General features: G+C 41.7%; 3 protein-coding genes across 9 annotated transcripts; all 3 read left to right on the forward strand.

The window, feature by feature from the left end:
• Positions 1-4,683: 4,683 nt before the first annotated feature.
• NMU (neuromedin U) lies at positions 4,684-28,379 on the forward strand. Of its 3 annotated transcripts, XM_087723797.1 has the most exons (8): positions 4,684-4,872; positions 17,116-17,165; positions 18,003-18,050; positions 18,174-18,233; positions 20,944-21,018; positions 22,350-22,403; positions 24,671-24,710; positions 27,858-28,379. In XM_087723797.1, the coding sequence occupies exons 1-7, from the start codon at positions 4,734-4,736 to the stop codon at positions 24,704-24,706; spliced, it is 462 nt and encodes a 153-aa protein (XP_087579923.1). In that variant the 5' UTR covers positions 4,684-4,733; the 3' UTR covers positions 24,707-24,710; positions 27,858-28,379. The 3 variants fall into 3 exon arrangements, with proteins under 3 accessions (XP_087579923.1, XP_087579925.1, XP_087579924.1); XM_087723799.1 differs by lacking the exon at positions 20,944-21,018; XM_087723798.1 differs by lacking the exon at positions 18,003-18,050.
• Positions 28,380-34,802: 6,423 nt separating this feature from the next.
• Positions 34,803-52,265, forward strand: PDCL2 (phosducin like 2). The gene is made up of 6 exons (XM_087723800.1): positions 34,803-34,980; positions 40,904-41,024; positions 43,212-43,302; positions 45,627-45,770; positions 49,039-49,247; positions 51,880-52,265. Exons 1-6 carry the CDS (start codon positions 34,975-34,977, stop codon positions 51,999-52,001), a joined length of 693 nt encoding a protein of 230 aa, XP_087579926.1. The 5' UTR covers positions 34,803-34,974; the 3' UTR covers positions 52,002-52,265.
• Positions 52,266-55,957: 3,692 nt separating this feature from the next.
• Positions 55,958-111,670, forward strand: CLOCK (clock circadian regulator). Of its 5 annotated transcripts, none has more exons than XM_087724721.1 (23): positions 55,958-56,091; positions 71,238-71,464; positions 72,256-72,384; positions 72,739-72,830; positions 77,410-77,469; positions 79,639-79,787; positions 83,619-83,710; positions 84,630-84,719; positions 87,552-87,672; positions 91,000-91,113; positions 96,661-96,779; positions 98,252-98,334; positions 98,545-98,651; positions 99,509-99,656; positions 99,934-100,009; positions 101,070-101,211; positions 101,456-101,556; positions 102,625-102,714; positions 103,216-103,374; positions 106,068-106,274; positions 107,595-107,800; positions 108,981-109,257; positions 111,006-111,670. In XM_087724721.1, the coding sequence occupies exons 4-23, from the start codon at positions 72,784-72,786 to the stop codon at positions 111,180-111,182; spliced, it is 2,565 nt and encodes an 854-aa protein (XP_087580847.1). In that variant the 5' UTR covers positions 55,958-56,091; positions 71,238-71,464; positions 72,256-72,384; positions 72,739-72,783; the 3' UTR covers positions 111,183-111,670. The 5 variants fall into 5 exon arrangements, with proteins under 5 accessions (XP_087580847.1, XP_087580851.1, XP_087580850.1 ...); XM_087724722.1 differs by lacking the exon at positions 55,958-56,091 and adding an exon at positions 56,130-56,409; XM_087724725.1 differs by lacking the exon at positions 106,068-106,274.
• Positions 111,671-112,443: the final 773 nt, after the last annotated feature.

The following is a 112,443-nucleotide window of genomic DNA, read 5'->3' on the forward strand; positions in this document are numbered from 1 at the left end:
ATATGTGGATAGAAATGCCACCAACTTGGCATTGTGACTTCTACCAGTTTCTTAACCAGGAGTAAGTTTATACAAAACCAGGGCAGATTCTTATTTTATTTGAGACTAGCTCCAGATAGCAGGCAGATTTAATTAACAGAGGCAAGGCTTAGCCATATGGTGTCAGCGTTCCAAGTATCAGGTAGAATTAAATCAGAGTCCAAGGCAAAACGATCCTTAAAGTTCCGATTTAATAAAGCAGACATCTTAGCAGATCTGTGTTAATCCCAATTCTGGAAATGACATCAGAATTCCACCCAGTTAAAAGTTCATGATCTTGTCCTCACACCCACAATCCATCACATGGTCCAATCTTCTTCTTCCACGCTGGCGTCTCCACCCAGCTGCTTCCGGTCAGGTGTAAAAGTGCGGAGACAAAAGATAGCAATAGCAATAGCAGTTAGACTTATATACCGCTTCGTAGGGCTTTCAGCCCTCTCTAAGCGGTTTACAGAGTCAGCATATTGCCCCCAACAACAATCCGGGTCCTTATTTTACCCATCTCGGAAGGATGGAAGGCTGAGTCAACCCTAAGCCGGTGAGATTTGAACAGCCGAACTGCAGAACTGCAGTCAGCTGAAGTAGCCTGCAGTGCTGCATTTAACCACTGCGCCACCTCGGCTCTTTAAGATGACCTTGGTCTTCTAGAAAAGAATGATAACAATACATTCCACAATCCTACTCCTGTCTATTCCCCCCTCCCATCGACTATACTAATGAAACAGCATATTGAAATAAGAGAAAGTGTGGCAGGCCAAAATTCTAAAAGGAATATAATTGCAGGCCTGACATATGGGCTAGCAAACATTTTATAAACAAGTAAATTTTAGGAACTGTGGCAATGAGGTAGGTGCAGGGGGTGGGCAGAGGGGTAAATAGGAAATTAGAATATTGTAGAAGTATAGAATATAGGCCAGTGTTGGCAAACATTTGGTGCGCACGAGGGAGGTGAGTGCTGGAACCCGGAAGAGCAGCTCCCTGGTGCACATGCGTAAGAGCGTTGGAAACCGGAAGAGCAGTTCGCCTTCCCCTGCCGGGAAGCTGACCTTCCGGTTTCTGACATACACATGCGCTCCGGTACCTATTCCGCTGGAAGTTCTGCTTCCCAGCGCATGCATGCGTGCCATGGAGCTGCTCTTCTTTCCAGCCTCCCATGTGCGCGAAGACCAGCTCGCCAGCGCACATGTTTGCATCAGAACCTGGGAGAGCAGCGGGTGATGGCTGGCGTTCCCGGAAACACATGCGTGCCATAGGTTCGCCATTATAGGTATAGGCTTCTACATAATTGTCTATAGAGAGTAATGTGAGAGGCAGGTGCATCAAGAAATTGCTATCTAATGCTTCTTGCCTCTGACTTTGGGAGACAAGGAAAACCAGGTCAGTTTCACTTTTTGCAATTTTTCTTCCCCTACGAATGAAGCATGGGCGGGCTGCAGCAAACCCCAATCCCGTGGTGCGTTCCCTCCCGATCCCCCCAGAATATACTGCCAACGTTTAAAAAAAATCAACATAGATCTAAAAAATAAGATTAATGTCAGAATCCGCCAGGATCGTGTCTGTTTAAACCACTAAAGATCAGCGCTCAAAATGAGCAATCTAAAACTGGAAATATCCTTTTAATAAGGATGTGTTTATTCCTGCATGATCTGCAAATTAATTGCCTGAAGGAATTAAACTCAGCCAGATACCAAAGCACATGCCCTGATCTCCCTTGTGGAATATCGGTGTGGCTACTAAGCATCAGAGACCTGAACTTGTTGGAAACTGGATCTCAAATGCAGTTGAGCTTTTACTGAAAAATGGTTAGTATTAATGGAATGGAATGGAACAGAGTAGAGCAGGGTAGGGTAAGGGAGTAGAGTAGTGGTGGGATTCAAGTAATTTAACAACCGGTTCTCTGCCCTAATGACCAGCTAGGTAGGCGTGGCTCGGTGGCCATGTGACCAAGTGGGCGTGGCCAACTCAACATCACTCAGGTCGATGGGCGCTTCGCCTTAGCTGTTACAATGTAATGAGGGTTAACCGGAGAGGCAGTTTCTGTAAGCAGGGCAATAAAGATTAGGCTAGAAACAACACCAGGATGTTTCCTTCCTGCCTTCCTTACAGGATTAGCCCTGTAAAGTGGGGAAAAAACCAAAATAAGTTTTCTTCCAACAACCAGCTCTCTGAACTGCTTAGAAAGTTAACAACCGGTTCTCCTGAATAGGTGCGGACTGGCTGAATCCCACCACCGGGGTAGGGGATGGAATGGAATGGAATAGAATAGAATAAAATAGAACACAACAGAAGAAACCTTGGAGGTCTTCTAGTCCAAACCCCCTGCTTAGGCAGGAAATCCTACACCACTTCAGACAAATGGTTATCCAACATCTTCAAAATTTCCAGTGTTGGAGCATTCACAACTGATCGGAATCAGAAATCAGAATAACAGAGCTAGAAGGGACCTTGGAGGTCTTCTAGTCCAACTCCCTGCTCAAGAAGGAGACCCTACCCCATTCCAGACACATGGTTGTCCTTCTTCTTAGAAGGAAGGAAGGAAGGAAGGAAGGAAGGAAGGAAGGAAGGAAGGAAGGAAGGAAGGAAGGAAGGAAATAAGAATAACAAAGAACCATTCCAGACACATGGTTGTCCAATTTCTTCTTAGAACAAAGGAAGGAAGGAAATAAGAATAACAGTTGGAAGGAACCTTGGAGGTCTTCTAGTCCAACCCCCTGCTCAAGAAGGAGACCCTACCCCATTCCAGACACATGGTTGTCCTTCTTCTTAGAAGGAAGGAAGGAAGGAAGGAAGGAAGGAAGGAAGGAAGGAAGGAAGGAAGGAAATAAGAATAACAGAGAACCATTCCAGACACATGGTTGTCCAATTTCTTCTTAGAACAAAGGAAGGAAGGAAATAAGAATAACAGTTGGAAGGAACCTTGGAGGTCTTCTAGTCCAACCCCCTGCTCAAGAAGGAGACCCTACCCCATTCCAGACACATGGTTGTCCTTCTTCTTGGAAGGAAGGAAGGAAGGAAGGAAGGAAGGAAGGAAGGAAGGAAGGAAGGAAGGAAGGAAGGAAGGAAGGAAATAAGAATAACAGAGAACCATTCCAGACACATGGTTGTCCAATTTCTTCTTAGAACAAAGGAAGGAAGGAAATAAGAATAACAGTTGGAAGGAACCTTGGAGGTCTTCTAGTCCAACCCCTTGCTCAAGCAGGAGACCCTATCTTCTAGTCCAACCCCCTGCTCAAGCAGGAGACCCTATCCCATTCCAAATGGTTGTCCAATTTCTTCTTAGAAGAAAGGAAGGAGGAAAGGAAGGAAGGAAGGAAAGAAGGAAGGAAGGAAGGAAATAAGAATAATAGAGAACCATTCCAGACACATGGTTGTCCAATTTCTTCTAGGAAGGAAGGAAGGAAAGAAGGAAGGAAGGAAGGAAGGAAGGAAGGAAGGAAGGAAGGAAGGAAATAAGAATGACAGAGTTGGAAGGAACCTTGGAGGTCTTCTAGTCCAACCCCCTGCTCAAGCAGGAGACCCTATCCCATTCCAAATGGTTGTCCAATTTCTTCTTAGAAGGAAGGAAGGAGGAAAGGAAGGAAGGAAGGAAAGAAGGAAGGAAGGAAGGAAAGAAGGAAGGAAGGAAGGAAATAAGAATAATAGAGAACCATTCCAGACACATGGTTGTCCAATTTCTTCTAGGAAGGAAGGAAGGAAGGAAGGAAGGAAGGAAGGAAGGAAGGAAGGAAGGAAGGAAGGAAGGAAATAAGAATAACAGAGTTGGAAGGAACCTTGGAGGTCTTCTAGTCCAACCCCCTGCTCAAGCAGGAGACTCTATCCCATTCCAAATGGTTGTCCAATTTCTTCTTAGAAGGAAGGAAGGAAGGAAGGAAGGAAATAAGAATAATTTGGATAAGTTGGAAGGGACCTTGGATAAGTTGGAAGGGACCTTCCAATAAGTTGGAAGGGACCTTGGAGGTCTTCTAGTCCAACCCCCTGCTCAAGCAGGAAACCCTATACCATTTCAGACATATGGTTGTCCAATCTCTTGTTAAAATACAAGAAGGAAGGAAGGAAGGAAGGAAGGAAGGAAGGAAGGAAGGAAGGAAGGAAGGAAGGAAGGAAGGAAGGAAGGAAGGAAGGAAATCAGAATAACAGAGCTGAAAGGAACCTTGGAGGTCTTCTAGTCCAACCCCCTGCTCAAGCAGGAGACCCTATCCCATTCCAGAAAAAAAAGGACATCCAATCTCTTCTTAAAACCCTCAACTTCTGGTTCCAAACCATCTCTTCCTCCCCTCTTTCCTTCCTTTCTCTCCCCCCCCCCTCCCCGCTTCCCTTCCTTCCATCTCTTTATTTTCCCCAGCGGAGGAACACCTGTCGGGCAAGCCAGCAGCAGGAAGAAGTTTGCCAAAGGCAAAGACACCCGCGGCTCCCTCCTGCAAGGGGCCGCGCCGCGGTCAATCCGCGTGGCCCTTTCCCCCAAAGACCTTTCAGGGACGCTGGGCTCGGGGCTCCGGACGCTCCTCTGAGTCACGCGTGGGCGGGCGAGGCAAAGAAGGGCTTGACGTGGGGCGGGGCTGCCCCGTCGCCGCCTCCCCCAGATCCGGGAGATTTAAAAGTGGGAGCGCTCCAGCCGAGCCCTTGCAAACTCTCGGGAGCCTGGGAAGAGCGGCGGGCCAAGAGAGCCAGCAGGAGCGCCGGCGGTGAGAGGCACCATGCGAAGGGCCAGCGCTTGCCGGACCCGGCCGGCGCAGCAGCTCCCGTGGCCGGGGAGAGGCAGCCGCAAAGCCGGTCCTGGAACGGCTTGGAGGTTGCTGTTCGCCCTGCTGGCTTTTGGGGTGAGCTCCTGCAAAGGTAAGGGGTCTTCCCGGTCCCCTTTCAGTCAAAGGCTCAGCGCCTTTTCGGTTTCTTTCTCTGAGATCCCCCCCCAATATTTTTAGGGGGGTGGCGGGGTGGGAATCCATTGAAAGCAAAAGCCCCAATAATCCAGAGTGTGTAGGGGGGGTACTTTTCATCTCACGGGTCCCTCCTCGACATACGGCCGCCATGGAGCCCCATATTTCCATCACTAAGCAATGCGGTTATTAAGAGAAGAGAATGGAATAGAGGATTAGAATGAGAATGGAAGGGAAGAGAAAAGGAGAGAAGAGAAGAGAATGGAATAGAGGATTGGAATGGGAAGGGAAGAGAAGGGAAGAGAAGAGAATGAAAAAGAGGATTAGAATGGGAAGGGAAGGGATGAGAAGAGAAAAGAAGAGAATGGAATAGAGGATTAGAATGGGAAGGGAAGAGAAGAGAAGAGAATGGGCTAAAGGATTAGAATGGGAAGAGAAGGGAAGAGAATGGAAAAGAGGATTAGAATGGGAAGGGAAGGAATGAATGGGAACAGGATTAGAATGGGAAGGGAAGGGAAGAGAATGGAAAAGAGGATTAGAATGGGAAAGGAAGGGAATAGAGGATTAGAATGGGAAGAGAAGGGAAGAGAATGGAAAAGAGGATTAGAATGGGAAGGGAAGGAATGAATGGAAACAGGATTAGAATGGGAAGGGAAGAGAAGAGAATGGGATAAAGGATTAGAATGGGAAAGGAGGGGAAGAGAATGGAAAAGAGGATTAGAATGGGAAGGGAAGGAATGAATGGGAACAGGATTAGAATGGGAAGGGAAGGGAAGAGAAGAGAATGGGCTAAAGGATTAGAATGGGAAGGGAAGGGAATAGAGGATTAGAATGGGAAGAGAAGGGAAGAGAAGGGAAAAGAGGATTAGAATGGGAAGGGAAGGAATGAATGGGAACAGGATTAGAATGGGAAGGGAAGGGAAGAGAAGAGAATGGGCTAAAGGATTAGAATGGGAAGGGAAGGGAATAGAGGATTAGAATGGGAAGAGAAGGGAAGAGAAGGGAAAAGAGGATTAGAATGGGAAGGGAAGGAATGAATGGGAACAGGATTAGAATGGGAAGGGAAGGATTAGAATGGGAAGAGAATTAGAATGGGAAGGGAAGAGAAGAGAATGGGATAAAGGATTAGAATGGGAAAGGAGGGGAAGAGAATGGAAAAGAGGATTAGAACGGGAAGGGAAGGATTAGAATGGGAAGAGGATTAGAATGGGAAGGAAAGAGAAGAGAAGAGAATGGGATAAAGGATTAGAAGGGAAGGAAAGGGAATAGAGGATTAGAATGGGAAGGGAAGGGAATTCTTTATTGGCCAAATGCGATTGGATGCACAAGAAATTTGCCCTTGGTGCGTATGCTCTCAGTGTACATTAAAAAAAAGATACATTCATCAAGAATCATAAGGTAAAACACTTAATAGTAGTCGTAGTGTACAAATAAGCAATCAAATCATACTAGGAAACAATCAATATAAACCATAAGGATACAAGCAACAAAGTTACAGTCATAAGGAGGAGCAGGAGATGGGTGATAGGAACGATGAGAAGATTAATAGTAGTGCAGACTTAATAGTTTGACAGTGTGGTGGGAATTGGTTGTTTAGCAGAGTGATGGCGTTCGGGGGGGGGGGAAACTGTCCTTGTGTCTAGTTGTTCTGGTGTGCAGTGCTCTATAGCGTCGTTTTGAGGGTAGGAGTTGAAACAATTGATGTCCAGGATGTGAGGGGTCTGTAGATATTTTCACAGCCCTCTTTTTGACTCGTGCAGTGTACAGGTCCTCGATGGAAGGCAGGTTGGTAGCCATTGTTTTTTCTGCAGTTCTAATTATCCTCTGAAGTCTGTGTCTGTCTTGTTGGGTTGCAGAGCCAAACCAGACAGTTATAGAGGTGCAGATGACAGACTCAAAAAGTTAAGTGAGTTTTGCCCCGGTTTACGACCTTTCTTGCCCCAGATGAATCCCCGAAGGGGTTAAGTTGTTAACGTGGTTTTTCAGCGAATCTGGCTTCCCCACTGATTTCCCTTGTCGGGAGTGGCGAAAGGGGAGCAGGTGATTCTGGGGAATACTGCCACTGTCATAAATGGGAGTCAGCTGCAAAGCATCTGGATTTTTTTTTCAAATGACCATGGGGATTCTGCAATGGTCACCAAAGGTGAGAAATGGCCCTAAGTCACCTTTTTTTCAGTGCTGTTCTAACTTTGAACGTTGGCTAAACGAACTCTTGTAAGTCGCGAGCGATCTGTGCTTCTAGCATGTTGCTACTTTGAATGGAAAACATTGAGCATTTCAAATAGTACATTCTTAGCTGGGGATGACCCTGCCATAAATGCCCCCCTCCGAGGATTCCCCTCTTTAAAACAGCCATAAAAAGGGGGGAGGGTGTCCCCATTTTTCAGCTATTTGGGAATTTTCCTATCCAAGCATCCCTTCCTCTCGATCGTATTCAAAGTTTACTTTTCTTGCTTCAGACTGTGGGAAGTTATCATCCAGCCCTCTCCCAGAAAAATGAAATATCCTAGGAAATATTGAAAAGGCAGAATATTTCTCTGGATGTGAAAAGAAACATGTTTTAAAAGACAGAATAGTTGCCTATAGCTTTCTGCCCATCCCCAGCTAATGGGCCATTAAGATGGCCCGGCTAGCCCACTTTACATAATAAAGACTTCTCCTCACTGCAGCTGTAGGGGGGAGGGATATTACTCAACTGACCACAAGGCATCTGAGAACTCATCATAGCCTAGAGAGTAGCCCCCTGCATGGCACCATGGGAGTTTGATAACCAGTCAGAATACATTTCTTACACAGGAACAGGAAACAGAGAGGTGGGACTAAACAGGGTATAAAAAGCCTAGCAAGCCCCTTCCTCAGCCCTTCTCTCTTCTTCTCCATCAACATTGAAACATGTGATCGATCACCTTTTCTGTTCAGGGCTCAAGCCATGTGGCCCTGTCCAACAATAAACCATCTTTCCAAGCAGCCTCCATGTCTCCAGTATCTTCTTCCCCACTTGGAGCTGAACCCAAAAGGACATTTCTTTCAACAAGACTTTTAAGGCAAGTGTAGAAGTTTACTCGGCCCCACCCCTCGCTCCCCCTCCAAAGAAATTTCTCCAGGATTTTAATACATGAAGTTTTACTTAGATTTTGGGATAGGTATCCCTAAGTGTATAATAAACAAGGCAACTTGAGTGACTTATCCATTTTCTTGATAAGAGAGCTGTTAAGAGGGCTCCTTGGGGCTCCAGTGACTCAGCCTTTTAAAGAGCCCTAGGCAGAATGTAACATGGGTGCATTTAAATATCTGTTCTTCTAGGTCTCTTCTGCCAATATCAAGTGAATGGGATGAGCCACAGATGTAACATAGTGTCTGAAGCTTTCTATGACTTATTATTCGTAAGCTCTGAGAAACATCTCACTCCACTGATGTTAGTGTTCAATTGTGAACTACGAATGTTCAGAAAATGTAGGGACAAATAAATAAACCTCCTGCCCCTTGTTTATGATTTTAAAGGCACAGGAGCCTATGATTATTGTTGCATTTGAATAGAATAGAATAGAATAGAATAGAATAGAATAATTATTTATTGGCCAAGTGTGATTGGACCCACAAGGAATTTGTCTTTGGTCCATCTGCTCTCCGTGTACATAAAAGAAAGATACGTTCATCACGAATCATAAAGTACAATACTTAATAATAGATATAGGGTACAAATAAGCAATCAAATCATAATAGGAAACAATCAATATAAATTGCAAGGATACAACCAATTACCTCCACCAGACCAATTAGATCCCACAGACTAGGCCTCCTCCGAATTCCATCCGCCGGCCAGTGTCGACTGGCGACTACCCGGAGGAGAGCCTTCTCTGTGGCTGCTCCGACCCTCTGGAACGAACTCCCCATGGAGATTCGAACCCTCACCACCCTCCAGGCCTTCCGCAAAGCTCTTAAAACCTGGCTGTTCCGACAGGCCTGGGGCTAAAGAACCGTTGCCCCTATCTCGAATGGTATGATTGTTGCGCTTTTTAAATTATGTATTGTTTTGTGTTGTTGTCAAACTGTCTGCATCCCCTTTCCCTTGTTCGAGTTGTGAGCCGCCCTGAGTCCCCCTTCGCGGGAAAAGGGCAGCATACAAATGAAATAAACAAACAAACAAATAAAAGTTAAAGTCCTAAGTGGGAGGAGATGGGTGATAGGAACAATGAGAAGATTAATAGTAACAGTAATGCAGACTTAGTGAATAGTTTGACAGTGTTGAGGGAATTATATGTTTAGCAGAGTAATGGTGTTCGGGGGAAAAACTGTCCTTGTGTCTAGTTGTTCTGGTGTGCAGTGCTCTATAGCGTCGTTTTGAGGGTAGGGATTGAAACAATTTATGTCCAGGAGGCGAGGGGTCTGTAAATATTTTCACAGCCCTCTTTTTGACTTGTTTTTTTGCAGACGTTTCATTACCCAAACTAGGTAACATCATCAGTGCTAGTAAGGAGGGCAATGAAACGTCTGTCAGAAAACAAGCAAGCTGAGAGAGGACCAAGGAACCCGCCCCCTTGTCAACCTTGAGCTACAAATATTCTCTTTTATTAGGGTTAAGTTTACGCATTGCAGCAAGCTGCTTTCCTTATGCTGTAACATATGAAACGTTGCCCCAAAAAATTCAAAAGGTGTGTCATTTTACACCAATTAAACTTGGCTGGGGAATTCTGAGAGATGAAGTCTACTGGATTTAAAGTTGCCAAGGTTGGACTCCTCTGATTTAAACGGAATACTTCATCTGTTTCCAATTCTGTTCTATGTCTTAAGAGCTTCTTAACAATTGTAAAAAGTTATGTTCTGGTTTTTTTTTAAAGAACTCAATGCAGGTCCTCCATAATATATAGAGATACTGTATATTATGCAGAACTTTTAAGTCGGATCTGGGGACTCCTCCTTGTCACAATTATAGCAATAAGAATGTAATTCCAATTTTTAAAACTCTTGTCTCATCCTAGTTTACGTCTAGCAATGAATGTCATTTCCAACGCAGTTACTTATTATCGAAGTGTGTGTCCCTCTGGAGAGCAATAGTGCCTTTTTTTAGGTCAACTAATAAATAATCAGCAAAACATTGAATTTTCAAATAATAGTTGACGTAATGAAGAATATGACATCAATGAATATTATACGCTAATTTTAAATAGAAGCCACAGCAGAAACAAATCTCTGCGATAGAACAGGAGAAAGGATTTCTTCACACAATTGCAGGCATTATATCTTTGAGATATTAAGTAGGTCAAGCAATTCATATTTCCCTTTGTAGATATCTTCAAGTATCGGTATATTTATCGTACGCTCATTTGATGAAATGCTTGAATTTAAAGCATAAGGTTGAACTTGCTAGTAGATCACTCTTCATACTTTACATAAATGACCTGTGCAATCATATTATAAGCAACTACATTCTCTTCGCTGATGATGTAAAACTAATCGGTTCCACCACAAAACCGCGTTCGATGAAAGCGCGCTCGATGAAACCGCGTAGCTGACGTCATCAACAGGGCGACAACAGCGCAGAGACAGAAGCACGCTGTAAACGCTAAACCTAAAATTAACCCCTAAACCTAACCCCCCTAAACCTAATCCTAAACCTAACCCTAAACCTAACCCTTAACCTAACCCTAATCCTAACCCTTAACCTAACCCTAAACCTAATCCTAACCCTTAACCTAACCCTAAATCTAACCCTAACCCTTAACCTAACCCTAAACCTAACCCTTACCTTAAGTTGAATCGGCTTGCTTTCAAAGCGCTATTTAAAGCGCCCTTCTTTCTCCGCGCTCGCTGTTGTCGCCCTGTTGATGACGTCAGCGATGCGGTTTAATTGGGCGCGGCTTAGTCGAGCACGGTTTTGTCGTGCCACGAACCTAATCAACACCACCGACAATACTGTTACTCTTCAGAAAGACCTTGACTATGTGTCAGAATGGTCAGGCAATTGGCAACTTCAAATCTCAACCCACAAATGCTCTGTCTTGCATATTGGCAACAAAAATCAGAACATAAAATATAAGCTGGTCAGATACGACCTCATAGACAACATCCACCCTGTCAAGGACCTTGGAGTACTCATTTCTAATGATCTAAGTGACAAAACCCACTGTAATAGCATTGCCAAAAAGGCATTAAGAGTTATTAACCTAATCCTGCGTAGCTTCTTTCTCTGGTAACACTACTACTAACCAGAGCATACAAAACATTTGCTGGACCAATTCTTGAATACAGCTCATCTGTCTGGAACCTGCACTGCATATCGGACATTAACACAATCTAGAGATATTTCACGAGAAGAGTCCTCCACTCCTCTGCTCGCAACAGAATCCCTTATGCCACCAGCCTTGAAATTTTGGGCTTAAGACAACTTAAAATTATGCCGCCTTCGGTGTGATCTAAGCATAGTACATAAAATTATCTGCTACAATGTCCTATCTGTCAATGACTACTTCAGCTTCAGCCACAACAACACAGGAGCACACAATAGATACAAACTCAAGGTAAACCGCTCCAAACTCAATTGCAGAAAATACGACTTCAGCAACTGAATGGTCAATGCCTGGAATGCTCTACCTGACTCTGTGGTATCTTCCCCAAACCCCCAAACTTTTAACCTTAGACTGTCTACTGTTGTCCTCACTCCATTCCTAAGAGGTCTGTAAGGGGCAGGCATAAGCACACCAACGTGCCTACCGTCCCTCTCCTAACAACCCCATTTATTCGTATCCATTTCATGTATTCATAATCTTGTATCTACTTATATCTATTATCTTATACACGCTTTGCAAAACAAATAAATAAAATCCCAAAGATACATTTTTAAGGCAAGTAGATAAGTACATTTTAAAATATCCCAGTTATTTATTCACAAACCACTCTGTGGTTTAGAATCCTTATTTTACTGATAAGTAACAAAAGTGACAGCATTCGTCAAAGCACACAATTATATTGAATGTTTATTTTTAATATCATCTAGACTGATCTCCATTACTTGCTTCGTAGTCCTAAATGAAATCATATGTTCATATTTACAGCTTCAAAATATTAAAAAACCCTAAAAATGAAAACATAACGAAGAGAACTTGAAAAATGGCTGAGTCCTTTGTATCTTCTCTAAGTCTTTGTGCTTCGTGCAGAAAGTGCAAAGTATTAACTACGCTTATATGTTTTGCCCAGTTAGAATTTTAATGTGGTCCTTAGCCCAAATCCTATTCTTTGTGCAGTTCCCTTCTATTTCTTTGTTTCTTCTGTGACTTTTTTCTTCCTACGTGGAAGAGTTGCAAAATACTTTTTTAAAATTAGTAGTGCTAGGAGTTGTACTAGAAGCCATCCAGGGTCCAACTAGCAAGCACTGCTGATGTGCATAGTAAAAAATCTTTTACTAACAAGCTGTAAATGGGTATATTCTTTCTGCCCTCATTTTACAATTTGAATTCTGTCTGTCTGTCTGTCTGTCTTGCCTGTCTGCCTGCCTGCTTGCCATCCATCCATCCATCCATCCATCCATCCATCCATCCATCCATCCATCCATCATCCATCCTCCATCCATCCATCCATCTTCTCTCTAACACTATTTATCTATCTTTCTCTGTCTGTCTGTCTGTCTATCTATCCATCCATCCATCCATCCATCCATCCATCTATCATCTCCCTTTCTTTCTTTCTCTCTCTCTCTCTCTCACTCACTCTATACCTACCTACCTACCTACCTACCTACCTACCTACCTACCCAGTGATGGGTTTCAAAAATTTTTAGAACCTCTTCTGTAGGTGTGGCCTGTTTTGTGGGAGTGGTTTGCTGGCCATGTGACCAGGTGGGAGTGGCTTGTTGGCCATGTGATCAGGTGGGAGTGGCTTGCCAGCCATATGACTGGGTGGGCGTGGCCAACTTGTAAAATGCAGTGAAACTCACTTAACAACGCTCTTGCTTAGCAATCAAAATGTTGGCTCAGTATCTCTGGCATTTGAAGCATGCAAGTCTTAAAGCTGTCAAGTTACAAGACCCTTGCACCCCTAACCCTTTAGAAAAAAAAACAGGTGTGTTCAAACTTGACAGCTTTAAGACTTGTGGACTTCAACTCCCAGAATTCCTCCTCTCGCTCTTCATCTTGATGATATACGGACAGGCGGGGGGAGGGGGCTGGAACCGGTTCTAAACGGCACTGTAGATTTGTGGAACCTCTTCTATAGAAGAGGTTAGAACTGGCAGGAACCCACCCCTGTACCTATCTATCTAACACATACACATACATATACATACATACATACATACTGTATATACCTACATTCATACTGCATTTTTCTGGCAGCAAAGCCTACTGAATAGAATTTCCTTCAGAATAGATATGTGTAAGATTATAAAAAATCAGAACTGTTTAATTATATCTTTTTGATGGTTTTATTTATTTGTTTTCCATAGGAATGCTGAAAACACCCTGTTAACATAATTCAACTTTGCCTACATACATGAATGTCATGCTATTCCCTTTTAGGGTGAGCACTGTGATACAAAGCAAAAAAAGTAATATAAAAGTAGCAAGAAAGCAAATTAATTGCACGAGATAAGAAGAGGAAACAGATTAAAATCTGAATTTCACCAACACTATTCACCATATTCATACCTTCATATTTTTAGAAATAATCCGGGCTGCCATTATACCTGTACGTCACTTCTGTGCTTCAGAAACTCAGCACTCTCTGAGAGTTGCGCGAATCAGATTCATCTTCCTTTTAATACAAACAAACACACAGTTTGCAGTTTGATCCCAGTTCATTTTTTTCCATACGGCCAAATCCCATCAGAGTATTTATTTTATGCGACTCTCTCATTTTGTATTCAAACCATTGTCCTTTAGCATCCCTACATTTTTGACCCTATAACTTCTTTTTTTCATCACAATTGTGAAGTGTCTCATTCAGCAGGCTAATTCTGTCGACTGACAGCAATTTGGCACTTCGAATCTCAAGGTTGACTCAGCCTTCCATCCTTCCAAGGTGGGTAAAATGAGCACCAGCCCCCCCCATGCCCCGTTTTGGGCCTAGCAGGTCTTCCTGAAGCCTCCTGAGACTAAAAATGGGGCATGGTGGGGAGCACTGCACTTCCTCCATGCATGTGCATCAGAGGTTTACAGTTTACAGTTTATTGGTATTTGTATGCCGCCCACTCCCAGGGGACTCTGGGCGGCTTACAGACAAACAAGGGAATTAAAAATTAAAAATAGAAATATAATCATTTTAAAAATACACAACATACATACACTTAAAATGGGGCTGGATGCTGATCAACAGCCCCAGGCCTGCCGGAACAGCCAGGTCTTAATGGCTTTACGGAAGGCCGGAAGAGTAGTGAGGATCCGGATCTCTACGGGGAGATCATTCCATAGGGCCGGGGCAGCAACAGAGAAGGCCCTCCCCCAGGGGGTCGCCAGCCAACATTGACCCGCCGATGGTACCCGGAGGAGGTCCAATCTGTGTGATCTAATCGGTCTTTGGGAGGCAAATGGCAGGAGGCGGTCTCTCAGGTAGCCAGGTTCCTGCCAGTTCTAACCTCTTCTATAGAAGAGGTTCCACAAATCTACTGTGCCGTTTAGAACCGGTTCCATCTCCCTCCCTCTCCCCGCCCGCACCATGCTTGCCCCGACTGCCGTTCACTAATTGGTGGCTCATCAATCATCCCACCCGCCTCTAAGAGTCCTATCTAAACCTTAAAGTCTTACAGCTGTCAAGTTTGAACACCTCTGGGGTTTTTCTTTCTAAAGGTTTAGGGGTGCAAAGGTCTTGTAACTTGACAGCTTTAAGACTTGCGTGCTTCAAATGCCAGAGTTTCTGAGCCAACATTTTGGTTGCTAAGCAAGAACATTGTTAAGTGAGTTTCACCACATTTTACAAGTTGGCCACGCCCACCCAGTCACATGACTGCCAAGCCACTCCCCACTCGGTCACATGGCTGGCAAGCCACGCTGACCTGGTCACATGGCCGGCAAGCCACTCCCACAAAGCAGGCCACACCTACAGAAGAGGTTCTAAAAAAATTTGAAACCCACCACTGATGTGTATGTTACCCCCCCTTGCCTCCCCATGCATACATGCACATCTCCCCCATTCCCAAGAGATCTGAAAATCAGCTGGCTGGCGGGAAGCGCACACACATGCGGGTTGAAGCTGAGCCTAGGCAACAGCTCACGGGCCCACAGAGAGGACTCCACGTGCCACTTGTGGCATGTGTGCCATAGTTTCGCCATCACAGCCCTTCAGACAAGTGGCTGTCTGGTCTCTTCTTAAAAACCTCCAGTGAAGTGCCCACAATTTCTGAAAGCAACTTCTGTTGCCCTGGTTAAGAAGTTTCTCCTTAATTCCAGGTTGCTTCTCTCTTGGGTGTGGCCCGCCAGCGGCCACCGGAGTTGGCAGCAGATTTGGACAGTGAGGAGGTTGGGGAGGAAGATTGGCCAGTCCTGGAGTCTGGGGAATGCTCTGATGATGGCTTTGTGTCGGAGGCAGAGAGGGGGCCAGAGCCGTAAGCCAGTTATCAGCTGCCTTCAGAGTCAGACATCAGTGAGGCAGATGAACAGCTGGAGCCTGTTCCCAGTGTGCATATGCGCAGAGTTGCCAGATGAAGGGAACAGCTAAAGAACAGGGGTCAACTTGGGAGTAAGGCAGTGGATGATGAATGACTCCTCCCAGAGGAAATAGCAATAGCAGTAGCAGTAGACTTATATACCGCTTCATAGGGCTTTCAGCCCTCTCTAAGCGGTTTACAGAGAGTCAGCATATTGCCCCCAACAATCTGGGTCCTCATTTTACCCACCTCGGAAGGATGGAAGGCTGAGTCAACCCTGAGCCGGTGAGATTTGAACCGCTGAACTGCTGATCTAGCAGTAGCCTGCAGTGCTGCATTTAACCACTGCGCCACCTTGGCTCTAAAAGAGAGCAAAAGGGGAGTGGAGTTTGCAGGAGACAATTAGTTCGCTTAATTGATTCGTGACTCTCCGAGACTCCTTGCCAAGTTTGCAGATATCGGCCTGGCAGCTCTCCAAGCCAGATGAGGTCTGTGACTGTAAATCCTCCCTTGAAAGACTTTGCTGGATGTGAATGAGCAGAATTCACAATAAATTAATAAAAGGGGTTTTTGTCGGGACAAGGAGTTGCTTCATGCTCTTGGGATGCCTAGGTCAGAACACCTTGATTAGTTTCCATCCATTGTTTCTTGCCTTGCCTTCAGGTGCTATGGAAAATAAGTTGACTCCCCTCTTCTTTGTGGCACCTCTCAAACACTGGTATATTCAGGAATCTTCTTCAATACTCAAGTTCAAAGACGTGAATGTTTTTTCTAGCCTGGGGTCTTTAAAGTCCAAATTTCACATCAGTAAAGAAAATACCATGCCTTGTACAGTTCTGATCTTTGCAGGCATAGGACACATCGTGGCATTTTAATATCTTTTCCAAGGCCATCATGTAGGAAATGTCAATCTGTAATGTATTTCTTGACTGTTTGTTCCATAGGTTTTTGATTCCTTATAAATAAAGAATCATAAAAAAATCCTTATTCATAAATACTTGAAATATTGATTAGGTGTTGAACATATGTCTTTTAGAGAATGAAAGAGACAGAAATACATAGCATATATTTTTCCTCTAACTACCATCGTTTCAGAAAATACCTGAGTATGTTGAATTCACATCTGGATAAAGTGGCAACACTAATTTAAAAGAAAAATAAAGTTCTGCATTCAAATATATGTAGATATTTATGGGACGGGTCACATTCCAAACTCAATATTGTTAGGATTAGGGATTAAAATAAAATGCGTTTGGAAACATGTGTTTTCACATCATCCAATGTGTACTGCTATGCAGCTCAGATTCAAAAGTGCAGAAATTTCAACACTTCGTTCACAATTTTGTTTTGGCACTGAAATTGAGAAGCATGAAAAAATAATGACGTAAGCATATCATATTTTAGATCACGACATAAATCAGGCCTGAAGTGAACTGTTTCTGGACTCTGAATATCAGCTTCTTGTATATGCCATGTCTGCTTTTTTGTTATTAATACTGTCACTGTGTTTTCTGAGTAACAGTATTTGTTCATTCATTGACATATTCAGACTTGGTGATCTTTGCATAGTTGGTAATATATCATAGACAGAAAATTTAAACCCAGATCATTTTTTTTTCTTATTTCCAGGTGTACCAGTGATGTCCCATGTTCTCCAAGGAGAAAAAGTGTGGAATGAGGTAGAAAACAGTATCCTTCATGTTACCACTTTTAGTGTTGTTTTATTTAACACAAAGGTGTACCTGTTGTGGGCCGCTGGTGGCCAGAAGAACTGGCAGTAGAGTCGGACAGTGAGGAGGTTGGGGAGGAACATGGGCCAGTCCTGGGGGCTGTAGGAAACTCAGACGAGGGCTCTGCGTCGGACGTAGAGAGGGAGTTAGACAGCAGTGAGGCAGAGGAACAGCTGGAGCCTGTTCCCAGTGTGTGCATGCGCAGAGCTGCCAGAAAACAAGAACAACTAAGAAAGCAGGGTCGACTTAGGAGTAAAGCCACACCTTGGAGGTGATTGGCTCCTCTCATAGGAAACAAAAGAGGAACAAATGGGGAGTGGGCTTTTGCAGGAAACAATTGGTTCATTCAATCGTTTCAAAAGTGGAAAGTTGTGTGTGTGATGACCATAAGAGACTCTGTGCCATGTTTTGCTTTGCCCTGTTGCTTTGGAAACTCGTTATCTGGCAGCGCTCAAACGAGATAAGGTGCGTGTGGATAAACATTCCTCTGAAAGACAGTTTGCTAAAGCCTTGTTGACTTTACAGGGATTCACAGTCGTGTAAATAAATGAGGTTTTGCAGGGACCAAGATTTTGCCTCTTGCTTTCTAAGGAAGCCTGGGTCCGAGCGGTACCTGTGCCATTTGTACTATAAGTTTTTTTTAAAAAAACAGATTTAATCATTGAGATTTCTAATAGGAAACTGACATATACTTTATTTGTAGTACCAAACGAAAAAAGCTAAATTTCTTTCCTTTTTGTTCCGCTGAAAACGTTACTGATTCTACCTTCTACTCAATCTTGATAGATAGATGCTATGTGTTCTACTATCCCAGCTAGAGACCCTCTGTCTCAGGTCAGTTGAATTTAACGTTTTAAATCATGCAAATGTGTTAATTTCCTCTAACCCCCCACCCCCCCCCAAGAAGGATAATTTCAGTTCATTAATCTAGCCTCTCTCTCTCTTTTTTCTTTTTAGCCATCCAATGCGCTCGAAGAATTTTGCTTTATGGTTCTGGAACTGCTACAGAAAGACAAGGTAATAACAGTTGCCACTGCATTTTTTTTTAAACATGGTAGTCAGCTTCTTCTGTTCAGGCAGTCTTTGACTTATGACCGGTTGCTTAGCAACTGCTCAAAGTTCCGACGGCCCCTCCCAATATGGTACTCAGTTCTTAAGTTCCAACTGCTATTCCCCGGTCACATGACCTCATTTCGAACGCTTAGCAACCAGCTCATATTATAGCAAGAGCAATAGCAGTTAGACTTATATACCGCTTCATAGGGCTTTCAGCCATCTCTAAGCGGTTTACAGAGTCAGCATATTGCCCCCAACAACAATCCGGGTCCTCATTTTACCCACTTCGGAAGGATGGAAGGCTGAGTCAACCTTGAGCCGGTGAGATTTGAACAGCCGAACTGCAGTCAGCTGAAGTAGCCTGCAGTGCTGCATTTAACCACTGTGCCACCTCGGCTCTATTTACCGCCATTTGCCCGGTGCTGTGGTCACACAACTAGAATGGATGACCTTTTGGCCAAAACCATGGCACTTACTTCCAGTTTTCAGAAAAAGCACACCCCTCTAAAATATCAGCATATCTTAAGGACCATTCAGATGAGAAATACAAGCTGGAATGGAGAAGATGGATTGATTATATTCAGAATAAATATGGGACTAAGAAACTCCAGATAGCTTATGAGTGAATGAGCAAAGAATGATACAACTTGTTTAAAGTTAGCTTTACAAAAGGGGAGTTAAAGTGAGGGATGATGCTAAAGTCTGTTAGTTTATTTTAGAATATGGTTGTTAATGTTTATACCCTATATTTGCTCTGGGAGGTTGGGGGGGGAGTTGGGTTCGGCGGGGAGGTATATATTTGTAAAACTTTTTAAAAAACTTTTAATAAAAAAAAGAAAAAGCACATCCCATAGTGAACAGTGAGTTCTTTTAATGCCGGCTTGCAAAGGTCATAAAATTGATCATGTGATGGTCCATTTTACCACTGCCATGACTTACCATAATATTTGCAAGCTGCATTCCGGCTACAAGTTGAGTAGTACTTGCAATGTTTTATAATTAGTTTTTAAGCAAACGATGGATGCTAATGGATTCTCAGCTTTGCGATACCAGCGGTCGCACGGCTACACACAAGACAGATTAATTTAAATAAGGAATATGCAAAAACGAGTGGTCTGTTTTTCCTCTGAAACGCATCAACGTTACTATATCAAGAATGACCCAGTGGCTTTTTCCAAGATATAATCTTCCAGATTGGAAATGGCTGGCAGAATGTTCAGTTCTGCATATCCTTCGTTTAAATCGTTTATTTATTTATTGTTGAATCTATTTGCCAACTATCTCGCCAATATATGTGGGTATACGCATAATTTTGTATTTATTTATTTATTTTTGACATATTTGTGTAGTGTATATTGGAGGCGGGTGACCCTTTGAGAGCTCTAGGGAACAAAATTTCATTTTAACGATTAGTGTGCATTCAAAGTGACAATGAAGTTACTCTAAATCTACGCCTAATGAGGCTTCTTTGGGCAGCTGGTTAGCAGAACCATTTGTCAAATTGTAAATTAGGTAGGTAATTTAAAAATCTCATTTTGAAAGGTTTACAAAGCAGCAGATACGAACAAGTCATTTCCAATTTGCATAAGCCTTGAAATGAATTTAAATTCAATATTTTCTGTATTACATAGCAAGACAAGCTTTATTGGGCCATATTCTCTGTAGGGTTGAAAAGCTTCAGCGTTTATTCGATTTCTAACATTTTTATCGTTAGAAATCACTGACCTTGATACATATTATTTTGAATTAAGTTGATTTCAAGCCATGGTTTCCTAAAGTTGTCATTAGAAACTCACCAAAGTTGATGTAACCGTAGTTTGTAAATGAGCATTGCTATTTATTAAATAGCACTGCAATTAAATAGTAAGTACAAGTTAGCGTGAATTAAGCTCCCTCTTTCTCTCTCCAAAAAGGACATAGTTTAGTTAATGTTCTTGCCACATTGTCTTTATGGAAGAAACCATTTGGGCCAAATTCTGGGATAAAATCAGAAACCATTACTATTTTTACAGCTCTACAAATTATTCTAAAGTTTATTATTTTATTATAAGTCGCTTTTTTCCCATGCTGTTGAACTATTGTAAGTCAAAGACCTCCTGCATTTAGTACTCTAGCCAGTTTTGGTGTAATACAATGGTGGGATTCAAATAATTTAACAACCGGTTCTCTGCCCTAATGACCAGCTGGGTAGGTGTGGCTTGGTGACCATGTGACCAAGTGGGTGTGGCCAACTCAACATCACTCAGGTTGATGGGCGCTTCGCCTTAGCTGTTACAATGTAATGAGGGTTAACCGGAGAGGCAGTTTCTATAAGTAGGTCAATGAAGATTAGGCTAGAAACAACACCAGAATGTTTCCTTCCCGCCTTCCTTACAGGATTATCCCTGCAAAGTGGAAAAAAGCAAAAGGAGATTTCTTCCAACAACCGGTTCTCTGAACTGCTTGGAAAGTTAACATCCAGTTCTCCCGAATAGGTGCGAACCGGCTGAATCCCACCACTGGTGTAATAGTAGCCCTGTCTCCAATACACCATGATTTTAAGCCTGGAAGATATTTATTATTTCTGTCTGTCTGCTGTGCTTAACAGTGTCTGTTGTAGGAGAGGGACTTTCTCCCAGAGTCAAGCTAGAATCTCACTGCCATTCCCGTGTCTCTGTTCCTATTTTCTTAGCCATTGGTCCCACATCCCTTGCTGCCACTTACTCCCCAACTTCATGACAGGAGACAGAAGAGATACAAGGCGGACGTATGTAACTTCTAAATTATGTGCAACAGTTTAACTTCATGTGTCTTTCTCATCTTTCTTTTAAAAATAAGCTTAATTTTAATTTATTTCATTTTTAAAAAAGTTTTTAATTTTTCCCTTTCAAATTCATTCATCGATATACATTCTTATAATTGCTATTTAACATTTGCCTACTCACCGTAGTCTATATATATTCGTTTTTACACACACATATATATATATATGTGTGTGTATATACCGTATTTTTCGGAGTATAAGATGCACCTTTTTTCCTCAAAAAAGAGGCTGTAAAATCTGGGTGCGTCTTTTAAATACACTGAATACAGCATTTTTTTTGCCTCCTGAAACTGCGCTCCCTTCACCAAAATGGCCGTGCATAGCCTTTAGGAGGCTTTCAGAGAGCTCCTGGGGACTGGGGAGGGCAGAAATGAGCAAAAAATGGACTGTTTTTTGCTCACTATAAGCTTCCTAATGCCCCCTTTTTTTTGACAAAAAACGGACCCGTTTTTGAGGAAAATGGGATGTTTTTTGCTCGTTTTTGCTCCATCCCCTCCGAACACTTGACAAACATCCTAAAGGCTATTCATGCCCTTTTTCTGAAAAAAAAAATGGCCCCCGTTTTCGCGAAAAACATTCCGTTTTTGGGAGGTTTGCAGAGTGCAAAACCTTTTTTTAAAAATTTTCCTCTTCAAAACCTTGGTGCATCTTATACTCCGAAAAATACGGGTAATACAATTTGGGTCACTTTCTTGCCATTCCGTGCCTCCATCTCTCCTTCCCCTCTTCTCTTCCCTTCAGTTTTAATTTATTTCTTTTGGGCTGTATCATACACTAGTCCTTGACTTACAACAGTTTAGTGACCGTTCAAAGTTGCAATGGCACTGAAAAATGTGACTCCTGGGAGGGGAGGGGCGGGATGGGCAGGGCCAGCCAGGAGTGGGATTTGGGGGTTCTCTGAACTGCACAGAATCTTAGCTAGAGGTTCTCCCGAACCCCTGGAAACCCCCAGCAGCCCACCCCTGATTATACCCGAAAGTCCTCGTGTAAACATTTTACCACAAAGAAAATGAAAGAAATATCAGTGAAATCGGACTTACACTGCTCTTAATAATTAAGGACCTTTAAGCAAAACATTCTGATGTGGCTGTTATCATCACCTCACAAAATGTTGGTGTAAATGTTTCCCATTTAGGGCAGGCAGGCGTATCCCCTTATTAAGCTCCATTTTGAGATGGCTTGTAGGAGCAAAAAGGCCTTGCGATGTGCAAAAGGACGAAAATAATCTTCGTCACTTTGGTTCTGAGGAATGTTGAAATCTCTTCTCTTTTTAGGAAGAACTTCGAATACCTGGAGGAGTTCAAAGCCGAGGATACTTTATGTTCCGAGTAAGTCAATTTCTGTTTGTTTCTGGCCCAAGGCTATATTACAAGACAATAAGCAGAACTTATGCTGAGGTTATTCTTTGGGGAGATAGTCTTTTGGCTGGCCAATAAAGTAGAACTACCAATAGATGATGCAGCCGATTTTATCATCTTCATGACTCTTCTTTAAATACTGTATTTTTCACACTATAAGATAGTGCCGAGGTGGCGCAGTGGTTAAATGCAGCACTGCAGGCTACTTCAGCTGACTGCAGATCTGCAGTTCGGCTGTTCAAATCTCACCGGCTCAGGGTTGACTCAGCCTTCCATCCTTCTGAGGTGGGTAAAATGAGGACCCGGATTGTTGTTGGGGGCAATATGCTGACTCTGTAAACCGCTTAGAGAGGGCTGAAAGCCCTATGAAGCGGTATATAAGTCTAACTGCTATTGCTAAGATGCATCGGGCCACAAGAGAAACATTAGATTTAGAGGAGGAAAACAAGGAGAGAAAAGTCTGCCTCTGCCTCCCAGCATCCATCCGGTATTCATCCGGCTAGCATCCTTGCAGCAAACAGTAAACAGCCTGGTCAGCTTCATCACATTATCACAGCCTCAACACATGGCTCACCAGTGCTCTCCTCCGTTACGCCCACCACTGGTCAACTAACTGAACTGATATCGCTGCCGGGGAACACTGGAGCCTTCACTGCCGAGCAGCTGATCGCTGGTTGGATCAGCCTCCCGGAATACCGCTGATCAGCTGTTCTAGGCATCAGGGATTGCTGCTGCCACCTATCACCCCTGCCGCCATTTGCCGCCTATCGCCACCGCTTATTGCCACCACAGTCATTCAGCTGATCGGCGGTATTTCAGGAAGCCGATCCAACTGCCGATCAGCTGCTTGGCAGCAAAGGCTCCAGCATTCCCCAGCAGCAGTGAATGGCGGCAGCGGAGAGAGGTGGCGGCAGTGACAGGCGGCAGCACTGGCCCCCCCTCCCACCCGCCGCAATATTCGCTCTATAAGATGCACAGACATTTCCACCCACTTTTGGGGCAGGGGAAGTGCGTCTTATAGTGCAAAAAATACAGTACATAATACAACCAATTTAAGAGGTATACAGTGCATAGGACGCTTAAATTTTTTGAACTGAACCATAACTAATTTAGAGAACAAAGCTTTCTTATTTCTTATTTGTTCTCCTTCAACTGTGTTATTTCTTTTGCCTTCATTAATTTCTCGGTTGGACAGATTCCAGTTTTGTACATGTGCATGTACACAAAAAATGCACACAGCAGGAGAGGACAGGATGACCTAAATAAATAAATATTCCCTAAATATCCTAAAGGGGAGAGAGTAAGATCGGTCTCAATGTAGCAGAGCACTGAAAGGTGGCACTTCCAGCATTTTCTGAAGAGACCAGCGAAAAGTCCTGAGAACGAAGAGGGACAGGTGGACTTGATATATGCCATTTGCTCATTTTCTCGTTTTCTACCAGAGAATAATCCTGCAGTCCTCAGCTGTAATCACTGCTGCCCTCCAGCACTACGTATATTCTGTTGAATATGTCAGTATAAATGCTCGCGAGTTAAATCAATGAGCCAGGCAGACTTCATGGTTTACATACCTCTCCAAGGCAACTTGCAGTCAAAAGTCTTAGTTGAAGATAAACAGAGATCAAGATTTTTTGCTCACACTTTTGAAACACTTCAAATCTCTTCTCTAATATTCATCTGTAATTAAAACGTAAGAGCGGTGTGAAAAAAAAAATCATGAGAGAAGAGAAAAATCATGAGAGAGAAGGAGAGAAGAAAGGAGGGAATGTAGGAGAGAAGGAAGGGGGGAAGGAAGGAGGAAAGGAAGGGGGAAAGGAAGGAGAGAAGAAGAAAAGAAAGGAGGGAAGGAAGGAGAGAAGGAGGGAAGGGGAAGGAGGGAGGGAAGGAAGGAGGGAAGGAAGGGGAGTAGGAGAGAAGAAACGAGGGAAGGAAAGAGGGAGGGAGGGAAGAAGAAGTAGGACCGTTGTAAGATAAGATGGATCTATGGGATGTTAAGAAAGCAATCTTCAAGTATATTGTCAACTGTAGGGGAAAATTGTTATAAATACATATTATTAATAACAGTTATGAGATCATATAATTGTGAATGTATATATGAATTTGATAAAATAAAAATAAAAAAAAATCATGAACATGTTAGAACTTTGTTTCAAATCGCAAGAAGGGAGTTCATAATTCTCACAGAGGCATTCCCAAAGATATTACTTATCTATCCTTTCTTTTCTTTTTTTTTGTAGCCACGTAATGGAAGAAGATCAGCTGCTTTGTATTAAAAAGGTTTTTAATCTTACTTTTGGTTTCAAATAATTGGAATGTCTGGGGAAAAGTATCTTTCACCAAATCTTATAATCTTTGTATTTTTTTATAAATACTTCAGGCACTAACATGCATGGATACATGTATTATAAATAAGTGTGTGTGTGTATATATGTGTGTTTATACATGCATACACTTTCCTAACCATTCTATTGAGGAATTTAAAGGATTACATTTCAGCATTTTAGTGCATTCTTTCATCTCCCCAGAAAGAAGCCAACAATTACAAAAAAAATTCACAGAAATAATTCTAATGCCCAAAGTTTTGTTCTCAGAACAAAATCTCACTTTTTCTACCATATCCTTCCCAAAGTGTAATGGAAGAATTTACTGCTTCTCCACATTACTGCTTCCATATCTCCTGATTTTGTCTGTTTAGAATTGTCTAACCACCTGATCGGGGGACGCGGGGTCTCAGTGGCTAAAACGCTGAGCTTGTCGATCAGAAAGGTTGTCAGTTCGGCGGTTCGAATCCCTCGTGTCGCGTAATGGATCGAGCTCCCATTACTTGTCCCAGCAGTTTGAAAGCATGTAAAAATGCAAGTAGAAAAATAGAAACCACCTTTGGTGGGAAGGTAACAGCGTTCCGTGCGTCTTCGGTGTTGAGTCATGCTGGCCACATGGCCACGGTGATGTTTTCGGACAGTGCTGATTCTTTGGCTTTGAAACAGAGATGAGCACCACCCCCTAGAGTCAGGAACAACTAGCACATATGTGCGAGGGGAACCTTTACCTTTATCTAACCACCTGATTATTCAAAAACTATAAACGTAACCTAAGCGATGAGCAATTTTCTAAATTCCTTTAGAATTTACCATCACTGTGGTTGGTAGAGCCTCTCAGTTCTGTTAAGAAGCCCTCTTTGGTCTTCATGGATAAGAGGGTAGGTTTATTTCCATAGCATCAGCCACTCTTCAGAGTCCTCTGCCAATTCAATTCAAAACCTTTATTGTCAGAATACAACATGGGTACAAGGAGATTGGCTAAGCCTCCCTTCGTGCCTCCCACCCAACACAATACAACTAACATGGAAAGACAAAAAATCCCAGTGAATCTGACTAACAAACACCCAGAGTAGACACCCAGTTGATATTGTACCATGTGAACTTATTGCACGTTGCACTGACTCGCAAGTCAATCGTACTATTGTGTTGTAGAGTTATTTTTCATTCAGGAGTCGTCAAAGTATGTCTAAAATGCAGTGATCCATCTTCACTGTACAAAGAAGACTTTTCATCTGAATATATTGATATGCTTTTATCATTTCATCGTAGAGCCCTGGTGGTACAGTGGTTAGGATGTAGTATTGCAGGCTAGCTCTGCCCACAGCCAGGAGTTCGATCCTGACCAGCTCAAGGTTGATTCGACCTTCCATCCTTCCAAGGCTGGGTTGGACTAGATGACGGTACCTGGTGCTCCCAGCAGGCACCGGTACGCCCATACCGGGGCGTACCGGTTGTATCCCACCACTGCTTTTAACTCTGTTAATCTGTTAAAAGTCTGACAGTCCATGGATAAAAACTGTTCTTCAGCCTGGGCTGCCTATGCTTCTAGATCTCCTTCCAGATGGTAGGAGGTTAAAGAAAGGCTGGCCAGGGTGTGAGTCGTCCCTGAGGATTTTCCTCACTCTCCTAAGGCAGCAAACCTCAGCAATTTCATCTAGTGGTGTCAGGGGGCCGTGACCCGTCAAAACCGCGGAAGACAAAATCGCGATCGATGAAAGCGCGCATGTGACGTCATCACAGCGCTACGAAAAAAATTAAAAATATAAATAAAATTAAAATTAAAGCAAGCCGATTCACATAAAGGTAAGGGTTAGGTTTAGGGTTAGGGTTAGGTTTAGAGCGTTAGCGTTACGTTTAGCGTTAGGTTAAGGGTTAGCGTTAGGTTTAGCGTTACGTTAACGGTTAGGTTTAGGGTTAGATTTAGGGTTAGGTTAAGGGTTAGGTTTAGGGTTAGGTTTAGGGTTAGGTTTGGGGGAATTAGGGTAAGGTTTTCGCTTTATTTTTACATTTTTCTATCACAGCGCGATGTTTTCGTCGCGCTGTGATGACGTCAAATGCGCGCTTTCGTCAAGCACGATTTTGTACTCCGCGGTTTTGTGGTGGAACCCAGGGGGCAGCCCACAATGTTTTGTGCTGTGCTCACCACCCTCTGTAATGTCTTTCGGTCCGTGGCTGTCAAGCCAGCATCCCACCCCGTAATGCAATGAGTGAGGATGCTCTCCTACCGACGTACACTTCCCTGCCTCAATGGGACAAGTTGTAATTCTTTGAAAGACACAGGGGTGGGTTCTGGCTGCCTCTACTGCTGGTTCATTCAAGGATGCGCCCCGCACATGTACATGCGCAATAGAACAAAAAATTGCTCTGCACATGCACAGAAAGCAAAAACAAGATGGTGGCGCCTATGCCGCCGCGAGAAGTTCGGGGACATGGCAGGCCTGGGTCGCTGCTGGTTCCAGCGACTCAGGCCACTAAGTTACTACCGGTTCAGACGAACCAGTCCGAACTGGTAGAAACCCACCTCTGGAAAGACATCCCATTTAAGAGAGAGAGAGTTGGTAAGAGCAAACAGATTCTTGGAGAAGGTTCCAATCAAGTCTTGAAACTCTGGATTAAAGCAAACACAGATTCCAGTAATGGATTTTACCAATCAGTATCACAAAAATATTAATATTCCCCTAGATCAGTGGTGGGTTGCAGGCAGTATGCCCCAGTACGGGTGTATCGGTGCCTTCCGGGAGTACCAGGTACCGTTCCGGTATGGTGCTCCGGGGGGCCCACCCGCCCTCCATCCTTACCTGTATTTGAGCTCTTCGGCGCTTCCGTGCATGTACACGGAGCGTACGGTGCCTGTGCAACGCTCCGCCAAGCAGCTGGAGTGTCACGGAAGCATCGCGGAGCGCCACAGGAGGTAAGGATGTATGCGTGTGTTCATATGGGGGATGCCGGGCCCCGTTGTACAATACCAGTTGCAATGGGATCCGGAACCCACCACTGCCCCAGATGTATAACAATTTAATCCATTTTTAAAAAGTGCGTATCATAAAATTGTCATGTAATTGTTTTATATATTATTATAATTAAATATTTTTTCTTTCTTTAGGTGGGTTCTCGGATCACTTTTGGGGCTGCAGAAAAAAAAATGGACATCTTATGCGCTATTAAATGTCAAAGCTTTTATTTTTAAAAGATACTCTGTCCAAAGTACAAAATTCTTACGATTGAAAATGCAAACGTCTGCATGTTTACTCACGGAAAAGTTCTTGTGTAATGGGCTTACACTCCCATTAAGTGTGTACAGGTTTGCAACCTAAAGTACAATTTTTAAAGCCTCTTAACATTATTCTAGTCCCTTGTGTTACAATTTTTGAAATGGTGTGAAATTAAATTATAAACAAAAGTGTTGTTGCTGCATGCATGGACCTTGTCAGTTGAGCGAATGCTACATATACATATTTTTTTTCCCTTCCTTTATTGTAAATAAAATCATTCACTAGAGAGTTGTTTTTAATGAGAGTACTTTAATGAGAATGTTGCTGATTGTTAGTGTCATGTTTTCCGGACTTTGGGTCTTAACGATTTCCAATTAGGCTTGAGTGTTTTTTTTGCAAAACAACTAATGCACTAATATCCAAAATATTTTTAAATGGGCCCTCCTTGCATATTATGATATTATGATGTTTCTGCTGTTGAAGCAGGAGAGCATTGTAAGTGGAGATAACCAAAATGAGGAACGCTCAAAATTTTGACTTCATATCCTTTCTGTTACCATCTACACTTCTTAAACATCCCATTCCTGTGACATTCAGCTTTCTTTCATGATGCACCGTCTTCTATATAGCCATTTAAACTTTTTTGAAAAAACATTTCTTTGTTGCAAAAGTCTGCTTCCTACCCAATCACTATATCTTTCCTTGAGAGAGACGGAAAGGCTAAAAACATGAAATTCTATCTATATCAGTCTCTCTCTCTCTCGCTGTCTGTCTATCATATCTATCTATCCAGGGGTGAAATCAACTTACCTTCGCTACCGGTTCACAAATGTGAGCACATGTGCCACCTCTGCGCATGCGCAGGACCTTCCGCACATGCACAGAACGTCAAAAACGGGATATGATGACATCCAGGCTGGTGGGCAGAGTCTCCCACTGCCACCACTACCAGTTCACCCAAATCGGGTAGAACGGCTGAATTGCACCACTGAAATCTGTCTGTCTGTCTGTCTATCATCTATCTCTGTCTGTCTATCTATCTGTCTCTGTCTATCATCTATCTATCCTATCTATCTATCTATCTATCTATCTATCTATCTATCTATCTAATCTATCTATCTATCTATCTATCTATCTATCTATCTATCTATCTATCTATCTATCTATCTATCTATCTATCTATCTCCTATCTATTGTCTGTCTGTCTGTCTGTCTGCCTACCTACCTACCTACCTACCTACTTATCTACCTATCTACCTCCTATCTATCTATCTCCTATCTATCTATCTATCTATCTATCTATCTATCTATCTATCTATCTATCTATCTATCTACAATCTATCTATCTATCTATCTATCTATTTATCTATCTACCTACCTACCTATCATCTATCTATCTATCTATCTATCTATCTATCTATCTATCTATCTATCTATCTACAATCTATCTATCTATCTATCTATCTATCTAATCTATCTCTATCTATCTATCTATCTATCTATCTATCTATCTATCTATCTATCTATCTATCTCCTATCTATAATCTGTCTGTCTGTCTGTCTGTCTGTCTGCCTACCTACCTACCTACCTACCTACCTACCTACCTACCTACCTACCTACTTATCTACCTATCTACCTCCTATCTATCTATCTCCTATCTATCTATCTATCTATCTATCATCTATCTATCTATCTATCTATCTATCTATCTATCTATCTACAATCTATCTATCTATCTATCTATCTATCTACCTACCTACCTACCTACCTACCTACCTACCTATCTACCTCCTATCTATTGTCTGTCTGTCTGTCTGTCTGCCTACCTACCTACCTACCTACCTACTTATCTACCTATCTACCTCCTATCTATCTATCTCCTATCTATCTATCTATCTATCTATCTATCTATCTATCTATCTATCTACAATCTATCTATCTATCTATCTATTTATCTATCTACCTACCTACCTATCATCTATCTATCTATCTATCTATCTATCTATCTATCTATCTATCTACAATCTATCAATCTATCTATCTAATCTATCTATCTATCTATCTATATCTATCTATCTATCTATCTATCTATCTATCTATCTATCTATCTCCTATCTATAATCTGTCTGTCTGTCTGTCTGTCTGTCTGCCTACCTACCTACCTACCTACCTACTTATCTACCTATCTACCTCCTATCTATCTATCTCCTATCTATCTATCTATCTATCTATCTATCTATCTATCTATCATCTATCTATCTATCTATCTATCTATCTATCTACAATCTATCTATCTATCTATCTATCTATCTATCTATCTATCTACCTACCTACCTACCTACCTACCTACCTACCTATCTACCTCCTATCTATCTATCTATCTATCTATCTATCTACCTACCTACCTACCTACCTACCTACCTACCTACCTACCTACCTACCTACCTATCTATCTATCTATCTATCATCTTTGCAGTTCTTCCATCTGCTTGCTCTATTTTTGGGGGGGGGGGGGCATTTATATAAAACTTGCAAAATTTCTCTGCATTTTCCCTGTTAAAGACAACTACCGTATTTTTCAGAGTATAAGATGCATCTTTTTCCCTCAAAAAAGAGGCTGAAAATCTGGGTGTGTCTTATACACTGAATACAGCATTTTTTGCCTCCCGAAACCCCGTCCCTTTCACCAAAATGGCCTGCATAGATTTTAGGAGGTTTTCAGAGAGCTCCTGAGGGCTGGGGAGAGCAGAAATGAGCAAAAAGCAGGCCGTTTTTTCCTCAATTTTGCCCCCCTGCCCCGAGGAGCACTCTCTAAGCCTCCTAAAGGCTATGCGTGCCCTTTTTTTGAAAAAAAACCATGCCTGTTTTTTCAAAAAACACTCTGTTTTGGGGAGGTTTGCAGAGTGCAAAAACTTTTTTAAAAATTTTCCTCTTCAAAACCTTGGTGCATCTTATACTCCAGCGTGTCTTATACTCCGAAAAACACGATAAATAGGCAGATTCAAAACCCTCTTATATTTACCCTCCGTTCTGTTGGAAGGAGTTCTAATATTTTTATATGACTTCTTTTTCTGAAGTTATCCTATTCCCGCTCCCATTTCTATCACCTTTTTCTTATTCCATGTCCATTTTCCCCCAAGATCCATTATTGATACTGCTAAAAATGTCCCACATTCAGAACTCTTCTCATCACCATCATCATTTTTTGCCAGAATCTTTCCAGACTTTCTTTTTTAGAACTCACATTGGATTTTCCTTCTATGACTGTTTAATGGAGCATTGCATGCAATTATTACTAATTTAAGGATTCCTACTTTCATGCTCTTCCACAAACAGCCTATGTACACCATCTGAATATCTTTCAATCCTTTCATTTCTAATTAAGCCTATACCTTCACTTTCCTGTACGAGTTTCTCATCGCCACAAGATTATGTTAGCAACATCTATTACATCTTTCCACTTTCTCTTGGTTTTGCAGCTACAGAATGTTCTCTGTTTTTCTTTCATTCCATCTGTGAATTCATCTTCTTGACCAGACGTTCTCAACCTCGGTAGCTGAAAGGTGTGTTGACTTCAACACCCATAATTGAAGAGTTGAAGTTTACACATCTTCAAGTTGCCACGGTTGAGAAACACTGCTCTTCACCATGGCCCCCTCTCACATTCTCATCCTTCCACATGTGTGGTCAGCATCAAATGGGCTTACAGGTAGGGTTCTCCTTTGCCTGTCATAACTTTGGTGAACTGATGCGTTCACATAATGCTTTGTTGTAGGACAGAAATGATGTACCAGCCTTAACCTACTCATGCCACATCTAGTATTCCTTTCTAATGGTTAGGGACACAGTGGCTCAGTGGCTAAGATGCGGAGCTTGTCGATCAGAAAGGTCGTCAGTTCGGTGGTTTAAATCCCTAGTGCCGCGTAACGGAGTGAGCTCCCGTTACTTGTCCCAGCTTCTGCCAACCTAGCAGTTTGAAAGCACGTAAAAATGCAAGTAGAAAAATAGGAACCACCTTTGGTGGGAAGGGTACAACGTTCCGTGCGCCTTTAGCTGGCCACATGACCACAGGGATGTCTTCGGACAGCGCTGGCTCTTTGGCTTTGAAACGGAGATGAGCACCGCCCCCTAGAGTCGGGAACGACTAGCACATGTGCAAGGGGAGTCTTTACCTCTAGAAAACTACAGATCAGTTCTGGCGTAATTAAAGTCTAGTTTTGCCAAAAGCATGCCGGTATATTCTGTGCAAGATGTCACCTCTAATCTAGAGCTCCCTTTCAAGACAACATATTGTTGCCCACAGCGAGGAGTTATGTGCAGTGTACTGACACACCCTGAGGCTTTATATGATGGCTGAGGAATTCTGGGAGCTGAAGTCCACAAGTCTTAAAAGTTATCAAGATCCCTGCTTTGTAGCATTGTAAATTTTTACAAAAAGTGGAACCATGAACCAGTGGTGGGTTTCAAAAATTTTTCGAACCTACTCTGTGGGTGTGGCCTCCTTTGTGGGAGTGGCTTGCCGGCCATGTGACCTGGTGGGAGTGGCTTGCCAGCCATGTGTTTTCTCCCTCTCTCTCTCCTTCCTTCCTTTTGTCTCTATCCCTTTTTCCTTTCTTTTTTCATCTCTCACTTTTTCTTTCTTTCTTTCTTTCTTTCTTTCTTTCTTTCTTTCTTTCTTTCTTTCTTTCTTTCTTTCTCTCTTTCTCTTTCTCCCTCTGTGTGAGTCTGTGTGTGTGTGTTTGTGTGTCAGTGGTGGGTTTCAAACATTTTTGGAACCTCTTCTATAGGTGTGGCCTGCTTTCCGGGTCCACTGGTGGAACCTCTTCTAATCGGTTCGGTAGATTTGACGAACCGGTTCTGCCGAACTGGTGCGAACTGGTAGGAACCCACCTCTGCCATGAACCCTAAGTAAAAATTACCTTTGGGAAATAAAACCAAAAATATTCCGTGGCTGTTTATTCTTTGAGCAAATCCCAATCCTTTTATATCTTAAACGTAACGATTTATCCTCATGTGCCCGTCAGTTTGTGCTCGTAATCTCCACCAGATGAGCCTAATTGGTTGGTGTCAATGGGAGGACACAAGTGTTGAATCCATGGTGTGACAATAAAGTGCCTTCGTTCATGTGTTTCTGTCCCTTTCTTACTATTGACTTTCCCCATGGATTACTTCTACCGCTTGCAGAGAAGAAATTGATAAGGCAGAGATTGGAATACAAGTGGGCCGAATTCGTAAACTTTCCACTATTATGCATTTCTTTTGTTGCTATGTCTATGCCTCTCTATTACACAGGCTTTCCCCCCCTTATCTATGGCAAAAGATCTTTCAAAATTCATAGAATAACAGGACAGAATCACAGAGTTGGTAGGGACCTTGGAGATCTTCTAGTCCACCCCCCTGCTCAGGCACGAAGCCCAGTGATGGCAAACTTTTTTGGTGCCAAGTGCCCAAAGCGTACGCGTGCCAAACCCCAAAATGCAATGTGAGCTCCCCCTGCCCATGCACTCCACCTCCCCGCATCCCGTTTTGGCTCCCAGGTTGGCGCAGGAGGCTTTGAAGGCCCGAAACAGGGTGCGGGGGGGGGTGTTGTGCGCATGTGCAAACCCCCCAAAATGCAATGCGAGTGCCCTCAGCATCTGCCCTGCCCCCCATGCATGCACATCAGGTTGCTGCCGGCATTACTGCGGGTTCAGTGCGCACACGTGTGCTGTTGCCCAAAAATAGGCCTGAACTGGTAGGAACCCCCCTCTAACATGCATCCCCGCACGCTCCCCATCCCCATGCGGCAGAGACCCAAAGACCAGCTGGCCAGGGGGAGGTGCGCCCATGCGCAGTGGAGCTGGGCTGGGCCGAGAGTTGGTGTGCCTGCAGAGAGGGGTCTGCATATTACCTGTGTGCCACGGCCCTATACCATTTCAGACAAGTAGCTGTCAATCTTCCTAAAAGCCTCCAGGTTGGAGCATTCGCAACTTCTGGAGGCAAACAAGTTGGCACTCAATCCAGACAAGACCGAGTGGCTTCTGATGTTCCCTCCCAAAGATTGGCCAACTATTCCATCTCTCAGGCTGGGGGGTGAAATTATACGCCCCTCAGAGAAGGTTCGCAATTTGGGAGTCCTCCTGGATCCCCAGCTGACTTTAGAACACCATTTGTTGGCTGTGACCAGGGGGACCTTTGCCCAGGTTCGCCTGGTGCACCAATTGCGACCTTACCTGGATCGGGAGGCCCTTCAGACAGTCACTCACGCCCTTGTGACCTCAAGACTGGATTATTGTAATGCGCTCTACATGGGGCTGCCCTTGAAGAGTGTTCGAAGACTTCAGTTAGTCCAGAACGCAGCCGTGTGAGCGATTGTGGGTGCACCCAGGTACACCCACGTCACACCTATCCTCCACGAGCTGCACTGGCTACCCATTAGTCTCTGAATCCGCTTCAAGGTGCTGGTCGCTACCTATAAAGCCCTACATGGCATCGGACCTGGGTACCTGAGAGACCGCCTCCTGCCGATTACCTCCCATAGACCGATCAGATCTCACAGGTTAGGTCTCCTCCAGATTCCATCCGCCAGCCAATGTTGGCTGGCGACCCCCCGGGGGAGAGCCTTCTCTGTTGCAGTTCCAACCCTCTGGAATGATCTCCCTGTCGAGATCCGGACCCTTACGACCCTCCCGGCTTTCCGCAAAGCCACCAAGTCCTAAAGTGTTGTCTTTGTCTAGTCTTCCCCCTTCCCTTGTCTATTGTGAGCCGCCCGGAGTCCTTCGGGAGTGGGCGTCATACAAGACAAATAAAAACAAACAAACAAACAAACAAGCAAACTGGAAAGATTGAAATGGACGTTGAAGGACACGCCCAGCGTAGGAATCCCCAGCTATGGACCTTCTACTGGCTCCTCCCACATCCTGAAGCGGTTGGTGGGGTTGGTTATTCAGTTGAAAGCCCAAGAAGATGTAAGCTGGTGGCAATCAGAGCTCAGTGTTGGGGCATCACCTTGGCAGTTCCTAAGCACCATGCAGGTCAGAGCGAACGCAATATAGTATATCTTACTCAATACTTATTTTATTTATTTATTTATTAGACTTATATACCGCTTCATAGGGATTTCGGCCCTCTCTAAGCGGTTTACAGATTTTTAGGAAATTGAGTCAGCAAATTGCCCCCACTGTCCGGGTCCTCATTTCACCCACCTCGGAAGGATGGAAGGCTGAGTCAACCTTGAGCCGGTGAGATTTGAACCGCTGAGCTGCAGATCACAGTCAGCTAAAGTGGCCTGCAGTACTGCACCCTAACCACTGCGCCACCTCGGCTCTATACCTATAAGTGCATTCATTCTTACCTCTTTCGGTAGAGGTTAACTGAAATTAAAATGGGAAAGTGCTTTACTTCCATACTGTTCACAACGCAAATTGAGTAGGACGTGAAGTCTTGCTTGCTTTGTCCCAGGTTAAGCTACTACGAAAGGATTGTTAGATGTGGTTTGGGGAAAGGAAACCACTGCAATATTACTGCCAGGGAGAATAGCAATAGCAATAGCAGTAGACTTATATACCGCTTCATAGGGCTTTCAGCCCTCTCTAAGCGGTTTACAGAGAGTCAGCATATTGCCCCCAACAATCTGGGTCCTCATTTTACCCGCCTCGGAAGGATGGAAGGCTGAGTCAACCCTGAGCCGGTGAGATTTGAACTGCTGAACTGCTGATCTAGCAGTAGCCTGCAGTGCTGCATTTAACAAGAGAAGAGTGAGATTATTAAGCAGCAAAGTCTTATCAGTTGTAATTTAAAATTGCATCACGCAAGAGTAAATGCACCCGATGATGGGAGCAAACTTGCAGTAGTTCTAGAAACAAAATGTAAGAGTAAACATTATTAAGTGTATCAAATTATAGCATAGCTACTGTATGCTGCCTAAATCCAGAGATCCATTAAAGACAAATATCGTGCGTACACTTAATACGGTTAATTCAGATTTGCCTTCTAGTGATGCAAGAATTCAGCCATGGTGGATTTGTTAACCATGATTGACAACTTAGTCTACTGTATGAGCTGCATTAATTGTATTTGCTAACAAACAAACTTAAGGCACCGTAGCTTTCTTTGATGTACAAATTTTTCTGAAAAAAGGTAATAGGAAGGAAAGAGCTGTTATTATGGCATATGTCACTTTAGATCAGTATTTGGGTACTTGAGAGACCGCCTGCTGCCAATTACCTCCCAAAGACCCGTTAGATCACACAGATTAGGCCTCCTCCGGGTTCCGTCCACCAGCCAATGCCATCTGGCTACTACCCGGGGGAGGGCCTTCTCTGTAGCATCTCCCGCCCTTTGGAATGAACTCCCCGCGGAGATCCGGACCCTCACCTCTCTCCAGGCCTTCCGGAAAGCCGTCAAAACCTGGCTGTGCCGGCAGGCCTGGGGTTGATGAGTTCCCCTCCCCTCTCGACTGGTATGGCTGTGTGATTTTCGTGTATTTTAATTATGTGTACTGTTGTTTATGTTCCCTTTCCCCTTTGAGTTGTTCGCCGCCCTGAGTCCCTCCTGGAGAAGGGCGGCATACAAATAAACCAAATACAATACAATACAATACAATTTTTTGAACTGGTCAAATTTACTGAAAGGATCCCTGAAGGATTAGAGCATACACAGTGTAACCTAATTCAGCTTTTGTTAAATTGCTGTTGAAAGAAGCTCAGTTGTAACCTAACATGCCAACTTCATAGATAAAACTTCTAAGCGAATTGCCAAGTTTAGCCTAGTAAAGTAACTACTTACAAAAAGTAAAAAGTGCCAAGTCACCTTCCTTGCTTGTAACTTGAAATGTGTGTTCAGGATTCCCTAACAAAGCTCTGTCTTATATGCCAGAAAATGTATTTCTTTCCTCTTGTTGAAAGAAATGTCCTTCTGGGTTCAGCTCCAAGTGGGGAAAAAGACACTGGAGACATGGAGGCTGCTTGGAAAGATGGTTTATTGTTGGACAGGGCCACATGGCTTGAGCTCTGAACAGAAAAGGTGATCACATGCTTCAATGTAGGTGGAGAAGAAGAGAAGGGCCGAGGAAGGGGCTTGCTAGGCTTTTTATACCCTGTTTAGTCCCACCTCTCTGTTTCCTGTTCCTGTGTAAGAAATGTATTCTGATTGGTTGTCAGACTCCCATAGTGCCATGCAGGGGGCTACTCTCTAGGCTGTTTTGAATCCATAGATGAGTTCTCAGATGCCATGTGGCGAGTTGAGTAATATCCCTTCCCCCTACAGCTGCAGTGGAGAAGTCTTTATTATGTAAAGTGGGCTAGCCTGGCCTTCTCAATGGCCTATTTGACAAAGTGTGGATGGGCAGGAAGCTACAGGCAACTATTCTGTCTTTTAAAGCATGTTTCTTTCTTTTCACATCCAGAGAAATATTCTGCCTTTTCAATATTTCCTAGGAAATTTCATTTTTCTGGGAGAGGGCTGGATGATAACTTCCCACACTCTACTAAGGTCCTTTGTTTTCAATGCGCTGAGAAAAATCATGAGGTTTGCGTAACATGAAATAATGTTTCTAACACTATTGATGATCTGTGCAAACTGTGTAAGACTATAAGAGGTTTGGGAAAAAATTTTTTCCCACTGTTTGTTTTCTCTCTGCCTGCTCTGTTAAGGTGGGAGACAAAAATGCCGTCAAGTCTTTTTGCTTTCTGCAGAAAATAAAAACTGATATCAGTAGCCTCGTGTTCAGAGTTTCATTGGAATTATCAGATTCTCAGCTGAATTCAAAAACCTTACATATTTACAATGCATGGGCTTCAACTCTCAGGATTCCCCAGCCAGCCGAATTAAAGTCGAGAAGTTAAGAGCCGAGGTGGCGCAGTGGTTAGGGTGCAGTACTGCAGGCCACTTCAGCTGACTGTTATCTGCAGTTCAGCGGTTCAAACCTCACCGGCTCAAGGTCGACTCAGCCTTCCATCCTTCCGAGGTGGGTGAAATGAGGACCCAGACTGTGGGGGCAATTTGCTGACTCAATTTGCTAAAAATCTGTAAACCGCTTAGAGAGGGCTGAAATCCCTATGAAGCGGGTATATAAGTCTAATAAATAAATAAATAAATAAATTAAGTAAGTAAGTAAGTAAGTAAGTAAATAAGTAAGTTTGAACAACACTGTTTTAGATGAAGAAGGGAAAGCATAAAATATATATGAAGAATAAAGCAAACATGACTGAACCAATAACTAACATTTTTAAAACAGACACCCAGATTCAAGTTTGTCTACAAACCTTATCTCTTAACTCCAATGGATTTAATTCTGTGAGAAATGAAAAATAAGACACTATGGGCAGCCGATGATGAAAATATGTCATCCGTTCTCCACCAGCCATAACTGATAAACACTTGCAGAACTGAGAAACTCCGGACAATAATGTAATTTTTAAATAACTGTATATTTTGTCTTTAAACATTCCTCACGAGTCTTAAAATATCTAAATATTTAATTTATATTACAAAGCTATCATAGTTTTATTAACTCCCAAAGGCACCCTACTTTTATGAGAATGCTGAAAATTCAGTTAGAAATCTTCTGCTTTTTCAAAGAACGATAGATTTAGGATTCCAGAATTTGACAGTTAACATAATTTTAAATAGTAAGTTTAAAATCGTAGTGCAGACAAGTGCACATATTGTTACAATTATCTTTTACAAATACTATTAGCCCTATTTTTCTTCATAAAAGTAGTAAGCTGTGGCTGGTTGGGGATTCTGGGAATTGAAATCCATGCATCTTAAGGTTGCCACGGTGGGAAATCCTGACCTACACCAAAGACCATATATTTTGTATATTTAATTGGACCAAAAATGGCCCTTCATGTACCCAAACCAACAAGGAATTCCAAATAAAATATTTTGGATCAGCTGTGTCTTGCCCATCTTTAAATCTTTGTTTAGTTTTCAATTAATGGTGCTTTAATATATACTGACTTGATCAGTATTCTTTTAGTAGCAACTCAGATTGAGAATGATTTATTATGAGTAGTCCATGCATGGAATACTCTGAGAAATGAACAGGGAACCTGAAATAATTTACCTGAAATGTATAACAGGATGAGTTAGGCAAAGTTCAGGTCCCTTTTATTATATTTACAATATAGTGGACTCAGCTATCCTCCAAGGAAAATATTTTAGTATTCAAGAGTTGTAAGAAAATTGATTTGAGAGTCTAGAAGGCACCATCAGTGATGTTTACTAGGACATCAATGCCCATGGACACCATACTATCTTCTTAAGAACAATGCCTGGAAAATATATTCAATCAATATCTAAGTACATATAATAGAGCCAGAATGATCCCAGTATTGATCAACCAACTGAAGTTTCTGAACAGATTTCAAATCAAATTTAGAAGTATAAATCAGTGGAGAAAGTCAATTTCTGTAGGAGAGAAGCAGGAAAGTGTCTAATGAACAACAACAACAAAACTTGAAGACCTTTTGGATAAAATGCAGCTTTCATCTACTCATCATCTCTTACCTGGGTAGCAAAAATTCAGTTTTGCTATCACTATCACTATTCTTGTTTGTAGGAAAGGTTGTTTGGCAGTTATTGTTATTATTAAGAGTGTGTGGCATTGTTGGCGAAGCCAGGAGACTGCAATGTTATTGCAGAATATTAGTTTGGTTTGCCAAGGTACCCACTCTGTTATGGAAAATGCTTGCATGTTTCCCAAGGAGCACCACAGGAGGATAAGCTGACTTCCACCCTAGAGAAAGACAAGTGGCTCTTCCTGCAGCATCACCCAAGGCCTCCTCCCTTCCTGGAACTGCCTCGCAAACAGGCGTCGCAACAGGGAAGGTTCAGAGCCATCAGGAATCTGACCACCTGCACAGAGCAACCAGCTCATCTCCCCACTAAGTGGTACCTATCTATCTAGTTGCATATAATATACTTTTGAACTATTAGATGGACAGAAGCTGAGGCAAGTGACAGAAGCTCACCTTGCCATGCAGCGTCAGGGCTCGAACTGCCAGAGCTGAGACTTCATTAAACCACGGAGCCACCAGGGCTCCTGTTCGGCAGTTAAATTTGAGGGTGGGGGGGAGGTTAACTTTGTTGAAAGAAATGTCCTTCTGGGTTCGGCTCCAAGTGGGGAAAAGACACTGGAGACATGGAGGCTGCTTGGAAAGATGGTTTATTGTTGGACAGGGCCACATGGCTTGAGCCCTGAACAGAAAAGGTGATCACATGCTTCAATGTTGGTGGAGAAGAAGAGAAGGGCTGAGGGAGGGGCTTGCTAGGCTTTTTATACCCTGTTTTGTCCCACCTCTCTGTTTCCTATTCCTGTGTAAGAAATGTATTCTGATTGATTGTCAGATTCCCATGGGGCCATGCAGGGGCTACTCTCTAGGCTGTGTTTTGAATCCAGGTATGGATGAGTTCTCAGATGCCATGTGGCCAGATGAGTAAAGTTCCCACATTATCATGCCTTTACTCCCATCCCCCCCTGGGGCTGCAGTGGAGAAGTCTTTATTGTGTAAAGTGGACTAGCCTGGCCCTCTCAATGACCCATTGACAAAGTGGGGATGGGCAGGAAGCTACAGGCAACTATTCTGTCTTTTAAAACATGTTTCTTTTCACATCCAGAGAAATATTCTGCCTTTTCAATATTTCCTAGGATGTTTCATTTTTCTGGGAGAGGGCTGGATGATAACTTCCCACAACTTCTTTCACCTTAAAATTCTCCAGAGAATCTCTAGGGAAAGGAAGTAAATGTAGAAGGGAAGACAAAGCTGTCAGTGTAAAAATAATGAGGCAATTAATTTCTGGCCTTCTGAGTTCTGGACCTTGGATCTCTGAAAGAGTTCTGATTAAAAGGAAGATATTTTTTTTAAAAAAACCTTCTGTTCTCCAAGTAGATTCCAAGGGAGATGATTGCATGCTGTAACTTAATGATATCTGGGGCTTCTCTTTTTAAAGGATCCAAATGAAGATACAGAATGGAATGACATATTAAGAGATTTTGGGATTCTGCCTCCAAAAGAGGAGGTTAAGGATGAAATTGAAGAAATGGTTTTACGTTTACAAAAGAAAGCAGAAGGTAAGGGCCTGGCTTTCACTGGTTATTAAAACTAAATTCCTCTCATCTCTCTAGCAAATGAGGCATTTAAATACGGTATGTAGATAATACAGATTTTCTTCAAACAGCAAGGGGAAGCTGCTGCCTTGCGCCCCACACCTGCTCCCATTATCTGCCACGTGTCTTTTCACCAACATGATCATCCAAGATAGCAGTTAGCAATAGCAGTTAGACTTATATACCGCTTCATAGGGCATTCAGCCCTCTCTAAGTGGTTTACAGAGTCAGCATATCGCCCCCACAGTCTGGGTCCTCATTTCACCCACCTCGGAAGGATGGAAGGCTGAGTCAACCTTGAGCCGGTGGGATTAGAACCGCTGAACTGCAGATAACAGTCAGCTGAAGTGGCCTGCAGTACTGCACCCTAACCACTGCGCCACCTCGGCTCTTGCAAAGATAGGCCTTCCATAACTCCCAAAATTAAAATGTCTGCAATATGATTCTTTTTTCCTTCTTTCCTGTTATATTTAGCAATCTTCTGATTTTTGCCGGCCAGATATAGTATAACCAAGAGCTGTTGCCCTGGCTCTTACCCCTGCTCTTCTAATGCCCTCCAAATTCACTACCCTAGAAAATATTGGCAGTTATTCTCTTCCTTATCCCTCTCCTATCAACTTTGCTCTGTGTACAATAATTTCCCCCCTCAATTTCCACAAAGAATTGCAAGCAATGCTATTTCCATCTGACATTCACAACAAAACCCTATAAGTCAGTGATGGCTAACCTTTTTGTCATTGTGGGCCGAAAGCGTGCACGCCCACACCCATAATGTAATACATGTGTGACACCCCCCACATGCCCCGCCCCTGCACATACATGCGCGATCCCCCGTGCTCCAGTGGGGGGGGGTCAAGATCCTGTTGCAACCTGTACGCTGCAACGGGGCCCAGCATCCACCACGTGAACGTGTGCAGTACGCACGCAGCAAGAACATGTGTATTTACCGCCCGCGACGCTCCAGCTGTTTGGCAGAGTGTTGCGCAGATGCCGTATGTTCCGTGTGTGTGCGTGAAAGCCCTGATCGGCTCAAATAGCAGTAAGGAGAACGGGCCGGCGGGTGGGCCCTCTGGAGCACCATTCCAGAAGGGTACCTGGTGCTCCCAGCAGGCACCGGTACGCCCGTACCAGGGCATACCAGTCATATCCCACCAGTGCCGTACTCTCACCGCCTCCCGCGCATGTGCATGTTACCCCCCCTTGTATCTCATTTAAGGCCTACCAGGCCTCGCTGCAGCCTCCTGGGACCAAAAACGGACTGTGGGGGTGCTGCCACACCCCAGGCACTCCTCCCGCCCCTACGCATGCATGTGTAACCCCTCTTGGGCCCCCACACACATGCATATCTCCCGCATTCTCCCCGTCCCCTGCACCCAAAAATAAAATGGCCGTCGGGAGGTGCTCGTGCATGTGCGGTAGAGCTGAGCTGGGGCGACATGAGCTGTCACAGCTGTCACATGACCTCTCTCTACCACAGGGGGCAGAGAGAGCCCTCTCTGCCCCCTGTGGTACACGTGTCAGGGCTATAGGTAAAGGAAAGGCAATGCCCCCAATAGGCAAGAGAATCTTGAAAATGGATAACAGTTGAATCTTACCGTACATAGCCCAACATTCTTCCACCACAAGGCCTTCCAACCCTGAGCCATTTCACCTCAGGACTTCATTGAATTGAACAGCATCTCCATAGTTCACAGAAGAGAGCTGGAAAAAATAGCAATTTTGCCCGCAGAGGTGATTTCATAAGTTATTTCTGAAATGAGATTTAAAGGAGAAGTCCTTGGCACGACTGTATCCAATTCTCCCTTTTGAATCTCAAGAATTTTTTTGTGTGTTTGATTTATCCACTTATATTTAAACTCGGCAGTCTTTCATCATCATCTCCTAATCCCTTGCAGGGTGGAGTCTGGGCAACTGAATGGAGCTAGGAGAGCGTTTAATGGCCGGATGCCCTCCTTGTCACCAATGCGGAGCTTTGTTCAGAGATATATTCTCATTGTGCCCAGAAAAGTTTCTGCATCTATCTAGGATTGAACTCACACCCGGCTGATTGTGAGGCGAGAACTCCACCTTTAGGCCCCTGGACCATTCTGTTTTCTTCTAGCCTTTGGTTAGATTAAAATCACCTCTTTCTCTCCATTTCTCTTTTTCTAGTGAAGCCTTATGAAAAAATGAATCTGAAGCAACTGAAAGAGGCAGAGGATGATTTTGATGAGGAAGATTTAAAAGCTGTTGAAATGTACAGGTATGTCAAATTCAAAGGAGCAGGTGCAAAGTTCCCAGTGTGAGGAAATAGATATTTCTCCATCGATAATCATCATCATCATCATCATCATCATCATCATCATCATCATCATCATCACCACCACCACCACCACCTCAACTTTTAATCGTTAGAAATACCTTTAAATCCATGGAAGGTTAGTTCTTGGGCAAACAAATATCCAAGCAACTGGCGCCATCTACAGCTCTTACTTTCAAAAATCCATTTTCGCTGAATTCCCATCTAAATAATATTATCTTTTTGTTCAAATTTAGTGAGTACGTACTGTTCTCCTGAATACTCTTAACTGGAGTACGTCCTCTTTCTATCCTGCTTGCATCACATCTTTTGAGTTTTCCAAACTGCTGTGATGTTATACACAGGGGAAGTTTTATTTATCTTTCGTATAATCCCTTTAATTGGATTTTTTTTTCTTGCGTATAATTATGCCTACATCAAACCTGAAAAAAACCCTATACGGTTCTGTGCTCCTGTGGTGTGGCAGCCTAGATTTAAGACATATTACTTTCCCTTTCGTTTTAGAATGTAACTACATGCATTCTTATATATTTTATATCAATTTTCGTTATGAATATAATAACAAAGTTCAGGGAGTTCTAACATGCAAACTTTCAAAGAGAATTAATCTCCTATACCAGATATGAGTAATTTGCTAGATTGCAATTTCATTTCCCCCCCCAAATTCGCCTAAAAGGAAGGCCACGGACAGAGGTGGGATTCAGCAGGTTCTGACCAGTTCTGGAGAACCGGTAGCAGAAATTTTGAGTAGTTTGGAGAACCGGTAAATACCACCTCTGGCTGGCCCCGCCCCCATCTATTCTCTGCCTCCCGAGTCCCATCTGATCGGAAGGAAATGGGGATTTTGCAATATCCTCCCCCTGGAGTGGGATGGGAATGGGGACTTTGCAGTATCCTTCCCCTGGAGTAGGGAGGGAATTGAGATTTTGCAGTATCCTTCCCCTGGAGTGGGATGGGAATGGGGATTTTGCAGTATCCTTTCCCTGGAATGGGGAGGGAATGCGGATTTTGCAGTATCCTTCCCCTGCTGTGCCCACCAAGCCACGCTCACCAAGCCACACCACACCCACCAAGCCACGCCCACAGAACTGGTAGTTAAAAAGTTTAAATCCCACCACTGGCCACAGAGTGTCTTCATTAACATCATATTGTCATCAAAATGGGCAGGCCAAAATTTTCAATTCATTCTAGAGTACTGTAAGAAAGCTTTAAGGAAAGTAGGGATGCAAATATTTAGACCATGGGGTTTGCCGTAAAGAAAAACACGCCCAACTCTAAGAATTTTTTTTTTATTATCAGGAGCATTTAAAGAGAGCAATGGATGTTTTAAATACCTGCAAAGTTTATTTTTATTTACTTATTTATTTATTTTATTATTTTAAACACATAAGCACATCAACAAAAACAACATAGGAACAATAAGTTCCATCGTATATCATACCACAGTTCTGAATCGGTTTCTTTGCAGTTAGTGTTTTTTCCTACTATACATTTCTATCTTTCATTCATAATCTCCTTATTCGTTATCCATTTTTATGTACATTTCTTTATTTATTTAAACTTAGCTACTTATGACCAAATATTATTTACCTATATTATGCTTTATATTTTTACTGTCATTTATTCTCTTACATACAGATTATAGATATACATCCACATAATTATTCTTTTTCTTTGCCATTCTTATATTATTATTATTATTCCATTTGGAAGGTTATAAGGTATAGTTTAAAATGCTTCGTTTACCATCCTTCGCACCTGCTAAGACACCACCTCGTTTTCTCTTTCTTTTCTTTTCTCCCTCCCTTCCTTCTCTACTTCCTTCCTTCCTCATCTCCGTCCCCTTCTTCCTTAAATACCTGCAAAGTTTAATGGGCAGAAGTCTATGGAGATTCTCAGTCATCCAGGTCAGGGTTGTCCCAAAGGTGCCTATTCAAAAGTTTTTCCTTGAAGGCATTTTGCTTCTCCTCTAAGAAGCTTCTTCAGTTCTGCTTATCCCAGCTGTTTGGAAGGGCTTGTAAGTCTGGACCGGAAAAGGAATGGATGGGCTACACGTTGCCCAGGCAACAAATTCAGATCTCCCCATCTCTTCCCTATAATAGTTCAATCACTGCATTTTTGAACTCTTTTGCTTTCCCACCCTTAACAACCTTCGTTTGTGAAAATCCCCAAGGAACAGGTGTGACACCGTAACCCTATATTTTCACGGTCTCTCTCTTCCCACTTTGATTTAACGGTTATGCTATGAAAGGTTTCCCTTAAATTAGGAAACAACGTTTAGCAGAACTAAAAGCTCTACAAAAGAGACAACGATTTGGAGAACTGAATGAAATTTCCGGGGATCAGTATGTGAAGGAAGTCACAAATGCACCGAAGGATGTGTGGGTTGTCATCCATCTGTATAATGCAAGGTAAGAGAGGAGGGTGTGTGTGTGTGAGGGTCAGTGGTGAGTTTCAAAAATTGTTCAAACTTACTCTGTGGGTGTGGCCTCCTTTGTGGGAGTGGCTTGCTGCCCATGTGACCGGATGGGAGTGGCTTGCCACCCATGTGACCGGATATGAAGATGCCGACAACACTTGTCAGAACCACCTTAAATTACCTCACACACAGCACTGGCATGCATAAGAATATGATCTAAACTTATTTTTTGAAAGGCATCTTTGGTTTGCGTTAAAACAACTTCAACACACGCAATGTTCTGATTGCACCACAAACGTAGTCGTCATCCTTACCTTTCACAGAGGCACTGAGTTTTATAAATATGAGCATAATAGTGTAGAATAATCATATCCAAGGACCAGTGGTGGGTTTCAAAAAAGTTTGGAACCTCTTCTGTAGGTGTGGCCTGTGAATCTCTTCTAACCGGTTCGGTAGATTTGACGAACCGGTTCTGCCGAATAGGTGCGAACTGGTAGGAACCCACCTCTGGTGAGTGTGTATGTGGTGTGTGTGTTAGAACATTCATACTGTAAATACAGTAGATCTTTTCACACCCTGATAGTCATTCTGCTACTAGAAAGGCATGCAAGGATGGGACACACGCATTCCCTGTTCCCCCACTTTCACTTTCTGGTGTATCTCCAAATCTTATCTGGAGAGGTGGATCTAGAGGATCTAGAGCGGGGGTGTCAAACTCGTGGCCTGTGGGGTGCTTAGATCTTGCCCGCAGAGCTACGCTGGAAACAGCAAAGGACTGGCCCACAGCGCCTCTGCCAGCAAAACTGGAGCGGCCCTCCCAAGCTCTGTTTTTGCTGGCCGAAGGTTGCATGATGCTGTTGCAGCTGACAACCTTTTTTGCTGGCAAAGCGCTCGGACCAACGAAAACAGAGCTCCCATAGGGCTGCAGGAGGCCATCGCAGCTGAAAACAGGGCCCAGGGGGGACTGCACCTGCCTCCCAAGCTCCATTTTCACTGGCAGAGGGTTGCAGGAGGCTGTGGTGGCTGAAAACAGAGCTCGGGAGCCCATGTTCGCTGGCAGAGCACTCAGGCCACCACAGGAGCCCCCGACATGAGTGATGTCGAGCTGGCCATGCCCACCCTGGCCCCCCGAGGTGAAACACAACCCTGTTGCCCCTCTCAATCAAATCCACCCTGACATCCCTGATCTTAGCTTCATAGAGATGTTTGTAAAGGGAAGAGAGTGATGGAAAATCCTGCATTACAGTGTCACTGATATAATGTTGGGTGCCACTTAATTTAAACAGCCATCAATACAAGTTACCTGAAAGAAAAGTGACACTGAAACTATTTCTAACTGGAGGAAATAGTTTCTGGGGGAAACTATTTCTGTATATACCAGGTTCTTGCGAATAATAAAATATTATCTACAGTTTAGTTGGGCAAAAGAAATTTCTTTAAACATGCTGCTTCTCCATATGCACAGACTTTGGTGCATGCGTTACAGTGATGGGTTACAACCGGTACGCCCCAGTATGGGTGTACCGGTGCCTGCCGGGAGCACTGGGTACCGTTCCGGTATGATGCTCTGGAGGGCCCACCCACCCGCCCACCATCCTTACCTGTATTTGAGCCCTTCGGGGCTTCTGCACACGGAGCGTATGGCGCCTGCGCGACGCTCCGCCAAGCAGCTGGAGCATCGTGGAGGCGTCGCGGAGCATTGCAGAAGGTAAGGATGCATGCGCACGCGCCACGCATTCATGTGGAGGACGCCGGGACCTGTTGCACCGTACCGGTTGCAACAAGATCTGGAACCCACCACTAATCCATTAGGCTTTCGTCACTGAGTGCCGGGTGCATAGGAGCAGGACCATATGCTAAGTTGCAGCCCAAAAGATTTATTCAAGCCTATATACAAGAATCTAGTTAACTAATAGTCAGCACTAAATTGATGGTAGATAAGAGTCAAAGGAATTCAAGCTGGGCTGGACTTGGATCATTTGTAGCAAAGTAAGGATTCTAAGCTGATGACACATTTAACCCCACCTCCCATTCTGCCTGATCTTCTCCTACAGTAAGCCCTGATTCATATTCAATTTATTATATATGGTGGGAGAACATGAAGCTAAAACGTGCTTCAGGATCCTGTTATATACCAAGCAGTTTACAGGGGGTGCCTGTGTGTAGAGCCGAGGTGACGCAGTGGTTAAATGCAGCACTGCAGGCTACTTCAGCTGACTGCAGTTCTGCAGTTCGGCTGTTCAAATCTCACCGGCTCAGGGTTGACTCAGCCTTCCATCCTTCCGAGGTGGGTAAAATGAGGACCTGGATTATTGTTGGGGGCAATATGCTGACTCTGTAAACTGCTTAGAGAGGGCTGAAAGCCCTATGAAGCGGTATACAAGTCTAACTGCTATTGCTATTGCTATTGCTATTATTGCACAGCATGAAGAAGTCATTTAGATTGGCATTCAGCCTGGCATCTATGGAGATCCTTGACTGTGTGACTTAGAATTATTTTGAACCCTTAACATTAGATCATACATCACATGCGCACATGTGCACGCGAAGAGAGAGAGAGAAAGAAAGAGAGAGAGAGATCTATACACAGGTATCAGGATGTCTTATAACTGACACAGAAATACATAAATTGCACATAGCCAAGAATGTATTATGGTGTTTAAACACAAACATAGGGCAATTTGTAGAAGATCCTGTTTGTGAGTCTGGATTTTGTTTGAAATAATAAAATGTGATAAGCTTTTGCTTGTATGAGATTAAAGCTTGCCATATCACAACTCAATGAAACCCCAGCCTAATGCAACACAATCCATTTTAAATGAAATGTAGTGTATCTGTCGAGAGTTGTGGTGGAGCAGTGGTTAGAATACATTATTGCAGGCTAAATCTGCCCACAGCCAGCAGTTTGATTCTCACCAGACTCAAGGTTGATTCAGCCTTCCATCCTTCTGAGGCGGGTAAAATGAGGAGCCAGATTTTTGGGGACAATTTTCTGACTCTATAAACCGCTTAGAGAGGGCTGTCAAACATTATGAAGCAGTATATAAGTCTAAGTGCTATTGCTAATACTAAAAGGTAAAAAGACAACTGGGGAAAAAAAGACAGATATTTATAAACTACATATGTGGATTTATAAGCAATTGACAGAGTTTCCACTAATTCAGTGTTTTCAAATTCATCATAACAAAGATTATTATTATTATATTGTATATTTCTGTTGGAGATTAATAATCAAATTCTTCCTCCTCTTCCTCCTTTAGTATTCCAATGTGTGCATTGGTTAACAGACACCTGAGTCTATTAGCCGTAAAATTTCCAGAAACCAAGTTTGTGAAAGCCGTTGCCAAGAGCTGTATTGAAAACTATCATGATAATTGCTTGCCTACAATATTTGTCTATAAGGATGGTAAAATTGAAGGCAAGTTAATTGGAGTTGTGGAGTTTGGTGGAACAGCACTTACGGTAGAAGGTAATATAGACATATATATATATATTTAAATAAATCAGTGAATTAGAGGATTATACAAAGAGAGTCAATGTGATATGGTGGTTAAACTGAAACTTGGGTTCAAGTCATTGGTGGCTTCTGGACTCCGTTCCAACCGGTACGTTTGGAACGGGCCCGGCGGCGTCCACATGGACACACGCAGCGCGCACATGCATCTTAGTGCCTCCGCGAGCTTCCACGACGCTCCAGCTGCTCAGAGGAGTGTCGCGCAGGCACTGTACATGCGCGGAAGTGCCGAAGACTTAAAAAAACAAGGTAAGGAGCTCGGGCGGGTGGGTGGGCCCTCGGGAGCACTGTACCGGAACGGTATCCAGTGCTACGGGCAGGCTCCGGTACGCCCGTACCAGGGCGTACCGCCTGCAACCCACCACTGGTTCAAGTTCATTCATAGTCATAGAAGCTCACTGAGTGATTTGGGGTCAGCCAATCTCTCTGTCAGTTTCACTTACCAAACAGGTTTGCTGTTATGTGGGGGAAATGTAAAAAGAAATCTCCCTGTAAGTTAATTTGAATTCCTGGAGGACCAGTGGAATATAAACAGTGAGAATCTGCACAAGTACTCCTTGATTTATGTCCATAATTAAGCCCAAAATTTCTATTGTTAAGTGAGACATTTGTTCAGCGAATCTTTTACAACTTTGCTTGCAACCGTTGTAGTGTGAATCACTACGACTATTAAGTTAGTAACCTGGCTGTTAAGTGAACCTGGCTTACCCACCGACATTGCACCGATTTTACAAAAGGGGATTATGTGAACCCGGGACACTGCATCCGTCATAAATATGAGTCAATTGCTAAGCGTCTGAATGTTGATTATGTGACCATGGGGATGCTACAACGGCCATCAATGTGAAAAATGGTCATAAATCCCTTTTTTCAGTGCCAACTGAAAAAAAACTTCGAATGGTCACTGAATGAATTGTTCTTAAGTCGAGGCCTACCTGTAGTAGCCAAGGTGCTAAACCAGGAGATTGCGAATTTGAGGCCTCCCTTGCACATGAAAGTTGACTGGGTGACTTTAGGCCAGTCACACACACACTCAGCCCAACTGCCTCACCAAATCGCGGCTGTGGAAAATAAGAGGCAGGAGAATTAGGTATGTTTGCATGCTGTGTAAAAGACCGTATTTTTCGGAGTATAAGACGCACTGGAGTATAAGACGCACTGAGGTTTTGAAGAGGCAAATTAAAAAAAAGTTTTTGTATTCTGCAAACCTCCCAAAAATGCCTCGTTTCCCGCTCCCCCGAAAAAGCCATGAATAGTCTTTAGAGGGCTTGCAAAATGCTCCTGGAGGGGGGCAAAAACAAGCAAAAAGCAGCCGATTTTTTTGCAAAAACTAGCCCGTTTTTCGTAAAAAGAAGGGCATGGATAGCCTTTAGGAAACTTAGAGTGCTCCTTGGAGCTGGGGGTGGGGGGGTTAAATTGGCAAGAAACGGGCCATTTTTTGCTCATTTCTGCCCTCCCCAGCTCCGAGTTCTCTAAAAGCTTCCTAGAGACTCCGTACCGCCATTTTGGTGAAGAGGGCGGGGTTGGTAGGCCAAAAATGCTGCATTCAGTGTATAAGACACACCCAGATTTTCAGCCTCTTTTTTGAGGGAAAAAGGTGCGTCTTATATTCCAAAAAATACAGTATATAAAAACGTGGGATAAATATATAGTAATAACTCTAACAAACATAAGGTTCATTTAAGCTTTTAGTCCTACCTGACAACCTTATGCATTCCATACTAGGTTCCATCAGATGTGAGAAATGATACCTCAGTGATGGCGAACCTTTTTGGCACCAAGTGCTCAAACCAGAACGTGCATGCCTGCATGCCTGCATGCACGCGCACTGGAGCCCCTGAAACCCAAAGACCAGCTGGCCCATGCGCATCCATGCGCCAGCCAGCTGGTCTTCAGGTTTCCAGCACATGCATGCAAAGCCAGCTGGTCTTCACGTACGCTGGGCACTGAAAACCCGAAGACTAGCTGGCCAGTGGACGTATGCCTGTTTTTGGGTGGTTTTGGCCACTTTTCAGGTTGTTTTGGGGGGCGTTTTTCGGGGCTCCAGTGCCGACGAAGACCAACTGGCTGGGAAACCAGAAGACCAACTGGCAACGGACGTGTGCCCACAGAGAGGGCTCTGTGTCCCACCTCTGGCATGCATGCTATAGGTTTGCCATCCCAGTCTGTGATAATGTGTGTGTAACCCAGTGGTGGGTTCCGGATCCCGGTGCAACCAGTACGGTGCAATGGGGCCCGGTGTCCACTACATGAACGCTCGCAGTGCATGCATGTGTCCTACTCTCAAGCGACGCCTCCGCAATGCTCCAGCTGCTTGGCGGAGGGTTACGCAGGCACCGTACGTGCATGCGCGTGTCGTGGAAGTGCTGAAGAGTTCAAATACAGGTAAGGATGCTGGATGGGCAAGTGGGCCCTCCGGTGTACCGTACTGGAACGGTATCCGGTGCTCCGGGCAGGCACCGGTACGCTCGTACCGGGGTGTACCCCCTGCAACCCACCACTGGTGTAACCAGTGATAAAAGGTTATGCATGTTAATATTACCGTAGTTTCTCTTTCTGTATCTCTGAATAACTTTTGTTGTTTCAGATCTTGAATGGAAGTTGGCAGAATTTGGTGCTGTAAAAACGGATTTAGAAGAAAACCCCAGGAAAGGTATTAGGGACATGATGATGTCCTCACTTCGAAAGGCTTCTATAGATGATAACTAGAGTATGAAGAGACAAATGCTACTGTAAATATATGCAGTCAAATTCGTCTGCAATTGTATCATCTGCTGTACTGTCAACGCTCAAATATTATAAATGCTTTTTGCTCCCGTTCAAAATTGGGTGTCTATCCTCATTCTACTCTTGGATGAACAAATATTCTTATGTTTGCCGGCTGGATTTTACTCTAATAAGATTGTTTAGCACTGTAGCCTGTTTGTCAACAACTGCATTTTAAAGTCGTGAAAAATACAGGCGATCTTTCGTTTTAAAGTCTTGATGTCGTGCTTTCTCCAAGATCTTTTTTAAAAAAATTAAAAATACTTACTGTAATTTGTTAAATATCTTGGTACAGGCATATAGAAATATCAAATATCAATGATAAAATCAGTGGTAGTAAAAATTTTTTTTACTACCGGTTCTGTGGGTGTGGCATGGCTTGGTGGGCGTGGCTTGGTGGGCATGGTAGGGGAAGGTTACTGAAAAATCCCCATTCCCTCCCGATCAGCTGGGACTCAGGAGGCAGAGAATAGATGGGGGCGGGGCCACTCAGAGGTGGTCTTTACCAGTTTTCCGAACTACTCAAAATTTCCACTACTGATTTTCCAGAACTGGTCAGAACCTGCCGAATACCACCTCTGCCCCCTCCTATCCACCAGTGGCGGGGTCCGGATCCCGTTGCAAACAGTATGGTGCAATGGAGCCCGGCGCCTCCCACATGCACGCACGGACACGCGTCCTTACCTCCACGATGCCTCTGCGACGCTCCAGCTGCTCGGTGGGGTGTCGCAGGCGCCGTAAGCGCTGTGCACATGCGCAGAAGCGCCAAAGAGCTCAAATACAGGTAAGGAGCTCGGGCGGGCGGGCCCTCTGGAGCATCGTGTACCGGAACCGCGTACCTGGTGCTCCCGGCAGGCACCGGTACGTCCGTACCAGGACGTACCTCCTGCAACCCACCACTGCTATCCATCCTCCCCAGTATTCCTGCCAGATTGTCACCACATGGTAAAGAAGCACAAGCAAAGAAGAGATGGCAGCTGACAAGAAGGAAACCATACCCCCCCCCCCCAAAGTTGCAAATATTTTCATGTTTCCAGAAAGAGCATTGCTTCTAGGTTTTCTAGAATCTCACCTCTTGACTCAGCATTATAGACATTTGCAGTTTTTCCTGAAAACAACACAACCTCGTTTGGCATTTACTCACAGTGATAATTTCACCCGCTATTTTTGGTCTACCCTCCAGACAAATGAACTTCACCGGAGAAGACTTAAATCTTATGTTTCCCTATTTGGCCCTTACAGTCTCTTACCTGGAATTCCTTCACCTCATTTGGGGCTGATCTTTTGGTAACTAAGTGTGGCATTTGTTCTAATTACTAAAATTGTTTTAAAATGGAGAATATTAATTTTAATTCTTAAGTTCAGTACTTCTCTTTCCCCATATAAGTAAAGGGATTCTTCAGAGATGAAATGCAGCCACAAGCAATGTCTGAGTTGCGTATAGTTATTTTTCTTCTCTCTTTATGTATTTGCAAAATTTCTATACCACCCCAATTAATTCACAAAAAAGTACGGCATTCCTCGACTTATAACAGCTTGTTTAGTTACAATGGCACTAAAAATGCGACTTATGACCATAACATTACTAACTCGCATAACAACTGTGGCAAGAAATATTGCAAAATGAGGCAAAATTCACTTAACAAATGTCTCAGAACCGAAATGTTGGACTCAGTTGTAGTTGTAAGGCAAAGACGGTAGGTATAGAATAAACAATCTATAATTCAATCACTTTGAACCAGCATGATGAAATTTATTGGTGATTCGGTTCATAACTTTCCAGAATGGCGAGGATAAAGGGAACAAACATATTTTTAAATTTGGAACATGCGTTTCTACAGTTTATATATTTTTAAAAAAGTATGCGAGAAGCAAAGTGTCAGTTTGGTTAAAGTTGCTTAGCAACCTGGGAAAATATTACTTATGAACAAACAAAATAAAAGGAATATACCAAGCTTTGATGATACTGAGTCATGCATATGGTAATAGTCACAGGTTTTGCGAGGTGTAAAGCCTAATATTTGACAAAGCGGAGTAGAAAGAGTAATGACACTTACGAACTTTGGTGTTAGAGAAAACTCTTGAGATTGATAGCCATGAAAACCAACCATTGGATTATCAAACAGTTCCACCCAGAGTTTTTACTCAAGGCACACATGACCAGGTTCAGATTAAGATTGTTGTTATTAGTTGTGAAGTCGTGTCTGACCCATCGTAACCTGATGGATGATGTTCGTTGAGGCCTTCCTGTCCTCTACATCCTCTGGAGTCCATTTAAGCTCACACTTACTACTTCAGTGACTCCATCCAGCCACCTCATTCTCTGCCGTCCCCTTCTTCTTTTGCCCTCCATCTTTCCCAGCATGAGGCTCTTCTCCAGTGAGTCCTTCCTTCTCATTAGGTGGCCAAAGTACTTGGGTTTCATCTTCAGGATCTGGCCTTCTAAAGAGCAGTCAGGGTTGATCTCCTCTAGGACTGACCAATTGGATTGCCTTGCAGTCCAAGGGACTCGCAGGAGTCTTCTCCAGCAAAGTCAGATTAAGATGCTTTACATATTATGCAAAGATTTAGCTTCCTGGAAAATGCTTTAATACTATGAAAGATGGATGGCAAATGCAAAAAAGAGCCATCACTAAGATGGATGGATACTGTGACACTGTGATGATGGGTGCACCATTGGAAGATCTGAAGGAGCAGGTTTGGGACAGATTATCACGGAGAAAATCTAGCTATGTTGTCACTGAGTTGGCATCAACTTGATGGCAAATAATCGATCCAATGTTTGAAGTAGGGGCTTCATTTCTCAGTGTTGTTCATTCTCATAAGGGGAAAATGCAAAGAATAACAAAACATTTTAGGGCAGGGTTTTTGCAAACTGTGAGGTATCTATCTTGGGACACAAGTATCCAGTATGAGATGCGAGGAATCCTTTAGTTGCGATGTTATGAAAAATCTGCCTGTCCCCTGAATCTCGTTGTTCATTTGTGTTCATTCTGGTATCTTTCAGGGGAGGTCTTTAGAGGATTTTTTAAAATGCGTGTATAAAATAAGCTTATATCAGAGTAAAAGGAGGTGCGATGGCAAGAAGTTGAGGAACCGTTGTCCTAGAGCAAGGATTTTCATTTTTTTAAATTGTGAATTAAAAAACAATTTCTGGAATCCACGATTAAGCGTGGCGATAGAGATAGATAATATCTATAGAGATAAGAGAAATACACCCCCCCCCCACGCTTCCTGCTCTCAGATGCCTTCCTTAGCTGCTCTATATCTCCTTCAAAGTGCCATGGGCATCTTACCGCCTTTTTAAAGTGGCTCCACTATAAAGAAGGTTTCTTAGCTCAGGGGTCTCCAGCCTTTGTAAGTTTAAGGCGTGTGCACTTCAACTCCCAGAATTCTCCAGTCAGCATAGCATAGCTGGGGAATTCTGGGAGTTGAAGTCTACAAGTCTTAAATTCGCCAGGGTTGGAGACCGGTTAGCGCGTTCCTCAGAGGGGCCTCCCAGCGCCCCGGCTCTGCTTTTAAAGACGTTTGCAATAATAATCCCATTTGCTAATGTGGCTCCTCCTCTGAATAAATTCATTTTTTTTTCTCTCTCCCCGCGCTCAATCACGCGCACGCGCACCGTGCTCTTTTTTATTTACTTCGCCTCAGTTCCTCCCTTAGCCTCCTGGTTCCAACGAGGTAATCTGAGGTCAGGCGGGCCCGGCTAGGACGCCTGCGCAATGAGGTCCGTTCTACTAACGTTTCGGCGGCGCAGGCGCACCCCACCCCTTGTCCTTACTCGGCTTTTTGACGAACGGGAATCACCCTGGGCAGCCTTGGGCTGGAATGTGCGCCCATGGCGCATGCTTAGTAGCCTCCAAGGGACGTTCAAGGGGGGGAAAAAAGAGACGGAGGGGGGGAGGGGGCCCCTCGCCCGATCGGAGCCCCGTTGCGGGTTGCCAGAAGCGCACGCGCACAAGGGGAAAGTGGGGGGAAAAAAGCGCTTTTCCCAGGTTTGGCGGCGGCGGCGACGGCAGCTACTGTTTTGCCGGTAAGTGCCAGGGTGGCGCATGCGCGGTAGCGGGAAGGTTGCTGCCGAGGCCTTGGGAGATTGCCCGCCGTCGCTACTGCTGTTGCATGCAGCTTCTGAGGGAACGAGGGCGAGTCGCCTCGTGGGTGGCTCGTGGAGGCTGGACGCTGCAGCCCCGCGGCCTGAGGCACGAGTGAGGAGAAACCTTCCCCCCCGCGCGCGCGGTGAGGGGACAGGGACGCTGAGGGGAACAGCTGCCGCCGACGTCGAGACCGAGCGAGCATCCTCATCCTGCAGGGCGAGGGCGGGAGGACGGCTCTCCGCGGCCGGCGGGCTGAGGTAAAACTTTTGACAGGCGGGGTTGGCGCAGGGCTATGATCTCAGGCGTCCCCCCCCCCCTTTCCCGAAGGCCTCAGATGACCCGCGGTGGACGCGGCTCAAGGCCCTCTGGAGGGAGCCCTTCCCTTCGCTACCCGGCCACTCCCGTCCTGGCCGCTGGGGCTCCACAGCGAAGCGGGGACGGCGAGCGGCGCGGTTTCATAACGGAGCCGGCGGCCGCTTTCCTTGCCCTGTCCTGGGACTAATAAGGTTCCCGCTTGTTGCGGGAGGCTGCTTCCCAGGCTGGGCGCAGGCGTGCGAGGGGGATCCCGGGCGCTTCGCTTCTCTCTCCCCTCCCTCCCTCCCGGCCGCCTTGTGGGCGCGGCGGGGTTGCCCTCAAACGCCCTCTGAGCCCGCTCGCCCGTTTTCGTTTCTTTTTTAAATTTAATGTATGTGTTTTCTCAAGGTAACAGGTATAAACATGGACACGAGCACATGAAATGGGGACGAATAAATGGGGACAGTAGGACAGGGACGGTGGGCACGCTGGTGGGCTTATGCACGCCCCCTTTACGGACCTGTTAGGAATGGGGTGAAGTCAGGCAGTAGCCAGTCTAAGGTTAAAAGTTTTGGGGGTTCGGGGAAGAAACCACAGAGTCAGGTAGAGCATTCCAGGCATTGACCATTCAGTTGCAGAAGTCGTATTTTCTGCAATCGAGTTTGGAGCGGTTTACCATAAATTTGTATCTATTGTATGCTCCTGTGTTGTGGTTGAAACTAAAGTAGTCATTGACAGGTAGCAGATAATTTTATGTACTACGCTTAGGTCGGATCGAAGACGGCAAAGTTCTAAGTTGTCTAAGCCCAAAATTTCAAGCCTGGTGGCCTAAGGGATCTGTTGTGAGCAAAGGAATGGAGGACTCTTCTCGTGAAATATCTCTGGACTCCCTCAATTGTGTTAATGTCCGATATGCAGTGTGTGTTCCAGACAGATGAGCTGTATTGGAGAATAGGTCTAGTGAAGGAAGGATAGGTTTAGCGAAGGTCTTCCACGACGTCCCAGGGATGCAGGCGAGGAGATGTTTCCTCGTCTTCCCGGCTTGTGGAAGCATGGCTGAATTCTCCCAGGAGGAGCCTGAGAACCCTCACAGAAATCAATGCCTACAGGTAAGTCCTTGACTTACAGCCATTTGTTTAGTCGCCGTCCAAAGTTACAGCAGTGCTGAAAAAAGTGACTTTTTCTGACCCTTGTTCACACTTACCTCTGTTTCCCTGAAAATAAGACCTCCCCCAGATAATAAGCCCAATCGGGTTTTTGAGCGCATGCACTAAAATAAGCCCTCCCCAAAAACTAAGCCCTCCCCAAACACAGCAGCAGCCATGAGATGACCATGCTCGCCACCTCCTGCACCTTAAAAATAATAAGACCTCCCCGAAAATAAGGCCAAGCACTTATTTTGGGGGTCAAAAGAAAATAAGACCCTGTCTTATTTTCGGGGAAACACGGTATGACCATCGCAGCAACTCTGGTTTTTACATTTGGGTGCTTGGCAACCAACTCACATTTATGATAGTTGCAGTGTATGGGTGTGTTGTGTCTCTGTGTGTGATGTGATTTCCTTTTCCCTCCCATTTGCAACCTTCTGGTAAGTAAAGTCAAAAGGGAAACCAGGTTCACTTAACAACCATCTTAATAATTTAACAGCTTGCAGTGATTTGCTTAAACGTGGCGAGGAAAGTTGTAAAGTGGGGCAAACTCCCTTATCAAATTTCTCGCCGAACAACAGAAATTGTGCGGCTCAGTTGTGGGTAGTAAGTTGAGGACTATTTTGAAATTCTTGTTTGAATTTCTAACACAAGAAATATCAATAGATATACAACTCCCCCACCCCTTAAACCAAAGCTCTTGCAGTAGTCCTCAACTTACAACCACAATCGAGCCCAAAATTTATGTTGTTAAGCGAGAAATTTGTTAAGGGAGTTTCCCCCCACTTTACGACTGTTCTTGTCACATTTGTTAAGTGAATCACTGCTGCTGTTAAATTACTAACCAGGGTTATGTGAATCTAGTTTTCCCATTGACTTTGCTTGGCAGAAGGTTGCAAAAAGGGATCAGATGACCCTGGGACACTGCAACCAGCATGTGAATCTAAATCACCTGGCCATGGGAGCTGCAATGGTTGTAAGTGTGAAAAACAGCATTTTTCAGTGCTGCTGTAACTTTGAACAGTCACTAAGCGAACTGTTGTAAATTGAGGATTACCTCTACAGTAAAATGGTACCGACACCAAAATTGTTGGGAACCACTGATCTAGGGCATTGGATCACTCTGAAGCAGACATCTATTTGTTGATTTATTGCCCATAGTTAGGACTCCTGCCTGCCCTCTCTTCTGCAAGGCTTGATATGGGTACTGCCAGCAATAATAGGTCTTCACTTCTTGGTGCAGTTGCATTCTTTTAGTAATTGGTCCGTCCTCTATACTAATCCCTGCTCCTCCTCCCTCTAATCTTGTTCTTTTATACGTATGTGTCTAAATTTTCCTACAGTGGAAATCTGGTGAAACTTGACTCCTCTCCTATGGATAGGAAGCTGGGAACATCTTAAGTAAATGCTATGGAATTCAGCTATATATTGTTACCCTTTACAATATATGGGTTCATAGAGAACTAGCAGTCACACAGTGTTGTGTCTTCTGCTTAAAAGTGTCTTTTAAGTGCTTCTCTTTTAAGTGATAATCTATTTGTATTGGTAATCCTCAACTTACAGCCACAATTGAGCCCAAAATTTCTGTTGATAAACATTTGTTAAGTGAGTTTTGCCCCATTTTACAACTTTTCTTGCCATAGTTAAGTGAATTGTTGCAGTTGATAAGTTAGTAACCTGGTTGTTAAATGAACCTGGACAAGCATTGACTTTGCTAGTCAGAAGTTGCAAAGCTGATCACATGATCGTGGGACACACCAATGGTCATAAATATGAATTTTGATCCCATGATCATGGGGAAGCTGTAACGGTTGTAACTGTGGAAAACGGTCATGTCACTGTTTTTCAGTGCCGTTGAAAGGTCATTAAACAAACTGTTGTATGTTGGGGACTACCTGTATTTGGGTTTGAAGTTTTGTCTACACTTTCAAAAATCCTTTAGATGACCATAGCTTGAAGATTAATAAAGCGTAACTTGTATGGTTTATATGGTGACTTTAGGTCAGTCACTTTCTCCCAGCCCAGCTCACCTCACAGGGTTGTTGTTGTGCCAAAAATAGGAGGAGGAAGGTGTGTTATACACATTCACCATCTTGAATTATTTTTAAAAATAACAGTGGGATTCAATTAAAATAAAAAATGCATAAATACTTTTGCTGTTCTGTACACTGCAGAGCCAAAACTTTCTCCCATCTGTATGTAAGTTCCAGTGGTCTCCCATACAGGTATAACCAGGTTCATAAAAGGCGAATTTCCATGCTTCAAGAGCATTATGACAAATTACTAGACACCAATGTCAGTATATATTAAAATGTTTTCATATCTCAGAAAACAAAACAGTACACTTTACCTTGTTTCATTAATGATAATGAATTTGGGTGCCTAGTACTTTGAGTTATGGAACATAATATAGGTAGTCTTGATTTACAACAATTTGTTTAGTCACCATTCAAAGTTACAACGACACTAAAAAAAGTGACTTGCAATCATTTTCCTCATTTATGACCGTTGCAGCATCCACACGGCCACATAATTTACATTTGGATGCTTGACAACTGACTCACGTTTATGACGGTTGCAATGTCCCTGGGTTATGTGATCATCTTTTGCAACCTTCTAACAACCAAATCAATAGGAAAACTAGGTTCACTTACCCATGTTACTAATTTAAAAACTGCAGTGACTCACTTAACAAATTTGGCAAGAAAAATCATGAAATGGGAAAAATTCACTCAACAGATTTCTCAGCAACATAAATTTTGGGCTCAGTTGTGGTCATAAGTTGAAGACTACCTGTAGTCAGCATTAAAAGCAATTTTCAAGCAATGCAAGACCAAGAACAGAAATACTCTATTTCTCTCAGCTTCCTTAAATCTGATCCCATTATTTCCCTTGTGTACTGTGTTTTGCTGTAAGCCTTGCTGAAATTGCAAGCTTGGTCATATTACAAATCTTCATATTGTTTTGAACGAACAATATTGTTTAAAGATGATTAAAACTTGGGTGACCTATTTTTCCTGCATTAACAGCCACACTTACTATTTGCCATATTGGAGACCACATTTCGAATAATAAGACCAGGATAAAAAGTAAAATACACTATAATAAAGTAGAAGATGCTAGGAACTGGTTTATTTACTATGGTTATTTTATTTATTATGAGTGTGTTTGCTTAAAGGGGAGAGGGGAAGAGGAAAAATTCTGAATATACTATATATGTTTTCAGAGTTCCTGGGGAGGGTTGAGAATTTATGTCAACAGCATTGCTACTGAGTATCATTACAACTATTTGCATATTTCTGTCAACCTTTTGAAAAATATATATCTGTTTAGTGATATAATATGAATTATTAAAAGCAATGTAACTGCATTATTTCTTGCTATCTTCTGTTTAGCATAGTTGCTAAACTATACTGTACTTGACACTATAAATTTTAAAGCATATTTTTGTTGAAGACTGGGCAACAGTGCTGTGAATGCTCAATGTCATTCTCAAGTATAATAAATACTGTAACAATGTATGAATAATAGTGAACATGCAATGAATATAAATCAAGGATTATAAATAAAATAAGCATTAGGCTAGGGCAGAACAATGGTTCCATTAGATCAAAATAGTTTGTTCTCTTACTGCTTGATTACATATTGTACATGGCCAAAAACAAAACACACCATTGGAGCATAAGAGCAATATTCTTCAGTATTAGTCTTCAGCATCTTGTGCATGGAGATTATAAAACTGAGGTTTTTGAATATCAGTACTGACTCATCAGTTTTCCCATTCATTCACCTGCAACTTTTTAAATAGCAGTCTTATGGTCATTTACCAAGGAAAAACTACTACTAAATCCAATGGGACTTTTCTGCACAAATATTCAGCTTGGTCATTTAGTACTTTATACTTATCATATATTATTAAAATTGTGTTAATTGTGCCATTTCCTATTTCAAATTTAGTTGAACTTTATTACAATTTTATATTATGAACATGTGTACAGATTTCTTTCATATTATTTTATTCCCACTCATAATTTATACATCCCATCAGGTTCTGTGGTTTTCTTTATAAAAATAAATAAAAATAAAAGCAAAACAAATAGACTCGGTTTATTCTCACAATCTTAGCTTTATTTTTACCATTTTTAAATTAAATCATCTGGAATTGTTTTTAATATTCTAATGAAATAATCATATAATGCTTGTACTTGTACTTGTACTTGACACCTCTTCACCCATCGTGGGTATAGGCGACTTCCATGGAAATTTGACGCCACTGCCTTTGGTCCTGGGCTAGGGTTGTCAGGTGGTGCAGCCAGTCGCTATCATATGATTTTCGGCTAAGATTGAATGGGCGCATGACCACATCTTCGGCTTTCCGTTTGAAGTGACGCAGAGTGGTTAGACGAACACCTCCTTTTGGCCGTTTCCAGGTCGGACCAGGCTGTTTGGAATGGATACGGCGATCCATGGAAGCTGTTTCGGCTGGATATACCCAAGGGGACGCCAGTCCCAAGGGTCGACAGAGCCCGATTGATGGGAATGGGGGGCACCACGTGAAGGCCGGGTTGTCGTTTGATAGCTGAGAGGCTTTGCAATAAGCGTTGCAATGTATATTGCGCATCAACTATCCTTGCCCACCCATCATATAATGCATATAATGCAGTATTGATTTTTTTTTGCACTAAGGCATCTTGGCTTTATCTGGAAAATCTCCAACATGTATTTTAGGAAGTTATATATTATTTATTCTGAGATAATCATAAATATAGCATTATGAAGTGCTAACTTATCTGTAGAAGACTGGGACAAAGCATTCATCTTCCAACACTGAACGATTAGTCTTCATTTATATTGTGTGATGATTTATGTATAGCTCCCTTTATTTGATTGTACTTTCTATTCCTTTCAGATAATTCATGTTTCCCCGAAAATAAGACCGAGTCTAATATTAATTTTTGCTCCAAAAGATGCATTAGAGTTATTATCAGGTCTTATTTTCAGAGAAGTACGGTACTAAATGCATCCATCTGGCTGACTGTCTTAACTCAGGCTTATTTGGGGAGTATATCTTAAATTACAAGCATCCTGAAAAATCATGCTAGGGCTTATTTTCCAGTTGGATCTTATTTTTGAGGAAATAGTAGATTTTGTATCTCCTCCTCTTCCTCCTCCTCCCACCATCTATCATCTATCTATCTATCTATCTATCTATCTATCTATCTATCTATCTATCTATCTATCTATCATCTATCTATCATCTATCTATCAATCTATCTATCTATCTATCTATTTATCTATCTATCATCTATCATCTATCATCTATCTATCATCTATCTATCTATCTATCTATCTATCTATCTATCTATCTATCTATCATCTATCTATCTATCTATCTATCTATCTATCTATCTATCTATCTATCTATCTATCTATCTATCATCTATCAAAAAGGCTGCCTGCCTGCCTGCCTGCCTGCCTGTCTGTCTGTATGTGTGTATGCATGTATGTTCCAGTGTAACTCTGGAGCGCCTTGAGCATTTCATCCAAACTTGGTACACAGATGACTTACCCTCTGGAAACAAATACTGTGGGGGTGGCATGGGGTAAGACACCCCGTGTGTGTGTGTGTGTGTGTGTGTGTGTGTTTTTGTGTTCCAGCTTAACTCTGGAATGCCTAGCCCGTTAAAGAAAGCAAGTGTGGTGTCCTAGAGCGGCAATTGTTTGTGATGTCAGTTCCTTTGCAGCTTCCTCTGGAAAGCCAGATGTTCACCTTCCAGTGGACCAATGGGGAAGCGCCTGATGGATTTGGGGCAAAGTGCCAGGATCGTAGACAGGGCAGGAAAAAGGAGTGTATGGGAGGAGGAAGGGAGAGGGCAGGGATGATGGGCATGGGAGTAGGGGGAAGATAGGCCCCTCTCAATGGCTCCCTGTCAGACAAATGCTTCGATGTCTATAAATACCGGACAATGCCGGGTTATCAGCTAGTATGGAATAAAAGATCTGAGCATCTTTTTTTATACTCTGTATAGGAAGTCAGCCTCTTTTTGGTACATCCCTTTATGGGATAACATTACAAGATTATGCAGATGGGCAAATTAAGAACAACAGGATTAAAATTAGGTTTATATTCAATTAAAGAATATAAACTGTAATTAAAGAATTCAATTAAAGAATAGAAATGAAGAACATGTATGCCTTTTGGTTAAGTTTTAATTTTTCAAATTGAAAAGAAAGCCTTGCCTGCTATGATTAGAACTCCAAAGAAACGCAAAGTATTATGGTAGATGGAAGAATAATTGGCAGATGATTAATGTAGGTATCCAGGAGCCGTTTCTATGGGCATTCATTTCTTATAAGAAGTATTTGACTTCCTCATTTCTTTGAATGTCTTAAAATACATGACCAGGCTATCTTTTCATTTACAAGAACTCAGTAAGTTTTTAGATCTAGCAAATTAGTTTGTTGCTATGGTCACATCAATTTCTGAGATTCCTCTATTCTTACCAATAGAAACTTGAGAACTAAAGTCACTGGCAAACACAAATACAAAAGTTGCAAATGTCTGAAGTTGAATAAATCTCATGCTTGGAAATTTATCACTAAAGACTTAAAATGTTATGGATTTTATTTTTAACTTTAATTTTAAGCACAATATACATTTATATTGCTTGGAATATTGCAGTAAAATGTTGCATTCCTGTGGAATTGGTTTCATTTCAAGAAATTTCATACTCTATTATCTGGGTTTGAGAGCTTTGATTCTAAGTATGTCATAGGGTTGTTTCCTCAAGTTGGTTGGCAAATGATTTTAAGCTATTATTATTCAAAAATTGTCTATTATATGGCATAAGATCATGATGTAAAAAAGTAAACAAAATTACATACCAAAATTAACAAACAAAATCCTAGTGGTTTAAAGCAGTTCCTGTTTGTTATGCTCTGGCAGATTACAGATAAAGTCCTTTCTCAGTATTTAGAGCAGTACTTCGCAAATATTTCCCTTCATTACCCAAAACTGCTTATCAGAAAGTCCTTTTTACTCAATGTAGAAATAACGTTTTAAGTTAGCTTAAATGTCAGTGTTGTGATGGGTTTCTGAGCATTACTCAACCTCTTTTACTGAATTTTTGGTAATTTACCCAGGTTTGGAAAGCCCTAATTTGGAGGGAATCTTAACTGTTTATTATGTTTTTCACCTGTATTTTCTGGTAGGTAAACATTTGGTATGCAAGGGCAAATCCGGTAATATTTATTCTGGCTTTGTAGTAGTAAGGTTTCTTGAGAGACAGTTGCATAGTTTCCTAGTAGCAGCTCTTTTTCCTGGAAGAAATCTTGGTATTAAGACTCTGAAAGAAGACAGCCCCTACGCAATGATGTCAAAGCATAAAATCTCTTTTTAAAACAGGGATACACAAATTTTTTAGGGGAAGGAGTACATTCCATCTAAGAATGATGCGGCAGTGCTGGTGTTGAGGCCAAAAAATACACAGACAAAATAATGAATTTGTGTGTGAATAAATATAAAATATATATGAATTATTTATTTAAAACTAAATAAATAGCAGGTGGCTTTACAGACTGTTAGATCCACTCATTGCAAAACTCATTTTGCCCTTTGCTGCTCAATCTGCACAAGCCTGAACAGGGAAATCAATGGGGGATTTTTAACAACACTTTCGCTTTGCCTATACAAACCTGTGGGAGCCCTGTTTTGATAAAGTCACGAGTAAGTTGACAGGACTCCTGCAGGTATGCTCAAAGTGGGTCTGCTGTCAAAACTTAGGACTGGCCATTTCTCTGTGTTTTGCTTGTGCAATCCAGTTGCCTGGTTACCCAGGCAAAGTGAGAACAAAGCAGGGCCATAAAATGCCTAGTACGTTTTGATACTATTCGCACTGCAAAGTTGTCTAGGCAAAGCAAGAGCTAGTTTTGACTGCCCCTTTTTTCTGTGCAAGTATTCTCAGCAGCTTATGTTTTCTTCCTGGGAGTTCTACCTTACAATTTAAGAATCAATGATATTTGGTATTAATTGAGAACAATGTGTATGATTAATTAATAGGTAATAAAATGACAGAATTTTTGCTAAATAACTTTTAACAGACTTATATTCATATATTTTATTAAATGCATGTGTATATACACACATCAGGCATCACCAAATTGAACAAGAGAGAGAGGGGGAGAGGGATAGATAGATTTGGATGGATAGATTAGATAGGTAGGTAGGTAGATAGATAGATAGATAGATAGATGATAGCAATAGGAATAGCAATAGCAATATATACCACTTCATAGTGCTTTTACAGCACTCTCTAAGCAGTTTTACAGAGTTAGCATATTGCCTCAACAGACAGACAGACAGTCAGATATTGAACAAAATGTAAAAGTGCACTTCCTGTGAGAAAACTTATTTCTAGATTTGTGGTTTCTGCCATGAAAAACCATGGGGAAGATGGCACCTGGAGTGCAAATCCATCTCTTTCCTAGGCTGTCCTAGGAAAGCTGAGAATGGCCTCTTCCTTAGGCCATTGGGTTCATCGTGTACTTCAGTACTTCAGTAATGTGATATCCCCAGAGAAAGGGTATCATTCTCACCCTTTTGATTTTTCATACATTGTTAAAAGACTTGCCTTTTTTCCCAAGCTTTTAAAAAGCTTGAAAGAGTGCAAAGTGCTCTTTGCACTTTGACTTATATGCTGCTTCATAGTGCTTTGCAGCACTCTCTAAGTGGTTTTACAGAGTCAGCATACTGTCCCCAACAATCTGGGTCCTCATTTTACCAACCTCAGAAGGATGGAAAACTGAGTCAATCTTGAACTGGTAAGGACCGAACTGTGGCAGTGACCTGAATTAGCCTCCAGTAGGTTAGGATCAGGGACACGGTGGCTCAGTGACTAAGATGCTGAGCTTGTAGATCAGAAGGACGGCAGTTCAGCAGTTCGAATCCCTAGTGCCACATAACGGAGTGAATGCCTGTTACTTGTCCCAGCTTCTGCCAATCTAGCAGTTTGAAAGCATGTAAAAAATGCAAGTAGAAAAATAGGGGCCACCTTTGGCGGGAAGGTAACAGCGTTCTGTGCGCCTTCGGCGTTTAGTCATGCCAGCCACATGACTACGAAGACATCTTCGGACAGCGCTGGCTCTTTGGCTTTGAAACGGAGATGAGCACCGCCCCCTAGAACCAGGAACGACTAGAAAGCATTTGTGGGGGAACCTTTACCTTTAGGTTAGGATCATGGTAGAATTGCTTGTTTGTTTGTTTTTGGTCCTGTCTTCTGATGAAGTATACTGTCTTTCTTTGATATATGTTCTTTTCTCTTGCTTTTTAATGGTAAACCACTAATCATAATAAAATTGTACTCTTTCAAAATTGAAATAATAGTCTAAAACAACTGCTATCTTTCAAGTTTACCCTATCCAATAAATGATACTGTAGTTTAAGGTATTCCCACTCTGTCAAGAAGAGATGGCTCTTATGAGGTGGTGAGTGAGAAAGAGGGATGATAGTTAGGATGGGAGCAGAGTTTGGATGCTTTTTACTATTTTGAAAGTCAAGTCATATCGTGGTGAGATGAGAAAAAAGTCAAACGAGGGCATAAAGTTAGGGCTCGTAGCATCAGTGGATTGAATCAGCAAAGAAGAAAATGAATTAGAGGCTGAAAACTTCTGCAGTTTCCAACTGTTAAGAAGCAAAGACAATAAACACAGCCAGTAAACAAGCAGATAGACAGTGATGAGTAAGAGAAGACATTCATAGGCAACAGGAAGTTCATCTCAGCATTAAAAAAAACTAAGAAACAATGGAGATTAATTTCTTATTTAAAATTAAGCAAACTGACAGATCAAAGTAAAAAGCCTCCCCAGGCAAGTAAAAGAATACTCGTCCTTCCCCTTTCTTCGCTTATAGGCATGAACTTTTCAGTTTGAATTATTTAGTAATGATTTTAATTGTTTATATCAGATTGTAGCTGTTCATGTTTTATTATTAGTTGCCTCAAGTATCCTCTGGGCAGAAAGAAAAATGTAACTCGTATGCATAATAACAGCTGTCACCACAATTCAATTATGTGTTTTCCTTTTTAAGGAATCCCATACAGTACCTCTACTCCTATCCATAGTTACAATCAGAATGTTTTACTTTATCTTAGTAGTATAATATTTGATTTACAACTTGACTATCTCCTGTTTTATTTTACTTCATGTAGTTGTAAAACTACAGATATAGAGAAATACAGAGTGAGTAGTAGGGAGAGTGAGTAGGTAGGTAGGGAGATGTTTCCAGGTGTATTTATCCATGTGCTGGAGAAGGAAATCACTGACAATCTGCAGCACCTAAGACTTTGTTTCTGCTGGCACAGCACTTGATCAGTGTAATTCTCATCAATTAGTTAAAGAGCTTTCCAAAAGGGGAGGGAGTTTTGCACTCTGCAAACCTCCCAAAAACAGCCTGTTTTTCGTGAAAACAGGCCCATTTTTTTTTAAAAAAAAAGGCATGAATACTCTGAAAAAATATGGTACTTGTTTGGTACGACATCATCCAGTCCTTGAGTCGCGACCAGGCCTGCACCATTATAGACTTAATATCTTGCCAGGTGTTGACTTGACTTGACTTGAGTCTTTAGCGTCGGTACGGCATCGCCAATCCCTTCGCTGTAGAGTCGCATGCATCCCGAACCATCGCCACCCATTGTTTGCGATTTTGAGTGGCAGTTTTGCCATCTCGTATGGTAAAATGGATTCGCGAGAGGTCTTCTTCAATCAGCTTCATCCATGTTTTCCGTGGGGTGTTCTTATGCACCTTCCAGGTTTTGGGCACGGGTGCTTCAATGGTTATTTTGGGCCAGGAGTTGCTGTTCATTCTCCAAACGTGCCCTGCCCATCGCATTCGGTTGCGCCTTACAAGTGTTTCGATGGTTGGTTGGTTCAGGCACAGTTTCCGTATATAGTCATTTGTTTTCCGATCATGTAGACTGAGCCCGCTTATGATGCGTAGGCATCGCATTTGGAACACCTCCAATTTTTGTAGTTGAGCTTTTGTAAAGGTCCATGATTCAGATGAATAGAGGAGTATTAGTATGATCAAAGCATTAAATATTTTCATTTTTGTGGGCCTGGATATTTGTTGGGACGACCACAGTCGAAAGTATAATTTTGCGAATGTTGTTGAGGCTCTTGCTAATCGATGGTTTATGTCTTCGGTATCGATAAACGTACTGGACGATATCTTCGCACCAAGATACGTAAATGTTTCAACACATTTTAAAGTTTGAGTATTGAGCAGTAGGCCAGGATCGGGAATCTTGTGTGCAAGGCAAACACACAGGTGTTCCTCTCTCCAGACCATCTATGCAATCTCAAGAACAGAATTAGTTTGTGCAGGTGGGCCAAATCAGTACCGATTGTCTAACTATCATAGCTCCTTGGCATCATGATTTCTTGCCTGAGGATAGTTCCCTGGGTGCGACTTCATGCCGGGGAACTACAGTGGTTTCTCCTACCGATGCAGCGGTCAAAGGTCAGCAATTCTCCCAGACGTGTTTGTCCTCAGAAGGCGCTGCGTTCCCTTGAATGATGGCACTTGACTGCAGTCGCGAAGGGGTGCCAGTTCAAGGAACCCAAAAGAGTCGTGGTCACATCAGATGCCAGTCTCTATGGATGGGGAGCTCATTGCCAGGGGCAGCTGACACAAGGAAGATGGTCACAGAGGGAGGCAGCCCAAAGCATAAATTGGCTAGAGCTGAGAGCGGCCTGGCTCACCCTACGACGGTTTTCACAGCAGATTGTGGGTCGCCATGTACTGTTACTCACAGACAACTTTGCAACAAAGGCCCACATAAACCGGCAGGGTGGCACCCACTCCAGGAGGCTCATGACAGAAGCGGAGTCTCTGGGAAGGTGAGCTGAACGTCACCTAGCGTCCATCAGAGCGGATCACATATCCGGGACAAGCAACGTGAGGGCAGACTGGCTGAGCCGTCAACGATCGACAACTCCAAGTGGCGTCTACACCCAGCTCTGTTCCGACAGATGGTTCGGAGGTTTGGCCAACCGCAAGTCGACCTATTCGCCACTCAGGTCAACACGGACCTGCCCAGGTTTTATTCATGTTACCATTCGCCCCAGGCGGAAGGGACGGACGCGCTGAGGTGCAAATGGCCCTCAGGACTGCTATTTGCATTCCTGCCCCTCCCGCTCATTCTGCAGGTAATCAACAAACTCTTAGCGGAGGAGGCGGAGATCCTCCTTGTTGCCCTACATTGGCCCAGGAGGTCCTGGTATGCGGACCTTGTCAGGCTCTCCGTCCACACACCATGGAGAATTCCTCAGGAGCAGATCTCCCTCAGCCAGGGGGCCGTCACTCACCTGGATCCCCAGTGGCTCCAGCTGGCCATTTGGCACTTGAGGGGGAGCTTCTGAGGAAGCAAAACCTTTGGCTGCGGGCCTGTATCAAAATGGCTTATGAACATCAGGGCAGGACCGTGCCAGGTCGAGTGACAGCACACTCTACAAGGAGTGCTGCCCCTACAGCAGCGTGGGCGACCCAAGCTTCCATTATTGACATTTGCAGTGCGTTCATCAGGAATTACAAAATTGACACCTTTGCCTCAGCCGAAGCCTTTGTTGGAAGACGTGTTTTACAGAAAGTTGCCTTGGCTCCAGACTTTCTGGACACGAGTTCTTCCCTCCCTGGGACACAATAGCTTGGGTATGTCCCATGCTTGGATTCTCCAAGCAGCGCACAGGAGAATGATCATTGGCTTACCTAAACGGTCGTTCTCTGGGTGCTGCAGGAGAGTCCAAATCCACTCAGGGTTTAACTAGGTGTCCAAGACTCCTTATCATGGTCAAGAATCCTGTAGGGCGTCCTGCAGCGGATAAGACCTTCATTTTTAATCTGACCTCAATAAGGAGAAGAAGGCGTGGTTAAAGAAAAATCTACTCAGTCCTAGGGCAGTTAGACTGCTTGGACTCACCCGCAGCGCCCAGAGAACGACCGTTCAGGCAAGCCAACAGTCATTTTTTGCCAGAATTCAAAATATTGGTAGTATGAATAGAACAACTATATTCATAGGTCACTTAATATTGCTTTCCAAACTGAACTAGTTGCATAAACCTTATAGCCACTCTGGAATTATTGTTTTTTCTAAATTGTGGGTATTGATTAGATCTACAATATCAGAACTGAACAAATTTGGCAATCACTAGATGAAGCAAAGTGAAACTTATTTGTAGTTAGCATCTGCTTTTTTACAAGCCAAAAATAATGCAAATAGTGTGTGTGTGTGTCTGTGTGTGTCTGTGTACATATACTGTTTTGTGCAGTTACATAATATATATAACTATAGATGAACAAGTGATATCATTGAAAATCAGTAAATCAGTTCAAATGTTTGCAAGTGTTTGAGATTGTAGCTTTGCTGAATAGCCTTAATTGTATAAGAAGATCAAGATCAAACCCTTATTTATTTTAACTGAAAATATTTATAGTATACTCCTTTCAGAAGTGCACAACTAAGTGGAGAAAATCAAGTAGCAGTGTCATAACAGAATAAAAAATACATACCAATATGGAATGCCCACAATCAATCAATTAGAGCCAATGTTGCAATGTGGCTGATTTTAGTTTGTTTCGTCCCATCCAGAATCTGACAGCTTCAGGATACCCGTTCAGGCTTTCTACAGCATGTCTGGCTCAGTTCGGAATGATGGCATATGGATATCATCAGCATACTAAAGTCACTTTACTTCAAGGTGACAGCGACTTCAGATAGATGTTAAATTGGAGAGATCCCTGTGGCATCCCACACAGAAGCAGCCAAGGATTCATGTTCTATTCCCCCATAATTATTGACTGCAACTGCTGATTCAGGTAAGTATGGAATCGCTGTAAAATGGTACCCATGAGTCCCAATTGTCATAATCAGTCAGTAAGGTATCATAATCGGTGGTGCTCAGTAATGCAAAGAAGTCGAAAAGGTCCAAAAAATTTAAATTAAATAAACTACATATTTAAATTAGATAAAGTACACCATCTACCCGAGCAACATATTTAAAAAAATTGTATAACTAGTGAACTGATATATAGGAACTTCAATAGCTACTTCAAAGTAAACCTTCTAAAGAAATTTCATCTTGTTAAGTAGGACTTTCTTGCTATAAGTTTAAGAAATAAGATAAATTAAAATGGTCATGAGTTTGCTATAATTTCTCTATGGCAGAGAAATAGTTGAGACTTTTATATGTAGAAGGACAATAAATGGGACAGGTGTGGCAAAAGTAGATAATTTATCTCCATTTTAGAATATGGAATTAAATTATGGAATTTAGAGGCAAAGGAAAACATTTCTACACAGACTCCACAGTTAAGCTGTGCAGTTCCCCTTCACAAGGTTTAGTTATGGCTGTCAACTTTGATAATTTTTATATTTTTAAAGTGATATTAAGATTAAAAGGGAATACCAGTTGCTTGGAGAATATAAGTGGTGCTTTTGCATTTGATTGGTCACTACAGGCACAAAATACTGGATTAAATAGTCGATTGGTCTAACCCAGCTAGCATTTCATATGTTATTAAAGTATTTTGTTACTATTATTATCATAATATTAGATGTTGCTCCTTTAGGTTAAAACATTAACTTTTTTCTTTTTTGTTTTAAATAGTAATACGCTAGAATTTAAAAGAACCTCTATGGGCAATATATTCTGAAGACACCTTTCTCTCAAAAATTGGCCCTTCTGTAATCAGTCTTTGTAGAATATCGCCATTTATCATCCAGAAAGGAACACACGGTAAAATATTGCAAGTTTAAATTTAATCTAAACCATAATTATGATATGTGTCTATAAATAAGATTAGAGACTGGCTTCAGGAATCTAGGTCAGGTATGCGGAGCATCATAAGTGGGATTTTTGAAACTTTTTAAAATAGCAAATTTTGATATGTTGTAGGAAATTGATTTCTTTTTGGTTTTCATGGTGGCACATGCTGTGGCATTATTTGGTGAGAAAAGGAGCTACATTGAAGATACCGAAGTTAAAAGGCTCTTGAGGGTTTGGAACCTTATTACATGGGTTGTTGGAATCCTTTAGAAAATAGAAGGAATAATTGCAAATTCTATTTCCTTTTATTTCATGTACCTGCAGATCAGAATCACAAATGTCTACCACAAGACTAAAGTGTGATATGTTATGTTCCTTACCATAAGTACCCATAAAATGAGCTCCATTGCAGACAGGTAAGTTATTTTTTAATTTTAAGTTTATACCCTTAAAGTTACCTATGTACTAAATGAGAATTTCAAAGAAAGACAGGTGAAAAAATTATCTTCTATTTGTTACAAATCAGCATTAAGTTTTCACGTTATCCCAAGATATGATTGATACATGAGTGTGAACTAAAAAAAAGTTTGGTAAGAATGTGGTGGGTGTATTTCTTTTTGAATTGTTAAAATAGCTGCATCATTTGAGGTGATATGGGGGGGGCAAACAAATGTAATTAATAAATACTGTACATAACTGGTTCTGAACTACTGTATTTTTCGGAGTATGTATTTTACTGGAGTATAAGACGCATACAAGATTTTGAAGGGGCAAATTAAAAAAAAAGTAGGTAGGTAGATAGAGGGATAGAGAGGGAGAGAAAGAGAGAGAAATACAGTAGATAGGTAGGGAGAGAGAGTAGTTAGGTAGATAGGTAGAGAGAGAGAGAGAGAAATAGACATAGAGAAATACAATAGGTAGGTAAGGGGAGAAAGAGAGGGTGTAGGTAGAGAAAGAGAGAGAGATACAGTAGATAGTTTATAGTTTATAGTTTATTGGAATTTGTAGGCCGCCCTTTTCCCTGAGGGGACTCAGGGCGGCTCACATAAACTAGGAAGGGGGGGGATACAGACAACAAAATAGAGACAAATACTAAAATGGTAAGCAACATACATTCATCATTCGGGAGGGGTCACTATCCTTATCCCCAGGCCTGGCGGGCGAGCCAGTTCTTCAAGGCTGTGCGGAAGGCTTGGACGGTGGAGAGGGTGCGGATCTCTACAGGGAGCTCGTTCCAAAGGGCCGGGGCTACTGCTGAGAAGGCCCTCCTCCTTGTAGTTGCCAGCCGACACTGGCTGGCCGATGGAATACGGAGGAGGCCTAACCTATGAGATCTTATTGGTCGCAGGGATGTAATTGGCAGAAGGCGGTCTCTCAAGTATCCAGATCCACTGCCATGAAGGGCTTTATGGGTGATTAATAGCACCTTGAAGCGCATCCGGAGATCGACAGGTAGCCAGCGCAGCTCGCGGAGGATAGGTGTTATGCGGGTGAATCGAGGAGCACCCGCAATCACTCGCGCGGCTGCGTTCTGCACTAGCTGAAGTCGCCGGATGCTCTTCAAGGGCAGCCCCATGTAGAGCACATTGCAGTATTCCAGCCTAGAGATCACTAGGGCCCGAGTGACTGTTGTGAGAGCCTCCCGATTCAGGAAGGGTCGCAACTGGCGCACCAGGCGAACCTGGGCGAATGCCCCCCTGGTCACAGCCGTTAGGTGGTGGTCAAATGACAGCTGCGGATCCAGGAGGACTCCCAAGTTGCGAACCCTCTCTGAGGGGTATAGAATTTGACCCCCCAGCCTGAGTGATGGTATATTAGTCAAATCTTTGGGAGGAAAACACAACAGCCACTCGGTCTTTTCCGGGTTGAGCACAAGCTTGTTAACCCTCATCCAGTCCATAACGGCCTCAAGACCCCGGCTCACCACATCCACCGCTTCATTGAGTTGGCACGGGGCGGACAGATACAATTGAGTATCGTCCGCATATTGATGGTATCTGATCCCGTGCCTACGGATGATCTCTCCCAGCGGTTTCATGTAGATGTTGAATAGTAGGGGGGATAAGACCGACCCCTGAGGCACCCCATAATTTAGGGGCCTAGGGGACGATCTCTGCCCCCCCACTAACACCGACTGCGACCTGTCCGAGAGGTAGGAGGAGAACCACCGTAACACGGTGCCTCCCACTCCCACCTCCCGCAGTCGTCGCAGAAGGATACCATGGTCGACGGTATCGAAAGCCGCTGAGAGGTCAAGGAGGACCAGGATGGAGGGATGTCCTTCATCTCTGGCTCTCCAAAGATCATCCATCAATGCGACCAAAGCGGTTTCTGTGCTGTAGCCGGGTCTGAAGCCTGACTGGAAGGGGTCTAGGTAGTTTGCTTCCTCCAAGGACCGTTGGAGCTGAAAGGCCACCACCTTCTCAACAACCTTTCCCAGAAAGGGAAGGTTGGAGACAGGGCGATAACTATTAAGGACAGCCGGATCCAAGGATGGTTTCTTCAGGAGGGGTCTCACCACCGCCGCTTTCAGTGCGGCGGGGAAGTTCCCCTCCCGAAGGGAGGCGGTCACAACCGCCTGGATCCAGCCTCGTGTCACCTCACTGCAGTCCCTGACCAGCCATGAGGGACACGGATCCAAAGCACAGGTGGAGGTACTTACAGCTCTCATGGCCTTGTCCACATCCCCGGGGGTAACATCCTGAAACTCAACCCAGAGCTGTTCTACTTGGTCCCCTAGTGTCTCGGCTGGAACTGCAGGAATGGAGTCCAAGTCCGACCGAAACCGAGCAATTTTGTCCGCTAGAAATTGGGCATATTCTTCGGCTCTGCCCTGCAAGGGTTCCCCCGCCTCCCTTTTGTTCAGTAGGGAGCGGGTTACCCTAAACAGGGCGGCCGGACGGGACTCAGCGGATGCAACCAGGGTGGCTATGTGTGATCTTTTTGCTGCCCTGAGTGCCCTGGTGTATTCCCTGGTGCAGGTGGTTACCATTGCTCGGTTCGATTCGGACTTGTCGGACCTCCAACGGTGCTCTAGGCATCTCCTCCGGCGCTTCATCTCCCGGAGCTCCTCGGTAAACCAAGGGGGTCTCCGGGATCCGCTGTCTCGGAGGGGCCGCAGTGGCGCAATCCGGTCGAGGGCCTCCGACGCTGCCGAGTGCCACGCAGCAGTCAGAGTCTCCACCGGACTGTGGGCGAGAGTGTCAGGAATGACCCCAAGCTCTGTCTGGAACCTTAACGGCTCCATAAGACGCCTGGGGCGGAACCACCTGGTCGGTTCCTCCTCCCTACAGTGGGGGTTTGGCCTCCGGAAGTCGAGCCTCAGTAGGCAGTGGTCTGACCACGACAGGGGTATGATGTCGCTCCCCCTCAGACCAAGATCACAAATCCACTGCTCCGAGAGAAATACGAGGTCAAGCATGTGTCCCGCTGAATGGGTTGGGCCTCGAATTACTTGGGTCAAGCCCATGGCTGTCATGGAAGCCATGAACTCCTGCGCCCCGTCAGAGCTTTCACCGAGCGACGGCAAATTGAAGTCCCCCAGGACCATCAGCCTAGGGAACTCAATTGCCAGCTCGGCTACCGACTCGAGGAGCGAGGGGAGGGCTGCTGCAACGCTGTTGGGAGGCAGGTACGTTAGCAGCAGACCCACTTGACCCTTGAGGTCCAACTTTAACAGCAAAGACTCACACCCGACAATCTCCGGAGCAGGGACCCTACGAGGAACTAACGACTCCCGGATAACGGCGGCCACACCTCCACCCCTTCCCTGGGCTCTAGGCTGATGCAGCACCTGAAATCCTTCTGGGCACAGTTCTACAAGGGGGACTCCTCCCTCTGGGCCCAGCCAGGTCTCAGTAATACATGCCAGGTCTGCCCTCTCGTCTAAAATTAAGTCCCGGACGAGAGGAGCTTTATGGACAACAGACCTGGCATTTAGCGACAACAGCCTGAGACCAGGGTCCTGACTACTCACGCCATCTGGTCTTGGAGTGGGACTCCTAGGGCCGGAAGGAGGGATCTCTGCAATGTAGCGAACCCTCCTTCCCCGGTAATGGCCTGCCCTAAAGTCCCCGCCGTATCTGCCCCTCCCTGTTACGACCGCAATACCCCGACCCTCTCCTGTGTCGCTGGTCCCCTCAACCACCCCCATCGCCCCCGCCACTCCCGGCAGGCCCTCCGAATCATACATACTCAAACACTTCCCCAAACAATTCCCACGTAAGTTAAAAACATAAAAATACAACAATAATGGCAATAAAAAGTGGCAATAAATAGGTGGGGGGGGAGATAGGTGGGGGGGGAGTAGGTAGGTAGATGTTTCCAGGTGTATTTATCCATGTGCTGGAGAAGGAAATCCCTGACAATCTGCAGCACCTAAGACTTTGTTTCTGCTGGCACAGCACTTGATCAATGTAATTCTATCAATCACTCTAACTCGAGAGCTTTCCGAAAGGGGGGGGGAGTTTTTCCCCTCTGCAAACGTCCAAAAATGGCAAGTTTTCCGCAAAAACGGGCCTGTTTTTTTAAAGGCATGAATAGCCTTGGGGGGACTTGCAGAGTGCTCCTGCGGGGGTGGGCCCCCCAAAACGAGCAAAAAACGGCCTGTTTTCTTGGAACAGTTTTTGTCAAAAAAACTGCATGCATAGCCTTATGGAGGCTTATAGAGTGCTGCTGGGGGCTGGGGGGGGGCAAAAAACAGCCCATTGTTTGCTCATTTCTGCCCTCCCCAGCTCCCAGGAACTCTTTAAACTTCCATGAGGGTATGCACAGCCATTTTTGTGAAGGGGCGGGGCTTCAGGAGGCAAAAAACGCTGTATTTGATGTATAAGACGCACCCAGATTTTCAGCCCTTTTTTTTTTTTGAGGGAAAAAAGGTGTGTCTTATACTCTGAAAAATACGGTATATCTGCTTCTGGCTATGTCTTCATGATTAGCCCCAGTCTGTGCAAGGTTATTGTTTTCTAAAACCTGCTTTTTTTTTTTTTTTGGTAGAGATGATGGCAGCATTTTCGATGGTCTCGTGGAAGAAGATGACAAAGATAAAGCAAAGAGGTTTGTTTTGTGAAAGAGTAGCATGAAACCTCTTCATTTGTGATCAGGAGGTATATTTATGCATTGTAATTGCATTCTGTATTAAACAAAGACAGTCTTTTGAAGCAGTCTCCAGCAAGGTGGGGAAGATTGTCAAAGATTGCATGGAGATGTGGAAAGTAAACGAGGGATTGACTGGAAATATTATCCTTTCTTCTTCCCCTCCCATTGTTGTCAATGTGTCTTACAAAAATTACTGTAAGAAAAATGCTGAGGAAATAACATTTTTTTCATTTTATTCTTAAGAAGATTCCAGACTTCTACATTTTTTACAATTCTTGTATTTCCATGTGTGCAACTATTTAGAAAGAAACTGGTTCTTTTTAAAATTAAAGTGGATATATCACGGCAATTAATGTGTCTAAAGCAAATATTTCAGCTCCATTAAAAAAATTACACTGCTAACGTTTCACATAAGAACCGAGGTGGCGCAGTGGTTAGGGTGCAGTACTGAAGGTTACTTCAGCTGACTGCTAGCTGCTGTTCGGCAATTCAAATCTCAGTGGCTCAAGGTTGACTCAGCCTTCCATCCTTACGAGGTGGGTAAAATGAGGACCCAGATTGTTGGGGGCAACATGCTGACTCTGTAAACCACTTAGAGAATGCTGTAAAGAATATACCACTATGAAGTGGAATATAAGTGCTATTGCTATTGCTATAATTATTTTATACTCTGTCTTTCAGCCTGAAAAGCTCTCGAAGCAGCTTGCATAAGATCACGAGACCCTACTTATAAATTTAAAAAATACAACATATATGGAAAGATGGATGGAGAGGGGCGGAAAATGTAGTTAGAGCACTAATTTGTAGGCTGTGGAGAAGTAGGTTGCTCAGAGATATTACCTCCTCATCTGTTACCCTCAACAACAACTGGAACTTGTCCAGTTGGTTTCTATTTGCCGGTAGAAGGAGAATTCTCTGTTCAGCCAAGATCTAGGATTCCCACTGAAAATTCTTACGACTGAATAGTAGTCCTGATCATGTCTTTGACAAAGGAGAGGAATCCCCAACCAAGGTTGTCACAGCATCAGTGGAGGAAGATGTTGTATCCCATCGGCAGCCAGCACAGCTGGCAGCAGAGTTGGACTGTGAGAAGGTTGGGGAGCAGCATGGACCAGTCCTGGAGGCTGGGGAAGGCTTCGATGAGGGCTCTGCATTGGAGGCAGAGGCCATTTGGCAGTGATCAGGTGCCTACGGAGCTAGACAGCAGTGAGGCAGAGGAACAGCTAGTGCCTGTTCCCAGTGTGCGCATGCACAGAGCTGCCAGAAGAAAAGAAGAACTCAAAAATCAGGGTAGACTTGGGAGTAAAGTCACAGGGGAAGGTGATTGGCCCCTCCCATAGGAAATAAAAGAGGAGCAAAAGGGGAATGGGCTTTTTCAGGAAACAATTTGTTCGGTCGTTAGATTCATTTCAGGAGTGTGAAGATCTGTCCGTGAATCTCAGAGACTCTGTGCCCAGTCTTTCCTTGCACAGCACCTCATTTGGAAAATATTTACATGGTAGCTTTCCAAGATAGATAAGGTCTGTAGTGATAAATATTCCTTTGAAGCACTGTTTGCCAAGCCTTGCTGAATGTGAATGGGTTTGCTGAATGTAGACATAGTCATGCTTCTGTTTATCAGTTTGCATGTATAATTTCATGAAATCAGTAGGAAGATCCTTTTGGTGATGGAAGGCTTTATGATAACTTCTGAAACGGGGATGTAGGATTTTCTGGTGGAAATTTATACTTTCCTCTTTCTTACCAAGTAAGAAAGGAACTGAGTCAGTTGGTGGTTATGTACTTCGGAAAATGAGCAGATAAGTAAAGAAACTAAGGACACTTCAGATTCATGATTGCCTAAAATACTCAGTTTCAGGTCCTGTTAGTGATAGGATTGCTTACTTTCTTTACCCACAAAACTTCCTGTGGGATTTATTGTGGGACATCTATCTGGCCAATGTGGCTCCGCTCCACTATATCCAGCATTCCTCTAGCCTTTGCAAGACCTTGGATTCTTCTTTTAGAGTTAAATTTTATGACTTCAGTGTGGCTATAATATGTCTCCATCAGGATCCAGTGCAATTACTCATCAAGAATTTGTATAATGCTGTTCTCTCTTACGGTACTTATAATTTTTTTAAATAGAGTATCAAGAAACAAGTCTGAAAAGAAACGCAGAGATCAATTTAATATACTCATCAAAGAGCTGGGATCCATGCTTCCAGGCAATGCTCGAAAGATGGATAAATCCACTGTATTGCAGAAAAGTATTGACTTTTTAAGGAAGCACAAAGGTAATTTTTTAGATGTTACATGGAAGTTGTGAATGTTTTGAAATTTATAAATATATTAACATTCAGATTTTTGGGAGCAATATGGTCTGTAAATCCCTCAGGGCTGTAAAGCACAGTGATACGATATGTAAGTCTTAAGTGCTATTGCTATTTACAGGGACTTATTTCTAAAAGTAACACATCTTTATGTTTAATGAAATTACTGAATTTATTAGAGTTAATATAAACTTGACCACACAAAAAAAGCCCAATATGCACATATAAGGGGGGAGTCAGAGAGACAAAGGTAGGGGCCCTTTAATTCCATTTCATTTGAACCTTCCTGAGGCTGGTGATTGGAGCTGCTGGTTACAAGGGGGGGAGTCAGAGAGACAAAGAGGATTAGATAGTGGTCCTTTAACTCCATTTCATTTGAACTTCCCTGAGGCTGGTGATTGGAGCTGTTTTCTACAAGGAGGGAGTCAGAGAACCCTGGGGCAAGTGACCATGCAATATTGGAATTCAACATTATGCAAACACAAATAGTAGAACAAAGTCAAACTAGAGTCTTGGATTTTAAGAGAGCTAATTTCAATAAACTTAGAGCTTGGGAAGAATTCCATGGATGGAATCTTCAAGGGGAAAACAACTCAAGAAGCTGGGGAAATTTTGAAAAATGAGATTACAAAAGCCCAGTCTAGCACAATACCAATGAAGAAGAAAAATAACATCTCCCCAAAAAACCCAGCATGCCTACATAAAGAACTCTCTGACAAATTGAAAGACAAAAAAGATAAGTATAAAAAGTGGAAAGTGAGGGACATAACTAAGGCAGATTATCAGCAAATAGCCCGAGCATGTAAAGATGAAGTGAGGAAAGCTAAGGCTCACAATGAAGAAAGGCTTGCCACAAAAGTAAAAAATAACAAAAAAAAGCTTCTCCCAACATGTTAAAAACAAGAAAAAGGTTAAGGAAACAATTGGTCCATTGCTGGGAGAAAGTGGCAAGAAGGTGACAAGCAACAGGGAGAAAGCAGAACTATTTAACTCATTTTTTGCGTCTGTCTTTACACAAAGAGATAAAACAGTCCAACCTATCAAAAACAGCACCACAAAAATCAGATTAGGAACACAAATTGAAATAGGGAAGAAAATGGTAAGTGAGCACCTGTCTACCCTAGACAAGTTCAAATCACCAGGACCGGATGGATTACACCCCAGGGTTCTGAAGGAACTGGCAGATGAGATCTCAGAACCACTGAACTATATCTTTCAGAGATCCTGGAGCACTGGGGAACTGCCAGAGGACTGGAAAAGAGCTGATATGGTTCCCATCTTCAAAAAAGGAAAAAAAATAGATCCAGGAAACTATAGACCTATCAGCCTGACCTCAATACCAGGAAAGATTCTGGAAAAGATAATCAAGCAACGAATTAGAGAACACCTAGAAGTAAACAAAGTAATAGCCAAAAGCCAACATGGGTTTGTCAAAAACAGATCATGCCAGACTAATCTTATTGCATTCTTTGACAAAGTGACAAAATTAGTGGACAAGAGGAATGCCGTCGATATAGTTTACTTGGACTTCAGTAAGGCATTTGATAAGGTAGACCATAACCTACTACTAGATAAAGTAGAAGAATGTGGGTTGGACAGCATCACCACCATATGGATTCGTAACTGGCTGACCAACTGCACTCAACGTGTAGTCCTCAATGGAACTGCATCTACATGGAGGGAAGTATGCAGTGGAGTACCCCAAGGCTCTGTTTTAGGCCCAGTACTCTTCAACATCTTCATCAATGATTTGGATGAGGGAATAAATGGGGAACTCATCAAATTTGCAGATGATACCAAGCTGGCAGGAATAACCAACACTCCAGAAGACAGGCTTAAGATACAGAAGGATCTTGACAAACTTGAACATTGGGCACTATGTAATAAAATGAAATTCAATGGTGAAAAGAGTAAGGTTCTACATTTAGGCAAGAAAAACAAAATGCACAGATACAGTAATTCAATTCAATTTTTTGTGTATAGGTGGTACCTTGCTCAACAGTAGTAACTGTAAGAGGGATCTTGGAGTCCTAGTGGACAACCATTTAAATATTAGCAAGCAGTGTGCAGCAGCTGCCAAAAAACCAACACAGTTCTAGGCTACATAAACAGGGATAGAATCAAGTTCACGTGAAATATTAATACCACTTTATAATGCCTTGGTAAGGCCACACTTAGAATACTGCATTCAGTTTTGGTCACCACGATGTAGAAAAGATGTGGAGACTCTAAAAAGAGTGCAGGGAAGAGCAACAAATATGATTAGGGGAATCAAGGCTAAAACATATGAAGAACGGTTGCAGGAACTGGATATGTCTAGTTTAATGAAAAGAAGGACTAGGGGACACATGATAGTAGTGTCCAATATCTCAGGGGTTGCCTCAAAGAAGAGGGTGTCAAACTATTCTCCAAGGCACCTGAGGGTAGAACAAGAAGCAATGGGTGGAAACTAATCAAGGAGAGAAGCAAATTAGAACTGAGGAGAAATTTCCTGACAGAACAATTAATCAGTGGAACAGCTTGCCTCCAGAAGTTGTGAATGCCCCAACACTGGAAGTCTTTAAGAAGAAGTTGGATAGCCATTTCTCTGGAACGGTATAGAGTTTCCTGCCTAGGCAGGAGGTTGGACTAGAAAACCTCCAAGGTCCCTTCCAACTCTGCTATTGTATTGTATAAACATGGCTGCAGGTGAATTTCATGAGGAATTCTTTAGATGTATAATTCTCTCTTTTGTGAAAAAGTTAAAAAAATGTCCGCTTAAGTTATAGCGATAGGTTTGAAAGACAGATATAGGAAGGAATTAAGTAAAAGGACTGTTTATTTTTAGCCCAGAATAAACATGCACAAAGAACCAGTACAGAAAATTGAAGGCCAAGAATGGTTTACAATAAACAAAAAGTAGATTCTGATTTACTTCTACTCCTGCTAGTTCTTAAATTGCTAAATATTTCCTGTATCTCCAGTTTCCAGCTCCCTGAGAATTAGAGTCTTGCTTATGTGGCTGGGTGCCAACTGGAAAAAAGCTGCTCTACTTCTCCCCTCAAGAAATAAGTTATACCAAAGGCCAAATGGAGTTTCCCTGTCCTGTTTTAAAGCCCACCTTTTCTTGGTTTTGACTGATTCTTTTGCTCACCATTTGAATTCATTGGTTTAGGTTTGATTGACATATCAGATGTAAGCTTTCCCTTGTCTTTTTCCTACTTGAGCTTCTTAGAATGTAATTTGTCCCCATTTACTATGGTACTTCTCTTTCATGCAAATTGTTTAAATTAGATTTTAAGTTCATCTTAAATTTGTGAGCTTTATTGGTTTATAGCATAATTCTGATTTTTTTAAAAAGAGTTGTTGGCTGCAGCCAGAATATAAAGTTGGGTTGGGTTTATTTATTTATTTTTTTGATGGCTGGAAATAGTGCATTCTTTATCTAAAGAGCCATTTAGATCATGTAAGATATTGCGTTAGCTGGATGGAATTTAAGACTTAAAAAGGATTAACAACTGACTTCGTTCTCATGGAGAATGAACATTTGCTGTTGGAAAATAATAGTCTTATAGGAGTCTTGTAGGATCCTGGCCAGACACTTTGAAGCAAAATGCAAACTGGCCATCTTGCAATAATGAGAAAGGAACCTTTTGTTTTTCATAAGTTTGACTGACTCAGTACTTACATTTTTCTTCTTTATACATAGTTTATTGCCTTCTCCGCATCTAGAATGACTGGATTGTTAGCAGCAAGCAAAGGTGGATAGGTAGAGTAGATTGTCTTTATGGACAGAACATTTATCTTCTTTTGTAGAAATCACTGCCCAGTCAGATGCCAGTGAAATTCGACAGGACTGGAAACCCACATTCCTTAGTAATGAAGAATTTACTCAGTTAATGTTAGAGGTAATTTGTTTTCATCTTAAAATATGTGATTAGACTCTTATTGTTACTTCTTTATATTATATTGGTATAGTTGAATATAACTTTTTAGCTTTACATTATCCTTAAAATGCATTTTTATTAATAGCATGTTAAAATAACTTCTGATGAAATGTCACTTATGTAGAATGCTGTTCAGGGAAGGGGGTGGTTGTTGTTTATTATTTGGAATATAATATTTGTATATTTGTAATATTAAATTGACTCTTGGACTAACGTTGGACTCCTGTTTTGATGCGTCCTATCACTTTTCAAAGCCCAGGAAATTGAATCTAGTTTATAGAAGATGCTGTCGGTTTTTCCATGACATGCCTGGTTTTTGAAAATGTTGGAAGACTTTTACTTTGCTGTTTTTCACCATTGTCTGAGAAGGGAAGCAGAATTAGCCTTTTTTGTTGTTGTTTTGTTTTGTTTTTTGCAGTGGTGTCTACACGTTGGGATTCAATTAGGACTTGGTTCCAAAAGACAGCAAAGGCTATTTTTTCCCCCCTGGGAATTCATGAAATTGTAATTTATTACTTCAATTCCCCATTGTCAATTTCTACTGTTTTTGTTCCTCCTAGTGTTTTGAAACAATATTTTTGCTGAGTTATTTGAATTTCAGCCTTCTTAATTTTTATCTAAAATAAACTTTACTGCTCTTGACAGTCTTTTAGATTGAAAAATAAAATAAAGATAATTTCAAATAATACACTGTACATTTTCCCAGCCTAACCTAGGATCTTCTATTTAGATAATGTTCAACATTGCCAACTATATATTATTCACTGTGGAAAGCAGGTTTACTTTTACGTTCAATTAAGTTATTTCATTTTTTGAATGTTAACTAAATTAACAGTTAGAGACCAGTTTATCTCTAACTGTTTCTTTTGTTTAATTTCAGGCTCTTGATGGTTTTTTCCTAGCAATCATGACAGATGGAAGTATAATATATGTATCAGAAAGTGTAACCCCCTTACTTGAACATTTGCCAGTAAGTACACACTTTCAGAGAGATACCAAACTTCTAAAGTCATTTGATGGGCATTTTACCATCTGCCATTTAAGAATCTGGAATTTAAACAGCATTCTCATCTTTTAAAAGATTCTGTTGTTTTTCTCAGTGGAACTTCTACCGTGTTATTCTCAGCTTTTCACAACCCTGGTGCCCTCTAGATGTGTTGGATTTCCTCTCAGGCCATGCTTCCTGGGAATTATGTGAGTTGAAATTCATTGCACCAGGAGGGCATCAGCTTAGGAAAGTCTGCTCTGTTTTGTATTATACTTGGTCTATGGCCAGTGCTGTGACAGGAAGATTTCTGGAGAACTCAGAAAGTGATATATATCCCAACTCTGTCAGGCCTAAGGCCTGCTCCATTCACCAGTGTTTGTCCAGCATTAAGGTATATTAAGCAATTGTGGCAGTTGCAATATTAGCATTTTGAAGTCACCATAATATAGCTAAATATATAATCTCTACAGACTTGGTTTCCCTTAACTGACTAGAGAGTACTTGTTAAAGATAGGCCAGATATGGTCATCCTCTGTAGTAGCTCCCCTTTGTTTGAAGCCCCCCAACCTCATGACCTTCCTAAAAACATAGATTTTCCAGAAGGTCTTAGGGATGAATTATAACCAGTGATGCCACAGCTTGTCACTTTTAATATTCATTTGGCCAATTAGATTATGTATTTTATTATTTTAAGTAATTATAATCTTGATTTTTTTTTTACTATACATTTGTTAAGTTACCAAAAGTCCATTACATCTCAGCTGGCAAACCAGACATGTAAATAACTACGAAAGGGCAGCAAAAGATTTAAGCCTATTATTACTGCATATACGCAAATGCATGCTCCAAGTAAGATGGAAGAATGCCTGTGTAAATCTAGCAAGTTCTTCATGTTCCTGAATTGGCCTCTGAGTAGAGAAAGTAATATACATTTTTGCAATTACTAACAGAATATTAATAAATTATTGAAGAAGCAGGTGGAGTATGAATGGCATATAATAATCCACAGTACAGGTATTTTCCCCATGCAGACTACTAGTAATATTTCTGGTTGAGATCATGAAAGGATTGAAGTTGAAGTTCTTTAACCTACCATCCCAGTATACTAGTTAGGCTGGCCATTTTCAAAACTTCCACTATGCTTTCTTTTTGGACATAGATGAATAAGATGCAGTATATATAAGCATGCATTCCCTTTAATGCTTTAAATGCTCACAAATAGATATTTATGGCTAGAACCAATATAATTATCTTAAGATATGGCTTCTGGTTTTTGAAAACCTTTTTTTTTCATTGAATAGTACTTCATGCAATAGCACAAACTAGCTTCAAAAGAAGTATTATAAAGAGACGGATGTTATTTGGCAAAAATAAACCTGACGTGTAAAATTTTAGTTTTTTTATATGCTAAAGATTGGAAGAGTGGATAAATTAATAATAATAATAATACTCAGCTGCTGTAAAAAAATCACGCAGACTGATTATAAATTGCAGCACAATTCAGTAGCACAAATGATCCATTAGAATTTGTGCAAAAATTATAATATTAAAACAGCAACAAACTGGTGGGAACATCAGCCTGAAAAAGTCACTGAAAATCAGATGGTCAAGATCTTGTGGGATTTCCGTATACAAACAGACAAAATACTGGCGCATAATACACCAGACATCACACTGGTTGAGAAAAATAAGGTCACAATCATAGACATTGCAATACCAGGTGATAGCAGGGTCGCCGAGAAGGAACATGAAAAAATCGCAAAATACCAGGACTTAAAAATCGAAATTCAACGACTATGGCACCAGCCAGCAGTGGTAATTCCAGTGGTAATTAGCACACTGGGTGCTATTCCAAAAGCACTGGAATTACATTTAAAACAGTTAAAAATTGACAAAATCACCATCAGTCAAATGCAAAAAGCCGCACTGCTTGGATCTGCACGCATATTACGAAAATACGTTACGACGTCCTAGGCCCCTGGGTGGGGCCCGACTAGTAACCAATGCCAAATCCAGCGAAACAACTGGCCGCTGTGATACAATTGTATAATAATAGAATGGAAAGATGTGTGAGTTGAAATATGCTGGCGAATATGTACTTCTTTACACTTAACTAATCCAGGCCCAAACTTTGTACCAGTAGGTTCATCTCTCCAGAGAGGCCGTCTCAAGTGGTTGTCCTACATACATACATTTTGAAGCTGAAAATATTTGTACTGTGGCATGAAGTTTTGCCGCTGAAAGAAAATAAGTACAAAAGCCTACTGACTGTACATGAATTTTTCAGAGCACTTGAAAATGACTATTTTGAATCAATATTTCACTACTTGAAGTCCAAGTGTCAAGGGAGATTATTTTATGCTATATATTTATGCAGAAATTACAAAAGAAAGGCTTCTATAATAAAGCAGTAGACCACTTTTTTTAAAAAGTCACTCTTGACTCCTAGTTGACTACATGATAAGTTTTGGGAGTAATTTGTCATGACAGTCTTCATGGGTCTGAGGAGATGGTCCCCATCCAAACAGACAGACAGCTTCTTCACAGAGGTTTCACAACAGCTACTTTAAAGTTGAGTACTATAATTCCCCTAGGAATAATTCTATTCCTGGGACTAGAATCTTAAGACACAACAAATATTGAGAACATAATAATCTTTATTAGCCACATCTGAATCAATACTGATGTAGCATACCTGATCATGTGCTACAGAATGTATACATTTTTTTTTCTCTTGACAGCTTGATTTTATATTAAAAAGTGAGATTCATTAATACTGGATTTTAGTTTTCAATCTATTTTTTTCTCCTTTAGTCTGACCTTGTGGATCAGAGTATATTTAATTTTGTCCCTGAGGGGGAACATTCAGAGGTTTATAAAATACTATCCACACATCTGTTGGAAAGTGATTCATTGACCCCAGAATATTTAAAATGTAAGTTGAATTTTTGAATTATTTTATTATTACAAGGAAATATCATTTTAAAACCTGCATCTTTACAAATATACATGAACTTCATGAAAAGAATTATTTATTTGTTGGGGTAAGAATTTACTGAAGTAATTTACATGGCAAGTAAATGAGAAGAATAGTATGACAGAAAACAAATGACACCAACAACAACTAAAGTGGCCCAAATGCAGGGACAGAAGGGAATTGGGCTGCAAGAACGATGGGCTGATGCATACACGCATGCAGCTCCACTCTTATGAGCATAAGAGCATGCCGGCCTCATGTGAGTGGAGCTGTGAGCTGTGAGTGGGCGGCCTCTCGCATGGCCCAGTGGTTAGGGACTTCTGATTTATTCAGCGTTTCTGTCAGTCAGATACTATTTCCTTATAGTTCTTTAAACGTAAAAGTAAAGGTTCTCCTCACACATATGTGCTAGTTGTTCCCGGCTCTAGAGGGTGGTGCTCATCTCCGTTACAAAGCCAAAGAACCAGTGCTGTCCGAAGATGTCTCCATGGTCATGTGGCCAGCATGACTAAACGCCGAAGGCGCATGGAACACTGTTACCTTCCCACCAAAGGTGGTTCCTTTTTTTCTACCTGAATTTTTTACGTGCTTTCAAACTGCTAGGCTGGCAGAAGCTGGGACAAGTAACGGGAGCTCACTCGGTTACACGGCGCTAGGGATTCGAACCGCTGAATTGCTGACCTTTCTGATTGACAACCTCAGCATCTTAGCCACTGAGCCACCGCGTCCCTATATAGTTCTTTATTCCTCCCCAATTTCTTGTTTTCCTTTTCCTAACAGGATCTTTAACTGGATCTTGAGCTGTTTCTTGAGTCTAGCTCAAGAGCCTGTTAAAAAACCTGTTAGGAAAAGGAAAACATGAAATTGGGGGGAATAAAGAACTATAAGGAAATAGTATCTGATTGACAGAAATACCGGTGTATAAATAATACTGGTACTTTTGTGCTTCTCCAAATAGTAGAGTTTTGTTAATCCTGATAGTATCTTCTCATTGTGCGAAGATAGGACCCTTTTTGCTATATAAGAGGCGCAGTGGTGCTCTGCTAATCACCTGCTGCCTACAATTTGGCAGTTCGAATGTCACCAGGCTCAAGATTGACTCAGCCTTCCATCCTTGTGAAGTGGGTAAAATGGGGAATCAGATTGTTGGGGGTAATATACTGATTCTGTAAACCGCTTAGAGAAGGCTGTAATGCACTGTGAAGCGGTATATAAGTCTAAGTGTTATTGCTATTGCTATAAAAGATTACATACTCTGAATTACAGAAATACGGGGAAACTATATTTGTATACTGCATCTTCTAGGTTCTTTATCATTATCTGATTATCTGAAACAGTGGGGGGGGGGGTATTGGTAAAGACCAGAAATACTGAATGTGTTTAGCCAGAAAGAGACTTCAAGTTGAAGCAGAAGGATTTGGAAACAATTTTGTTTCCCTTTCTTGCATGGAGTGAAGGAGTGTGAATCTGCTCCATTCCAGTTTTAGACTTAACTGGTTCAGTCCCAGTCTTTTTAAGACTCCGTCTTAATGTAGTGGACTACCACCTGGTGGCTTTCACAATTACAGGATATTTTTGAGGGTGAAGGGATCCTTTTATTATTTCTTTATACTGGCTACATTTCTCCAGTGTTGCATTTTTTGGAGTTTTTATAAGATTCATTTCTGAGCTGAATTAATTAATAGATTTGACTGAGTCCTGAAATAGGTTGTGGAAAATATCAAACAGCTAATTCCTTTTCAACCCCTATAACTTCTTCCTTTAGAAAAAAAGCATAATTATTCTTTATGTAAACGTTTAGCACAAACACATTTCAACCTGTTTGAGATGTTTATGTGTATTCTTTGCAGAATAAATTTTCATTGCTGCAAATGTCAGGTTTTTTTTCCCAAAAGCAACATAGCTACTGGAACATTTTTCGAGAGATGCAGGTTGAAAGCCCTTCCTCCAATTTCTTTTATTTGGCATACCTAATCTTTAATTCATCTTTAGCTGAAGAAAACCGCCCACATATAGTTACTGGAATGTCGCAGAGAAGAGGGGATTAGTTTATTCTCCAAAGGACCAGAGAGCAGGACAAGAAGTAATGGGTGGAAGCTTGTTAAAAAAAAAAATCCAGCCTAGAAGTGAGGAGAAATGTTTTGATAGTGAGAATGTTGTGGTACTTCATCACTGGAAGCTTTCAAAAATAGACTGGGCAACCATTTAACTGGGATGGTGTAATGTCTCCTGCCTTGAGCAGGAAGGTTCCTTCCAGTCCTATGATTCTATTATGTTTTATGCCAGTAAATATTTAGCAACTGGCTCTGCCAGTTCCCTTATCACCACATTGCCAAACAGTTGATCAGTACACTAGGTGTTGGTATTCAACTCTGTTGGAAGCCAGCTTTCAAAATTCTAGAAAATTATAACAATCGGCTTCTCACAAGCCAGCATAAGCCAATTCCAGCACGTCACTGCCAAAGCTATTTTTTGTTTTTATCATTCTGTATCAGTGGACACCAGAGCTGTATTCAAAATCTTTCTTCGAACATGAACATTGGATATTATCTGCGGGGAAACTCAAAGAAGACTTGAGCTATTTTTATAACAATCCATGGGCTGTAATGAGTGGTTTCTGCATATTTCTACTGGTGATTTATCTGAGTTTCATAAAAGCTGGTCACACTCAACAGAGCCCATAAAAAGACTATTATAAATAATTATATTTTTCAATGCTAATAGCTCTATAGATTAAAAAAAGTCTTAATTTGAGCTAAGAAGATAAGATTAAAATTGCAGTTATAGTGATATTACCGTGTTTCCCCAAAAATAAGACAGGGTCTTATTTTCTTTTGACCTCCAAAATAAGCACTTGGCCTTATTTTCGGGGAGGTCTTATTTTTGAGGTGCAGGAGGCGGCGAGTATGGTTACCTCATGGCTGCTGCTATGTTGCAATATTTTCAGGGAGGGCTTATTTTGGGGGGAGGGCTTCTTTTAGCACATGCGCTCAAAAGCCTGATTGGGCTTATTATCCGGGGAGGTCTTATTTTTGGGGAAATAGGGTAGTCTGGACATAAACCTTTGAATCTGGAGGGACATGCAGTACGCTTGCACAGACATTATTTTATAAATGTGAGCGATCCAGACATTGTGCAAGGACACTAAAAATAAACTTACTGGTAAGACGGCTGAGATCATGTTACGGCATATGAAAAGCAGCTTCTTCCATTGGTTGTCGTTTTGTGGAAATATCAGATTTTAATTTAATCCTGATACTTCATCATTTATTTTTATTGTTGCAGCAAAAAATCAACTGGAGTTCTGTTGCCATATGCTCCGAGGGACAATTGACCCTAAAGAGCCACCTACATATGAATATGTAAAATGCATAGGAAACTTCAAATCCTTGAGTAACAGTAAGTTAATTAAAGCACGTAGTATGTTTAATAAGCAATATTTCTCAGAACTTTGACAATCTGTGGTACAAAAAAACAAACAATAAAAATCATTTGTCTTTTTACAATGAATAGGTATAATACTAAGTTGATAACAAGAGTAACAGCAGTATTATAATACACTGAAATGAGGTATGTTACAACGATCGATACATGGAAATACCAGGCAATGAAAGACTGATATCAATAATTTAATTTCCTGAACTGCTGATTATTTTAGAGACACAGATTGCTGTGTATAATGAGGATGAAGGAAGTTGTATTTTAAGTTGAAAAGATTTTTTTTCTGAATTCAGAGTTGCAACCTCATATCCTTTTATGTGGAAGTAGAATTATAGCGGGATGGCACTGTCTGGTAAATATGATTGTAGCGTCTCATAAGGACCTTAGAAGTGAAAATTGGAAACAAAAGTACTTTCAGTCCACTAAAGAAAGAACCTTCCTGTTAGAAGTAACTAAGAAATGTCTGAAGATTGCCATTGTAGGAATAACAAATGCAGCTACCACCATACCATTTGCAAATCAAGATACCATAGTTTCTCGTTTGAGGGAGGAAGTCTCCCAACTATCTGCCTTTGCAAGCACAATTAAATAAATTCAAAACGAAAAATCTGCTGCTCTTTTCAGATTATTCAGATTACCTACATACTTAAAATAATATCTTGCTTTGCCTATTCGTAGGTCTGGTCAGACTGTAGCCTAATAAGCCAGTTACTCTTCATAATTACCGTATTTATCGGCGTATAACACGCAGTTTTAAAACTAAAATTGCAAGCTTAAACCCTGCCTGCGTGTTATACGCCGATACTGCGTGTTATACGCCGGGTCCCAAACTGCCTGCTCCAGCTGATTCACCGGCGCCCATGATACTCATAGAAGTGCAGCATCCATTTCATGGCAGCGTCGGCGGCTCTCCAGCTACCCTGCCTGATATAACCCCTACCTTGCAGCAGTGGCGGCAGCTCTCCAGCCACCTGCTGTTCGCTTTAACCCCATCATTGAACAAGCGGCGGCTGGAGAGCCGCCCGCTGCCTGATTTAACCCCATCCTAGCAGCAGCGGCTCGCAGCGGCCAGAGAGCCGCCCGCTGCCTGTATTTTTTCTCCATCATTGCGGGTGCTTACCTTCCCGCCCGCCTGCTCTCTGGTCCCAAGTGTACGCGCCGGCATTCTCCCAATCAGCTGTGAGTCCGCAGCCGCCCGCGCTGCTGTTTTAAAGGCTGCTCCTCAGGACCCTCCGAAAACTTTTTGGTTTTCCAAAAAGCAGTGATTCTGATTAAGTTTTTTTGCTCAAAGAGGTGTTTTTTCATTTCATATTTGCCTTTTAAGAGGAGTTAATGTTATAATTCATGTTCTAATGTTATAAATTTTAATCCAACATTAAGTTCCGAGCTTCCAAGTCATTTATTTTTAATGAAAAAATTTTTTACTCAAATTTTTGTGTTCAAATGGGGAATGCGTGTTATACGCCGGTGCGTGTTATACGCCGATAAATACGGTAGTTCTTCTTATAATTATCTCCTGTAACTGCTGATGTGCTTGCTTCACACTCTCTTCTAAATAGTTCAGTATTTGTGTGGTGGTTCAGTTCCATACAATGGAAATCGTTTATATTGTCTTACTTTACATGTACAGCTGTGTGAAAAAGTCCTGCACACTTTACGGTTTATGGTTTATGATATTTTTTGAATAGGCCATTGATTTTATGATATTTTATCCTAACTGCTATGCAAATATTGTTATATTTAAATAAATACTGGTGGTTTTTAAGTGAAAAGCCTAAGCTTTTTGCAATTTGGTGCTGTTTGGATGGGGATTGTGAATTTTCTTGCATGCTTACAATGACTATGAAAACAGATTAACTGATGCATACCCAATGGCATATGTGTTGCAGTTACTAAGGCCGATGCTAGTGTTTTGTTAACATTTTTATTGATGGTGGTTCTGAAAAGGACCGTTTAGGTAACCAAAGATGGTTACTAATATGAAATTGGCCAGTCCTTATTGCTTATCAGCAGGCGGCATCACTTCGGCATAGACTGTATAAGCCTTTGCACGTGATCTTTGGTGACAATGTGGTGACAGGCTGCAGTAATGGATTCAATCAGCTCCTGCTTGGTCTTTGGATGGTTCTTGCTTATTTCGTAACCAATCTTGGCCCACAAATTCTCAATTGGGTTCAAATCCGGGCTCTGAGCTTGCCAATCCACGAGTCGAACACCATGCTTCTTCATCCACTACTGGACCAACCTGGCTCGATGACAAGGAGTGTTGTCATCCTGGAAGTAAAAGGTCCTTCCTACAAGTTGCTGAGCTGAAGGAAGCATGGTCTTTTCCAGGACTTCAGGATACTGCTTGGAACTCATGATTCCCTGCACGATTTGTATCCGACCAATACCAGAAGCAGCGATAAGCCCCAGATCATCACGTGCAATGTGGATGCTTCACAGATAGATTCAGGCAGTATGGCCTAAATTCTTCAGCTAGAAATCTTCTGACATACTTATTGCACTGATTCCCAGTCAAGTAGAAATTGCTCTTGTCACTGAAGACGATCTTGGCCCACTGTTCGTTGGTCCATTTGGCATACTTCTTGGCCCATGCACGTCAATGAGAGTGGTGAACTTCTGGGAGCAAAGGTTGTGCACACTTTTACATTACATGTTTCACCCCAAATTCTTGTAATCTGAGGTGAGGTGAGCTTCCTGTCAGTCATTGAAATGCGTTGTAGAGCCCGATCTTGCCGTTTTGTCGACTTTCTTGGTCTTCCAGAGCGGAGCCTGTCATCAACTGAACTAGTTATTTGGTATTTTTCAACCACTCTGCTCACTGTGGTGCGATGGCATTTCACTCTCTTGGCTATTTCTGTACAGGAGTAACCCACTTCATGAAGCCCAATGAGGCGATGCCGCTGCTCCGTACTGGTGAAAGCAAAGGCCTTCATCCTTGCCCGCAGCCAGAGCTAAATTAAATTTCTCGATGCTTTTCATGCCTATTTATAGTCAGAGAGTATGACAGCATTGATTGGCTCATAGATTTAGCCTCTGTGCATTTTGATTGGTCAGCCAAAGCTCGCTGCTGATTGGCTACTTTCGATCCTAACATTCTCGAAAATTCAAGTTGTGTTGTTTTAGCACATAAACTCACTCAAAACCTTAAAAAGATTTTGGTTATATTAATACAAATTATGCATCTCAATCCGACTACAGAAATTTTCATCAAAGTACTAATTTTGTGTGGTTTCTATGAGTGAAAAGTTGATTAAACATGTAAATAGAGCTTAATAGAGCTGAAAGCGTGCAGGACTTTTTCACACAGTTGTACCTTCAACCATTTTCCCTCAAATGGTTGAAATAGAATAAAACAAATGCAGGTAATCCTCAATTTAAAACAGTTCATTTAGTGACTGTTCAGTGACCATTTTTCACACCTACGACCATTGCAGCATCCCCATGGTCATGTGATCGAAATTGAGATTGGCAGTTTAGATGTTTGGCAATATTTATGACAGTTACAGTGTCCTGGGATCATGTGATCACCTTTTGCAGTCTTCAGACAATTGAAGTCAATGGGGAAAGCCAGATTAATTTAAGAACCATGTTACTAATTTAACAACTGCAGTGATTCAGTTAAAAATTGTGGCAAGAAAGATTGTAAAATGGGGCAAAACTCAACTGCCTTGCTTAGCAACAAAATTTTGGCACTCAATTGTAAGTGTACGTTGAGGGCTACCTGTATTATAATACAAGGAATATCTTTTTGTCTGAATGGACAGAAAACTTCAATAATCCTTTGAATAAATATAGATTTATTCATATGTGTAACATTGGAGCAAAAAATATGCAGACTTGGCACTTATGAATCTTACTTTGCTTTGTGCTTGGATGTGGTGTACTTATAAAACCTGCTATTTATTTATTTATTTCCCTCTATTTTACATGCTGGAAGATCCTGTCTAGCAGCATCTTCAGAAACCCTATTTATAGCTCATTTGGATCATGTTTATTTTTATTTTTAATTTTGGCAGTATTCTTCAACATAGTCATTTTTTCCAGCGGTTTTTGCCGTTTCCTGTTAGTGACTGGGTGTGAAAATAGAGAAGGCATATAGTAGTTTCAAGTGACTTTTTTTCTTCAGAGAAAGGCAACGAGGGCAGGTAGCAGCTGATAGTAATAGTAAAGGGCAATTAGCAGCACTAACAATACCATGGCAGTGAGAACTGCTGAGTAAATGGCAAGCAGGAACTAGTTTTCCTTGTGTGCAATAATAGTAAATGATGGCATCCCTGGATCAAACAGCTGTGAGTGGTTAGGAAGAAGAATTGAGGGTATTTTGATCAAATGGAGAAAGCATTGACACAATGCATCACACTTCTGTTACCGGAGACCTTTCCTTTAATATACATTATGGATGGCCAATAATAATTAAAACCTTTTAATTACCGTATTTTTCGGAGTATAAGATGCACCTTTTTCCCTCAAAAAAGAGGCTGAAAATCTGGGTGCATCTTATACACTGAATACAGCATTTTTTGCCTCCTGAAACCCCGCCCCTTTACCCAAATGACCATGCATTGCCTTTAAGAGGCTTTCAGAGTGCTCCTGGGGGCTGGGGAGGGCAGAAATGAGCAAAGCAAGCGCTGATTTTTGCTCACCCCCACAGCTCCCAGGAGCACTCTATAAGCCTCCTAAAGGCTACGCATGCCCTTTTGTTTGACAAAAAACAGGCCAGTTTTAGCAAAAAATGAGCCACTTTTTGCTTATTCTGCCCCCTCCAGAAGCACGCTACAATCCTCCTAAAGGCTATTCATGCCCCTTTTTTGGAAAAAATCGGGCTCATTTTTGTGAAAAACGGGCCGTTTTGGGGAGGTCTGCAGAGTGCAAAAACTTTTTTTTTTTAGTTTGCCTCTTCAAAACCTTGGTGCATCTTATACTCCAGTGCGTCTTATACTCCGAAAAATAAGGTGTGAGCTGTGTGTGAATGAGTAAAGTTTATATTCCTTAGCATTCTCTTTTATGTATTTTCCTTCTGTAAGTCAGTGACGAACTGGGAGATGTTGTAGAACAGGGGTATCAAACTAACATTGTCACAGTGGCATTACATGGCGTATCGGGACTTTTTCTTCTTCGCTAAACTGGGGATGGGCATGGCCAGCCCGTAACGCATCTGGCCTCTGGGGTGAGAGTTTGACAGCTCTGTTGTAGAATATTTTAGATTTTAGCCTGAAGTGCGTAGGAAGTTAAAATTTGCTGTCGATTAAAATTAAGTAGTTTTTCCAATGAATTAAGTTTCACTAATTAAACAAAGGTTTTGGATTATTATCACTTTAATTGCATTAAAGTGATAGTTTAATTTAAAGTGATAATTTAATTTAAATTCTCATTTAAAAACTGAAGTCTTGTTTTATTTTTTCAGATGATGTTGAAGATTTTGAACTATTGCTTGTTTATATGTGTTTGTGCTGATGCTTTCAAGTTATTGTAATTTTAAACTCTTTCTTTTCTGCATAGTGCCTAACTCTGCACATAATGGTTATGAAGAAACCATCCAACGACCTCATCGGCCTTCATATGAAGACAGAATTTGCTTTGTAGCTACAGTTAGGTTAGCTACACCTCAATTTATTAAGGTTTGTTAAAATTATCTGGTCAAAAATGTTGCTAGTTCTTTGCATTTAATTTAGTCTGATTTATTCTTATTTAATATTTATTTAAATATTAAACAGTTTCTAAACTAGAGGGGTTATTTAGTTGTTCAAATAACAAACTAATAATGGCATTTGTTCTAGAACAAAGGGCTTTTATGAAGTACTGGAGATGTGAAAGCATCAACATCCAGCTTCTGTTTGCTGCATTTTGGTAACGTCTAGTGCAGGGGTGTCAAAACTCATGGCTCATGGGCAGGATACATCATGTGCTGCCCACGCCCACTCCTGATTTAGCGAAGGGGGAAAAATCGTGATACATCATGTGACGACAACGTAACGCTGCAGATTTGACACCCCTGGTCTAGTGGAGTAAGCCCATGTCTTATCTTAACCATACATGTCTCAGCTGTTTGGTACTGGAAACAAAATAGATGTACAGTATCTTCCCTATAGAAATGCTGACATCTGTGTGGTTAGTCATTCAGCATGCAAAATTTAATTGCTGGAAGTTATTTCTAAAGGCTGCCCTCTTTAAAGAAGAATGCAGCACATGAATTATCAATTGGAAATAGTACAGTGATTCGCTACATCAACAGGCTTATTCCCAGCTCTGAAGAGAAATAAGTGGAATGCTGAGGATGCCTGTGGTTCCTTGAAGAGCATTCGGAGACTTCAGCTTGTCCAGAATGCAGCCGCGTGAGCGATTGTGGGTGCACCCCGGTACACCCACGTCACACCTATCCTCCGCGAGCTGCACTGGCTGCCTATTGGTCTTCGGATACGCTTCAAGGTACTAGTCATCACTTATAAAGCCCTTCATGGTATTGGACCTGGGTACTTGAGAGACCGCCTGCTGCCAATTACCTCCAACAGACCTATTAGATCCCACAGATTAGGCCTCCTCCGAATTCCATCTACTGGCCAATGCCGATTGGCTACCACCCGGAGGAGGGCCTTCTCTGTGGCTGCTCCGGCCCCCTGGAACGAGCTCCCCATGGAGATTCAGACCCTCACCACCCTTCAGGCTTTCCGCAAAGCCCTTAAAACCTGGTTGTTCCGACAGGCCTGGGGCTGACGGATCCCCCGCCCCCGCTTGAATTGTGTGGTTGTTGAGTGTTTTTAAATTGTTTGTAGTTGTTTGTCCGTTGTTTTCCTCCTGTTTGTATTCCCCCCCCCCTTTTTGGTTTGTGAGCCGCCCTGAGTCCCTCTGGGAATAGGGCGGCATAGAAATCCAATAAATCAAATCAATCAAATCAAATCAGTTGATTGCATGCATAGAATTCCTGCGATGAGGAAATGTTCATCCTATAAAATGGATAGTAATGCAGGTGCAGCAAGTTGCATCCAATTAATCAGTTTCATTATCTGGACAACAATTTGAAAAGAGTCTTTAGATTAGATCAGAGGAATTCTGAGAATCCTAATTCTTTTTTTTAATATATTTTTTTTCCTAGGAAATGAGCACAGTAGAAGAACCCAATGAAGAGTTCACCTCTAGGCATAGTTTAGAATGGAAGTTCCTTTTCTTGGATCACAGGTGCCATTTCTTACAAATAGAGTACTAATGTGTTAGCATTTTATTAGCATCAGTGGACATTATTTGGCCTTAGCTGTGTATAGCAAACAATGAATACCGTTGTTCTTGATGAATATTTTTATTTGATTCCAACCTTGCATTTTAAAAAGCATATAGCTTTTTTTTCTCTTTTCTGAAAACCAAAGAAATAATCCTTGTATCATTATCCAGGGCTCCACCAATAATAGGCTATTTACCATTTGAAGTGTTGGGGACATCAGGCTACGATTATTATCATGTGGATGACCTGGAAAATTTGGCAAAATGTCATGAACATTGTAAGTAATAACATAACCATCCTACGTTATCATAGAATGTAAGAGTTGACAGGGATCTTGGTGGTAATCTAATCCAGTGTTTTTCAACCACTGTGCCGTGGCACACTAGTGTGCCGTGACATAGTGTAAGGTGTGCCATGGGAAAAACACTTTATATATGGTCAATATAGGCACAGAGTTAAATTTTTTTAACATTTTCTAATGGTGGTGTGCCTCGTGATTTTTTTCATGAAAAAAGTGTGCCTTTGCACAAAAAAGGTTGAAAAACACTGATCTAATCTAATCTTTGCCTAGGGTAGGAATCCAATGCAACAGCATTAAATACATCAAATTGTAAACATATTCCTATTTTCCCCCTGTAATTAAAGCTTAGGAAATTCAACATGCTTCTAAAGAATGTACCAATGGTGCAATCATTATGAATAAAATTCACAGCACTGTGTTCTATATTTATAAATAAGGTTTCCTTGTTTTTTTGTTTGTTTGTTTATTAATTACTAGCTCACTTTGATTGGCACATTTTCACAAATTTTAAAAGTTATGTTAAAATGCCTTTTTCTGCCTACTCTTTTTAAACCAACTTTTTAAAGCAATGAATGTATGCAATGAATGTGTGCAATTTTATGATTCATAGCAGCGTCTGAATTACTTTGAGCAAAATTAAATAATTGTTGATTAAAAAAATAGTCTGTTCAGAATTGATTCTGTCTTGCCATTTGGATATTTTCTCTCCTTGTATAATAAGTTCCAGCAGATTTGAACTCTTTATATTTAGATTCCTATCAAGAAAATTTAAATGTTGTAAACTGTTTTAGACCATATCCCCAAATTGGCATCTTTGTTGTTTCACCTTGTAGTAATGCAGTATGGGAAAGGGAAATCCTGCTATTACCGATTCCTCACAAAAGGCCAGCAGTGGATTTGGCTGCAGACTCATTACTATATCACTTACCATCAATGGAATTCTAGACCAGAATTTATTGTGTGTACACACACGGTAGTAAGGTAACAACTCTGCATCACTTTTTACTTTAATTGTTTAAAACCGTTTTCTACTTCTATTCTATTTTTGCTATTTCAACTAAGCTTCAGGAAAATGGCTAGTGAAAAATATCTGAGTTAGTCAAGACAAACATGTGATTACATTAATTTTGAATTGGCGATATAATTATTTTTTGGTTTTGGTATAGACCTCTACAGAACTAAAAGTCTAATATCTTAAATGGTGCAAATGCTTTTGTATTTTGATAACATCCTGATATTTTCATTTATTTATCTGTAGTTATGCTGAGGTTCGAGCAGAAAGACGGCGTGAACTTGGCATAGAAGAATCTCTGCCAGAGATTGTAGCAGAGAAAGTACGTTTTCTGCTCGTTCTTTATATTTATTCCTTTTACTGATGTATTGTTCTTTTCACCTGGTGAATGATTTAAATGGTTTGAAATTAATTTGCATCTATAAAGTAAACTGAATCTCCAAAAATGCATTCACATTATGTGAGTACTTGTATAAATACATTTATTTGTTATGTTCATAAGGCCAGAAATAATAAATATTCAGGGTTCTAATAATATTCTGTTAGGTTTAAAAAGAAGAAGAAAAGATAAATTTCAGATAACTGTTTTATGTAGTGGAACAATGTATAAATGCCATTTCTACAATGTATCTATTAGTACTTCTAACTTTAATATACTATCCTTACAAGAATCTCCAGCACTTTTGGTTCCGACAGCACAGGAAATTTTGCAAAATATGATATGAGTAAAATAACAACAAAACATTTGCTTTGTTCTCATGGTCATTGCTAAAATTACTACACCTTCCTTTCTAAAAAGCTTTCATTCCTGAAGAATTTCTATTCCCTTCTCTCTCTGATTCAGTTACACAAACATTTATATTGTCTCACATTTATATACATGCACACGAACTTTACCCTTCCAGTTTTTCATTTATAGTCATATAGTTAGGCGGGTCCAACTTTTGGGTTAGGTTACTTGGGCCACATTGAGTTAATTGTCTTGGGTCATATATAAAATATACAATATAGTTAATGGATATAAATGCACATATTAATGGTAAAGGTTTATGAGCTTGTGGGGCTGCAAGCTAGCTTTCTGAGGTGCACACAGCACATGGGTCGTGGGTTGGACATGCCTGCTTTACACCCTTTTTTTACCGGATTGTAAGAAAACATGTGGAAGCCAACAAAGATTGTAAGCCATGGCTGGGGCGGGAAAATATTTGCATTACTTCATGGCATGCAAAACTGGAATAATTTGGAATAGAGAGAGTAGATGACTGCCATTGGAATGTTGTTGCCCTTATGAAAGTCTGTATCTGCCTAATTTAAAAACACAGTCTGATTTTTCCTATTGTTTTGTTTTGGATAAGCTAGAAAAACCTTATTTTCCTCCCCAGAGTCAGGATTCTAGTTCTGACAATCATATAAACACAGTGAGTCTCAAAGAAGCATTGGAGAGATTTGATCGCAGCCCCACACCTTCTGCCTCCTCTAGGAGTTCCAGGAAATCTTCTCATACTGCAGTTTCGGATCCTTCATGTGAGTGTCGAGAATTGAAATATTTTCCTATGGTTGACTATTTATACAGCCTCTTTATGTTATGTTCTATTTGAAGCTAAGAGATTTAAAAAAACAAAGGACAAGTAATTACATTTGAAATCTGTTTTCAGTTTTAAAAGCTTTATAATTTTCCAGTGAAAGACCAAGCATTTGTCTAAGCGTATTTGTTTTAGGATGATGATTAATAAAATTATCTTTCAATATTCATTGGCTGCTGCTTTAGCAACACCAACGAAGATGACAGTGGACACCAGCACTCCTCCGAGGCAAAATTTGTCTGCACACGAGAAGTCTGCGCAAAGGAGATCTTCGCTTGGTAGCCAGGTAATTCTTTAGAAGTAGCACCACTTCTCCAAAGTTAAGAAATGTTACGTTCATTTTTTTTATATGAAGGAAAGCGAATTCTAGAAGGTTATCTCATCATGTTATGTTATGTTATGTTATGTTGATTTTATTTATATGCCGCCCTTTTCCCCTGAAGGGGACTCAGGGCGGCTCACAACTCAACCAGGGAAGGGGAATACAAACAAAGAATTTAAAACGACATAAAAAACAATGCATAATTAAAACACAACAGTCATACCAATTCGAGACGGGGGCAACAGTTCTTTAGTCCCAGGCCTGTTGGAACAGCCAGGTTTTAAGGGCTTTGCGGAAGGCAAATGATTACATGTAATCATTTTGGAAGCTTTCAGATATCTAGGTTTTTTTTTGCCCTGTGCTCTTTATGTACATTTTTAGAGCCTTTTTGTTAATGTCACCCAGTACATCTGGCTGTTCAAATCATATAGAATAAAACATATCTGAATGGAAATTAGATTTTAATATATTTCACTTTAGTGAGTTGACGTTGGTGTCTTTCAGTTTAACCGTTTGGTTATAAATGTTGTAATGTTCGTGTTCTTTAAAATTACTTTTCTATTTGCACCTCTTTCATGTCAGATAATCATTAGGTGCAAAGAAAAAGATGTTTATAGAAAGTTGTTATATTCCCTGAGAGCAACACAGGGATAAATCTTTGAGGTTTCTTCTTTGAATGTTTGATTTCTTTTGGCCTCTGTGAGATGTACATTTGACATTTTTTATGAGTATTTATACTAAGGCAAATCAGAAGCAGCCGACTTACTTCATTAAATGATTTTGCATGGCTCAGTTTCATTCTTGTTGTTATAAGATAGGAGGATTTGTTTTTATTCAGTTATGTCTGTAGAAACAAACCCCCCCCCCCAAAAAGAATGGTTTTTAAAAACATTTTCCTGATATCAGTGCTATTAAAATAATAGCACTTTATAATAATAATAGCACTTTAAAGCAAATAATTGCTTTATTTTCATCAGGTGTGAAAGAACTGTAATTGAATAATTATAATGTGTGTATATTTTTCAATTTCAGCCTTTAAATTCACAATCCGTTGGGCAGCCTCTGGCACAACCAATGATGACCCAGCCTGCAACTTTACAACTTCAGCAAAGCATGTCTCAGGTAGCAACTCAATCTGAATGTTAAAAGCAAAAATAGATACTTTGTGCACCGAAGATACAATACAAAATTTAACACAGAATTTAAAAGATCTTAGCTGAATCAGATTCAGTTCTTAGAGAGAAGTAACTTTTTTTTTAAACGCCCCGGGGTGATCTATGGTCTCTGAAAGGCTTCCTTCCTAACTACTAACCTTGCCTGATCCTACTCAGGTCGCCAGTCCAGATAAGATTGGCCAGGTGCTGTCAGTTGCTAAGGCAACATAAAATTTAAGTACTTCACTTAAATTTTCTCCTTGTTTACTTTTAAGGTTTCTCTAAAAGGTCACTGTTCTCTATGTTGGAATTTTTTGGGTTGTTTTATGCTGTGTAAATACTTTAGCTGATTAAATTGATTTCAATGTGTATATAGCTAACGGTCAGGTGCTTTTGTAATAGTCGGATACTTTTCTTATAACATATTGATTACTGATTCAGATCTTTTATAAAAAATTCTGCTTTGTAGCCAATGCTTCAGTTTTCTGCTCAATTAGGAGCTATGCAACACTTAAAGGACCAATTGGAGCAAAGAACACGAATGATAGAAGCGAACATCCATCGCCAGCAGGAGGAACTACGGAAAATTCAGGAACAACTCCAGATGGTTCATGGACAAGGTCTCCAGGTTAGTTTGAAGTAATTAGATAGTATACAAAAATGAGATTTGATTTCAACAAATAAAAAATGTGTTTATATTTCTATTGGCTATGATGAACTGTAGTATTTTATTTACAAAATTTCATGATAAAGACAGCTATCAATATTTTGATAATTCATTTGTTTAGAAAATTTTTCACAAACATAGCACAGTCAATTCTATTTATATTAATTAATTGGATAATTAACATTAAAGATAGTCCTCATTTAGCAGCTACAATTGGGACCTGCAACTTTACCATTAAGTGAGACATCCCAATTTTATGACTTCGAATTATTTTTTTTAAATGTATTAAATAGTTAAAAATTAATGCAAAGTACCATAAAGAAAAAAATAGAAAAGTAAACAGATTAAAAAGAAAAAAGTGGAAAAAAGAAAGAAATGTAAGAATTTAGTAAAGAAAAAGAAAAGTGATATCTAAAGAAGTAATTACCAATCTTCATCACAAGTATAAACTATTTTACTAACTTTTCACCTCCTCTTAATTTACAACCAATTGGATCTGTTCATCCAATATAATATCTATAAACAAACCCATAAAGCATTATCATTTTGGTTGTGGTAGCAGGTACAGTCCATTAAGGAAATAACCTAACTATTTTAACCTTAATTAAGAAACAATTTTTATAGTTCTTTCTTTTACTTCTAACAGTCTTAATTTTTAATCCATTCAAGTAATGTCCTAGAACTTTCTTTCTTTTTCTTTCTTTTTAACTCTTTCTCATTAGATTCTTTCAAGTTTTAACAAATCTCTTTTGTAGAATATAAAATAATTACCCCGATCACTCCCTTGGTTTATTATTTGTAATTCCTTTTTTTTTTATTGTTGAAGCATCAGCCAATTTCTTCCCTATGTCCATTTTTCCCATGTTTTTCTTGTAGTCTGCCATTTGTAAATCCATTTTCAACTCTGTATCTGTCTCTATCTTGTGGGTTTGTTCCTCTTTTGCCATTTCTTCCAAAATAACTTGGATAGCATCTATCCATAGAAGCAACATTGCTACTTACATTGTCAATATTAACTTCTGATTCCATTTTTCAATAGTAATTTTCAGTATTTCCAATATTGTAATAGTTTATGTATTCTTCCCCTTTAGTTCCCTCCAGTGTGCAAATTTTGAAATTCTTTATCTCTTTTATGTTCAGAACAACTTGAACATGGGAAGAATTCTTATAATTAATTCCAACATCTTACGTCAGATTTATCTGGATTCTTAGTTTATCACTTTCTAAAATCAAAATCTTAATTCATCTTTTTCTGTTCATTTCAATTTTTAAAAGTTCTTAAGCTCGTAGTTATTCTTTCATTAAAGAATTAATAATAGGCTTAGCTAGAGTTTTCATATTTATTACGCCAAAGGCTTCTGGGAGCTGAAAAATAGTTAATCTGCAATTTCCAAATTTGATTAGAAAGGGGAGTATGAGAAAGTAGTGTCCTTTTAAAGGCTCTAACTTGAATGAAATGGCTATTCACTCACATCCCAGTGCTCAAAACCTAAGCTTTGTGGTCTGCTTGCAAGGAGCAACTGTCTGGGGTACCTCTGGGTAATTTCACATCCTCCCTTTATCCAAAGAGCTGTTCTATTTACCATCTCTTTATTTTTCACCATGATTGGTGAAAACGACAGAGTTGTTTTCAGTCTGACATTTCTTCCTCTGAAAGTCTTCCATTTTATTTCAGCTTTTCTTTGCTCTACAGACCTGCAAATGTCAGAAATTGAATTGAATTGAATTTATTGTATTTATATGCCGCCCTTTTCCCCGAAGGGGACTCAGGGCGGCTCACAATCCAAGTCAGGGAAAGGGGTACAGATAAGGGATAAAAAAGACGAACAGAACAATACACAATTTAAAAGCACACAACACCATTCGAGAAGGGGGGCAAAAGCTCTTTAGCCCCAGGCCTGTCGGAACAGGCAGGTTTTAAGGGCTATGCGGAAGGCCTGGAGGGTGGTGAGGGTTCGAATCTCCGAATCTCCACGGGGAGCTCGTTCCAGAGGGTCGGAGCAGCCACAGAGAAGGCTCTCCTCCGGGTAGTCACCAGTCGGCATTGGCCGGCGGATGGTATTCGGAGGAGGCCTAATCTGTAGGATCTAATTGGTCTATTGGAGGTAATTGGCCTCCAGAAAAGAAAAACGAGGATTACTCATAAAGTTAATTTTCATCACCGTTGTAATTACAAATAGTCTCTAAATGAATAAGTTGCTAAACAAGGACTACTTGTAGGGGTTATTAACAAATATTCCTTAATAGTTATATTATTATATGTTCTGCTGTTAATTACCAGAGCTTTCTTCAATGTATTGCCCTTAAAATGTATTGCACATAGCCAATATATCTGGAGCAGTGTTTTTCAACCTTGGCGACTTTAAGTCCACAGGACTTAAAGTCGCCAAGGTTGAAAAACACTGATCTGGAGGACACCAGGTTAGAAAAATTGAAAAATAAAAGTAGAAAGATATGCTGATTTAGAATATATGCCGCTAGGGACTTTATGATTTATGTGTTTGCTTAAAAGCAAGCTCTGTTGAACTGAATGGCTTATTTCCAAGTATATTAATTTCTCATAAACAATGTTACTATACAAAATAATCATGCGATGATCATTTAATTGTTGGTAGTATTTTAAGCATTGATACGGACTATGTTTCTTCCAAAAGATGTTCTTGCAGCAATCTCCTCCGGGGTTAAACTTTGGGTCTGTACAGCTAGCTTCTGGAAACGCATCAACTATTCAACAGATCACACCAATAAGCATGCAAGGCCAGGTTGTTCAGACTAACCAGATCCAAGGTGGCATGAACAGTGGACATATTGGTTCTCAGCACATGATGCAGCAACAATCTCTGCAAAGTACCACAGCACAGGTAGTAGATAGGATTCAGCTATACGGTGACGTTTTGCAGAGTTGTGTAATGCAATGTTTCTCAACCTTGGTGACTTTTAAACGGGTGGACTTCAACTCCCAGAATTCTCCAGCCAGCAACGTTGGCTGGGGAATTCTGGGAATTGAAGTCCACCCAATCTAAAAGTCACCAAGGTTGAGAAACACTGGGTAATGTTTCAGATTCAGTTGCAAAATAGTGATTTGGAGCATAGGGGTGAAGTAAATTTGTCATATCTGTGCAACTCTTTAAAACAGCCCACTTTTTTTTTCTTGAAATCTGCCATTATGGAATTTGATCCTCTTTGAGTCTCTGCATGCTCTGAAGCAACTTTCTGGACATAAGTACTCCATACCCTAATTATGTGTCACAAACATCTCTTGCATCTGTGTGATATCTTGTCACCAGAGTGCTTCCTGAGCAGCATTTCTTTTGTTAGCACATGTCTTCAAGAAGAAACTGACTTCTTTGCATAAGGAAATACTTACAGGGCAGGAAAGTGTAACTCATGAGCCAAAATCAATTTTTGGAGAATTGCATGGGGAGCATGTAGTAACGTGAATTGCTCCTTCTGTTAAGTATCTTACGTTGATCCTTTAATGTGTAATAAACAGTATCTCTTATTCTTTTGATTAAAGGTGCAGAAATAGGCTTTCCTCTTATTTTAATTCCTATTCTTTTCCAAATCGGATTCCTAGCTGTACGCAATTTCATCATAAGATCTACATCTCTAGTGCTATATAATGTTTATAGTCACAGCTAAACTCAGAAAAGGATATTGTATGAGTACTATAATTGGCTCATAGTTAACACTTTATCTTAACTTATCTTATCTTAACTTTATTTGTATGCCGCCCTTTTCCCTGAGGGGACTCAGGGCGGCTCACAATTCAGGGGGAGGGAAGGACAAAACAAGTTATACACATGAAAACAATACATTGTTAAAAAAAGCACAACAGTCATACTATTCGGGTGGGGTTGAAGTCTTTAGTCCCAGGCTTGTCGGGTCAGCCAGGTTTTAAGGGCTACGCGGAAGGCCTGGAGGGTGGTGAGGGTACGAATCTCCACGGGGAGTTCGTTCCATAGGGTCGGAGCAGCCACCGAGAAGGCTCTCCTCCGGGTAGTTGCCAGTCGACATTGACCGGCTGATGGAATTCGGAGGAGGCCTAATCTATGGGATCTTATTGGCCTAGTGGAGGTAATTGGCAGTAGACTACTGTTCCTTTCCGCTGGAATAGTGATAGTTCACATCTGTTGAATGAAGCTGAATAATTGTCCTGACAAAATATTTTATTTCTGCAGCATAATCAACAAAACATTCTCAGTGGACATAGTCAGCAGGCGTCTCTAAGCACCCAAGGCCAGAACACGCTATCAGCCCCATTATACAACACTATGGTAATTTCCCAGCCGGCTCCAGGAAATGTAGTCCAGCTTCCTTCAAATCTACAGCAGACCAATAACCAGAACGCTGCCATCACCACATTTGCTCAGGATAGGCAAATCAGGTGAGTGTGACTCTGACAGGATTGTTCTGGATAGCAGAATTGGAAGGTTACGTATATATGATAGTTCTCTTTAAACTTTGCTTGGAAAAAGTTTTCTTTATTGTGAAGAGAAAACTAGAAGGATTAAATGAGGGAACTAGTTTAATAAATTAAGAAACAAGAGAGACCAACTTGAATATGATATTTTGATATGTTATCTACTAACCGTGGGGACAATTTTCTGGAGCTCTGCTGCTGCAGCACTTAATTTTTGGGGGGAAAGGGAGAGACAGCATGGGTAAAGTCACGATGCAGCAGAGGTAGATTAGTGTCATATGTGAAGGCAAAGATAGGATATTTTTTTCTTGTTTGTTCTTTCTTTAAGGTTGGGATTTTTAGAAAGCTTATTAAGCTCATTTTAAGATTTCCTACAGTTTTTATGCTGTCACCCTCAAAGTGCCGTCCCTTTTCTAATAAGGCAAAACAAAAACAAAAAAGGCCATGCTGACAGTTTTCAACAATTGTGGTCAGAGGAAGCACAAAAATTATTTCTGGGGACAGAATGTTGGGAGACTTTGTGGCTTCAGGTTGGCCCTTCCTGATTTGTTAAAGCAGCTAACGCAGTGTTTCTCAACCTTGGCAACTTGAAGATGTCCGGACTTCAACTCCCAGAATTCCCCAGCCAGCGAATGCTGGCTGGGGAATTCTGGGAGTTGAAGTCCGGACATCTTCAAGTTGCCAAGGTTGAGAAACACTGAGCTAACGGGATGCCATATCTGGTGATGGTAACAGGTTGCCTTCATGCCTGACATTGACTTTCTTGAAATTATGTGGCTATAAAGATGGGGGAAGAGGCCTTTTCGGTCATGATACCAAACACTTCCTAACAGGAAAGGCTGATGTCTCTTAGCTGGTGAATAGATTGATTTGTAATTCTGCCAGTATATACCTTCAGCATGTAAACTTTTTAAAATTTAGTTAACTAAGTGAAAATGTAATCATGTAAAACTAGTTGCATTAAAAAATTGCTGATAAAGTAGAAACCTATCAGGCAGGATCTCACTCAAAATGTTGGATCCGTTGGAACACAACAAGGCCGCTGTTTTGTGTGACACTTCCTGGCAGTCCAAGCCGCTACAGTTCACCTTAAGTCAATTTAGAATACCTGGGAGAGACAACTGATACTTATTTGCTTTCACAGGTTTTCCCAAGGCCAACAGCTGGTGACAAAATTAGTGACTGCGCCTGTAGCATGTGGGACAGTAATGGTACCAAGTACCATGTTTATGGGGCAGGTGGTGACTGCTTATCCGACTTTTGCTGCACAACAGCAACAGCAGCAGCAACTACAGACATTATCGATACCGCCGCAGCAGCAGCAACAAGAACAGCACCAGGAGCAGCCCCAGCAGCAACTTGCTTCAGTTCAACCTCCAGCTCAGGCTCAGCTGACTCAGCATCCTCAACAGTTTTTACAGGTGAAACCAGAAGGAGCCAGCTCTCTGAACCCCCAGGTCAATTAAACCAGAGTAGTGTTTCTCAGCCTTAGTAAGGTGTGACAGGTGGACTTCAAGAATTCCCCAGCCACCTGTTAAAATAGTAAAGTGTAAAAATAAGAAGCTGAATATATTGATATAGTAGAAATACACCGAAGGGAGGAGTAGAGGGAAAGAAGAAAGAGGGGTAGAGAGGGTGGGAGAGAGGATCGGAAGGAGGGTGAGGTGGAAGGAAGGGAGTGTATTGGGAGAAAGGAATGATAGAGGGAGAGGGGAAGTAGGAGAGGGGAATGTTGGAGGGGAGAAAGGAAAGTTGGAGGGGGGTGAAAGAAAGGGTGTATGAAGGGTTGAAGTGGTATATTGGGCTTGTATTTTGGGGAGTATTTTTGACAAGGATGGCTGTGGTTATTGTTCAATGCTATATGGCCCCGGTTTTGCACAGTATATAAGTGACTGTATGAATTGAAAATGAAAATAAAACATTTGAAGTCTAAAAAAAAAAAAAAAAAGAATTCCCCAGCCACCTGTTGAAGTCCCATACAGCTTAAGAGATGCCAAGATTGAAAGAAAGAAAAAAAAACCCCACACCAAATTAGAGATATCTTCAAAGAACTTTGTAGCACCATCTCCCACAGACAGATCATGCGCATTTACAACTTTGGTGCCTGTGTATTATGTGCTTAGGTGTACAGTACACACCTTTCAAAGTGTATAATTTCATTTATTAAATTGATAGGCCGCCCAATCCCGGAAGACTCCGGGCGGCTTACAACGAAAGAAGAAAAGAAAAAAAAAGCAAAATAAGTTAAAAAAAAAAAATCGTTTAAAATTCACAACACACACATAATGCAGGGCATATATTAAGAATTACCAAAAATACCAGGTTCTGTTCTTGAAAGGTGAATTTTTAAATAGTTTTAAGGTCAGATATTCAGGCAAGAGATTTGGTTGGGTTTATATATTGCATTTCTCCCCTAAAACAAATGCCTGCAGTGAGCACCTCTCTGGCATTCTTCTGATTTACAATTAGAACTATTGCTTTCATTTAAATTTTTTTTTATTATTATTATTATTTTTGCCAATATTTTAATTCCTTGCATATGTCTATGTATGCTTCCCTTTGCTAGTAAGAGGCGTGAGTAAATACTTATTTATGATCCAATTACAATATAAAGAGGCAAGAAAAACCCGGAATTGAAGAGCACGTGTTCTTATTAATAGCAGTAGGAAGAAAGCAAAAAATGTTTTACGAAAACATACAACCTTGATTTTAAAACTAAACATGTTTAAAAATAGCTTGTGACATAGCATATAACTCATTTGTTTAGTGCTCTGAGTGAGAGTGTGGGGGGCACAGAGACACACACACAGCCAGTACTCCTTCCTATTTTCCCCACAACAAAAACGGTGTGAGGTGAGTTTGTCTGAGAAAGTGGGAATAGCCCAGTCACTCAGCTCGCTTTCATGCTTAAGGCAGGACTGGAACTTGGTGTCTTGGCTTCTAGCCTAGTGCCTTAACCACTAGACCAAACGGGCTCCTATTATATATAGATATTGTGGGATATATATATATACCCTATTTGGACACATCAGAAAAAGGGAATTCCCCCTTTCCCTCTGTATAATAAATAAGTTGCATTTACAGTATGGGATCATAACGTGATGTTGTTAGGTAACCTGCTTCTGTTCCGACAGCTTAACCTCCCCTTCTCGTTTATATATATTTGTAGACATCCAGATTACTTCATGGAAATCAGTCGACGCAACTGATTCTCTCTGCTGCTTTCCCACTCCAACAAAGCACTTTTGCCCAGTCGCATCACCAGCAGTCTCAGCCACAGCCGCCGCAAATGCCACGACACAGAGCTGACAGCATGACAGAGGCTTCTAAAGTGCCACCCCAATAGTGCGGGGGGGCTTTGCTCCTGGGAGCAAGACTGGCAGGGGAAGCGCTCCGTTTGTAATTGCACTGGAGACGGTGAGACAAGAGTCGGCAGATTTTGCAACGCGCAGTATTGAAGTCCTTTTAGCTGCCTGGAATGTATCCGCTGAAGAAAACTGTACGACGTGCGAGGGGATTTCCAGGAGGTGTAAAGCTTGGAAGAGATGACGGGAAAGGGACAGGCCGACTCTTGCCAGGAATGTAATTGCTGTGGTTTCTGTGCTTGGCTTTTCTCCAAAGGCCATGAGTTACTTTGTCCAGATCAAAGTCAAAATGTTCAGTGGACTAAACAAGATACTTACAATTAAGTTTGCTCAGATTAAGTGTTATGATGGACAGGCTGTTGCTACAGCTATTTTAAGTATCCCTGCAATTATGCTCCAAAGCAAAGTTGTTATTATTATTATTATTATTTTCATATTACAGGACAGTAAATATTTTCAAAATATCGAATGGAATCTATCTTCATTGTACAGATACTGTAAAATACTGTGTATATGTCTGGTAAAAAGCAAGAGAGCAGGATATTTTATATGATGCATGGAACTTGGTTTGAATATGTTTTTCCCCAAAATTTCACCAAATGTTCAAACTACTATTTTTCATCTGTTTTATACCTGTTTGTCTTCTCCTCCATCGTGGAATCTGTAACCTGCACGGTCATTTATTCTCACCCGTAAATGTGGGCACAATCTCCTGTGTGTAGTTTATGTGTGTAATGTCCAGTTTGTTCCATGAGGTGATAGTGTGTTCAGGTTTGTGGAAATTTTTGCAAGTTAAATTATTGATGAAATAATTGACTCTTTGAGCTGTGGGGGGGTTCAAGGCATTCAATTTCATAAATACCATTTGTCATGTATCATTTCATGAATATTTTTTTTTCCTCTGGAAAACCAATAGGAATTTGCACTGCTCTGTTTTTGATGGTTTGGAATTGTGATTTCCCCAAAGCTGTCTTTTGATATAATACATAGTTGCAAATATTTATGTAAAGCATATGGTTTAAAATATGAACATGATTTTCACAAATGACTCAAATATAGGAATAATTTGCACAAAATATATTTAAATTTAATAATTGTAGGCACTTTTTAACTTCTCTGCCGTGGGAAATGTGATTTCGGAATTTTGTTGGAATCTTTTTATTCTCCTGTAAAATGTTAACCTTTATTTAATCAGAGATAATTCAGGGTCATTTGAAGCAGAACAAATAACAAAACCTCCAC

This window comes from Thamnophis sirtalis, unplaced genomic scaffold (genome assembly GCF_051295495.1).
Source record: "Thamnophis sirtalis isolate CommonGarterSnake01/CBP01778 unplaced genomic scaffold, rThaSir2_p1.2 scaffold_10, whole genome shotgun sequence".
Taxonomy (NCBI): Eukaryota; Metazoa; Chordata; class Lepidosauria; order Squamata; family Natricidae; genus Thamnophis; species Thamnophis sirtalis.

Coding starts and splice junctions, on each gene's coding strand:
- NMU (XM_087723797.1), top strand. CDS start 4,734: ATGCGAAGGGCCAGCGCTTGCCGGACCCGGCCGGCGCAGCAGCTCCCG. Junction 4,873..17,115: donor TGGGGTGAGCTCCTGCAAAG/GTAAGGGGTCTT, acceptor TCTTATTTCCAG/GTGTACCAGTGATGTCCCAT. Junction 22,404..24,670: donor GAGGATACTTTATGTTCCGA/GTAAGTCAATTT, acceptor TTTTTTTTGTAG/CCACGTAATGGAAGAAGATC.
- PDCL2 (XM_087723800.1), top strand. Junction 41,025..43,211: donor TTTACAAAAGAAAGCAGAAG/GTAAGGGCCTGG, acceptor CTCTTTTTCTAG/TGAAGCCTTATGAAAAAATG. Junction 43,303..45,626: donor AAAGCTGTTGAAATGTACAG/GTATGTCAAATT, acceptor CCCTTAAATTAG/GAAACAACGTTTAGCAGAAC.
- CLOCK (XM_087724721.1), top strand. CDS start 72,784: ATGTTCCTTACCATAAGTACCCATAAAATGAGCTCCATTGCAGACAG. Junction 72,831..77,409: donor ATGAGCTCCATTGCAGACAG/GTAAGTTATTTT, acceptor TTTTTTTGGTAG/AGATGATGGCAGCATTTTCG. Junction 109,258..111,005: donor ATCCTCAACAGTTTTTACAG/GTGAAACCAGAA, acceptor ATATATTTGTAG/ACATCCAGATTACTTCATGG.